At 34.7% G+C, this 144,179-nt stretch overlaps 1 protein-coding gene across 1 annotated transcript; it reads left to right on the top strand.

The window, feature by feature from the left end:
* Positions 1-80,967: 80,967 nt before the first annotated feature.
* LOC139865731 (BAG family molecular chaperone regulator 1-like) lies at positions 80,968-83,661 on the top strand. Its single transcript, XM_071853825.1, has 4 exons — positions 80,968-81,567; positions 81,679-81,935; positions 82,983-83,129; positions 83,209-83,661. Exons 1-4 carry the CDS (start codon positions 81,342-81,344, stop codon positions 83,470-83,472), a joined length of 894 nt encoding a protein of 297 aa, XP_071709926.1. The 5' UTR covers positions 80,968-81,341; the 3' UTR covers positions 83,473-83,661.
* The last annotated feature ends 60,518 nt before the right edge of the window (positions 83,662-144,179 follow it).

Raw genomic sequence — 144,179 nt, 5'->3', positions numbered from 1 at the left:
TATATTAATCTTAATGTATTAGATAATATTTCTAAACACTAATATATAATATATAATAATTATGATAAATAACATATAAATTATTAATATAACAAATATAGTAATAATATTAATACATAAACTTGTTTGAATATTATTATAGTTTTAATATATATAATTGATATAGGTTCGTGAATCCGAGGCCAACCCTGCATTGTTCAGTTTTGTCGTATGAATATTTTTACTACAAAATATTGGATTGTGAGTTTCATTTGCTCCCTTTTTAAATGTTTTTGCAATATATATTTTTGGGACTGAAAATACAGCTTTTATAAATGCTTTACGAAACAGACACAAGTGATCGAAACTACATTCTATGCTTGGATTATCAAACCGAATATACCCCTTTTAGCTTGGTAGCCTAAGAATTGGTGTTTATTATAATTGCCACCAATTGAATCGAATCCTAAGCATAGATCTATGGGCACTAACAAGCCCCAGTCAGAGAATTTGAATTGCTTTAGTACTTCGATTTATCATGTCCGATGCGAGTCCCGGAATGATGGGGATATTCTATATGCATCCTGTGAAGGTCGGTTACCAGGTGTTCAATCCATATGAATGAATTTTAATTCGCGGGTTACGCGTGTCAATATATGAAATTTTGTGGTCTATTAAAATGATGGAAATGATCGATTATGATAAACTAATGAACTCACCAACCCTTTGGTTGACACTTTAAAGCATGTGTATTCTCAGGTATGAAAGAAATCTTCCGCTGTGCATTTGCTCATCTTAGAGATATTACTTGGAGTCATTCATGACATATTTCAAAAGACGTTGTATTCGAGTCGTTGAGTTCATCAAGATTATTATTAAGTCCATTATAGTAGAATATATTATGAAATGGTACGCATGCCATCAACTTTCGATGTAAAGAAAGTTTGTCTTTTAAAAACGAATGCAATGTTTGTAAAATGTCTCATATAGAGGTCAAATACCTCGCGATGTAATAAACTATTGTGAATCGTTTATAATGTATATGAACGGGTCCTTTCACTTGTTGGTTGGACTCATAGTTTGAGGTAGTGAATTTCGGGTTGTTGCGAATTCACTATGGCTCGGTTTGCACGGCCATCCTCAGTTATACAATGTGGTGGAGGTAGTGAATATCGATTTGCGCGTATTCACGACGACTCGGGTTGTTGTGGTCATTTCATTTGTTGGAAATATGGATTGGGTTGGTGAATTTCGGGTTGTTGTGAATTCACTAAGGTTCGGGTTGTTTCGACCATCCTCCATATATGTTTAGGCTCGGGTTGTTTCGGGCATCTTTGATGTGATTAGTGATGGAATAGCCGTGTTTCGCTCACATGTTGTTACAGGTGTGACAATAGCCGATTTTGTACACCTTGGGATTAGCGTTTCCATAATTGTTTTGGACGCTAGCGGTTTTGTTTGGTACCTTATGATGTTATGATAGTGGCGAATTAGTCGTATTTGCGCACTACGAGGGATATTAGGTGGTAAGTGTTATCCGTAAGGATTCACTTAGATTCGGTCTTCATCGGTTTGGTTGTTGACTTTAATTTTGGTATGCGATTATTATTAGCATTGTACTTGGTATGAATACGCTAAGGGTTGATATCTCGGAACGAGATTGGTTGAGTTTTTCCGATGTGAGGAATTGAGCAAGTGTTAGTGCTCGGACTTGTGGATTTGATAATTCGCGGATGACGATTTAGTGTTAAAGGTGATTCATTGGAAAGGATTGCCTAGAGATGTTGGAAGGAAACATGATGTTTCCGCGTATGTTAAGCGATTGTGGTAGTTTTCGGATGAATTGTGCATCGCATGTCTCGAAATGCGTGCACGTGTGTGATTGGTACATGGAATAATCTTCTGGTTAATAATACAAGTGGTGAAAGTCGGATTGGAACATATGTTTGATGACCATAGAGTGTGGGTCCATTTGGTTAAGTGACGAGGATCACGAGGGTGTGATCGATTCTAAGTGGGGGAGAGTTGTAAGACCCAACTATTATGGTACATAGAGTTAACATGATGTACGTATAGTGGGTGAAACTTGGTATAATTTATAAACTGACTGACTATTTTGAGCTTCGTACGCGCCGCGCATGATTAAGGGCGCGCGTCGCGCACACTGCCAGGCGGCAGATTCCTGTTTCCTCAATTAAAGTTAAATGAAGGGCATTTTGGTCTTATCGCGTATGGACGGTTTTTACACCTCAAAACTGATCCAAATATTATCCAAACCTCATTTCTCCTTTTCTCTTTCACATCCACACACTTCAAACCCTAGAGTGAGAAACAAGAGAGTTTAGAGAGAGAGAGCTTGGTTTGGAGAAGAAGGAGTTAGATTTTCACTAAAGCTCAAGTATTAAAGTTGTTCATCTCATTCTTGGCTACGTTTTGGTTGTTGTGATAAGTTCTAACTCCGAATTTCATTGTTTGATTTTGATATTCAAGATAGGGTTTGAACTTAAATTATTGAGAAACTCATTTAAACTCATGAAGTGAGTTTAGTGTTGCTAGTAATCGGGTTTATTGTTGTTGTTGGTGGGTTTTAGGTTGGAAACCGACTTGGCCATGATTTGGGACTTGTAATTGGGTTTAATCACTAGGTTTAGTGATTATGGAAGTGTTGGAACCCATTTGGGGGTATTTGGTTGATTAATTTTGAAATAAGTCAAAATTAGGGTTATGGGTGATTTTGAGAATGTTAAGTGTTTAACACTTACGATTGGGTATAATTGGCGTATTAGGACCATTGTCACTAGTGTTAGTGATTATTGGTTAGTTTGGGGGTGTTTCGTGCTTGGAAGTGCAATTGGTCGAAATTGGACTATGTGTCGTTTTGAGTTGGTTTGTAAATCCACTCTAAGTGTGTTACATGTATTGTGATAATGGAATAGGTACTTTCCATTGACGTTTTGCGGGTTTGTTCGGTGGCATTCATCAAGACGAAAAGGTGAGTGTTAATATCCTATATGCATATGTATGTGTAGGATGGGTGCTGGTCGGGTGAAGTGGTTTTCGATTATAGAGCTCACTTCACATATAGGTGGATTTGATGGACTTGTGTAATAGGTCCAATTGGCACGGTTGTGCGTTTTGGTTGACCACCTTTGGCGAGATGCTCACTTCGAGTGTACGTTATCTCATGGACTTGTGATATGGAGTTATATAATCCCGACGGCGTGGGTTATGGTGTGGGAAATGAATATCGGTTTGTACGTATTCAAAATATTTCGGGTAGTACGATTGTCCTTGTTGGTTGGACTCATATTTGAGGTAGTGAATTTCGGGTTGTTGCGAATTCACTAAGGTTCGGTTTGCGCGACCATCCTCGGTTATACTATGTAGTGACGGTAGTGAATCTCGGGTTGTGCGTATTCACTAAGGCTGGGTTGCACGGCTATTCTTCGGGTGATTAAGGTTAAGTGGTTAACCTTGAGTTGTAGGCTCGTTGGTTATATATATATGTTATTGATATTATTGTGTTGTAGCTAACCCTCCGGGTGTAGCATATTGGAGTTATTCATATCGTCGTTGATGAACTTACTTTGTTGACTTCTTAGCTTGCTGTATAGCGCTCGTACGGTATGCTTAGATTAGCTTGCCTTTATGCTTGGACTCCGGTATATGCTATTTGATTTTTATGGTGTGGCGTGTCCATTTTATGCATATATATGTATGTAGTATATTCTCACTCACTAAGCGTTAGCTTACCCTCTCGTTGTTTAAATTTTTATAGATTTGCATGGATGCGGTGGCTCGGGTAAGCGTGGGAACTAGTAGACTCGCGTAGTTGCTTAGAAGACGTACTTTTGGATTTGATTAGGATTGGGTAGCGTATCCCCAATCACCATGCTCGGACTTTATTTTTGGGTTTAAACTCACGTGGTCATAAACTTGTATTTTGTACGAAAGTCGTAAAACGGCCGATGTGGGCCCGGTGTCGTAAAACTCGTTTTATTATTGGAACGTGTTAGTTTTACCAAATATAAAAGGTTGTGAAAAGAGTTTATTCTAAAAGTGTCGGGAAGTGGTAGATCTTTAAACGAAAAATGGAAATTTCGAACAGAAGCTGTTGGGGCCTTGTGCGCGCCGCGCACAGGGGGTAGTGAAATGTCCCGTTTATATTGATTATAAACGTTCCATATTGATTTCGTTGCGAGGTTTTGACCTCTATATGAGACGTTTTTCAAAGGATGCATTCGATTTTAAAACAAACCATAACTTTTAAAATAATACAAAGATTATCAAATAATGATAATCTAAAATATAGCGTTTTCACACGACAATTACATAATGGTTTACAATAATATTACACATCAGTATATGCCTTCGAATGCAGTTTTTAAACAATATTATACAAGCATGGACTCCAAATCTTGTCCTTAATTTAGTATGCAACAGCGGAAGCTCTTAACAATCACCTGAGAATAAACATGCTTAAAACGTCAACAAAAAATGTTGGTGAGTTATAGGTTTAACCTATATATTTATCAAATTATAATAATAGACCACAAGATTTCATTTCTCATAAATACACATCTCATATCAGGCATTTCGCAAACTGCATAGAAATAAAAATCATTCATATGGTGAACACCTGGTAACCGACCTTAACAAGATGCATATAGAATATCCCCTATCATTCTGGGACTCCCTTCGGACATGATAAATTTGAAGTACTAAAGCATCCTGTACTTTGGATGGGGTTTGTTGAGCCCAATAGATCTATCTTTAGGATTCGCATCAATTAGGGTGTCTGTTCCCTAATTCTTAGATTACCAGACTAAAGAGGGGCATATTCGGTTTAATAATTCAACCATAGAATGTAGTTTCACATACTTGTGTCTATTTTGTAAAATATTTATAAAACTGCATGTATTCTCATCCCAAAAATATTAGATTTAAAAAGTGGGACTATAACTCACTTTCACAGATTTTTACTTCGTCGGAAATAAGACTTGGCCACTGTTCTATTCACGAACCTATAACAAATATGTACATATATATATCAATTTATGATCGGAATATATTCACAACATTTTTTATTACGTTTTTATGATTTAAGTTTGTTAAGTTAGCAGTCATCGTTAGTAACCTACAACTAGTTGTCCACAGTTAAATGTACATAAATAAATCAATTTATATATCTTGAATCAATCCACGACCCATTGTATACACGTCTCAGGCTAGATCACAACTCAAAGTATATATATTTTTGGAATCAACCTCAACCCTGTATAGCTAACTCAAACATTACTGCATATAGAGTGTCTATGGTTGTTCCAAATAATATATATAGATGGGTCGATATGATATGTCAAAACATTGTATACGTGTCTATGGTATCCCAAGATTACATAATATTTATAATACAATATAAATTAGTTAGGATATGTTTAGTCTAGATTTGTTACAAAATTTTCGTAGCTAAAACTAGCAAGTTTATCCAATTTTGTTTTACCCGTCATTTCTTCGTTTCAAATTCGTTTTGAGTGATTCAAGTTGCTATGGTTTCATAATGAACTGAAATTTATGAAACTAAACATAAAAAGTATAAGTTTATAGTCAAAAATACAGGTTACAAGTCATTTTTAAAAGAGGTAGTCATTTCCGTCGAAAGAACGACATCTTGATAACCATTTTGAAAAACATACTTCCACTTTGAGTTTAACCATGATTTTTGGATATAGTTTCATGTTCATAAGAAAAATTATTTTACCATAAGAACAACTTTTAAATCAAAGTTTATCATAGTTTTTAATTATCAAACTCAAAACAGCCCACGGTGTTACTACAACGGCGTATGCCCGGTTTTATGGTGTTTTTCGTGTTTCCAGGTTTTAAATCATTAAGTGAGCATATCATATAGGTATAGAACATGTGTTTAGTTGATTTTAAAAGTCAAGTTAGAAGGATTAACTTTATTTGCGAACTAAACTATGTTCTAGTGATTACAAGTTTAAATCTTTGAATAAGATAGTTATATATATATATGAATCGAATGATGTTATGAACATCATTACTACCTCAAGTTTAGTAGGTAAACCTACTGGAAGTAACAAAAATTGATCTAGCTTCAAAGGATTCTTGGATGGCTTGAAAGTTTTTGAAGTAGAATCATGACACGAAAACAAGTTCAAGTATGATTTCCACTCGAAATAAGATAGTTATAGTTATATAAATTGAATCAAAGTTTGAATATGAGTATTACCTTATATTATAAAGATATCTTACTATAAATAAGAAAGATTTCTTGAGCTTAGATGATTACTTGGATTGGATTAGAAAGTTTGGAAGTAATCTTGCAAACTTGATAGTATTCTTGATTTTATGAAACTAGAACTTATAGAATTTATGAAGAACACTTAGAACTTGAAGATAGAACTTGAGAGAGATCAATTAGATGAAGAAAATTGAAGAATGAAAGTGTTTGTAGGTGTTTTTGGTCGTTGGTATATGGATTAGATATAAAGGATGTGTAAGTTTGTTTTCATGTAAATAATTCATGAATGATTTATAATATTTTTTGTAATTTTGTGAGATATTTCATGCTAGTTACCAAATGATGGTTCCCACATATTTAATGACTTACATGGGCTGCTAAGGAGCTGATGATTGAGTGTATATACCAATAGTATATACATCTAGAAGCTGTGTATTGTACGAGTACGAATACGGGTGCATACGAGTAGAATTGTTGATGAAAATGAATAAGGATTTAATTGTAAGCATTTTTGTTAAGCAGAAGTACTTTGATATATGTCATGAAGTCTTCCAAAAGTGTATTAATACATCTTAATACACTATATGTATATAAATTTAACTGAGTTGTTAAGTCATCGTTAGTCGTTATATGTAAGTGTTGTTTCGGAACCTTTAAGTTAACGATCTTGTTAAATGTAATTGATCCATTGTTATTACACTTAAATGAGATGTTAAATTGTTATGTTAACATGGTGTATTAATATATCTTAATATCATATATATATATATATATATATATATATATATATATATATATATATATATATATATATATATATATATATATATATATATATATATATATATATATATATATATATATATCTATATATATATATATATATATATCTATATATATATATATATAAACTACTATTACAACGATAATCGTTACATATATGTATTGTTTCGAAATCCTTAAGTTAGTAGTCTCATCTTACTCGTGTAGTTCATTGTTAATATGCTTAATGATATATGTAATTATCATTTCATGATGTTAAACATAGTGTATTAATATCTTAATATGATACATATGTATTTAGTAAGACGTTGTTATAACGATAATCATTATATTTATCGTTTTGAGTTTTCTTAATTCAATAGTCTCATTTTATGTATATAACTCATTGTTAATATACCTAGTGAGATACTTTCTTATCATAACATCATGTTAACTATATATATATATATATATATATATATATATATATATATATATATATATATATATATATATATATATATATATATATATATATATATATATATATATATATATATATATATATCATATAATTTTTACAAGTTTTAACGTTCGTGAATCGCCGGTCAACTTTGGTAGTCAATTGTCTACATGAAACTCATTTCAAATAATCAAGTCTTAACAAGTTTGATTGCTTAACATGTTGGAAACATTTAATCATGCAAATATAGTTTTCATTTAATATATATAATCATGGAAAAGTTCGGGTCACTACAGGTGGCGCGAGCCGCGCACCCTACTGTCTTATATATATATATATATATATATAATTTGCTGCGTAATTGGTTGGATAACGGGTTGGGTCATTACAACGTGTGGATCAAAGACAAACCATTAAAAGATGTTTTCAAAAGATTGGTGAGGTTGGAGACAAATTTGAATGCGTCAGTTGCGGATCGTGTTATTTGGGACGGAAATTCAATTATTCCAAGATAGTCGTGGGTTCGTGAGGTAACAGGGAGAACGACGAGTGAGCTGGCCGAATTGGAAGAGATGGTTTCAACAATCCGGTTAGTAATCGAGAAGAATGACTCTTGGTCTTGGAATCTGTGCGGTTCTGGTATCTTTTCAACTAAATCTCTTATGAAACAAGTCATGGTTAAATGTTTTCCTCCTAATGCTTCTAATGTTGCTACTCAAAGGAATAAATTTGTTCCGAATAAAGTGGGGATGTTCGTGTGGAGGGCAAGGCAGAATAGATTGCCCGTGCTAGTCGAACTTGACAAACACGGGATTGATCTTCATTCGGTCCTTTGTCCTCTATGCGATAACGTGGTGGAGACGGTTAATCATGCTTTGTTCTCGTGTGATAAGGTTCGTGAAATTTGGGTTAAAGTTCTAAATTGGTGGGGCATAGGCTCGTCACAATATGATATCGTCAATATCTGTGACGACCCGGAAATTTCTGACCAAATTTAAACTTAATCTTTATATGTTTCCGACACGATAAGCAAAGTCTGTAATATTGATTCTCAAAATTTTTGAACTAATGTTATATATTCAGTTAACCTTTGACTATTAACCGACGATTCACGAACATCTATTTGTAAATATATATATATATATATATATATATATATATATATATATATATATATATATATATATATATATATATATATATATATATATATATATATATATATAAAATAAGTTGGAATATTAATGGTTAAAATTAATTATAAATAACTTGCAATGTGTATTTAAAACTGATTTATGTATATTAAATAAAGATATATAGAAATATATAATTTCAAGTTATTTAGTAAACGATAGTAACATTCGTTTATTGATTCGATTGATATTTAGATAAGTTAACTAAAACGTTTAAGATGAACAAGTAAAACACTAATTTGCTACAGTATTTTCGAATTGCTACAGTACCCGAAAAGCTACAATGTTTTCAAAAACCACTATTTGCTACAGTAAAAATCATTTTGCTATAGTAAAACACTATTTCAAAATAAAAATGTATGTATATTTTACAAAAGTGATAAAATATAATATTAACTTGGTCATAAAACGTTTTGATTTAAAACAATATTATTAAATATACTTTGATAAATAACGAGAAAATGATTTAAAGAAGCAAATGACCAAAACACTCGAAAGTTCAAGATACACTTTGAGTAATATAGTTTATTGATAATGTAAGACTATATTTTGACAAAGGTACGAATCACGAAACGTAAAGTACAAGTTTTCTAAGCGTACGAAAGGACGTTCGAAAAACCAGAACCGGGACATAAGTCGAACGTAAACGTACAAGACATCGGAACTAAAATTATAAGTTAACTAGGCACGAGAATATAATATAATATATAATTAATTAATATAAATTATATATATTATATATTTATTTAATTATGTCGACAAGCAAAACAGCAAACCAACAAAACAAAGTGAGCTGTAAAACACCCCATGCGATCACATGGGAAAAGGCCTTGGAAGCCATGCGATCGCATGGCAGCCAGGTCAAGGCCACATCTATAAAGCTCGATCATTTTTTCTGCGAATCCATCCCTCTCTCAAATCTCTCTGCTCTATATTTATAATATTTATATTATTATTATTATTATTATTATTATTATTATTATTATTATTATTATTATTATTATTATTATTATTAAGATTAATATTATTATTAATCATATTATTATTATCAGTAGTATAATAATTATTAGTATAATACATAAAATACTACGACGAATTTATGTCCAAATGATTTCAAAATGATTTTTCGAGCGGGAAAGAGCTAAGAAAATTATGAGTTATAGCTAAGGAGGTGATGGGTATTATTCGGGGGTATTGCTCGTGAGATCAAACTAGTGTTTATCATTTCTGTTGCGTCTACGTACTTTCCTGCAATATTGAATCACAATATTGATATGTGAGCATTCATATCTTATCTTTTATATATTAATAGTGTATTCATGTCTAGTGCTCGAGTATATATGTTTATGCATGCTTGTATGCTTTAATTTTGTCGTTAGATAGTTTATGATGAATCACGATTTGATACATATGCTACTAATATAAAGTATATGATATGCATGTCGTTGGAAAGCTATTGAAAAATTAATAACTTTTCATTTAGAAATCGCGTGATTTCGATGAACGGATTAAAAGATATGGTCAACTGAATTATGTTTGACGTTAATTGAAATTGTGTTTGAAACTGTAAATTAATATTTAAACAACTTGTCTATGAGATTGATAAATTTGATTTTTAGATATTACTAATCGAATAAATGAATTTCTATATAAGGCACGTCTCGTTTTGTTGAACAATTGTCAAAGTTGACTATCTTATCATGTTTTAAAGCTTTATAAACACTATAATCTGATTTTACAAGTGTTAAAAAACTATGTGAAATAATAAAATATTTTCGATTGCCATGATAATTCTAATATAATATAGCTTCTGAAATAAATAATATTTTGAGTTTGATAAACTATAAATTCGTTCAATTATTAAGACTTATACTATGTTAATATAAAAATAAACATGTATAGATTTAAATATCATATTGGGTCATGTTGACTTTTGATATGACTTTTGTTAACTTTTGCATGTCGGTCTCGAGCATTAGGATTGTGATACACTATGACCCTACCTAGCTTGTTAGACATGTATTGACCAACATATGTTCTCTAGGTTGAGATCTAAGGTTATTTTGCATTCCGAGTTTCGGTCACATTTTGGTGAATGATCTTATGTGCTGCTAAGACGAGTTTCATTTGCTCCCTTTTTAATTGCTTTTACAATCTATATTTTTGGGCTGAGAATACATGCACTTTATTTTAAACGCAATAGACACAAGTACATACAAAATTCTACACCGAGTTTGAATCGAAAATCCCTTAGCTTTGGTAACTAGTAACTGCCGGTTATAAGAACTGGTGGGCGCGAGTAGTTATATATGGATCCATAGGGCTTGACATCCTCGTCTGTTCCAGGTATAGAAACCCTAGCCTGAACTATAAAACAGACGTATGCTATTTGAGTTTATTACACGTTGGATTGCGTGTATTGTACATGTTGGTTGCATGTATGTTAAAACAGGGGTACTTATTATAGCGTTAAAGTTTAGTTACCAGGGTGTTCAATTTCGTAGAATATTTTGATAAACGTTTCTGGATGAAACAACTGAAATCTTGTGATCCACCTTTATATACAGATTATGCGCAACATTAAAACTATGAACTCACTAACCTTTGTGTTGACACTTTTAAGCATGTTTATTCTCAGGTTCCTAGAAGTCTTCTGCTGTTTACTTATACGTTATACAAGCTATGTGCATGGAGTCATACATGCTTTATTTAAGAAAACTTTGCATTCACAAAATCATCACCATGTAACTTATTTTGACTGTATTGTCAACGGATGATGTATTGTTAAAAACTATTATATACAGTGATTGTCTATACGTAGAAATCATCAGATGTCGAAAACCTTGGATTTATATATTCATTTATGGTGTGCATTTTCAAAAGAATGCAATGTTTACAAAACGTATCATATAGAGGTCAAAACCTCACTATGAAATCAATGAATGATGTATTCGTCCAAATGGATTTGGACGGGTCATCACAATATCCTAAGTGGTAGCCTTCCTCTACAATGCTCAAAAGTGGATGAGAAGATTTGACAAGCAATGGTGTGGACTAGCACATATGCCATTTGGTAAAATAGGAATCAAATGGTATTCAAAAAATTGTGTTGGTCTCCTCATGTTGCCTTAAATGATATTCAAGTAAAGAGCTACGAATGGGTTGCGAAAAGATGTAAATAAAAAAATATCGAGTGGATCGATTGGTTGCACAATCCGCGTGTTTTTGTTTTGTAATTATTATTTTGAGAATTCATTGTGAGAACCGTAGATGTTAGCATATGATTCTAGCTCGGCATCCTTATGTATAGCTTCTTGTGAGAACATTTGTATTGTTTTGAGTTTTTAATATAAATTGCCGTTCAAAAAAAAGTTGAATATTTGCATCAGAAACATGTAATCAGACACCATGGCTTCAACTTATATGTTGTCGTGCTAAGAGGTGACCCAGGACCGTCTCAACAATTTAAAGACCTTAGATGAAAATAAAAATGGGCTCACATATACGTTAAATTGTTTTACTACGTATAAAAAAATAATACTCCAATTTTATCTGTTGATTTACTTACATTGTATTTAACTATTAAAAACAAGGTATTTTAACTTTAATTGACAATTTTTTATTTGATTTAATTAAATATATTGAGAAAAATATTTACACATTCAAAATTTTGGGCCTTTCTAAATTTTTGAACCTCATGCGGTTGTCTATCTTGTCTATGCTCGAAAACACATCTGGGTGACTGAAGGCACACATATTTAACCATTACAGATTTAGCAAGCTGTGAAAATTCAACAACAAATAAAATTTCAGCAAAAAAATACTTCTTCTCTCAGATTAGTATTTTCATTCCCATTCCATTAACAATTAATACAAAATTGGATGTGTATTAATCCAGTGGCGGATCTAGGAATGGTACTCACTGGTATTACCGGTTAAAACCCCAAAATATTTTCTACTAAATGGTTTATTTCAATGGTGTCACTCAAAAAAAATTACACTATCCAGTGGTGTCACTAGTTAAAACCGTCAAAAATTTTCCACTACATTACGTATTTCAGTGGTGTCACGTGCTACCACTGACTCTATAATACATCCGCCCGTGACTGTATTATAGTAAAATGAGTTGTATACACATTTATAATTCATTTTTATGTGCATTCATCAATTGTATAAACATTTATAAAAAAAACCGATGAATCACCACACTTACACCATCAAATACAGAGGCATCAACGAAATTATAGCAACATACAAAAACATATATCAGCTCTAAATTTATTAACAAAATATCAACATGTTAACAAAATAATAGAAAATGAAACAATGCTACTTTTTCTAACATAAACTTATCTCATGTTTTCAATCTATTTTTCTAATATATGCAGCAACATAAAGTAACAAACAAAAGTCAATTAAGCTCAAGATTTGCTGATCACAGGTCAAACATATCAACGAAAGTTATGCAAATATCCTAAAGCTGATGTTTATTATATCTTACTAATCTAAATTAAGCATGACCCATAACTATCTTTCTCGGTTCGGTAATATTTATCTTTGTTATTGTTTCTTTGTTGGGTTTATCTCGCATCAACTACCTTTTTTATTTATTATTAGTTTATCATTTTTCTTATAACCGTAGGTATAAGGTATATTGATTAATTGTTTAAAGTCAAAGAGAAACAACGGGAACTTGCAGGAAATTCTAACGGGAAGCCTTCAGTTAAAAAACAAATTGCAGGCGAATTGTGTCTTCACAAAGGTAAATTGGGTTTTTGTTTGTCAAAGGTTGTTAAGCTAACATACACAACAGCAAAAAACCCCATTAAAACGACAGACAACACGTAAAAAAGATACATGAACAATATTCGAAAATACCGCTAAATAAGAAAAGATACCTGAACAATATTCGGAAATATCATAACGAAGAACAACAACAAAGATAGCTAAATCCATTAACCATTCACAATACGTAATTTTTTTTGTGAGAAGTATACCTGTTGTCGACAACGACGATGCAAAATCCGAAGATATCTAACAACAATCGTATGAAAACCGACGGTTGATACATAAGTGTCGCCTGATCGAAATCCAAAACAATAGGCTTAAAGCACAATCGTTTACCAGAAATCAAAAATCCTAAGTTTAGATGATAATCGCACAGACAAAATGCCACAAAATCCAAAACCCTAGGTTAAATCGAAATTGTTGCCGCCAAAAAAATAAACATTCTCCCACGAAATCAAAAAACCCCAGGGTTAATTCGCAATGGTTGTAACGGTATCGAGAACTCTAGATCTTGAGAACAATCGCACACAGAAGAACATAGAGGAGAGTAATGGACGATCAGGTAGGTGGGTTTTTTTTTTGTTTTTATATAGACGGATGAGATGTCGTTTTGAAGTTTTTTGTGAAGGAACGACCAATTAGAACAGTAAACTTAAATAAATAGCACACAATAACCGCAACAAATCCACGGTTCAAACACCTGTAAGGAAAGAAAACAAACCCCAATCGACTGATTACTAACCAGACGACCTGTAGAGATGATTTACAGTATAAGTGGTCAAGATCTTACTACGCTTGATCATGTATTAATAGATCTCAAGTGATCTAGATCAAGAGTTGGGCGTAGGAATCTGGTCAAAAGGGTGAAAAGAAAGCACGAATAAACACGAGACTCCCCTTTGTAGAATCAAACAAAGAAGAATCCAAGAAACAACAGTAGCAGCGGAAGAACACAATTAGGGTTTTGAAACGAAACCCTAATTTTTCAGATCAATGAACCTCAACACCAACAGGATCAACAATCGAACCCAAACACAGAGAATACACTCTTCTTTCAGTCGGTTAAAAGAAGAAGAAACAGAAACACCGAAACCCTATTTTTCCAATTCGATTGAAAAAACAAGCACGATCGAATCAATCAACATTGCCGCTCTGAAACCATGAACAAATGCACGACAAAATAATCTTCTAATCACATGAAGTAAATCTTCCAATCACAGGAAGTTGAACAATCACAAAAAAACCAAAAAACCGTAATTACAATCAAAGATTGTAAGTAAACAAAGGTTCACACAGTCTGTGACGCCCCGTACAAAACCATCGTGTATGGTTCATCAACAGCAGGATCATTACAACGTCAAACACTATATGCTGTTTGAAAATCAGTTTTGCATTCATAACAAGATAGCGTTTTACAAAAAATAATGTGCTTCCTATGAATAGAAGCGTTACGGATGAGATGTCGTTTTGAAGTTTTTTGTGAAGGAACGACCAATTAGAACAGTAAACTTAAATAAATAGCACACAATAACCGCAACAAATCCACGGTTCAGACACCTGTAAGTAAAGAAAACAAACCCCAATCGACTGATTACTAACCAGACGACCTGTAGAGATGATTTACAGTATAAGTGGTCAAGATCTTACTACGCTTGATCATGTATTAATAGATCTCAAGTGATCTAGATCAAGAGTTGGGCGTAGGAATCTGGTCAAAAGGGTGAAAAGAAAGCACGAATAAACACAAGACTCCCCTTTGTAGAATCAAACAAAGAAGAATCCAAGAAACAACAGTAGCAGCGGAAGAACACAATTAGGGTTTTGAAACGAAACCCTAATTTTTCAGATCAATGAACCTCAACACCAACAGGATCAACAATTGAACCCAAACACAGAGAATACACTCTTCTTTCAGTCGGTTAAAAGAAGAAGAAACAGAAACACCGAAACCCTATTTTTCCAATTCGATTGAAAAAACAAGCATGATCGAATCAATCAACATTGCCGCTCTGAAACCATGAACAAATGCATGACAAAATAATCTTCCAATCACATGAAGTAAATCTTCCAATCACAGGAAGTTGAACAATCACAAAAAAACCAAAAAACCGTAATTACAATCAAAGATTGTAAGTAAACAAAGGTTCACACAGTCTGTGACGCCCTGTACAAAACCATCGTGTATGGTTCATCAACAACAGGATCATTACAAGGTCAAACACTATATGCTGTTTGAAAATCAGTTTTGCATTCATAATAAGATAGCGTTTTACAAAAGATAATGTGCTTCCTATGAATAGAAGCGTTAACATAAGTATGTGACCCAAAGGTCGTTACAAAGCCATTGTTTGAAAATAACATAAGTTACGAATGCAAAATAAAAGTTTCATGATTGAGACATCTCTAAGTAATGCAGCAAAAATCTAACACAGCAGGTCCATAACAGCAAGTCTATAACACCAAGACAGCAAGTCTAACAGCGGAAGCAACATCGTCTAAGCACCTGAGAAATACACGTTTAAAAGTCAACATGAATGTTGGTGAGCTATAGTTTGTAATCAGTAAGGTAATGTAGACCATGAGATTTCAGTACTTCGATCAGCAGTTTAAATCAGTATGTATATCACCCCCTAAAAGTGCACTTGGCGAGTGCGTTTGTCCTCGAAATATTAAACACCCGTTGAATGCTAGCGCGACTAGCCCGAGTGGGGATGTCAAACCCTATGGATCCATATCTAAGATCCGCGTTCACGGTTAGGAAACCAATGATTAAACGTTACCGAGCTAAGGGAATCTTTGTGCCGTTTTGTTACCCACACATATATAAAGTTTAAGTACTCGTGTCTAGTATGTAAAACATAAAAAGCGCATGTATTCTCAGTTCCAAAAATAGTGAAAGTAGTAAAGGGATGCTATAACTCACAGTGAATAAGCAGTAAAAGTCGATATGAAACGTATGCATGTAGTAAGTCGGTCCGAAAGGTCGTCAACCTAAGTCAAAGGTCACTAGGTCAGTATGTTGTACCCAAAAGTTTAAAAGTGAATAAATTACGTTTAAGTGTCATCATCATCATTCATCAAAGCTAAGGTAAGTTTAACAAGAATAGATATCGAAACAAAAGACTGACTTTGGACAACTGTTACGACCTCTATACAAATTGAAAAGACACGTAGTCAGTGGCCATGGCTCCGTATGTGAGTCCTCTAACGCTGACCAATTTTCAGAACCTAACTCGTCTTCGTTTGACCGTGGCGACGGTTTAAGTGCGAGTAGGTCAGAAATTTCAGCATAACGTTACAAAGGCGTAGTGACTTTCGGAAGACTATAAATCCTAAACCGTATATCGGATTTAGGCGAGGCCTAAACGAAAAGTCATCTACTCGAAACGAACTATCTGAAAATTAACTTTCCAAAAGCCCAGAGAGTCTGATCAGACCCCGAAAAACAGTAAAAATGTGCTCCGGTGGGATTCTTGATGCTTGATGCTCATCGCGGTTCTCATCCTTGATGCTTGTAGCTTCAATTATACAACACATTGATGTGTTAGCATCACTTTGACCAAGGTTCAACAATCAACACACAATATGTTAAGACTAAGTAAGAATACAACTCACTTAAGAGTTTTAGATGGAAGATGAACCAAGGTTACATCATATTCTTAGTCTTAACACAAATACAAGTTCTATTTACAACTAAAGCTACAAACTTTCCTTCAATCAAACAAGTATGAACACAATCTTGATCAAATAAAGTAATGGAACCCTAAGCTAGAGAGCTTGGATCCTTTTCACACAAGTTATGAGATTACAAAGCTAGAAAGCTTGAATCTTTAGTGTTCTTGAAGATCTTGAAGCATAAAGCTTAGATCTTCAAGTTACATGAAGATCATGAACACAAATTTTGATCTTTATAACAAAATAATGAGATCATAAGTTAGAAAACTTAGATCCAACAAAAGAAATGAAAATTCAAAGCTAGAAAGCTTGAATCTTGGTTGTTCATGAAGATCCTTGAAGCATGAAGCTAGATCTTCAAGTTACATGAAGATTACAAACACAAGTTTGAATCTTTACAACAAAATAAAGAGATTAAAAGTTACAAGATTTAGATCTAACAAAATAAGTGAAGATTCAAAGCTAGGAAGCTTGAATCTTCCATGTTCTTGAAGGATTCAAATCCAAGTTTGAATCTACAAGATATAACAAGATCTAAAAGTTAAAGAGCTAGACCCTTTGATAATGATGATGTCGTGGATGAGAAGGGAAGAAGAAGAAGAAGAAAGTTTAAAACTTACACTTTTTAGAGTGAGAAAGACTAGAGAGAGAATTAGAGAGTAAGTGTGTGTAATTTGTGAATGAGATTAAGTGTAAAATGGGTGAGGTTTGTGTGGTATTTATAGTGAGGGATGGGGGTGGTGGTCGTGGTTTATGGGAGGGGACAAGGGGGACACCTTTTTGCTTTTTGGTTAATGGTTGTCTAAAGTCGGTGCTTATGTTGGGATTCCATGCAACAATTATGATTATGGATAACAAAAATGCTAGTATGTTCCTTCTAATAAATGGACATTTGTCTTACATTAATATGGGTCACTAACTTATTAAAATTGGGCTAATTAAATAGTCCACTAGCTAGTGTAGGGTGGGCTAAAGTTCAACAAGGTAGAAAGTCCAACAAGACAAACTAGTGTGTTCCAGTAAATTACTAAGCGTAATTAAGCATCCAAAAACCCAAGTAATTGTTATTATAAAATAAAAATTAGTATTTCGTAGTCATAATATTCCGATTATGACCAAAAGTTAAACGTGTACACAGTACGCAGTTCGTTCTAAACGTTAAGTGACACTAACGGTCGTAAAGGCTTCCGGTGATCAAGTTAAGTAACCTACGTACTTAAAGGCACGTTTTCACATATAAACAAAAGTAATCCACATGTAGTAAGATCCCAGAGTATAATATAGCTCAGTACGCACAAATACGCAGTTTCGTGAAAGCACAAAGTACAAAAGCAAGTCGAAAAAGTCGGGTCGTTACATTACCCACCTGTTAATGAAAATTTCGTCCCTAAATTTTAAGCTGAGGTAGATGGTAGAGTTGTGAAGAGGTGATGATATTTCTGTTTCATCTGATCCTCTCGCTCCTAAGTAAACTCAGGCCCTCATTTTGCATTCCATCGGACTCGGACGATCGGAATCTTGTTGCGTTTCAAGGTCTTGAACTTACGGTCCATAATTTCGATAGGTTCTTCCATGAAATGGATTTTGTCGTCAACCGTAAGCTCCTCGAGAGGTACGACGAGTTCTGGTTCGGAAAGACATTTCTTCAGATTTGACACGTGGAAAGTGGGGTGAACTGCGCTCAATTGAGTCGGAAGACCCAAACGGTACACGCTCTAAGACTCCAAAAGGACCAACATATCACGGATCCAACTTCTCACGCTTTCCTAAACGGATTACACCTTTCCAAGGTGCGACTTTCAACATAACACGGTCGCCGATTTGAAATTCGTGATCTCCACATTTAAGGTCGGCATAGCTCTTTTAACGATCACGGGCCGTCTTGAGCCTCGATTGAATTTGGACAATCTTCTCGGTTGTTTCATGGACGAGTTTGAGACCAGTGAGTTGTTTTTCACCTACTTTGGCCCAACATATAGGAGAACGACATTTTACAGCCATTCGATGCTTCAAAAGGTGCGGCCTTAATGCTTGCATGATAGCTGTTGTTGTAAGAGAATTCGGCTAACGGAAAATGTGATGACCCGTCCTAATCCACCTGGACGAAGTCTTCAACAACTGGTTCCATTGCGAGGTACAGACCTCTATATGTCTTGAACGACTCCATGTAATCTCTTTAAAATGAGCAAATGCACAGCGGATGATTTCTTTCATACCTGAGAATAAACATGCTTAAAAGTGTCAACCAAAAGGTTGGTGAGTTCATAGGTTTATCATATCAATCATTTCAATATATTAATAGACCACAAGATTTCATTTTATAAATATATGTACACTCGCAAGTGTATAAAAGTATTCTATAAGTTGTAGGCACCCGGTAACAAGCCTTAACGTTCATATTTTACCCTCTGAAGTACACCAGATCAGGTGTATTTAAAATAATCTCGAAGTACTAAAGCATCCCATAGTCAGGATGGGGTTTGTTAGGCCCAATAGATCTATCTTTAGGATTCGCGCCTACCGTACATAGACAAGTAGTTTAATATTACCAAGCTAAGGGTATATTTCTGGTTTAAACCCACATAGAATTAGTTTTAGTACTTGTGCCTATTTCGTAAAATATTTATAAAATAGCGCATGTATTCTCAGCCCAAAATATATATAAAAAGGGAGTAATGAAACTCACAATAATGTATTTTGTAGTAAAAATACATATGACGTTATTGCACAATGCAGGGTTGGCCTTGGATTCACGAACCTAGATCATTCATATATATATTAAAACATATAGTTGTAATCAAACAAGTTTATATATTTATTTACTAATATACTTATTATTTTTAATAATTTATTAACTATATTCATTTGTATATTTTATATACTTAATATATATATATATATATATATATATATATATATATATATATATATATATATATATATATATATATACATACATACATATATATCAATTTAAAGTATATGTTAAGTTATTTACTTTAAATATTCTATTTTGATGTTTCGAAATATTATTTCATATATTAAAACTTAATATATTAATATCTTCAATCTTTGAAATAAGTTCTTAATTTAATTTTTTTTTTTAAAATATTATCAATGTTTCTATATTAAATTAAAATATTTTTGTGTTAGTATTAATAATCATAAAATTATGATATTAGTATTAATATTAATAGTTGTAATTGTAATATTAATTATAGTGATAATATAAAAATTCTAATATTAATATTGATAGTTTTTAGTGACAACAAAATACAAAGTTTAGTAAGGATGATAATAATCATATTTATAAAAAAATGATAATATTAGTAATAATACTTATGTTATTAATGATAATAATGATAATAATAAATAATAATACTAATACTTGTAAAATGATACTAATACTAAATGATAAGATTACTAATTATAATAATATTAGTAGTATTTATAATAATAATAATGATAATGATTATAATACTTATACATGTGATAATAACAATAATTATAACACTAATAATAACAATAATGATAATAACAATAACAATAATAATACTAATACTAATAATAATAATAATAATAATAATAATAATAATAATAATAATAATAATAATAATAATAATAATAATAATAATAATAATAAAAATAGAAATGGCTACCTTAAAGAATATGGTTCAGAAAAAGAATACCCCTGCCCGGGCTCGAACCCGTGACCTCCCGCTAAACCATTAACACTCAAAACCATCTGAACCATCAAGTTTTTCTGTTTTATATTTCGTTTTATTTTGTTTTAACACGTACGTTTCCTGTTTTCACTTATCTTCTTCTTCATTATATATTTCAATCGACTAATACTCAAAATCAACATGATTAATACAAACAAGGATGTAAATCCTTCAACAGAATCACAAAGTGTTTATATTAATCATTAAATGAAAGGAAAAAAAAATATAAACAGAAATGCTACTGCTGTATACACGTTTAAAAAAAAAAATTAAACCAAACATCAAACTCAGATTATTGGAAGTTTTAGCCAACGATTCCTAAATAAGTTAAGTTTTAAATTGATCTTAGAAACTTTCCCAACCCTCAATTTAATCTGAAGCATTGTATTAAACTCGAATTTGATTAAAGTTCATACGTTTAACTTTTGTTTTACAAAACTTTGACTTGTAAATTACAACTCAATAAGAAGAATTGGATCTTGAAACTTTACAGAAAGATTTCCTAGACGATTCCTAAGAAAACTGCATTTTTACATTTTGAAGTTTGGTTAGAAATTGAGGTATTCGAATAATGAGATAAAAACAGAACAGTTCGTTATTGTTCTTCCGCTTTTTTTTAAAAAAATTTGATAATTGTAAGCTGTTAAGGGTTTCTGGATTTGATAGTTGATAGTTTTGATCGAATGGTCTCCTTTAACAAAGATTTTAATCGCGTTTTATTGTAATTTAAAGGTCGACATTTTCAATCAAGAACAGGAACAAAAAGAAAAATACAAAAAAATTAGGAAAACTGGATTTCATCTGTCTGTACAATTGATTCTGAAGGATAATGATTTTTGGAATTGTATTAAAGATCCGAGACATAATAAATCGAAAAAAATAGTGGGATAGATACATGTAACTAATTTTGTACAAGTTTTTCCTTATTTTATAGTTTATATAATAAATATTATTAATTAATAAATATATTACTAATAATAATAATTATATTAATATAATAATAATACTGATATTATTATTAAGGTTAATGATAACAAAATGTATTATTTCTAATAAATATTAATAATTATAATACTAATAATAATTATATTAATAATTATAACAATAATATTGATTTTAATTAGAAAAAAATGATAATAACAATATTTTTCATATTAAGGATAATAATACTAATAATAATAATATTATTATTAATGATAATAATAATATTAGTAATAGCAATACTATAACAATTTATAGATATCAAATTCACATTTGTAGATTTTATATATATTTAAAATAACATTAATAATACTAATATTGACATAAATATTGTAAGTAATAATAATGTTACCATAATAACTTTATTTTAACTTATAATTAATTTGATGTAATATATATATATATATATATATATATATATATATATATATATATATATATATATATATTATATGATCACTTATATTGAGTATTGGATATTTAGTATTTATATTTGTTGTGCATATTACAACATACATACAATATCAATTGTGTACTGAATTTATATTTATATTTACATATTTATTTTAATACATCTTATTTATTTCGTATATTACTCTACATATTTATTTACACACAATTGTTCGTGAATCGTCGGAAACAGTAAAAGGTCAAAGGGTATAATGAAATAGTTCCAAAGTTTTTCGAGACTCAATATTACAGTCTTTGCTTATCGTGTCGAAATCAAATAAAGATTAAGTTTAAATTTGGTCGGAAATTTTCGGGTCGTCACAGTACCAACCCGTTAAAGAAATTTCGTCCCAAAATTTGAGTTAGGTCGTCATGACTAACAATAAAAATGTTTTCCTGACGAATATGGACTGATAAATAGAGTTTTATTACTGTTGAGTAATATGGATAAGATTATTCGATTACTCGAAGAGTACGAATGAAGTTATCACTAAATAGTGAAATGAGATAGACAAATTTCATCATAACTTTTCACTAGTCATGGTTGAATTTAGAAAATAAGGTGTGTCTTAACTTTTGACGTGGAGGATTGAATTCCGGAATTCAAGGGATTTAAAGAAAATCTTGAAGATTTTATTCTTCGGGATTTATGGAAATTAAGATCTCTATAATTAAATGTGATTATCTGTCTCGATTGCTTTGTCTGGTATTTTCACTATAAATTAAGCTTCTCTCGTTCCAATGTTTTTCACTTCTCCCATTTTCTATACTTTAATTCATATTTCCAAATCATCAGTCAATATGCTTCATCCAGTTTTAATTCTGGATATATTCCTGACTTTCATATCTGTCATTCTCCTTTATCTTCTACCACCAGAGGAATCTGTCTACTTCTACTATGCTTTTGGGTTTATAGTGCTTTTAATTCTCCCGTGTCTTTATGTGGCGATAAGCATTGATATACATGGTTTGTAATTTATGTGTTGTTATCGGCTTTATATCTCCCATTATATTTCAATGTTCCTATTCCTGTTTCCTACAATCATTGTCCTCCATAGTTAATACTCCCGCTTATTTGCTGCGATTTATACTCTAATTTCTATTTCGAAGTTTGATCCCTATGTTTCTTCTTGTGATTATGCACTGCTTGTAATGGTCCAGAAATCGTAGATATTATTTTCGAAATAAACACAGTTAATATTCTAGAAAAGAAATGGTAATAGTACAATCTGACTTGTCAAATTACCAAAATTCAAGGGAAAGATAGGACTATCAAGAAGAACATGTTCTTGATATGTTTATAGATTAGACAGAATGTAAGAGTCGTGTAACATGGCACATGATGACGTTATGATCTGTGAATCATCACGTTTCATTTAGAAACTCAGCATGAATTACTGTAATATAATCACATTGATCAAGTGTCATTATATTATACTAACTCATGCATCAGTTCCCAACATTACTTCAATAACATTCATATTTTAAACTCGAAGGTTTACAGAATATAGAAACTAACATTTTCTATATGATGTAACACTGATAGCAAAAAAAGAGATTAATGATTTCAGATAAGAATAGTTATGAAAATATCTTCAGAAATATGGAGGATATTTATAATGAAAGATACGATGATATCTTGGAATTTCTGAATCAAATTGTGATGAAGAAATTCATTCACGATGATTTAGAGTGATTAAGGAGCAAGGTATTCGTTAATGACTTCAGCAGATACTGAATCATGTGGATTCTTTGAAGGCAGTTTAGTCTTTGGGATTTGTCCACGGCTTCCTTCATAGTTTTGCATAATCCGCTTTTCGGTACTAAATTTTCTATTAAGCGTTCCCAACCTTCCATTCTTTATTATCAAACTTTTGGCCGTTTAGACCATCTACAATTTTGCTATTTCCTCTACATTTAATGCTACCATATCCGAATCATCGGTTATCAATCCGAGATGGTTTCAAGAGTATTGTGTTTTTTTAGATGATTAAACGCTGATGATAATATGGTGAAATATAAAAGGTTTCCCGGTAACAATAGAAGAGCACGCATATATATATCAAGGTTAAAATAAGGTTGTTTCGAACGAAAAGTCGAAGTTGACTTACTGGAGCTGTGACAAAATTGGCTAATTTGGAGAGGGATTGCAAAGTTATTTTCGGTAATAATAACGCTAAAGGATTTAACACAGCTATGCGTTAAACGCTTACTTAGTTTCCGAGATTTTTCTGGTGCATAACTATAAGCATCAATCTTTTCTTCCGTAGATGAAGTGCGATTGGTTTATCCTTTCGATTGAGGTGTTTTTAAGAATCTTGAAAAATTTGAACGCATATTGTAATCGTCAAGATACAAATGAGGTTTAAGATGAAATCAAGTGGCAAACTTGAAGAATTGTTTAGTTTCATATGTTATAATCAATATTTTAATTCATTTTAATTGTCCAATGTTATTAGTCCACAGTTGATAGTCCACAGTTAACAGTCCAATAATTCATATATAGTTTAATATATAATATTCGAATTAATTAATACGTATCGTGAACCGTGTACAGTCTCAGACTCGATCACAACTCAAACTATATATATTATTGTAGAATCAACCTCAACCCTGTATAGGGAACTCGATCATTACAGCATATAGAGTGTCTATGGTTATTCCAAATAATATATATAGATGCGTCGATATGATATGTCAAAACCTTGTATACGTGTCCCGATATTTAAAGTGCGTAAAATAAATAACAGATATTAAATGACGATAAATAAAATTACGAGAATTAAAATTGCGATAAATAAAATGCGATAAATAAATTGCGATAAATAAATATGTAATCAGTTAGCTAGGAACAGTTAGCTAGGAACAGTTAGCGTGGATTCTTAACAAAATTTCTCATAATTAATTTGTTTGTTTCTAATAAGTTTTATTTTGTCAAATGTTTTTCTTCATTATGCCACTTGTTGGATTCTGATAGGTCAAAATCCAAATATGAAATTGAATGAAAAATGGTTATTCTGTGGTGAACGAATTCGTATATCTATGGATGTAAGTAGGATAGTAAATGATCATTGAATCAGATTCGAAGAATGTACAGTGTAACTTAATAATGTGAAATCTAAATATTCCTCGGGTATTACCTACCCGTTAAAATATTTTCATCATTAACAGTTTGTACGAAAGAATTTTCAATTACAATCTTTATGAATATATATATATATATATATATATATATATATATATATATATATATATATATATATATATATATATATATATATATATATATATATATATATATATATATATATTTTCTTCAGATGTAATCATGGATTTAATGAGTCAATATAATATTAAACTCATTTGATTTACCGTTAGAACGAGAATATATAATCTCTAAAACATTAAAGATTACATAATCGCCATGTCGAACGATGGTAATTGATGTAGAACAATTTGTAGAACGATGATTATACTCGAGGTACAGAATGAGATGTTGAGGCATGGATTATTGAAGCTTGGGTTGTTGGTGGTACTGGTGCCATTGGAGCTGAGGCTGGTGATGTTACTGGTGTTGGTGATACTGTTGGTGCTTGCAAATTGTGTACCGTCCTCTCTAAAGTTAATACTCGAGCTCGGAGTTCTCTAACTTCTTCTACTAACCCTGGTTGGTTATAAGGGTAACGTAGAGGTCGGATATCTCCTCTATTTCCGTTAATGGTAGCCTCAAGATGAAAAATTCTTGCAAAAAGGGTATAAACGGTGTTGCGAACGGGTTCGCCGGTGAGCGGGTCAAGTACTCCTAGGTTAGGTGGTAGATTTGGTTCATGATATGGAGTACCTTCTTCCCTTCTCCATAGGGTGAGTATGTCGCGAACCCACCCCCATTTTCTCCAGTAATTACGGTAGTTGATTGGTTGGTGTGCTCCTGTCACGCTTTCTTCGGAGTCAGAGGAACTTGATCGATTCGTAGAGGCCATCTTAAGCGATCTCAGAAAAGATTTTTGGTATGAAGAGTTTAGTGACAGCAATTGATAGTTGGATGGTATTCTCAATGCATAATATGCATAGATATATATAATACCAGATTCCCTTAAATTACGGAGAAATTTACGAAAGATATCAGGCAAAGTCTACCGTAATAGATACGCTAAGATATGAATTTGTCTATACACTATCTATGCAATAAAGGCAGTATGACGTGTCTAGACTTAGGAATGATAAGCAGGTAATTTCCTAAGGATGATAAGTAGATGATTTTCGACATGAAATGATAAGCAAAACTTTTGACATGCAGACACGGTCGAAGTCCAGACCCACTAATGCATCCTAACAACTATCAGTTAGACACACTAATGCAAGACCTGGTTTGCTAAGACCACCGCTCTGATACCAACTGTGATGACCCGTCCTAATCCACCTGGACGAAGTCTTCAACAACTGGTTCCATTGCGAGGTACAGACCTCTATATGTCTTGAACGACTCCATGTAATATCTTTAAATGAGCAAATGTACAGCGGAAGATTTCTTTCATACCTGCGAATAAACATGCTTAAAAGTGTCAACCAAAAGGTTGGTGAGTTCATAGGTTTATCATATCAATCATTTCAATATATTAATAGACTACAAGATTTCTATTTATAAATATATGTACACTCGCAAATGTATAAAAGTATTCTATAATTTGTAGGCACCCGGTAACAAGCCTTAACATTCATGTTTTACCCTCTGAAGTACACCAGATCATGTGTGTTTAAAATAACCTCGAAGTACTAAAGCATCCCATAGTCAGGATGGGGTTTGTTAGGCCCAATAGATCTATCTTTAGGATTCGCGGCTACCGTACATAGACAAGTAGTTTAATGTTACCAAGCTAAGGGTATATTTCTGGTTTAAACCCACATAGAATTAGTTTTAGTACTTGTGCCTATTTCGTAAAACATTTATAAAACAGCGCATGTATTCTCAGCCCAAAATATATATAAAAAGGGAGTAATGAAACTCACAATAATGTTTTGTAGTAAAAATACATATGACGTTATTGCACAATGCAGGGTTGGCCTTGGATTCACGAACCTAGATCATTCATATATATATATATATATATATATATATATATATATATATATATATATATATATATATATATATATATATATATATATATATATATATATATATATATATATATATATATATATATATATATATATAGTTGTAATCAAACAAGTTTATATATTTATTTACTAATATACTTATTATTTTTAATAATTTATTAACTATATTCATTTATATATTTTATATACTTAATATATATGTATATATATATATATATATATATGTATATATATATATATATATGTATATATATATATATGTATATATATATATATATATGTATATATATATATATATATATATATATATATACATATATATCAATTTAAAGTATATGTTAAGTTATTTACTTTAAATATTCTATTTTGATGTTTTGAAATATTATTTCATATATTAAACCTTAATATATATTTATCTTCAATCTTTGAAATAAGTTCTTAATTTAATTTTTTTTTTTTAAATATTATCAACGTTTCTATATTAAATTAAAATATTTTTGTGTTAGTATTAATAATCATAAAATTATGATATTAGTATTAATATTAATAGTTGTAATATTAATTATAGTGATAATATAAAAATTCTAATATTAATATTGATAGTTTTTAGTGACAACAAAATACAAAGTTTAGTAAGGATGATAATAATCATATTTATAAAAAAAAATGATAATATTAGTAATAATACTTATGTTATTAATGATAATAATGATAATAATAAATAATAATACTAATACTTGTAAAATGATACTAATACTAAATGATAAGATTACTAATTATAATAATATTAGTAGTATTTATAATAATAATAATGATAATGATTATAATACTTATACATGTGATAATAACAATAATTATAACATTAATAATAACAATAACAATAATGATAATAACAATAACAATAATAATACTACTACTACTACTACTACTACTACTACTACTAATAATAATAATAATAATAATAATAATAATAATAATAATAATAATAATAATAATAATAATAATAATAATAATAATAATAATAATAATAATAATAATAATAATAATAGAAATGGCTACCTTAAAGAATAGGTTTCAGAAAAAGAATACCCCTGCCCGGGCTCGAACCCGTGACCTCCCGCTAAACCGTTAACACTCATAACCATCTGAACCATCAAGTTTTTCTTTTTTATGTTTCGTTTTATTTTGTTTTAACACGTACGTTTCCTGTTTCCACTTATCTTCTTCTTCATTATATATTTCAATCGACTAATACTCAAAATCAACATGATTAATACAAACAAGGATGTAAATCCTTCAACAGAATCACAAAGTGTTTATATTAATCATTAAATGAAAGGAAAAAAAAATATAAACAGAAATGCTACTGCTGTATACACGTTTAAAAAAAAAATTAAACCAAACATCAAACTCAGATTATTGGAAGTTTTAGCTAACGATTCCTAAATAAGTTAAGTTTTAAATTGATCTTAGAAACTTTCCCAACCCTCAATTTAATCTGAAACATTGTATTAAACTCGAATTTGATTAAAGTTCATACGTTTAACTTTTGTTTTACAAAACTTTGACTCGTAAATTACAACTCAATAAGAAGAATTGGATCTTGAAACTTTACAGAAAGATTTCCTAGACGATTCCTAAGAAAATTGCATTTTTACATTTTGAAGTTTGGTTAGAAATTGAGGTATTCGAATAATGAGATAAAAACATAACAGTTCGTTATTGTTCTTCCTCTTTTTTAAAAAAAATTTGATAATTATAAGCTGTTAAGGGTTTCTGGAATTGATAGTTTTGATCGAATGGTCTCCTTTAACACTGATTTTAATCGCGTTTTATTGTAATTTAAAGGTCGACATTTTCAATCAAGAACAGGAACAAAAAGAAAAATACAAAAAAAATAGGAAAACTTGATTTCATCTGTCTGTACAATTGATTCTGAAGGATAACGATTTTTGGAATTGTATTAAAGATCCCAGACATAATAAATCAAAAAAAATAGTGGGATAGATACATGTAACTAATTTCGTACAAGTTTTTCCTTATTTTATAGTTTATATAATAAATATTATTAATTAATAAATATATTACTAATAATAATAATTATATTAATATAATAATAATACTGATATTATTATTAAGGTTATGATAACAAAATGTATTATTTCTAATAAATATTAATAATAATAATAATACTAATAATAATTATATTAATAATTATAACAATAATATTGATTTTAATTATAAAAAAATATAATAACAATATTTTTCATATTAAGGATAATAATACTAATTATAGTAATAATATTATTAATGATAATAATAATATTAGTAATAGCAATACTATAACAATATATAGATATCAAATTCACATTTGTAGATTTTATATATATTTAAAATAACATTAATAATACTAATATTGACATAAATATTGTAAGTAATAATAATGTTACTATAATAACTTTATTTTAACTTATAATTAATTTGATATAATATATATATATATATATATATATATATATATATATATATATATATATATATATATATATATATATATATATATATATATATATATATATATATATATATATATATATATATATATATATATATATATATATTTATTATATGATCACTTATATTGAGTATTGGATATTTAGTATTTATATTTGTTGTGCATATTACAACATACATACAATATCAATTGTGTACTGAATTTATATTTATATTTACATATTTATTTTAATACATCTTATTTATTTCGTATATTACTCTACATATTTATTTACACACAATTGTTCGTGAATCATCGGAAATAGTAAAAGGTCAAAGGGTATAATGAAATAGTTCCAAAGTTTTTCGAGACTCAATATTACAGTCTTTGCTTATCGTGTCGAAATCAAATAAAGATTAAGTTTAAATTTGGTCGGAAATTTTCGGGTCGTCACAACAAATGTCTCTCCCAAGCTTTCCCGAAATCAATAACACAAGCACGTAACATGTCCTCCGGGGTTTGGATTGTGCACTCGCTCTGTCTGTCGGTTTGCGGGTGATACGATGTACTCATATCTAGAAGTGTTCCCAAGGCTTCTTGTAAAGAACGCTAAAATCTAGAAGCGAAACAGGTATCGCGATCTGAGATAATCGATAAGGGTACACAGTGATGAGATACAATCTCCTTTATGTATAACTGCGCCAGTCTCTCCATCGTATCAGTTTCCTTCATGGCTAGGAAGTGTGCAGATTTGGTAAAACGGTCAACGATAACCCAGATGGTATCATAACCGCCTACCGTCTTCGGTAGCTTCGTGATGAAGTCCATTGTTATTCCTTCCCACTTCCATTGCGGGATTTCGGGTTGTTGAAGTAACCCAGATGGCTTCTGATGTTTAGCTTTGATCTTGAAACAAGTTAAACACTTTTCAACATATGCTGCAACATCCCTTTTGAGGTTTGGCCACCAATATTGAACCTTGAGGTCGTGGTACATCTTACTAGCTCCTGGATGAATCGAATACCTTGACTTATGAGCTTCGTCTAGAACAAGTCTCCGTAAATCTCCATAACTAGGCACCCAAATTCTTCTGGCAAAGTATCGGAGTCCAGTCTCCTTGACCTCAAATCGAGAAACGAGAATGTTCAAGTGCTCTTGAGAAATATTCTCCTCCTTGAGAGCCTCTTCTTGAGCTACGCGGATCTGGTCGTTGAGATTCATCTGAATGGTGATGTTCAAGGCACGGACACGAAGAGGTACCATTCTCTCCTTTCGGCTTAAGGCATTGGCTACAACATTTGCCTTGCCAGGGTGGTAACGAAGTTCACAATCATAATCGTTCAACATCCCAATCCATCGACGCTATCTCATATTCAGTTGCTTTTGATCAAAAATGTGTTGGAGACTTTTGTGGTCGGTGAAGATAGTGCTCTTAGTCCCATAAAGATAGTGTCTCCATAGTTTTAGTGTGAAGACAACAGCTCCAAGCTCGAGATCGTGAGTTGTGTAGTTTCGCTCGTAAATCTTTAGTTGTCGGGAGGCGTAAGCAATAACCTTCTTCCGTTGCATCAATACACACCCAAAGCCTTATCACAAGGCATCGCAATACACAACGAAGTCATCACTGCCTTCAGGAAGGGACAGAATATGTGTGGTGGTTAACTTCTGCTTCAGGGTTTGAAATGCCGACTCTTGCTCGGTTTCCCAAACGAACTTCTTCCCCTTGTGAGTTAATGCAGTCAAAGGACGCGCAATCAAAGAGAAACCTTCAATGAACCTTCGGTAATAACCGGCAAGGCCTAAGAATTGGCGGATATGAGTCGGAGTAGTGGGGGTTTCCCACTTGCTGATAGCTTCGATCTTTGCGGGATCGAATTTAATACCCTGATCGCTCACAATATGACTGAGAAATTGAACTTCCTTCAACCAAAATTCGCACTTAGAGAATTTGGCATAAAGTTGCTCTTGTCTCAAGACTTCTAGCACGAGTCGAAGATGTTGCTCATGTTCTGTTTCACTTTTGGAATGGATGAGGATATCATCTATGAAGACGATAACGAACTTGTCCAGATATGGCTTGCATACACAATTCATGAGATCCATAAATACGGCAGGTGCGTTGGTTAAACCGAATGGCATCACTAGAAACTCATAGTGACCGTATCAGATTCTGAATGCATTCTTCATCACATCGTTCTCCTTCACCCTCAACTGGTGATAACCTAATCGTAAATCAATCTTGGAGTAAACGTTGGATCCTTGCAGCTGATCAAAAAGATCGTCAATTCTAGGAAGGGGATACCGATTCTTGATCGTTAACTTGTTCAGCTCACGATAATCGATACACATGCGAAAAGATCCGTCCTTCTTCTTCACGAACAAAACAGGTGCGCCCCAAGGCGATGAACTCGATTTTATAAACCCTCGATCTAGCAATTCCTCCAGTTGACTCTGCAACTCTTGTAGTTCGGAAGGTGCAAGTCGATAATGTGCGTGATCTACGGGTGCAGCTCCTGGCACTAGGTCGATCTGAAACTCCACTGCTCTCGATGGCGGTAATCCAGGCAACTCTTCTGGAAAGACGTCGGGAAATTCGTTCACAATTCGTACATCATCCATGCTCTTCTCTTTAACTTCTAGCTTCTTCACATGTGCCAGAATAGCAAAACGCCCCTTCTTCATAACCTTTTATACCTTCAAGCAACTAATTAGGTTTAACTTCAGACTACATCTCTCTCCGTAAATAATCAGTGGCTCTCCAGTCTCGCATGGTATACGGAGAATCTTCTCACCACAGATAACTTCGGCTCTTACTTTGGACAACCAGTCCATACCGACTATCACATCAAAGCTTCCCAATTTGATGGGTATTAGATCAATTTCAAAATCCACACTAGCTAGGTTTATAATACCTCCTCGGCCAATTTGGTCAACTTTCTCATGTTTTCCATTGGCTACCTCAACAAGCATACTCTCCTCCAAAGGAACTAACGACCAATCTATCTTAGAGCAAAAGTGTCTACATACATAACTCCTATTGGCACCAGTATCAAACAGAACAGAAGATAATAGGTTATTGATAGTGAATGTACCTGTAACCAAGTCAGGATTATCGCGAGCATCTCTTGCGTTCATGTTGAAGGCTCTTCCACGTGCTGGCCCGCCATCCTTCTTCTTATTGGGACATTCATTCCTGAAGTGGCACTGCTGTCCACACTCATAGCACTTTCTTGGTCCATTTAGGTTCGTCCTCACAGCTGGGGCGGTGCTTTTACAGTCTCTGCCGATGTGTCCCATCCTTTTGCACTTCTCACACACTACGTTGCATTGTCCAGTATGATGCTTGTAGCATCTCTTACACTGAGGAAGGGTACTTTTGATCTTGAAGTGTTTGAGCTAGGATTCATGTTCGGGTTCCTCCAGTCGTTGTTCCCTTTAAAATTCTCATACCTCTTAGCTGGGTTCTGGTCAAAACCTTTTCCCTTATTTCCGTCCCACTTACGTTTTCCATTACTAGCTCCCGATTCTGATTTTGCCTTCTCTGGCTTTTGGTGGGTAATTTGATTCATCAGGGTGTATGCCATGCGCATAGCTTCCGGGACATTCGCTAGTTTCGATGAAGTGACATTTCCTTGAATGTCCTTGGGGAGTCCCCACAGATACCTCTCCATCTGCTTGTACTCTGGAGTAACCATTGTGGGGCACATCATGGCTAAATCCAAGTACCTTCGGTTATAGCCATCAAGATCAGTTCCTACAACTTTCAGTTCCCAAAACTCCGCTTCCATTTTCTGAATTTCAGTTCTGGGGCAGTACTCCTCGATCATAGCCCTCTTAAACTATTCCCATGGTGTAGCATAAGCTTTGTCAATTCCCTGAGTCAAAGCGCCATCCGACAGTGTGCAGGATGCGAACTTAGTCTTATTCTGTTCGGAGCAGTTACTCACACGGAACACAGATTCCAACTTTTCAAACCATCTTGTTAAACCAACTGGCCCTTCTGTTCCACTGAAATTATGGGGCTTGCAGCTCTGGAACTCCTTGTAAGTACACCCGTTCTGAACAGCTGGGTTAGCCGGTGGAGCTGGAGCAGGGTTGGCATCTGCCATAGCCGCGGCTACTCGAGTAGCTATCATCTCCTCAATTTGAGCTGCGGTGGGGATTTCTCTCGGACCTCTTCCGTTAGCCATCGATCATCCAAACAAAAGTTTCGACTTAAGTCAAAATCCCATAATCGGTAACGTCATAGCATAAGGTAAACGGTACAGAAACAACACAATACACGATAACTAAGCATGTCAAACAGCCGTACAACAATTAAGCAACAGTAATTCCATTCATAATAAGAAAGTTACATACAATGGCATGAGATTCGTACATTATATTAATGAAAAACAGGAAACTACAAATGGAATACATAAGGAAATCTAATACAATAGTCCTAGGGTGAAGGTGGGTAAATGATGTCCATCAGGTGGGACATCTGATCCTCGAGCTCAGTTACCCGAGCACGGAGGGCATGCACTTCCCTCGTCAGTTCCTCGACGACGGGGGATGCTGGTGGGGCAGGTGGTGCAGATGGTGCAGATGGCGCCGGTGGTGCAGATGGTCCAGATGATGCAGATGTATACGGCACAGTGCGGGCGGTCTTATGCACGAATGGATCAGAAGGATATGGTACGACCCGCTTACGGGCTGTGACCCTAACCAACTGTCCATGTGCGTCTACGAGCGGTCTACCTCCGTTAACCCCTGGAATAATAGTACCATTGAAACAGTACCGCTTCTTCGGCGGGGTAGAGGGCGGCTGCACGGGCTCCTCCTCAGGGTCCTCCTCAGAATCCTCCTCGGGATCCTCCTCGCTGGAGTCGTCGGATGATGAATCGTCTGAATCGTCGGAAGGTAATGAAAGATCATCGCGGGCGGGAGAAAGCGTCTGGCCGGTGGTCATAAGTTGATATCTTCCAGGTGTAATCAGTACGACACGTCTGTCAGCGGTGCGTCTAGCCCAATGTCCATGCTCGTTACAGAAAGGACCGTCTCCATTTCCCCCAGGAATCACAGCATCACCGGAATGGTGATGTGCTCCCGGGAGTCCAGGGCTGGGTGGAGCAGAAATCTCCTCTGGATCCTCGTCTCCGTCCAAGATGTCCATCAGGTCAAGCGCGTATCTGCTATCTCCGGATGAAGAATCGCCGGAGTCATCGGAGGGTAGCGGTGAATCAGCAACAATCGTAAACAAGGTAGCAGACTGTAATGACCCGAAAATTTGCGACTAAATTTAAACTTAATCTTTAAAGGATTAATGATTTCGACACGATAAACAAAGTCTGTAAAACTGAATCTCAAAATTTTTGAACTATTTAAGTACCCTTCGATTTTCTCAACGATTCGCGAACAATTATATGTAAATAGATACATATATATACTATAACTTGAAAACGTAACAAAGTTTTAATTGCATAATACCGTACATTAAACTTATTGGTTTATATATCTAATTAAATATATATGATTTCAAGTTATTTAGTAAACGATAGTAACATTCGATTATTGATTTGATTGATATTTAGATAAGTTAACTAAAACGTTTAAGATGAACCAGTAAAACACTAATTTGATAAAGTATTTTCAAATTGCTACAGTACCCAAAATGCTACAGTGTTTTTGAAAATCACTATTTGCTACAGTGAAATTGACTTTGCTACAGTGAATTGCTACAGTAAAAATTGACTTTGCTACAGTAACTTTGCTACAGTGGTATATTTTATGGATGATTTAAGACTATATTTTGACAAAGGTACGATTCACGAAACGTAAAGTACAAGTTTTCTCAGCGTACGAAAGGGCGTTCGAAAAACCGGAACCGGGACATAAGTCGAGTGACAACGTACGACTTATCGGAACAAAAATTACAAGTCAACTATGCACGTGAATTTAATATAATATATAATTAATTAATTTAAATTATATATATTATATTTATATTTATTTTATATTATGTCGACAAGCTAGGAGCCAAAACAATGTGAGCTGTCCTTGGTCCTCATGCGAGTCGCATGGCCAGAAGGCCATTTCCATGCGAGTCGCATGACTCCAGATTTCAGGCCACATCTATAAATTTCAGTGTTTTCGCTCGATTTAAAACACACACATACACAAATATATATATACTCCGTAATATTATTTATTATTTATTATTATTATTATTATTATTATTATTATTAATAAGATTATTATTAATCTTATTATTTTTTTTTTATTATTATTAGTGTTATTATTTTTGCGATACAAAAATAATAATGTACAAAAAAATATTACGACGGAGTGATGTCCAAGTAATTTTCAAAACGAGTTTCCGAGCGAGCTAGAGCTAAGGAAAATATGGGTTATTGCCAAGGAAATTATGGGTAATGTTCGGGGGTATTTTTGTGAATCAAACCTCGTGTTTATCATCTCCGATGCGTCTACGTGCTTTCCTGCAATATTGTATATCAATATTAAACTGTGAGTTTCATAAGATCCCTTTTACTCTCTACATTTTTGGGCTGAGAATACATGCAATTTATTTTAAAAACAATGGATACAAGTACATACTAAATTCTACACTGAGTTTGAACCGAAAATCCCTTAGCTTTGGTAACTAGTAACTGCCGGTTATAAGAACTGGTGGGCGCGAGTAGTAGTATATGGATCCATAGGGCTTGATATCCCCGTCCGAGTTAGAGCACTAGCCTTTTAACGGACGTATGCTATTTGAGAAGCGTACACGTTGGTTTGCGTGTATTATTAAGATGATTATACAAAGGGTACAAATTATATATACGTTAAAGTTTAGTTACCAGGGTGCTCAATTTCGTAGAATATTTTGATAAACGTTTCTGGATGAAACAACTGAAATCTTGTGATCCACTTTTATATAATCTATTGATAAACGTTTCTGGATGAAACAACTGAAATCTTGTGATCCACTTTTATATAATCTATTGATAAACATTTCTGGATGAAACAACTAAAATCTTGTGATCCACTTTTATATACAGATTATACGAAACACTAAAACTATGAACTCACCAACCTTTGTGTTGACACTTGTTAGCATGTTTATTCTCAGGTTTCCTAGAAGTCTTCCGCTGTTTGCTTAGATGTTAGACAAGCTATGTGCATGGAGTCTTGCATGACATATTTTTCAAGGAAACGTTGCATTCACCAAATCATCACCATGTATCTTATTTTGACTGCATTGTCAATGGAAGTACTGTTGTAAACTATTATTTATGGTGATTGTCTATATGTAGAAATCATTAGATGTCGAAAACCTTTGATTTAAATATTCATTTATGGTGTGCCTTTTCAAAAGAATGCAATGTTTACAAAACGTATCATAGAGGTCAAATACCTCGCAATGAAATCAATGAATGACGTGTTCGTCCATATGGATTTGGACCGATCGTCACACAGACGTATCTGAGTCACTCTCAAAGTCAAAGGTCATGGGTGGCATGTCCGACATCTGAACAAGGAAAAATAACTTTTTCCATGTCAGTAAGACATATAACAAGCACGTAATCAGGCACTACAGCAACCTAGATCATCTACCGCAGTACATAGCATGGCAATAACAACAGTACTAAACAAAGTAACATGCAATCGAAAGCAGACAGTAGCATGCAGTAACGAGGATAAGCAATAGCATACAGCAAGTTCACATAGCAGTAAGGGTAAGCAGTAGCATGCAACAAGATCATACGGCAGTAAGCAGTAACAAGTAAACGAGCTAGTTGTAGATTAGTCCTATTAGTGATTCCTACTCAGTCTGGTCTAGACTCACTAATACAACATAATTCCCTACAACCAATGCTCTGATACCAAATGTGATGCCCCCTACAAAACCATTGAGTACGGTTCATCAACAACAGGATCATTACAAGGTCAAACACTATACGCTGTTTGAAAACCAGTTTTGCATTCATAACAAGATAGTGTTTTACAAAAGATAACGTGCTTCCTATGAATAGAAGCGTTAACATAAGTATGTGACCCAAAGGTCATTACAAAGCCATTGTTTGAAAATAACATAAGTTACGAATGCAAAATAAAAGTTTTATGATTGAGACATCTCTAAGTAATGCAGCGGAAATCTAACACAGCAGGTCCATAACAGCAAGTTTATAACACCAAGACAGCAAGTCTAACAGCGGAAGCAACATCGTCTAAGCACCTGAGAAATACACGCTTAAAAGTCAACACAAATGTTGGTGAGCTATAGTTTGTAAACAGTAAGGTAATGTAGACCACGAGATTTCAGTGCTTCAATCAGCAGTTTAAATCAGTATGAAAAGTATATGCTTAACCGTGAGCACCCGGTAACTAGACTTAACGTATGTATATCACCCCCTAAAAATGCACTTAGAGAGTGCATTTGTCCTCGAAGTATTAAATACCAGTTGAATGCTAGCGCGACTAGCCCGAGTGGGGATGTCAAACCCTATGGATCCATATCTAAGATCCGCGTTCACGGTTAGGAAACCAATGATTAAACCTTACCGAGCTAAGGGGAATCTTTGTGCCGTTTTGTTACCCACACATATATAAAGTTTAAGTACTCGTGTCTTGTATGTAAAACGTAAAAAGCGCATGTATTCTCAGTCCCAAAAATAGTAAAAGTAGTAAAGGGATGCTATAACTCACAGTGAATAAGTAATAAAAGTCGATATGAAACGTATGCAGGTAGTAAGTCGGTCCGAAAGGTCGTCAACCTAAGTCAAAGGTCACTAGGTCAGTATGTTGTCCCCAAAAGTTTAAAAGTGAATAAATTACGTTTAAGTGTCATCATCATCATTCATCAAAGCTAAGGTAAGTTTAACAAGAATAGAGATCGAAACAAAAGGCTGATTTTGGACAGCTGTTACGATCTCTATAAAAATCAAAAAGATGCGTAGTCAGTGGCCATGGCTCCGTATGTGAGTCCTCTAACCGCTGAGCAATTTTCAGAACCTAACTCGTCTTCATTTGACCGTGGCGACGATTTAAGTGCCAGTACGTTACAAAGGCGTAGTGACTTTCGGAAGGCTATAAATCCTAAACCGTATATCAGATTTAGGCGAGACCTAAACAAAAAGTCATCTACTCGAAACGAAATATCTGAAAATCAACTTTCCAGAAGCCCAGAGAGTCTGATCAGACCCCCAAAAATAGTAAACAAATTGCTCCGGTGGGATTCTTGGTGCTTGATGCTCATCACGGTTCTCATCCTTGATGCTTGTAGCTTCAAGTGTACAACTCATTGATGTGTTAGCATCACTTTGACCAAGGTTCAACCATCAACACACAATATGTTAAGACTAAGTAAGAATACAACTCACTTAAGAGTTTTAGAAGGATGATGAACCAAGGTTACATCATATTCTTAGTCTTAACACAAATACAAGTTCTATTTACAACTAAAGCTACAAACTTTCCTTCAATCAAACAAGTATGAACTCAATCTTAATCAAATAAAGTAATGGAACCCTAAGCTAGAGAGCTTGGATTCTTTTCACACAAGTTATGAGATTACAAAGCTAGAAAGCTTGAATCTTTGGTGTTCTTGAAGATCTTGAAGCATAAAGCTTAGATCTTCAAGTTACATGAAGATCATGAACAAAAGTTTTGATCTTTATAACAAAATAATGAGATCATAAGTTAGAAAACTTAGATCCAACAAAAGAAATGAAGATTCAAAGCTAGAAAGCTTGAATCTTGGTTGTTCTTGAAGATCCTTGAAGCATGAAGTTAGATCTTCAAGTTACATGAAGATTACAAACACAAGTTTGAATCTTTACAACAGAATAAAGTGATTAAAAGCTACAAGATTTAGATCTAATAAAATAAGTGAAGATTCAAAGCTATGAAGCTTGAATCTTCCATGTTCTTGAAGGATTCAAATCCAAGTTTGAATCTACAAGATATAACAAGATCTAAAAGCTAAAGAGCTAGACCCTTTGATGATAATGATGTCGTGAATGAGAAGGGAAGAAGAAGAAGAAGAAGAAAGTTTAAAACTTACACTTTTTACAGTGAGAAAGACTAGAGTAAGTGTGTGTAATTTGTGAATGAGATCAAGTGCAAAATGGGTGAGGTTTGTGTGGTATTTATAGTGAGGAATGGGGGTGGTGGCCGTGGGTTATGGGAGGGGACAAGGGGGATACCTTTTTGCTTTTTGGTTAATGGTTGTCTAAAGTTGGTGCTTATGTTGGGATCCCATGCAACAATTGTGATTATGGATAACAAAAATGCTAGTATGTTTCCTCTAATAAATGGACATTTGTCTTACATTAATATGGGTTACTAACTTATTAAAATTGGGCTAATTAAATAGTCCACTAGCTAGTGTAGGGTGGGCTAAAGTCCAACAAGGTAGAAAGTCCAACAAGACTAACTAGTGTGTTCCAGTAAATTACTAAGCGTAATTAAGCATCCAAAAACCCAAGTAATTGTTATTATAAAATAACAATTAGTATTTCGTAGTCATAATATTCCGATTATGACCAAAAGTTAACCGTGTACACAGTACGCAGTTCGTTTTAAACGTTAAGTGACACTAACGGTCGTAAAGGCTTCCGGGGATCAAGTTAAGTAACATACGTACTTAAAGGCACGTTTTCACATATTAACGAAAGTAATACAAATGTAGTAAGATCCCAGAGTATAATATAGCTCGGTACGTACAAATACGCAGTTCCATGAAAGCACAAAGCACAAAAGCAAGTCGAAAAAGTCGGGTCGTTACACAGTCACTCACAAATAAGTTCAGCCGATTTGAACTTGTTTACACTCACAATAGCAGTAATCGAATCAAGACAGGATGAAACTCTAATAGGGTTTAAGAGAACAATCGATCGAAGAAGAAAAACAGATACAGAATGAATAAATAAATTAAAAATAACTAAGCTTATATAATAACTTAAATTTCACTTCATCCCCCTCTGGTTCACTCTTGAAGTTCAGCAACAAAGTTTGCTTGTTTCCACTTTGACCACCAAACTTAACTTCCAGAAATGACTCTGTAAGTAACTAGAGGGGGATGAATAGTTACTTGATACGTTTTTAACACTTTTTCGATTGATCATCAAATTCGATTAACTATGATCAACCAATTCAACTCAAACTTGATGTGTGTGGTGTGTATGTTCAAAATGATGAATAAAGTAATGTAAAGAACATAGACACAAGGATTTATAGTGGTTCACTTGAATGTTAACTAATCCGCCTTAATCCACTCCCTGATTACACTAATCGGGATTTCTTGCTTCACTAAGCACTTTTCTCCAAACCTGGTAGATATCTGATTTACAAGTCTTCAACTTCTTTGGTAGACAACAAACCTAATCTTTCTATCCCTTTGAAAGATCAACTCCAACCTAGATTAACTTGTCTTCACCTTGGACAAGTATTAATCTCCAAATAAGATTAATCAACTTCCTAAGTCCCTTTAAGGAAGTAGATCACTAAGCTAGCCTATGCTTCTACTAATTGAAGTAACGGGACTTATACAATTTGTAATGATATTCCTAAGACAATACTAGGATATACATTACACTAAGTAAACTCACAAGATAAATTATTTTGATTAGTAAGTTTACAACAACCAAATTCTATATCTATAAGATCATAGAATCTTCTCTTGCTTGATCAAATTTGAGTAGTAATTAGAGCCCTTGTGATCTCTGGAAATAAGCTTTTTAAATATGCAAGAGGGTCAACTTCAAATGCTCTTCAATGCTTGCCATTTATAGTGTGATTCAAAAAATAGTCGTTATCACACGGTTGCTGACACGGTCGACCGTGGTTAGACCGTGCGTGCTTCAGTCCAAAAATGTGTATCCGTTGTATAGCCGTTTGACTCAAATTTGAACATCACATTTTGAAATCTTTACTCCATCTAGCACCTGCAAAAGAAACCCAATATCCTATACAAGTACTACATGCATTAAGTGTGTGAGATTTGGTCTTATTGAGTGAAAATGACATAACACTTCAAATGTGGTAAACCCAACATTCTTGGAGAAGTGTCTTGATTGACATTTTGGGTAATCTCAGTTTTGGTCAAGACTTAGTTAGGTTCATTAATGCATTTGGTTCAATCCTAAAGACTGGTCATCATGTCATTAACTTTCTAGTTTCAATTAATCACAAGTCATATTCATTTTAAGGTTTAGTGGAGATTAATTGAATGATGTCTTTCTAAAATAAACATTAAATATGTAAAGACATCAATGTTAAGTCATACTTTGACAAGTAATCACAGTGTGTTACTTAGACAAGACCAAATATATTATTGACCATTATTCCATTGTGAACCATTTTACACTTAATTCATTGGAGTAGACTAGTTACTTGAATCCTAGTATTCTAACTAGTAAGCACATAGCAAGCATATTAATCAAGTTGGCAAATTAATGAGTATTAAACATATTAGCAAGTAGCAAGTAATACTCACACATAGCAAGAGATAGTTATTCTAAAATTGATCATATAGATATTTGCACAACTTATAGTTTAAGCTTTTAGCAAGCTTACTTGCAATATAACATATTGCGTGATTAATGTGTAAGCACACATTAATGTCCAAAACATGTACAAGGGAAGAGCAATCTCTAGTTGGGACTTGGTGACCATCCTAAATGTATCTAATTGTATTTTAGAATTACAAGTCTTTACTAGTTACACTTGAAAACATTGTGTGACAACCCGAAAATTTCCGACCAAATTTAAACTTTAATCTTTATATATTCCCCACACGATAAGCAAAGTTTGTAAGTTGAATCTCAAGAATTTTAAAGTGTATTCATACATTCAATTAACCTCGACCAAGTTTCGACGATTCACGAACCAATACATAAATGGATATTGTAGCGACCCAACCAAATCGTCATTGACGGCGCCGCTAACTTAGGTCCCATTACGTGGTCGTAGTCCCTATATGAGACTCGTTTGACCAAAACTATGTCGCATTCATTTGAAAAGTACAAGACTTGCAAAGTTTAGTTTACCAAACGGATCGACAACAAGTTTAAGTTTACAAAAGTAGTAATGTATAAATGAAATAACTTGCGACATAATTAGTTGAAAATCACAGTTGCTATAAATAGCGTAAGTATGTATGTATGCTCGACCTCAAGCAAGTATGAAAGTACGCGGAAGCATGTATCAAATATGAAAGGACCCGTTCATATACATTATAAACGATTCATAATAGTTGATTACATTGCGAGGTATTTGACCTCTATATGATACATTTTACAAACATTGCATTCGTTTTTAAAAAACGAACTTTCTTTACATTGAAAATTGACAGGCATGCATACCATTTCATTATATCCACTATCCAACTATAAATTGATTTAATAATAGTCTTTGATGAACTCAATGACTCGAATGCAACGTTCTTCGAAATATGCTATGAAAGACTCCAAGTAATATCTTTAAAATGAGCAAATGCACAGCGGAAGATTTCTTTAACACCTGAGAATAAACATGATTTAAAGTGTCAACCAAAAGGTTGGTGAGTTCATTAGTTTATCATAATCATTTATTTCCATCATTTTAATAGACCACAAGAATTTCATTTCCAGTTCTCATAAATATACGTCCCATGCATAGAGACAAAAATAATCATTCATATGGTGAACACCTGGTAACCGACATTAACTAGATACATATAAGAATATCCCCTATCATTCCGGGATCCTCCTTCGGACATGATATAAATTTCGAAGTACTAAAGCATCCGGTACTTTGGATGGGGTTTGTTAGGCCCAATAGATCTATCTTTAGGATTCGCGTCAATTAGGGTGTCTGTTCCCTAATTCTTAGATTACCAGACTTTAATAAAAAGGGGCATATTCGATTTCGATAATTCAACCATAGAATGTAGTTTCAATTACTTGTGTCTATTTCGTCAAACATTTATAAAAGCGCATGTATTCTCAGTCCCAAAAATATAAAGGGTAAAAAGGCAAATGAAACTCACCATACTGTATTTCATAGTAAAAATACATATAACGTCATTGAACAAGTGCAAGATTGGCCTCGGATTCACGAACGTATCAATATTGAGATTCAATATTGCAGGAAAGGTATGTAGACGCAACGGAAATGATAAACACTATATTGACCTCATGAGCATACCCATGAACCATACTCAATCACCTCCATAGCTATAACCCATAATTTCCTTAATCCTATCCTACTCGAAAAACAATTTCGAAACCACTCGGACAGCACTCCGTCGTAATATTTTATGTATACTAATAATATCTTGAAATAATACGGAGTAAATATATATATGTAAATCGATTGAGAGAGTTTAGAGAAAAATATTTTCAAGTTTCTATGAAATAATGAAACCTATTGAATTCTATTTATAATAGATTTTTGAATTATTAAAGTGAATTATTAAAGTATGAATTATTAAAGTGAATTATTAAAGTATGAATTATTAAAGTGAATTATTAAAGTATGAATTATTAAAGTATGAATTATTAAAATGAATTATTAAAGTTAAAGTAAAGTAAAAATAAAGTAAAGGTAAAGTTTAAGTATAGTAAAAGTATAAAACTATGTACGTATAATACGCGTATAAATATATATAATATTAATTTAAATCGTTATATATATTTAATAAAATAAAATATAAATATCTTTATCTTTATCATACTAGTTAAGTAATGAGTTGTCAAAAATGGTTCTAGATATTTATAAAAGTTATATACGTTTTAATAATAAAGTTCTTTTTAAACTGAAAACGTTTTTGTACGTTTGAAACTAAATAGATCAATCGAGTCTTTATGAGATTCAATCTTCCACTATCCTTTGTCTAGTTCTCAATGATTGACAATTTGTTCTTATTTATAAATCACTTTACCATTTTCCGAATATTGTTAAAATGGAAAGATTCCTCAAATCAACGTGGGCCTTTCAACCGAGACTTGTAATCATAATTCAATATATCTGATAATTCAATCATTTGATCTTATCTTCTAATTCCATTGATAAACATTTTGAAACAGATACAATCATATAAAGTATTTAATCTAATATTTTATTTACGTTTCAAGTTATAATATATATACACATATACATATATAATCATATTCGTTTAATGGTTCGTGAATCGTTGGAACTTGGTCGAGGTTGAATGAATGTATGAACATAGTTTAAAATTCTTGCAATTTAACTTAACAAATATTGCTTATCGTGTTGGAAACATATAAAGATTAAAGTTTAAATTTGGTTGGAAATTTCCGGGTTGTCACAGTACCTACCCGTTAAAGAAATTTCGTCCCGAAATTTGAGTGGAAAGGTCGTGAGTGATAATAAGTATGTTTTCATGATGCATACGGGCTGAAAATTAGAGTTTTATCATCAGCGATTAATTTGGATAAACAATTCATTTATATGAAGAGTACGAATGAAGCTAACATAGAAGAGTGAAATGAGTAAGTGTAGATTCATCTTATCATTTGACGTAGATATGATTCATTCCCAGATTTCAAGGGATTTGAAGAAAATCTTCTTAATAAGATTTGACTCTCCGGTAATCAAGGGAATTAGGATCCGCTTTAAATGCGATCGTCCATTTTAATTGTTCTGTCGGAGATTTTCTTATAAATTCACCTCCTTCATTTCCTTACAACTCACACCTTCTGTTGATGCATTTTATGCAACTCCCTAGACATCTACCCACGTCCATTGCAGGTACAACAGTTTACAGGCCACCATGATTGCTCGTTATTATCCTATCCGTGTTTGTATGTGGTTACAGGAACTGCAGGAACGAGATTTAGATGTTTGACTATGTTAGACTTAGTCAGACGTACGAGTGAAGCCTCACTAGTACGGCTGACAGGCTCATATGCACGGTTGATGCTGAGCTAAGTCACAATTACAATCTAAATGAGAAGACACGAGTGAGTGATCACCCGTACGGCTGATGAAGCCAACTCGTACGTGTGATGAATGAATCGTATGGGTGAGTCAACAGCAGGGGTATATAAAGTCTTATGTTCTTCATTTTAGGTTAAGCCTCTCATTTGTTACACACACTCAGATCTAGTGAGCTCCTCCGATTCTCTCTCAGTCCAAATCACCCAGGTGGTGAATAATAGCTCTAGGTGTTGATCTAATCATACTTGATTTAGTTGTGGTTTGACAAAATTAATCAAAAAAAAAAAAAAAAACTTAACCTATTCAGTAGAGGGTTTGATTCACTTATTCCGCCATTGTGTGAGTTAAATGTGTTGATTTCTAAGTTCCTAGTCATGTTTCATCACCTTCTATTCTTTCCCCCTCAACTCATATTTTAAAGTATTCATCAATATGCTCCATCCAGTTCTGATTCTCGATATACTTCTAACTTTCATATCGGTCATTCTTCTTTTTCATCTACCACCGAAAGAATCTATTTACTTCTACTATACTCTTGGGTTTATAGTGTTTCTAGTTCTCCCGTGTCTTTATGCTGCTATATGCATCGATATATATGGTTTATAATTTCTGGTTTGTCATTGGGCTTTATATGTTCCCTTATATTTCAAAGTCTCTGCTTCTGTCTTCTATAATCATTATCATTCACAGTTAATGCTCTCTTTTATTTGCTGCAATTTATACCCCAATTTCTATTTTAGAGTTTTGTCCTTTTGTTTCTTCTTCTTGCAATTAAGCACCGCTTGTAATGGTCCAGAATTCACAGATATGAATTTCGGAATGAACATTGTTAATGTTCTAGGAAGAAAATTGTGATGGCACGATCTTAACTTGTCAAATTACTAGAATACCTTGAAAAAGGCCGAATCATCAAGAAATATTTTTTTGATATTTTAGAGGTTAAATAGAATACAAGAGTCATATAACATGGCACATGATGATGTTATGATCTGTGAATCATCACGTTTCATTTAGAAAATCAGCATGACTTACTGTAATATAATCACATTGATCAAGTGTCATTATATTATACTAATTCATGCTTCAGTTCCCAACACTACTTCAAAATATTCCTATTTTAAACTTGAATGTTTCAGAATTTAGAAACTAAAATAGTTTCTTTTATGATGTAATACAGATAGCGCGAAGAGGTAAATGATTTCAAATAAGAAAAATTAAGAAAATATCTTCAGAAATATGGAGGATATTTATAATGAAAGATATGATGATATTTTAGAATTTCTAATATCACAGGATGATGAAGAATATTGTTCGCAGGGGTTTAGAGTCAGGAGCAAGGTATTCGTTAATGACTTCAGCAGGTACTGAATCATTTGGATCCTTTGAAGTCAGGTTCAGTCTTTGTAATTTGTCCACAGCCTCCTTCCTACTTTGCTCAATCCGTTTTCCAGTTCCAAAACTTCTCTTTTTCTGCGCTTTGCCAGCACACTTCATCATTATCATCCAGCTTTTACCATTTAAAGTCGTTTATAGTTTTTGCTGCTTCATCAGCATTTTTTTTTTCGGAGAACCAATTCGTAGTTCGGAGTGTTTTTCAGAAACTTCACATTCAAATTAAGTCCAGAAGATAGACGTTATATATACACATATAACTATTGGCGTAGATATGCTGCGAGATTTCAAAATACTGATTGCTAATTCCCAATAATTCGTATGGCAATTCTCATTACAAGATGCGAATGAGTAAATGATGGGGTTTCAATGAATAATTATAATGACTTTTTGGAGAGGCTAAAGTCAAAGGGTAATAAAGTTATTGGTACATCTGCTAATAATGTGGTGGAATGTAAAAGGTTCCCTGGTAATGATGGTGTATATCTCAAGGTTATAATAAGGTTAGTCTGACTGAAAATTCGAAGTTGACTTGCTGGAGCTGTGACAAAACTGGCTACTTTGAATAGGAGTCGCAAAGTTATTTTTGCTAATAAATGCCAAAGAATCTGACGCGGATACGTTGTTTAAACTTTTACTTTAGTTTCAAGAGTTTTTCGGGTACATAACTGTGGGTAACATGTGGTTGGATCATCATCTCGATTGCTCGTCATTCGAAGTGTCTTCAGAAATTTTCGAAGGGTTTGAACACAGATTGTAATCGTTAACATACATTTGATGTTCTAACACAGTTTTGAAGTCAAAATATAGCTTGTGAAAGATGTAAGGATCTAAGAGTGATGATTTTGGTCATATCTCAAGTTGAATTTTGAGATTTCAAAATCAGAATATGTAATTAAATTTTGAATGAGTATGGTTGTTTTGATTTCTATAAAAGAATGTATATTGTTGTGAAAGTAGGGAGTATAATGGATGATTTGCTGAATCAGATTCAAAGAATGTAACATATTAATTGTGAATTTATATATCTCTCGGGTATTACCTACCCGTTAAAAAAAATTTCACAATTAATATTTTGTACAAAAGAATTTTATTACAGTCTTTATGAAAATATATATATGTATATTTTCTTCAGATGTAACATAGATTTAATGAGTTAGTGTTAAATTAAACTCATTTGATTTACGGTTGAAACTATAATTGAATAATCCCTAAAGGCTTTAAAAAGTACATAACTTTTACGCAGTATTTATTTAATGACATTGAAATTATGAATCAATACTTCGTTATTTGTTGATGTATGATGTTCGGTTCCTGGAATTCTTGTGAATTTTGCAAAGTACGAATGATGTTATCTGAAAAGTTTCAGGTACATCAATGATGAAAGTGTAAAATCAAATATATACTTGATTTATTATGAATTGGAATTTGTTGAATTGCGACAGAGATTGTAGTTAACGCTGGTTAAGTTAAGGCCGAAGGACGTACATTATTGCATATTTGTAATATGAATTAACCGAGTAGTTAAGATTCACACACAATAGCTTAGCACGGAAAGATTTATTTCAATATATATATATATATATATATATATATATATATATATATATATATATATATATATATATATATATATATATATATATATATATAATATACATATAATTTCTTCAGAGGGAATGAGTTAATTCTTCATAACTCGTTGATACAATATACACATTATTGATTCATAATGATGTCCACAATGATTCTTGAACTGACGGAGTTTGTAATGTTATATGTGTTGTTGATTCGGATGTTGACTGTACTGACGATGCTGGTAACGCTGACGGTACTGTTGATGCTGTTGGTAAAGCAAGTTTAGCTTGTTAATCACACACCATTTTTGTCAGGGTTTCTACTCTTCCTTCTATCATTTTGGTTCGCTTAACTGATTTATGGTTAGGGCTAGATTAGATAATCTCTAAGACTTTAGAGATTACATAATCGCCGCGGAATGTTTCTCCAATGAAGTTATGAATTAATACTTCGTCAGTTATTGTTGTTGGTACTCCTTGGTATCTATGGTGCGTATGGCGTTGATGCTCGCGGGACAGATTGTGAAGTTGAGGTTTATGACGCGGTTGTGGTTGGAGGTGGTAATGGTACTATTAGCGTTGATGATGGTGGTACTGGTTATGCTGCTGGTGCTGCTGCTGGTGTTTGTAATCTTTGCACCATATTCTCCAAAGCCACTACCCGAGCGCGAAGCTCGTTGACTTCTTCTATTATACCGGGGTGATTGTCGGTTCGGATGAGCGGATAAATATAATCTAGAATTTGATGTAGTATATAATCGTGATGAGATACTCTGGAAATGAGAGAGAAAATGGTGTTTCGGATTGGTTCGCCGGTAAGTGCTTCAGGTTCTTCGTTAAGAGGGCAATGGGGTGGATGGAATGGATCACCTTCTTCTTGTCTCCAATGATTGAGGAGGCTACGAACCCATCCCCAATTCATCCAGAATAGATGATGGCTGATTGGTTGATCCATTCCAGTCACACTGCTTTCAGAGCTGAAGTGGGATTCCATTTCGGAATCCGAGAAACTTGAATTAATGATGAATTCCATTTCGTACGATTGAATAAGGATTTTTTTTTCCGATATGAAATGATTTTCAGTTATCGGATGGTATTCTAATAACATAGAATATCCATAGATATAGAACAAAAGATTTTGGTAGATTACGGAGGAATTTGCGGGATATGTCAGGTAAAGTTTAAAGTAACAGATACGATAAGATATGATTTAGCAGATACGCTAAGATATGAATTGTGTCTATACACTACTCATGCAATTAATGTAGCAAGACGTGTCTAGACTAGTAATGATAAGCAGGTAATTTCCTAAGAATGATAAGCAGATGATTTCCGACTAAAAATGATAAGCAAAACTTTTGACATGCAGACACGGTCGAAGTCCAGACTCACTAATGCATCCTAACGACTTATCAGTTAGACACACTAATGCAGACATGGTTCGCTAAGACCACCGCTCTGATACCAACTGAAAGGACCCGTTCATATACATTATAAACGATTCACAATAGTTGATTACATTGCGAGGTATTTGACCTCTATATGATACATTTTACAAACATTGCATTCGTTTTTAAAATACGAACTTTCTTTACATTGAAAATTGACAGGCATGCATACCATTTTATTATATCCACTATCCAACTATAAATTGATTTAATAATAGTCTTTGATGAACTCAATGACTCGAATGCAACGTTCTTCGAAATATGCTATGAAAGACTCCAAGTAATATCTTTAAAATGAGCAAATGCACAGCGGAAGATTTCTTTAACACCTGAGAATAAACATGCTTTAAAGTGTCAACCAAAAGGTTGGTGAGTTCATTAGTTTATCATAATCATTTATTTCCATCATTTTAATAGACCACAAGAATTTCATTTCCAGTTCTCATAAATATACGTCCCATGCATAGAGACAAAAATAATCATTCATATGGTGAACACCTGGTAACCGACATTAACTAGATACATATAAGAATATCCCCTATCATTCCGGGATCCTCCTTCGGACATGATATAAATTTCGAAGTACTAAAGCATCCGGTACTTTGGATGGGGTTTGTTAGGCCCAATAGATCTATCTTTAGGATTCGCGTCAATTAGGGTGTCTGTTCCCTAATTCTTAGATTACCAGACTTTAATAAAAAGGGGCATATTCGATTTCGATAATTCAACCATAGAATGTAGTTTCAATTACTTGTGTCTATTTCGTCAAACATTTATAAAAGCGCATGTATTCTCAGTCCCAAAAATATAAAGGGTAAAAAGGCAAATGAAACTCACCATACTGTATTTCATAGTAAAAATACATATAACGTCATTGAACAAGTGCAAGATTGGCCTCGGATTCACGAACGTATCAATATTGAGATTCAATATTGCAGGAAAGGTATGTAGACGCAACGGAAATGATAAACACTATATTGACCTCATGAGCATACCCATGAACCATACTCAATCACCTCCATAGCTATAACCCATAATTTCCTTAATCCTATCCTACTCGAAAAACAATTTCGAAACCACTCGGACAGCACTCCGTCGTAATATTTTATGTATACTAATAATATCTTGAAATAATACGGAGTAAATATATATATGTAAATCGATTGAGAGAGTTTAGAGAAAAATATTTTCAAGTTTCTATGAAATAATGAAACCTATTGAATTCTATTTGTAATAGATTTTTGAATTATTAAAGTGAATTATTAAAGTATGAATTATTAAAGTGAATTATTAAAGTATGAATTATTAAAGTGAATTATTAAAGTATGAATTATTAAAGTATGAATTATTAAAATGAATTATTAAAGTTAAAGTAAAGTAAAAATAAAGTAAAGGTAAAGTTTAAGTATAGTAAAAGTATAAAACTATGTACGTATAATACGCGTATAAATATATATAATATTAATTTAAATCGTTATATATATTTAATAAAATAAAATATAAATATTGTTATCTTTATCATACTAGTTAAGTAATGAGTTGTCAAAAATGGTTCTAGATATTTATAAAAGTTATATACGTTTTAATAATAAAGTTCTTTTTAAACTGAAAACGTTTTTGTTCGTTTGAAACTAAATAGATCAATCGAGTCTTTATGAGATTCAATCTTCCACTATCCTTTGTCTAGTTCTCAATGATTGACAATTTGTTCTTATTTATAAATCACTTTACCATTTTCCGAATATTGTTAAAATGGAAAGATTTCTCAAATCAACGTGGGCCTTTCAACCGAGACTTGTAATCATAATTCAATATATCTGATAATTCAATCATTTGATCTTATCTTCTAATTCCATTGATAAACATTTTGAAACAGATACAATCATATAAAGTATTTAATCTAATATTTTATTTACGTTTCAAGTTATAATATATATACACATATACATATATAATCATATTCGTTTAATGGTTCGTGAATCGTTGGAACTTGGTCGAGGTTGAATGAATGTATGAACATAGTTTAAAATTCTTGCAATTTAACTTAACAAATATTGCTTATCGTGTCGAAAACATATAAAGATTAAAGTTTAAATTTGGTTGGAAATTTCCGGGTTGTCACAAAATAGCCATGTACGAACCTGAGAAACATATAGAAAACTGTCAACGAAAACGTTGGTGAAATCATAGGTTTAAATAAGTAAGTGAGTAAAAGTAAGTCGAACCACAAGATTTGCAACATTGATAAAGTAGTAGTACATTCTAAAAGTTAATATTCACGAGCACCCAATTATCAAGGCTTAACGTTCCGTCCGTTGATACCCCATTCATAGTGCTAGAACAACACTGTTTCTCGAAAATATATTTCATCCGTAGACGGTAGCGAACCGTCCTAGATGAGGGTTTGTCAAACCCATATGGCCATACAACATAAGTTCACGCCTACACTTACACACTGCAAATGTAACTAATGATAATCGAATTGAGGATTTTTGTTCTAAACTCGTATGTAGAATGTTTGTTTTCCTGTACTTGTGTTCACTTAGTTTAAAAAAATCGTTTATGTTTTCTCATCCCAAATATAAGTTCAAAAAGAGTAAAAGTGGGACTATGATCTCACCTCGAGTGCACGAGTATAAATGTACTTCACAAAGTAAACGTGTGCATGAAAGTTGCTTAGTCTTGACCTAAACAAATAAGTTGTATCAATTAACCGATTACGACACAAGGTCGGGTGAAATGTGTTCAATTAGTCCTATGGCTCGTTACGACTCGATTATGTAGCATGTGAATCAATTTGTCAAGTTTCATGCAAGATACAAGTATAGAAACAAGTTAGGAAGGTTGCACAATCATTTGGTTAAGTTTGACAAAAAGTCGAACTTCGGTCGGTCAAAGTCAACAAAAAGTCAACACGTTCGGGTCGGGTCCCGAACTATTTTTCTGAGGTTTTTAATCATATATGAGCATGTTAGAACAAGTTACATGTGAATCGGAGGTGCGTAGCATAGCAAACATTATTCAAAAATCGACAAAGTTGGACAGACCACTTTGGCGCCCCGCGCGGGTACATGGCGCGCCGCGCCATTACCTGTGCAGAGAATTCTGGCAGTTTTCACACTCAAGCACGAATCCAACTTCAAATACCCATAAATCCTAAACCGTAAACATCCAAAACAAGTATCCTATATCGTTGGAAAGGTATTTTGACAAGGAATACAACTAACCACTTTTCATCAAGCAAAAACATCATTTACAATAGCCGAAATCTCGTCAAGTGGTCATTAAATGTTCAAAACCATCGTTTCAAGCTTACAAAACGCATTTTAAGATTCGGGAACACAATTCACACATATGATATGCCGTTTTGAAGGTAATGAAACATACAATACAACTAATCACTAACTAATAACATTCTATGGCATTCAAAGCATCAAAATTTCCTTTTAGAGTTCATCAAACCCTAATCAAGAATCACAAAACCAGTAATCATGTTAATGATGTTTTCCAAATCAACCTACACATCAAATTGATGCTAAAGATGCTAGTAACACTTTTAAAACATAAACTCTAACAATTTAACAACATTAACTCATCCAAAATTAAGGATTAAGCACACCCATTTCAAATGTTTAAACTAGTTACTCAAAACAACGAATCGAGCAAACAAAACATATATTCATGTTATACACGAGCCATAGACACTAACTTACACAATTTCAAGTCAAAAACACGAATTTAGAGAAATCTAGAGTTTTTAGAAACCTTACCCCAAGCTATGAAATTGGTACCAAATCGAAGAGGATGAAGAGAGGATTCCAAATATGTAATTTGTTTTGATGTTTGCTTGCTAAATCCGATTTAGATGATGAATGTGTGATGAAGATCAAAAGGATTGAAGTTTGGGAGTAAAAATGGAGAGAAAAAGGAAAATGAAAAGAAAATAATAAATGGTGGGGAGGAGGTGGTTGACTAGTCAACCACTAGTTACTTCTTTGCTCACTTGACACCAATAGTCCCTCGAGTTTAAGAGCGGGTGCGGGAATTAACCGAACGAATATTTTAAAAACGCTCGAGTAAACGAGTGATGTCATAATTAAATAACGGGAAAATCAAGAACGTTGGTCAACGGAAACTACGAATTTAAATAACGAAAGGTATTATTTAAAAAAAAAAGATAGTGTTAAAAATAAATTTAACGAAAAAACGCGGGATGTTACATTACCTACACCTTAAAAGAAATTTCGTCCCGAAATTTAGTTGGAAGTAGTAGTCGTTGTTTCTTCCTCGAGATCTTGCGTTGTCGGTTCTACGAATAAGTGAAGGTACTCCCTCGGGTATTTCAACGAACTTCGACAGTAGCGATTTTACGTTGGTTTAAAGTTTGGTTTCACGATTCATAGTTTCATCGATAGGAATAATAAGTTTTTGTTTGGCGAGACACGTCTTTAAGTTTAGCGCATGGAATGTAGGATGAATGGAGACTCAAACGAGTCGGAAAATCTAAATGGCTAGCAACGGGTCCAAAACGCCCCAAGATTTTTTTTTTTTTTTAAAAGGATCAAAATATCGCGGATTTAGCTTTCTACGTTTCCCGAAATGAATTACACCTCCTCAAGATGCGACTTTTTACATTACGCGGTTTCCCACATGGAATTTGAAAAGTTTACGTCTAACAGTGGCATAGCTCCTTTGGCGACTACGGTCGTCTCGAGCCTTTATGAGGTTAAAGAAGTTTCTTGGTTGTTCCATGAATTAGCTCGGGTTCGGTGGTTTGATTATCATTAACTTGGTTCTACAAAAGGAGAATGACGTTTTCGGTCACATAAGATTTCAAAAGGTGTGACGTTTAAGACTTGAATGATAACCATCGGCGTAAGAGAATTTAGTAAAGGCAATGACTTTTCTAAAGAAATTTTGAAGTCGATAACACGAATTCGTTTTATGGTTTCCAAGGTTTGAATCGTATGTTTGTTTGGTCCTTCGAGATGCGTTGATGTGTTGTACTCATGTTTAAACGTGGTCCCGAGGCTTTTCGTAGAGCACTCCGCAATCTAGAAGTGAAACAAGAATCTCGATCTGAAATGAGGTACATTTCTGTAAGGTATGTTTGAACGGGTACATCAGGACTCGAAAACGTTAGTTAGAACAAGTTTCTCAAGAAATTTGTGTCGCGAAAGATTTATCTGTTTCCAAAAACATTTGTCGGAGCCAGTTCTCATCGGTTTCTGAAAACGTTCGTCGGGGCTATTCACCCTCGAGGCGAGTACTAGTATAACGTGAAGAGTCTATCTCTCCATTGAAAATTTAGAATCAAAGATTTCCTTATACGGAAGTACGAGTGTAATACGAGAGAAGTTTCCACCTCGGTGTGAGCATAACAGGTATATTGTAGTTCGTTGATAAAACTGTGCGAGGACGAGATAGTATTCATGTATAACGTATGTTTGAAGTTGAAAGAATTCGTCATTCATTCGGAAGCATAAATATGGTTCGACAATATTCGAAGGTGTGTCCCCGGTATGGTTGTTGTCAGTACTCTCGGAGTTTTCAGATGTCCAAACATGAATAGATGAAATCGTGTACATGGCACATGGTGGTGATTAGGTTGATCGAGTCTAACCACCATCACGTGTCATTAGAACTTTGGTATGTCTTACCGTAATATAACCACGTTGATCGAGTGTCGTTATATTACGCTAACTCATACCTCCATTCCCACATCACTCCATAACATCAAGTTCGTGTAATTGTGAAGATCTAAAATGAACAAAATGTAACGACGTCTCTAACGTGACTCGTATTAAATCGAAAGAATTTCTACAACTCTAAGGAAGCGTTCCCCGAGGGAAGTGTATAAATGATTGTTCACGTCAATGCGATTCAAGTCAAACAATAATGTATTCCGGTACGAGAAGTGTAACGAGTCATGATAACGAATAGTACGCAACCGTAGTGATAAATAGTGATGACGATACTCACCTAGAGTAGTAATGGTAGTAACACCAAAAAGTAGATAGTAAGAAACACCAGTGGGAAACCGATAGTAAGTTGAAACGGTGGCAAATAACAATCCGGGAGACAGAGTTCCCGAACAAGTGTGACTAATGAAGTCGTCGTCATCCATACGTGTATAAATCTTGAATTTACGTGTGTTACCAGAAAGTGGCAGAATACGGATTCGTATGATGAAAGTTGGGTACCATTAAAAAGTTTGCCTAAGAATGATTCAAGTATAATGCACAAGTAGTCAAGTAAGTGCTATCTATAGCAAATGTATGTCAGAATGCAATGGCTAACTATCCGGTTGTAGTCTAGATTCACTAATGCATCCCAACGACTCTGTCAGACACACTAATGCACATCCTAGTTCCCTACAACCAACGCTCTGATACCATCTGTAGCGACCCGACCAAATCGTCATTGACGGCGCCGCTAACTTAGGTCCCGTTACGTGGTCGTAGTCCCTATATGAGACTCGTTTGACCAAAACTATGTCGCATTCATTTGAAAAGTACAAGACTTGCAAAGTTTAGTTTACCAAACGGATCGACAACAAGTTTAAGTTTACAAAAGTAGTAATGTATAAATGAAATAACTTGCGACATAATTAGTTGAAAATCACAGTTGCTATAAATAGCGTAAGTATGTATGTATGCTCGACCTCAAGCAAGTATGAAAGTACGCGGAAGCATGTATCAAATAGCCATATATGAACCTGAGAAACATATAGAAAACTGTCAACGAAAACGTTGGTGAAATCATAGGTTTAAATAAGTAAGTGAGTAAAAGTAAGTCGAACCACAAGATTTGCAACATTGATAAAGTAGTAGTACATTCTAAAAGTTAATATTCACGAGCACCCAATTATCAAGGCTTAACGTTCCGTCCGTTGATACCCCATTCATAGTGCTAGAACAACACTGTTTCTCGAAAATATATTTCATCCGTAGACGGTAGCGAACCGTCCTAGATGAGGGTTTGTCAAACCCATATGGCCATACAACATAAGTTCACGCCTACACTTACACACTGCAAATGTAACTAATGATAATCGAATTGAGGATTTTTGTTCTAAACTCGTATGTAGAATGTTTGTTTTCCTGTACTTGTGTTCACTTAGTTTAAAAGAATCGTTTATGTTTTCTCATCCCAAATATAAGTTCAAAAAGAGTAAAAGTGGGACTATGATCTCACCTCGAGTGCACGAGTATAAATGTACTTCACAAAGTAAACGTGTGCATGAAAGTTGCTTAGTCTTGACCTAAACAAATAATTTGTATCAATTAACCGGTTACGACACAAGGTCGGGTGAAATGTGTTCAATTAGTCCTATGGCTCGTTACGACTCGATTATGTAGCATGTGAATCAATTTGTCAAGTTTCATGCAAGATACAAGTATAGAAACAAGTTAGGAAGGTTGCACAATCATTTGGTTAAGTTTGACAAAAAGTCGAACTTCGGTCGGTCAAAGTCAACGAAAAGTCAACACGTTCGGGTCGGGTCCCGAACTATTTTTCTGAGGTTTTTAATCATATATGAGCATGTTAGAACAAGTTACATGTGAATCGGAGGTGCGTAGCATAGCAAACATAATTCAAAAATCGACAAAGTTGGACAGACCACTTTGGCGCGCCGCGCGGGTACATGGCGCGCCGCGCCATTACCTGTGCAGAGAATTCTGGCAGTTTTCACACTCAAGCACGAATCCAACTTCAAATACCCATAAATCCTAAACTGTAAACATCCAAAACAAGTATCTTATATCGTTGGAAAGGTATTTTGACAAGGAATACAATTAACCACTTTTCATCAAGCAAAAACATCATTTACAATAGCCGAAATCTCGTCAAGTGGTCATTAAATGTTCAAAACCATCGTTTCAAGCTTACAAAACGCATTTTAAGATTCGAGAACGCAATTCACACATATGATATGCCGTTTTGAAGGTAATGAAACATACAATACAACTAATCACTAACTAATAACATTCCATGGCATTCAAAGCATCAAAATTTCCTTTTAGAGTTCATCAAACCCTAATCAAGAATCACAAAACCAGTAATCATGTTAATGATGTTTTCCAAATCAACCTACACATCAAATTGATGCTAAAGATGCTAGTAACACTTTTAAAACATAAACTCTAACAATTTAACAACATTAACTCATCCAAAATTAAGGATTAAGCACACTCATTTCAAATGTTCAAACTAGTTACTCAAAACAACGAATCGAGCAAACAAAACATATATTCATGTTATACACGAGCCATAGACACTAACTAACACAATTTCAAGTCAAAAACACGAATTTAGAGAAATCTAGAGTTTTTAGAAACCTTACCCCAAGCTATGAAATTGGTACCAAATCGAAGAGGATGAAGAGAGGATTCCAAATATGTAATTTGTTTTGATGTTTGCTTGCTAAATCCGATTTAGATGATGAATGTGTGATGAAGATCAAAAGGATTGGAGTTTGGGAGTAAAAATGGAGAGAAAAAGGAAAATGAAAAGAAAATAATAAATGGTGGGGAGGAGGTGGTTGACTAGTCAACCACTAGTTACTTCTTTGCTCACTTGACACCAATAGTCCCTCGAGTTTAAGAGCGGGTGCGGGAATTAACCGAACGAATATTTTAAAAACGCTCGAGTAAACGAGTGATGTCATAATTAAATAACGGGAAAATCAAGAACGTTGGTCAACGGAAACTACGAATTTAAATAACGAAAGGTATTATTTAAAAAAAAAGATAGTGTTAAAAATAAATTTAACGGAAAAACGCGGGATGTTACAGATATGATTATATATATATATATATATATATATATATATATATATATATATATATATGTATATTATAACTTAAAAACATTAACAAAGTATTAGACGTATAATACTTTACATGAACGTATTTGTTTTAAAATATATTTAAAATAATTATCGACGAAATTAAAAGATAATGTCAAATGATTGAATTATCAGATACATTGAATTATGGAAACGAGTCCCTATTAGGAGGTCCACTTTGATTTAGGAAACCTTTCATTTTTAACCATATTTGGAAAATGGTAAAGTGATTTTATAAATAAGAACAAAGTGTCAATTAACGGGAACTAGACAAGGGTTAGTGAAGATTCCCGTTTGATTTTCAATTTATGCTTTACAATAATTATCTCGTGACTTTTGATAAGATAAACTATTAAACTTGTATATTAATTAACGTGGAAGTAAGATTATAGAATATAGATAACTTAGAAGATGGATATCGATAAGTTAAGTAAATTAACGTTTTACATTAAAATAATTTTATACGTTTATCTAACCTTTAGACTTTATATCACGTTACACCAACAAACGTTAAAAACTTGAAACCTATGAAAAGTATATTTAATCTTACTTCTCTAAAATGTTTTACGATATAACAACTTCTACTAATATAACCTTTTCAGTAAAATGATTCTTTAATATACTTAGTATTGGAAAACAAAGTTTTCATATTTACTTAATATTGTTTCAAACGTACAAAAACAATTTTTAAAGAACTTTATTAGTGAAACGTCTTATAAGATAAATTGTTCATAGGTTTTAAGGAACTAATTAAGGCTTTGTATTATAAATTACACACACACACACATATATATATATATATATATATATATATATATATATATATATATATATATATATATATATATATATATATATATATATATATATATATATATATCATGTGTCATGTTACACGACTCTTACATTCTATCTAATCTATAAACATATCAAGAACATATTTTCTTGATAATCCTATCATTCCTATATATATATATATATATATATATATATATATATATATATATATATATATATATATATATATATATATATATGTGTGTGTGTGTGTGTGTGTGTGTGTGTGTGTGTGTGTGTGTGTATGTATGTATGTATGTATGTATATATATATATTTTGATAACGTAAACGTTTTATGACATAATACTTTCTATTACTTAAACGATTTTGAAATGAACTTTGAAAAATAATTAGTTTTGAAAAAAACTAAACGTTATATTATTAGATAGATATTTCAATTATATATAAGATATACAAAATTATATTCTTAAGTAAGAATATATATATATATATTTTACAAACGCGTTAATTTATAAATTAAATATAAAACGTTTCGATATTATTAAACGTATTTTAGTAAACAACGAGACTTTGATTTAAAGAAGCAAACAACCAAAATACTCAAATGAATAAGTTACACATTGAATTGGATTATTTTTCATTGATTTGAGTCTTGTCATAAATAAAGGTACACGTCGCGAAACGTAAAATGCTAGTTTTCTTAGTGTACAAAATGTCGTTCGAGAAACCGGAATCGGGACATTGGTTGTGTGACAACGTACAAGTTTTTGGAACTAATTTTACAAATTAACTATGCACGTAAATAAAATATAATATTTAATTAATTATATAAATTAATAATAATATATATAAATATTATATAAACTGTCGGCAGCCCACGAGAAGAATGAGAGACAGCTGGAAACAGGAGCTCCGCGAGTGCGGAGCTTTGTGCCTATATACCTCCGCGAGTGCGGAGGAAGCTGGGACAGAAATGGATATAAAGCTCGATCGAATTCGCGTTCATTCTTCACAATTCATTTCACATACTCCGTAATCATTATCAATATTATTTATATTTATATTATTATTATTAATTAGTATTAAGATTATAATTATAAATCTTAATTTTAGAATTATTATTATTATTATTAGAATTATACATAAAATATTACGACGAGGTTCTGCTCGCGTGTTTTCGAAACGGGTTTATGAGCGGGATAGAGCTAAGGAAATTATGGGTTATAGCTATGGAGGTTATGGGTATTGTTCGGGGGTTTTGCTCGTGAGTCAAACTTGTGTTTATCATATCCGTTGCGTCTACGTACCTTTCCTGCAATATTGAATCTCAATATTGATACGTGAGCACTCATAACTTAACTTTTACATACTAATAGTGTATCCCTGACTAGTGCTCGAGTATATAGAATTATGCATGTTTGTACTTTTAATATTGCCTTTAGTTAGGTTATGTTGAATCCTGAATTAGTTATATATGCGGTTGAGATAAGGTATAAGATATGCATGTCGTTGGAAAGCTAGCAAAAAATTAAGAACTATTCCTTTAGATATCAAATGGTTTTGATGAACGGATTTGAAGTTATAGTCAATCGAATTTTGTATTATTATTAAAAATGATTATTATTATCGTCGTTATTATCGTCGTTCTAGTTTTATCCTATTATTATTATTATTATTATTATTATTATTATTATTATTATTATTATTATTATTATTATTATTATCTTTATCAATAAAAGGATTTATCATTAAAAATTGTTATTTTATTATTACTATCGTTATTATCGTTAAAGTTATAATTAGTATTATTATTATTATTATTATTATTATCATTATTATTATTATCATTATTAATATATATATATCATTATTGGAAAATGGTTATTGTTATTGTTATTATTATTATTATATTATCATTAAAATAATTATTAGTATTATCGTTAATAATGTCATAGTAATTATCATTATTAGTATTATTGTAATTAAAACTAATATTAGTAACACCTAATTATTTTGATTACTATTATTATCATTATTATGAACACGATATAAAAGACGATTAAAAACTATTAAATGAAATGATTAGGAAATAATGAGTAAGAGTATCATGATGAAATTAAAATATTATAAGATATTGATTTAGATAAAATTATCGTTCTTATTATTTTTATTATTACTATTATTATTAAAAGTATCGTTAGTATTAAAACTATCATTTTAACAAAAAAAAATTATCATTTTAATAGAAATGTCATTGTTACTATAAAATATCATTATTATTATCATTTTAAATAGAATTATTATTTTATAAATAATATTAAAAAGTATCGTAAATATTAAAGTTACCATAATTAGAATTATCGTTTTATCATAATGTCATCTTAGTAATTATAAATATTGATATTTTTATATTAATAATTATTATTACAAAATAATACAACTTTTACTTACTATTATTATAGATATTATTTTATCAAATAAATATGTGATACAAACATATTTTACTACGTGTAATAAATTACTTTAATAATACCTATCATATTATCTTTATGATATTAAATGAACTCTATAAATTTTATTACTTAATATATATAAAAATATATTTTATTATATAAATTTTAATATAAAATTTTATTTTTTAATAAATGAATCATATTATTTACTCTAATAAATCTTTTAAAAATATTTAAAAAATATAAAATGACGATATTTAAAATATATTATAATCATGTATAAATTTTGGAAATCATTTTGAGTCCAATTGACTTTTGTTGACTTTTGCATATTAGTCTCGAGCATTAGGATTGTGGTACACTATGACCAGACCTAATTGTTAGACAAATATTGACCAACATATAAATATATACAATTAATTTAGGTTCATGAATCCGAGGCCAACCTTGCACTTGTTCAATGACGTTATATGTATTTTTACTACGAAATACAATATGTGAGTTTCATTTGTCCTTTTTACCCTTTACATTTTTGGGCTGAGAATACATGCGCAACTTTTATAAATGTTTGACGAAATAGACACAAGTAATTGAAACTACATTCTATGATTGAATGATCGAAGCCGAATATGCCCCTTTTTGCTTGGTAACCTAAGAATTAGTAAACTGGTCTACTAATTGACGCGAATTCTAAAGATAGATCTATTGGGCCTAACGAACCCCATCCATGGTTGCAGATGCTTTAGTACTTCGATGTTGTTTTATATCATGTCCGATGGATGTCCCGGAATGATAAGGGATATTTTTATATGCATCTAGTTAATGTCGGTTACCAGGTGTTCAATCCATATGAATGATTTTTGTCTCTATGCATGAGACGTATATTTATGAGAACTGGAAATGAAATTCTTGTGGTCTATTAAAATGATGGAAATGATTGATTATGATAAACTAATGAACTCACCAACCTTTTGGTTGACACTTTAAAGCATGTTTATTCTCAGGATTGAAAGAAATCTTCCGCTGTGCGTTTGCTCATTTTCAAGATATTACTTGGAGTCTTTCATGGCATATTTCGAAGATCGTTGCATTCGAGTCATTGAGTTCATCAATGATTATAATTAAGTCAATTTATAGTTGGATAATGAATATTATGAAATGGTATGCATGCCTGTCAATTTTTGATGTAAAGAAAGTTTGTCTTTTAAAAACGAATGCAATGTTTATAAAATGTATCATATAGAGGTCAAATACCTTGCGATGTAAACAACTATTGTGAATCGTTTATAATGTATATGAACGGGTCCTTTCACATTGTTCTTCATTTAGTCTTAATTAATCACTAAGTTATCTTTAATTATAATTAATGTTCTAGTGACATTAGCTTAAGTGTGTTGTACTTGGTGATCATACTAAGGATATCTAGATAAGTTATAAGATCACAAGTTGTTGATTAACACTTACGTGTTATGCCTAATCTTGGTTAATTTGTCATTAAGATGTAATTAAGCGTAATTAATCGAGATTAGTGTTTTTATGACCAAAACTCAATTGAGTATGGAGAGGGCATCTATTCTAATCCTGTTGAGAAAGGTTTCATGAATTATAGATGTCGAGAACTAGTCAAACTAAATTTGGTCAAAAATGGTGACAGAGAAAGCTGCGGTCGCATTGCTGTTGACCATGGTGGCGACCGTGCAACTTGTTTTCACAAAACTGCGTTGCAAATCATTTTGGGCTTCTACGGCTGGGTATGCGATCGACCGTACCTTGACCGTGTATTTTGCTGATCTTTATTTCCATTCTTTAAGTTTTGTTTGAATTGGTCATTTGCAAGATAAAGTATGGATTAGTGACCTTGTGTGTTTTATGTTAAGATGTCGGTCATCACTTATGCATATGTATGTGTCATTATCAAAATATATTCTTTGGTTAATCATCATACTTAACTTTGTCGTTTAGTCCATTAACCAACATTCAACCAACATTCTCCCCCTTTTTGATGATGACAAACATACAAGTGATGAGGGACATTTTACTATAAATACGTAAGTGTTAACAATCATTTGTATCCATATTTCTCCCCCTTTTGTTGAAGCAAAAAAGATTAGCTCCCCCTAGAATTATGCTCGCCCTTAGAGCAAATCTCTCCCTTAAATTGTCCACGTTGGAAAATATTTATTAAAACATAACAAGCACACATTTTATTCATAGCAAACACGAAACATAATTATGCATACATGAAAATATGCATGGAAAATACAACAGATCATTCCTAGGTTCATTCTACATGGGGAGAGAGGTGCTTGGCTGTGATGAGCATTTTCCACAGACAAGGTTGTTCTGAAAACGTCGCAAGATCTTGTGGGTTCGACAATTCTAACGATGAAGGATGGACATTTGAGTGGAGGATAATAGTGCAATGAACTGGTCATCCTCAACACTATCATTATATCCCATAACACTCCAGGTAGGTGTGTTCTCACCTTCTGTTTCTTCACTAAAAGGTCAAACCGAATCATAATTGATTGGGAGGGTGGTTAGACCAACAGGATGTAGATCTTGAACACACAGTTGCGTGAAGAGTTTGGTTAGGTGTGCCCCATAAGGAAGGGAGAGTGATTCATTGTACACCAATCCACTCATCCTCTTTGCCATGAAAAGTGCCATGTTGACTTGAATTCGGTGTTGGAGATACCAAAGTAGGGAGGCTTCACAGGCATGGACATTTGTGGAGAGTTTTTCCACCTTGCAGTAGATGTTTTGGTTTATGACCTTGAGCCAAAGGTCAAACTTTGGTGCAAGATGATTTGCCTTAAGACCATCGTTTCGGATTTCAATGTGATTGATGGGTCTTTGACAAAAGGTGTTGATAATGTCACCTTTTGTGACAAACTCAGGAAGACAATGGAGGTATGGACTATAGGTGAAGAATTCCACACCTTCATCAGGTGCATGCATAGATTTTCCAAAGTCTTTGAGAGACATGAAAAACCCTTTATCAAACAACTGGAATTTGACGTTGTTTGGGGGAGTGAATTCACAGTTTGCATAGAATTCACGAACAAGAGTGGAGTGAATGGGACCTCTTAAGGTTAAGAATGAATCCCATTTTATGTGAGCAAAATTTTCGAGAAGTTCCTCGGGAAAGTGCTCAATAGTGAACACACAACCTTCAACAATTGGTCTAGTGCTAACCATTTATCGGTTGTGATTGATCATATCTCGCTCTTCTTGGGAGTTAGGAAAGTGATTGTCAAAGGAGTCGAAAATGGAAGAAGACAAGTCAATCACGAAAGGATTGTTAGGGGACTTGTTTGTTTGACTCATTTTGAGTGAAGTGGTGTAGTGAGTTTTGCATCATGATCTTCTCAATTTAAAGGGAAAAAGATGAGTCTTCATTTAATCTTTCATTCCCTTTTGGAGTAATTGAATCTTTTAAGAAATTTGATCATATTTAAGTATGCTAATTTGTGAATGATACTTTGAAAACAGATCCATTTAGATTTGAAGGATTCAACGTGCATTAATTTTTCAAGAAGAGAGAAAAGATAGTGTCAGGCTGATGCACGGTCGATCCTACGGTCGACCGTGTAGTTGGCCGCATGAGGTCTGAAAACATTTGTGTTAATTTAACAACCCAAATTGACTCATTCAAACAGATATTATTCAAGAAATATTCAAATAGTCAAACATTCAATTATTACAAAACGAGATATTCACCCAACATTGTAAATTCATCTTCTTCCACTACTTCCTTCAGCTCTACTTCTCACATCGCTGCTCCTTCGGCATGAGAAAGCCCTTTTCGCTTTCTTCAATAGCAGTCAGATCTTGGATTGATACTTCTTTATCTTAGCTTGATTCAGGTAGATTCGTTTTACTTTTGAATCACGATCCAAACCATAAAAAGGATCATTAGCTTCATCCAGAAATAGTTCTTCATCACTGTCGGATATCTCTTATAGGTTGATTTGTGAGTTGGTCATAGCCTTGTAGACCCTTTCAATCTCATCAGAGTCATCTTCATCATCGCATCCCATCAACGTTAATGTATGGCGATTGAATATTTGATTGGTTGGATTTATGTGAATGTCATCTGTTATTCTCAGTTTTTCAAACAACTTAGTAAGGTGCATTCCATAAGGAAGAGCTCTTATTGAGTCCTTTGGTACATTGCTCATTCGTATGGCCATAAAATAAGCCATGTCCACCGGTTCTTGCATTTCCAGACACCAAAGGAGAGCCATTTGAACAGTGTGAATATGCGAGCGATTTCCCATTTTATAGTAAATATTGTGGTTGATCACTGTGTTCCATATGCGGAACTTCTTTCGCAAGTGTTTGCCTAGTACTCCCCGATTGAGAATATCTTCTCTTGGAGCGTTGTCTTCACATAGTGTTCGAATAGCCTTGTCTCTATTAATGAATTCTGGGAGATAGGTTAGACTGTGTCCTGTGTGGAAGAACCTTCGTCCACTTTTCGGAACTCCCAGCAGTTTTCCGAATTCTTGAAGGGATAATGTTTTTCTTGTTGCTTTCAACCTAAAGGAAACTAATCCTTCGGTATAGATGAAACTAGAGTAGAAGCTTCGAATGAGTGATGGATATATTGGTCCATTTGAATCAAGAAATACATTCCAGTTTAAATCTGAGAAGGATGCCACCATTTCAAGAAAATCTTCTACTTCAATTCTTCTTCCTTCTGCTATTTTTCGATTTCTCACTTTTTCTCTATTGAGTGTTGATTGGTGTGGAGGAAATTTGGATGAGCTTTCTCCTTGATTGGCCATTTTCTACATATTGACACTTTAAATTAATTCAAAGTGTATGTATAGTTCAATTATAGGCAACAAGTTTTGCAAACTTTAATTATGATCAATACTTAGATGTTTTGATGTTAATGTTCTTCACATCTTCACTCTTCATTAGTGTTAATGAGTTTACAACTAGATTATGATTTTCACAAAGTTATATGTTCTAGACTTTTAAGATCAACATCAACACATGTTTTGACATCTAACATTATCACACTCAATTTGCAACAATGTTACTTATATCATATGAACAATGATTCTATGAAAATCTAACCTAGATGTATAATGAACCCTAGAATCATCCAAAGTTAAACTAGTGCATAGATAGACATCATTACAATTGTTTCTAAGTTGTTCTCAAGAACGATTTTGATTGTTTGCATTAATTTGAGTTTTGGTTCATTCTAGTTAGGGTTTTTTCGTAACCCTAATTCATCATACAAACACAATTGAATGCTAGGAAAGCAAGGATTAATCATACCGAAAGTAGGAATTGAGATGAAAGGAATGTGTGTTCTTCTTTGTGCGGTCGATCTCCTCAGCCGTGCAGAGAGTGTGTGTTTTGAAGTGAGTTTGAATGAAATGAAAAGTGAGGGTTTTATTAGGTTTAAAACAGAATCAGACAACGCACGGTCAAAGCACGGTCGACCGTGGTGTTAGCCGTGAGAGAATTTCCAGACGTTTAAAACAGGATTCTGTGGTCGAGTCTGCGGTCAGCCGTGGATCCTTATGATCACAAATTTCTTCACTTCTTCTTCTCTTGAGCGCGTTTTGACGATTCTTAGGTTCTATAGAATACTTGAGGACAAGTTTTCTTTTTCTAACATTGAATGATCACATCCTCCCGACGTTTCATCATCAATGACATGTAATATACTATATTTATATGTATATATATCTATATTCAATTATACACATAGTATACACAAAACGCATCAATCTTGTATTTAGCATGCAATTCATAGTTTCACATAGACATACAATCCTAACACAAGTAAACTTCCTTCAAAAATCCTTTTGAAAAGGTTATTCTTATTAGCATTTTAATCATTGGTTTTGATTGATTTTAAGGTTACCCAATCCTTGACTTATCCCTTCCATTGAATTGCTAGCTTGGTCCATTTTTCCCATGTTCTCAATTCTCCTAATAATAGACAATGGACTTGATTACATGATTTGTATTTGCTAGAGTCGTGACACACATTCATTTCAAGTTTATCTTTTGATGAATCATAAATAGTCATCCTTTCAATTTTTCTTTTCAAAGTGTTGTTTTCATCAATTAAAACTTTGTTAAGTTGTCTAACTTTGTGTAATTCTTTTTCTAAGAGTTTTACTTTGTCACGACTACTATCATACACAAATTTAATAGTCTTGTAATCATCTAACAATTCTTCATAATTAGAGGGATAGAATACATGTACCTCATTGCAATCCATGTTTGAGACATCATCTTCTTTGAAAGGAGATTCAACCTCTTCTTCACTTTGACCATCTTGATTTAGATCATTCCAAGAACCATGAGGCAAAAATCTTCATTTTCATCCAAACCCTTTTCTTGAAAATCACCAAGCTCTTTCAAATACTCTCTTACCCTTTTACCCTTTAAACTCTTGGAGTTTTCTTCTTCTTGAGAGCACAGTGAATCCCTGATGTTATGCGAGGTGTAGTACAAAATACTATTATTTTTAGTACGAAATACGGCATAATATGATACAAGTTTTATTTATTTATATAGATGGGTATACCTAAACCTTGCAACAACACTATAGGCAGTGTACCTAATCGTAAAGTAGTGTAGTTTTTAGTAAGTCCGGTTCGTTCCACAGGGAGCTAGCTGAGTTTAACGCTATATTTTTAACAACTATATTTATATAAAATATATATAATTATATATAGTAATATTATTATAAAAGGGGGTTTTTTACCGTTTAATGACCGGTTTGTCGATTTTAAATAAAGCGTACAGATAAATGACGATAATATAAATGATAGAATTTAAATTGCGATAAAGTAAATTGCAGTAATTAAAATAACAGTAAATAAAGGTATGATGAAATATGAAATAAAAGTATTATGCTTATTTAAACTTCCGTAATCATGATGTTTGACGTTTTGATTTTAATTTATTTATCTGGGTTAATTGTCCTTTGTCCTGGATTTATTTGATACCTATCTTGTTTTTGTCCATAATAGTCCATCGGTCATAATTATAAAATGCTCGTCAAATTAACCTTATTTCCGAAGTCAAATATTCCAACTAATTAGGGATTCGAACCGTAACAAGGTTTTAATACTTTGTTTAATGATTACACCAGGTTATCGACTGCGTGTAATCCAAGGTTTTATTACTTTGTTAACAATTACACCAATTATCCTTGTATGTAATCCACCCCTGTTTTAATAAGATATGAACATTAATTTATCCACTTGATCAGTTTGAATAATCAATTACCCAACCCAAATAATTATTTAAATGATCGTAAAAGATGTCGTATAAATGTCACTAAATAGGGCATGCATAATCATTAAATAATTATTAGATTAACTAATTTGAAGATAGGTTTGACAGATTCTAATGAGTTGTCATTCGATTAGACAATACCCCCCATCTATTAATAGTTCATAGTCCAATGTCCACAAGTGTCGGTCTTTTGTCCAAACCCAAATTATGGTACAAAATCCAATAACCCCATCTTAATATTTTAGTCCAACATCACGATTACTTCGGCTCAAATAATCATAAAAATAACTTAGTTACAAGACATTAATTTAAAAAGGAAGAACATAGCTTACAGTGGTGATTAATCGCGTAGCGTTACACGGACAGAGTTCAGACTTACGAAACCTTAAAACATTTCTTACAATAACCCAATTATTATTAAACTTAAATTAAACTTTAAATTATATATATATATATATATATATATATATATATATATATATATATATGTTTCTTACAGAGAAGGAAAAGAAAAAGATATATATTACTCGTCCAATTTGCTGGCCTTTTATAGATGTGATCTGAGTTTGGGAGCCATGCGATCGCATGGGTTCCCTTTGTTATTTCCATGCGATTGCATGGACAGGCTGGCCAGCATACATCCTTCAATTAAACGTGGGCTGCTTGATTTATTTAATATATAATATAATATATATAATTTTATATAATTATAAATATTATATTCTTGTGCATGGTAGACTTATAATTTTAGCTCCGTTGACTTGCGCGTTGATGCTCGGTTCATGTCCTGATTTCGGATTTTCGAACGTCCTTTCGTATGATTTAATATCTTGTATTTTGCATTCCGCGACTCGTACTCTTGTCATTTTTAGACGTTTCTTATCAATAAATGGAACCACTTGAATTATATCTTGTTCATTTGAGCTTTTTGGTCATTTGCGTATTCAAATCGTCGTTTTCTTCTTTTGTCTTCGCACTTATTTATTTAAACGAATATTACATAAAAATAGAACAATTGCAACTAAAAACTTTACATATTGGAAGGATATTGTGCCTAAATATATGTTCATTTGGAGCAATATCAATCCCAAAATTTCTTTGCATTTTCACATGAAATTATCTTTATTCTTTCTTCATTAGGAAGAACTTTATAAAGTAGTGAAATGGCATCAAATTGTTTCAAAACATCATTGTTTTGAAATGTTGACTTCCCTAGTCTTGAACTTGCTTGTGGAACAAAGTCTCCTACTTTGATTATTCTCCACAAGTAGTAATCCTTAGATTTGAGATAAGTCTCAAATCTCAATTTCCACACATCAATATCTACTTTATCAAAGATTAGTGCTTCTTTTACCAATTCTTCTAAGTATCCTATAGTTTGAGTTTATCCGAGAATCGTTGACTCAAATTTTTGCACAAAACGAATTTTGACACTTTTAAAAATGTTTGTAGAGCAATGATTTGAGCAACCGCTCTGATACCAATTGTAAGTAACTAGGGGGGTGAATAGTTACTTGATACGTTTTTAACACTTTTTCGATTGATCACCAAATTCGATTAACTATGATCAACCAATTCAACTCAAACTTGATGTATGTGGTGTGTATGTTTAAAATGATGAATAAAGTAATGTAAAGAACTTAGACACAAGGATTTATAGTGGTTCGGGTGAATGTTAACTAATCCACCTTAATCCACTCCCCGATTACACTAATCGAGATTTCTTGCTTCACTAAGCATTTTTCTCCAAAGCCGGTAGAGATCCGATTTACAAGTCTTCAACTTCTTTTGTAGACAACAAACCTAATCTTTCTATCCCTTTGAAAGATCAACTCCAACCTAGATCAACTTGTCTTCACCTTGGACAAATATTAATCTCCAAATAAGATTAATCAACTTCCTTAGTCCCTTTAAGGAAGTAGATAACTAAGCTAGCCTATGCTTCTACTAATTGAAGTTACAGGACTTATACAATATGTAATGATATTTCGAAGATAATACTAGGACATACATTACACTAAGTAAACTCACAAGATAAATGATTTTGATTAGTAAGTTTACAACAACCAAATTTTATATCTATAAGATCATAGAATCTTCTCTTGCTTGATCACATTTGAGTAGTAATTAGAGCCCTTGTGATCTCTGAAAATAAGCTTTTTAAATATTGCAAGAGGGTCAACTTCAAACGCTCTTCAATGCTTGCATTTTATAGTGTGATTCAAAAAATATCCGTTATCACTCGGTTGCTGACACGGTCGACCGTGGTTCGACCGTGCGTGCTTCAGTCCAAAAATGTGTATCCGTTGTATGGCCGTTTAACTCAAATTTGAACATCACATTTTGGAATCTTTACTCCATCTAGCACCTGCAAAAGAAACCCAATATCCTATACAAGTACTACATGCATTAAGTGTGTGAGATTTGGTCTTATTGAGTAAAAATGACATAACACTTCAAATGTAGTAAACCCAACATTCTTGGAGAAGTGTCTTGATTGACATTTTGGGTAATCTCAGTGTTGGTCAAGACTTAGTTAGGCTCATTAATGCATTTGCTTCAATCCTAAAGACTAGTCATCATGTCATTAACTTCCTAGTTTCAATTAATCACAAGTCATATTCATTTTAAGGTTTAGTGGAGATTAATTGAATGATGTCTTTCTAAAATAAACATTAAGTATGTAAAGACATCAATGTTAAGTCATACTTTGACAAGTAATCACAATGTGTTACTTAGTCAAGACCAAATAGATTATTGACCATTATTCCATTGTGAATCATTTTACACTTAATTCATTAGAGTAGACTAGTTACTTGAATCCTAGTATTCTAACTAGTAAGCACATAGCAAGCATATTATTCAAGTTGGCAAATTGATGAGTATTAAACATATTAGCAAGTAGCAAGTAATACTCACACATAGCAAGAGATAGTTATTCTAAAATTGATCATATTGATATTTGCACAACTTATAGTTTAAGCTTTTAGCCAGCTTACTTGCAATATAACATATTGCATGATTAATGTGTAAGCACACATTAATGTCCAACACATGTACAAGGGAAGAGCAATCTCTAGTTGGAACTTGGTGACCATCCTAAATGTATCTAAGTGTATTTTAGGATTACAAGTCTTTACTAGTTACACTTGCAAGCATTGTTCTTCATTTAGCCTTAATTAATCACTAAGTTATCTTTAATTGTAATTAATGTTCTAGTGACATTAGCTTAAGTGTGTTGGTACTTGGTGATCATACTAAGGATATCTAGATAAGTTTTAAGATCACAAGTTGTTGATTAACACTTATGTGTTATGCCTACTCTTGATTAATTTGTCATTAAGATGTAATTAAGCGTAATTAACCGAGATTAGTGTTTTTATGACCAAAACTCAATTGAGTATGAAGAGGGCATCTATTCTAAGCATGTTGAGAAAGGTTAGATGTCGAGAACTAGTCAAACTAAATTTGGTCAAAAATGGTGACAGAAAAAACTGAGGTCGCACTGCGGTTGACCGTGGTGGCGACCGTGCAACTTGTTTTCACAAAACTGCGTTGTAATCCAGTTTGGGCTTCTACGGCTGGGTATGCGGTCGACCGTACCTTGACCGTGTACTTTGCTGATCTTTATTTCCATTCTTTAAGTTTTGTTTGAATTGGTCATTTGCAAGATAAAGTATGAATTAGTGACCTTGCGTGTTTTATGTTAAGATGTCGGTCATCACTTATGCATATGTATGTGTCATCATCAAAACATATTCTTTGGTTAATCATCATACTTAACTTTGTCATTTAGTCCATTAACCAACATTCAACCAACAGACTCCAAGGCCCCTGCAGTTTACTTAACCCAGAAATAAGGATCCAAAGAAAACAAATAATCCATGTTTAGATTAAAATATAATTTCGATACCCTCCCTTAATCTAAACATGGAAAGCATCAAATAAAGTAAGTCTTTTACACAACTCATTATGTTGTGAACCAGTGAGCCCTTTTGTAAAAATATCAGAAATATTATCACTTGAAGAAATTTGATGTGTTTCAATAATACCTGAATAGATTTTTTTTTTCAAAGTGTTTAGTTCTTTCGGAAAAAAAAGGATTTTTGGCAATTTTCAATGCAGACTTACTGTCACAAAAAACTTTAACAGGTAAAACAGTTTTAATATATAAGTCTGCAATAATTTTCAAAATCCAAACAATTTCACATGTAACTGAAGTAAGAGCTCTATACTCTGCTTCAGCAGATGATTGCTTTTCCAAGAAACTAAGGAATTTCCAAGAAACTAAGGAATTTCCAAGAAAAACACAGAAACCTGTAACATACTTTCTTTGCATACAAGATTTTGCATAATCATAATCAACATAAGCAGATATAGAAAAATTATCACACTTTGAAATAGTAATGCCAGTACCTAGAGACCCCTTTAAATATCTTAAAACTCTGAAAGCACTTTTCAAATGAGAATTCAAAGGAGCATGCATATACTGACTTAAACAATGAACAGCATAAGCAATATCAGGTCTAGTTAAAGTAATATAAATCAATTTTCCAATAAGTCTTTGATATACACTAATATCTGCTAAGGGAAAATTAGAAGAAGAACAATTATCAATTTTAGACATACCAATTCCAGTTTCAATAGGAGTGATAGCATGCTTACTTGCTAATAAACCAAATTCAGAAATAAATTCAAGACATTATTTTCTTTGAGATAAAACAAAGCAAGCACTTTCTTCAACTAATTCAATTCCAAGAAAATACTTAAGTTAATTACCCAAATCTTTTATTTTGAATTTAGTTTTCAAGAAAGTTTTACAATTTTCAATATCTTCTGGATTACTACCAGTTAAGATAATATCATCAACATATACAAGTAAGTACATGCATTCACTCCCATTGCATTTTGTAAACAAAGAATAATCATTAACACTTTGTTCAAAACCATACTCAGATAAAGCATCACAAAACTTTTCATTCCACTTTCTAGGAGTTTGCTTTAAACCATATAAAGATTTAACAAGCTTACAAACTCTTTTATCATTTTTATCACAATAACCTTCAGGAAGAGACATATATACTTCTTCAGTTGAATCACTGGTGTATCCTATTGTATACACACATAAAAGGTATAATGGTTGCATAAAAGTAGCATCAGGAAGGCTGGAAACAACAGTTTTGTGGAGTTAACCGTCCAGCGTTCTCCGTTGTACAGGCTGCTCCGTCATGCGTAAGCCCTGAAGGCCGCCTAGCGCGTAAGCCCTGGCCGGAGAACGCCACCTTCAGCGTAAATTTCGGATCATAAGTAACAGAACGTATCATCATCTGACACGTGTCCCCAAGCAATCTGGTGGATCTGACACTATAAATAGACCCCTTGGGTCGTCATTTTACACAGTTCAGATATTCTGACAACTTTGAGAGCTGAGACTTCACTTCTCTTTCTCTCTCTACTTTCTCTCACTAGAAGTCATCCGGCTAACACTTTTACGCTCTACGGACGACAGATTGATTAAGCCACCCCACAAGTTTCTACACTTGTGAACCGGGTCTGCAGGGATTATTTCCCGAGGGTAAAAATCAATCGGCAACACTCCGCCCTCCTAAAGCTAGATTACTTCTAGTATCTCGTTGACATACTAAGCCTTACCTCATAAGGAAATAGGTGTTAACAATCACCATATAAGAATGCATTATTAATATCAATCTGAAACAATGACCAATTATTTTGCATAGCAATAGTAATCACAATTCTGCAGTAACTATCTTAACAACAGGAGAGAAAGTTTCATCAAAATCAATACCTTCCTTTTGACTATAACCTTTAGCTACAAGTCTAGATTTATACCTATCTATTTCACCAGTTGACTTATATTTAATTCTATAAACCCACTTGAATCCTATAGGTTTTCTACCTAAAGGTAAATCAGTAACTATCCAGGTATTATTTCTATTTAGAGCTTCCATTTCATCATTCATGGCTTGAACCCAATTTTGATTTAATGATGCCTTATAGAAAGATTTAGGTTCATGTCCTTTATTAAGATTAGTAACAAAATAATAGTTTTATAAACCAAGTTTACAATAGTTTAAATACTTATTTAAATCATATTTGACACTTCCATTGAGTACAAAATCTTTGTACTTGGATGGAATAACAGTTTGCCTACTAGACCTTCTTAATTGAGGTTATGGTTCAGGACTATTGTGTGTTTCAGTAACAGAAATGCCCTCACGGACAGCTTGTGTCACAATGCTTTCAGCATGGGAAGTTACAGGTACACCATCATCAAGTAAACAATCACTTGATGAGGCATGATTGCCTTCATCCTCAGTATTGTCTCTCCCTTCATCATTGGGACTTACATGAGAAATTTTATTTGAAACATTTTCAGTTTTTGAAAAATTACAGTCATAAGTATAAAAAATATTTAAATTATTTAAATCCTTTTCAGTAAAAACAGTTTTATAAACAGAGTCAAGTTTAAAAGGAAAAATATGTTCATAAAATTTAACATCTCTTGAGTAAATAAAACTTTTATTTTCAAGATCAAACAGTTTGTAACCTTTTTTAAAATTTGAATATCCCACAAAAACACATTTTATAGACCTACTAGAAAATTTATCACGATTATTCAAAATGGTAGAAAAACATAGACAACCAAAAGTTTTTAGATGGGAGAGATTAGGACATTTTTTGTAAATCATTTCATATGGACATTTTCCATTTAGAACAGAAGTGGGTAGCCTGTTAATCAAGTAGGTAGCAGTTAGTATACATTCAGACCACATATACAAAGGAATATTCTCTTGAAACAATAAAGACCTAGCCACATTCAACAAATGTCTATGTTTTCTTTCAGCAATACTATTTTGTTGAGGAATATATGCACAAGATGTCTGATGAACAATACCTTTTTTATTTACAAAATGATTCATTTTACCGTTAACAAATTCAGTACCATTATCACTTCTAATAGTTTTGATTTTAATATCAAACTGATTTTGTAACAAGTTATAAAAAATTTCAAAGTATTCAAAAACATCTTCTTTGGTTTTTAACAAATATGTCCATACAGCTCTTGAATAATCATCAACAATGGTTAAAAAATACATAAAACCATATTTACTTTTAACTTTATAAGGTCTACAAGTATCCAAATGAATTAATTCACCAACCCTAGTTGACTTATGATCACTTAAAGGAAAATGTTCTCTAGTTTGTTTAGCTTGATGACAAATATCACAAGGTTCATTATTATTAATTTTGTTAAAACCAAGATCTTTTCCTAAAACAGTTAAAACTTGATCAGCAGGATGACCAAGTCTATTATGCCAAATTTTATGTTTAGTCAAATTATGTATCAAATTATGTAAAGACACACTTGAACTAAAATTTTTACCACTTAAACAATCATCAAAGGAATATAGACCATCAAACTTACTACCAGTCCCCATCAACCTTTTTGAATTAAATCCTGTATATAACATCTTTTATCATCAAAACTTACAAGATTACAATCTTTAATTAACTTATTGACAGACATTAAACTAGCATAGTATTGTGGAATAACCAACACATCAAATAGTTGAATTTTATCTGAAAGTTTTAGATTACCAATTTGTAAGATCTTAGCAACAGTACCATTAGGATGGTTAACAGTTAAATTTAAATCACTGACATCAACTACATTATCAAGTTTAAAAGAATTAGACACCATGTACTGGTTAGCTCCAGAATCAATAATCTAACCTTTTGATAAAGACTGATTCATATGAAAACAGTTTGCAGAAAAGAATTTATTAAAATTTTTGTTAAAGAAAATATTATTATTTTGAAAACTACCTGCCACATTGGCATTGGCATGATGGGAAACAAATTTTTCATTAACAAGACTGAGAAGCTTCATAATTTGATCACTAGTAAGCTGAACAGATGAACTATCAACACATACATTATCAGAAACACAATTATTACTATTAAACCTAGGTGCACCTTGATTAAAAGGTTTTTTTAACATAACTAAGTGGATAACCTATTAGTTCATAGCACCTATCAACTATATGGCCAAGCATGTTACAATTTCTGCATATTAATGGTGGATTCTTGTATTTTTTTTCTTGTTATTAGTAGGATTATTACTATTAACAAAATTAGCAGTTTTAGCATTAAAAGCAGAAGATTGTGTTTTATTAACATATGAACTATATGCAGAGTGCATTCTGTGAGATTCATCCCTAGAAATAATAGAAAATGCAGTTTTAACAGAAGGAACAGGATCAGAAGTAAGAATTTGACTTCTAATTGGCACATAGACATCATCAAGATCCATTAAAAACTGCATAAGTTTTAAAAATTGATTATGTTCTTGGAATGACTTATTTACAGATACCATATCATCAATTTTAATCATATCATCAAATTGTCTCCACATATTATTCAACTTATGATAATAATCAGATAAAGATTGACCAGATTGACTACATGAATTAATTTTTTGATATAGATTAAATGTAACAGAAGCATCAATTTTATCATAGGTTTCTTTTAATTCAGACCAAACAGATTCAACAGTTTTAGAGAAGATTTGACCATTGTAAACATCCTCTGGCAACGACAATAAAATTCAGGTAAAAACCACAGAATTACATCTATCCCATTGACTAAGTAATACATCATCATCTTCATACTCATACCTAGCACAAGAACCATCAACCTAATTTATTTTTAGTTTGTAATGCAAGTTTCATAGCACAAGATCAAACATTATAATTTTCAGTTCCTTTTAACTTTTGTGTGATTAAAGATGCACCAAATGTGTCACTAGGATGCAGATACAAAGGATCATTAAATTCAAACTTACTAATCTTAGTAATACCAGCATAACTAACGTAACTATCATCAGACATAGTTGCGGTAACAAGAAGAGAACAAGTAATAATAAAAGAATCAATAGACACACAAATTTAAACAGAACTAGACAAACAGTAAACAAATAATCATGCAGTGATTCAAATACTTAGATTAAGCAATTAGAACAGTAAACTTAAACAAATAGCACACAATAACCGCAACAAATCCACGGTTCAGACACATGTAAGGAAAGAAAACAAACCCCAATCGTCTGGTTACTAACCACGCAACCTGTAGAGATGATTTACAGTATAAGTGGTCAAGGTCTTACTACGCTTGATCAGGTATTCATAGATCTCAAGGTATCTAGATCAAGAGTTGGACGTAAGGATCTGGTCAAAAGGGTGAAAGGAAAGCACGAATAAACACGAGACTCCCCTTTGTAGAATCAAACAAAGAAGAATCCAAGAAACAACAGTAGCAGCGGAAGAACACAATTAGGGTTTTGAAACGAAACCTTAATGTTTCAGATCAATGTACCTCAACACCAACAGGATCAACAATCGAACCCAAACACAGAGATACACTCTTCTTTCAATCGGCAGAAAGACGAAGAAACAGAAACACCGAAACCCTAATTTTCCAATTCGATTGAAAAAACTAGCACGATCGAATCAATCAACCTTGCCGCTCGGATACCATGAACAAATGCACAGCGAAATAATCTTCCAATCACGGGAAGTAAATCTTCCAATCACAGGAAGTTGAACAATTACAAAAAACCAAAAAACCATAATTACAATCAAAGATTGTAACTAAACAAAGGTTCACACAGTCACTCACAAACAAGGTCAACAGATTTGAACTTGTTTACACTCACAGTAACAGAAAAACAGATACAGAATGAATAAATAAATTTATATAATAACTTAAATTTTACTTCAGCCTTCTCTGGTTCATTCTTGAAGTTCATCAACAAAGTTTGCTTGTTTTCACTTTGATCACCAAACTTAACTTCCAGAAATGACTCTGAGGTTTACTTATAAGGATCAAAAAACAAATAATTCATGTTTAGATGACAATATAATTTCAATATGAATTCACCTAATTTTTTCCCCTAATCGACGGCGCACTAAACCTAATAGCCGGTCTAGGGTTTCTATTTTCCTATTTGTTGTCAATCCCTAGTGTATATTTGTTGCTTATCGTCGTCGGTTGCCTATTTTTATAAATCATCAATACTCCGTAATATAATACTATATTTGTGTTGGAAAATAAGATATTGGTGAGTGGGGTTAATCGTCACCAAACTAGCAAAGAAACAAGACACCCACCCTTTTATCAATTGACACGTTCGCCCCAACACTCATGAAACCTTTATTTCAACGAGTCCCCTAAAATCAATTTGTTAACCATAAATAAAATAAAATGATTGGATCACATCATCTTCCAATAATACTCGTGTCCCATAATCTCGTAGAAAATATAATAATAGGTGTACTTGTATAAAAGTTACGAGAAGAACTTACGCGTACATATCAAAGCCTTCGATTATGGACACCTACTAAACATTTGTATTAAATTTATGTATAATAACTATATTTTTGATTTTGAAGTGATGAAGTATTACTAAGATCGCGTTTGATTGACTCTTGATTGAATTGTTTTACTACTCTCAAAATTTAAATACTTTTTAACCATTCAACACATGCATTTACATTTATATCCTTATATTCGATTATTTCTGAAAAACCATATTATTATGTAAATTATTCTCTAAGAATCAAGTAAGAATACGAAAGATCCGAATCTTACAAAATCATCAATTAGCTAATATATAAAATGTGAAATTTATCAATTTGGACGTTTACTAAAAATAATAATATAACTGTATTATGTATAAAAAATATAATATTCATTATTCGTTAGCTTGTTTTCAGGAACAGTTTAAAATTTCACATGCAATAATTCATAGATTATTGTGTTAAAATTCTCAATACATACAATAATTTTCATAAAAGAAAAAAAAAATGGAAAAGAAAATATTGTTCCTCCTTTACTCTTTAGCACTATATTCGGCGACATCTCATGTGGATACTCTGTTACTTTATTCCTAACACAGTAACACTTGACCCAAAAATAACTGTTATTAATACCGTAAACTAATTACACACACTATAACGTGTTTTTCTGTGTGTGTTTTTATTCATACATCAGTACTAGTATTATCTCAACATTCTGTTTTTTTTTTTTTTTTTGCGAGGAACCCTAGGGACGAGCCATAATGGCTCCCCTCTAGTTGGTAAACCCCGGGTAAACGCAAGCCAGGCCTCCACCGTTACCAGGCAAAGCATCCTTTAGTCAATTAGTCACTAAATAGAGCTCGTCTCAAGGTATTTTGCCTTGAAGGGAATCGAACCCGTGACCTCTTGCTTCATTGAAAGTTCTGGTGGCCCAGGTTATCTCAACACTCTGTTCTGTTCTGTTCGCTGTCCATTCATTTTATATTCAGTTTCCATCTCTCTCTTTCTCTCTCTAACAAATAATTATAGAAAGAGAACAAAACAAAACCTTCCAAAGTCTCATCTTTAATCATTCATTATTTGGAGACAGAAAAAAACAGTTCTTTAAAATTCAATTATTTTTGTCAAATTTTTGTACAGTTGAATTGGGTTTTGGTTGCAATCTCTGGGTTTCTATTAAAAATCCAAACTTTGCTGTATCTAGATTGCCGTTAATTCATAAACTTTTCACTAAATTTTTGAATTCCGGCAAGATTTTTTTTCCGGGGAAAAGGTTTGCCGGGATCTGTAGCAGTAACTGATTTTGATCTTTACATATATATATATATTAATATTAATATGATGCGTGTGAGGACACAAGCAACAGAAATGACTCCCGTTGACCGGAACTCAGTTTCCGGTGCCGGCGGTGAGAATATATGGGAGGTCCGGCCAGGTGGAATGTTGGTTCAGAAACGAGACCCGGATGTTGAAACTAATCGTATTCCTCCACCAACTATCCGGGTTCGGGTCAAATACGGTTCGGTTTACCATGAAGTAAACATCAATTCACAAGCTACATTTGGTAATTAATACTAATTGTAATGTAATTGTCTTTAATAAACTATTAAACTTATATTATGTTAGTAGTTTTATGTTTTTAATTTGTCACTTTGTGTTTATTAATATTGTGTAGGTGAGTTGAAGAAGATGTTAACTGGGCTAACCGGATTACACCATGAAGATCAACAGCTGATGTACAAAGATAAAGCAAGGGATTCAAAAGCGTATCTTGATGTTGCTGGTGTTAAAGATCGATCGAAAATGGTGGTTATGGAAGATCCAATTAGCCAAGAAAAAAGATTTGTTGAAATGAGAAAGAATGCAAAAATGGAGAAGGTTGCTAAATTGATTTCGGATATTAGCTTCGAGGTCGATAGGCTAGCCGGTCAGGTAATATTCTTCTTCTTTAAAAAAAAAAAAAAAATACACACCGACACAAGTTTTGAACTCATAACTTCATGGTTAGAGGACACCTCGATACCCGCAATGAAGCCGGCCAAGGTAATATAAATTTCACAAGTACATGATTGCCTAATACATGAACTTTTTTATACCGATCATAGTAACATATCAAGAACATTATTTATCAATAAAAATAATAGGAAGAGACTTGTATCTTATTAGGATGATATTTACACAACTACTTTTTACACATGCACAATCAAATATGCTTTAGAGTATTGTACAGTAGTGTATGTGTAAAAAGTAGTTGTATACATATCACTTCCCATTTTATTACGGTACCAATCATATATAGCAGGATACTTTATATTGTATGCTATATATAATATAATATGCTACCTATTTGCTATAAGCTATATATCCTGTGCTTCTAGCTCATGATGTCATGATTGGTAAGGAAATGCAAACACTTTTTAAAAATTGGTTGATTAAATTTGGGTGGAAAAAAATATATCAAACATAAATGTAGGGAATATACTCTTCCGTAGCTTATGTGGTAGTGGTCTAACTCTCTTAGCAAGAGCTCAGGACTTTCGTGGGGTGCAACATTGCACACAAGGTTGCCCATTTACCCTTGAATTCCACCAAGGGTGCCTTTTGCATATCTCGTTGCGGGGGCAGGGGGGTTTTTACCGCCCATGCCCTCGGAATGGGTCGGTTTTCCTCCTGGGCAGCGGTTGAGGGCGGGTTATGCAACTGTGATAGATTAACGTGGTTAAGTCCCCTGGGTGATCACGTACTGTTGTTAAAAAAATGTACGGAATAGTATGGTGGCATCACATGTTCTGTTACACATTTTTGTTAAAGCTGATGCCCTAATTATTGTCGCTACACTTTACTTCATACAAGTACATTTTACTTGATCGTTCCTCTATTTGAGTAATGCTTTATTGTAATGATCAAGTATCTTGCCATTCAAAGCGATTAAACATGGTTTTTACGAATATAAAGATTCTATAATGACTGATTGGGTAGGTATCAGCGATTGATTCGGTCATATCTAAAGGAGGAAAAGTTGCTGATAAGACTTTGTTGAATGTGATCGAGTTATTGATGAATCAACTGCTTAAACTAGATGGAATTACAGTTGATGGTGATGTAAAATCACAAAGGAAAACACAGGTGCATCTTTAAAAATGGTAGACCGAAATTTAAATTTTTGGTTCTTGATAGAAAGTTTCTAAATTTATCAACTTTACAGGTAAAAAGGATCCAAGAGTATGTTGAAAAGTTAGATGCTTTGAAGATTTTAAACTCAACAACAGGTGGTACTAATGGTAACATGCTGCCACAATCAAGGCGGACAGTGGTGGCTGATAAAGTTAAACCACCATCTTCTGCCGTCACTACAGAATGGGAGATTTTTGAATCTATGGCTGCCCCACCACCACCACCACCACCACCACCACCGGCAAGCACCAGCAGCAACACAGTTCATCCAATGTTCAATTGGGATTTGATTTAAAGAAAAAAGTTGCAAAAAAAGAAAATATGTGTTGCAGTACATGATGTGTGTGTGTGTGTGTGCGCTTTTGGATATTTTCCAGATTGGTTTGGCATTTATTCTCCATTCTTTTATGTGCCTAGAGTATTTTTATTGTTACCATTTGGAATCTTGATGAATACATTATAAATGTTACAAAGTGTTACATTACTTTTAAGTTTGATTTATGATTGTTAGTCATCGACCCAAATGGCCAAATAGATATAGATATTGACATTACTTGACCTGACCCACAAAAAATGTAACTATTTTTACCTGTAAGTAGGTCAAATTGACTGAATCATGTAGAATCATGATGTTACTACTTATTTGTGTACTAGCAACATGGGCTCTACGTGTTGCACATCATTTGATTTGATGCTGTATAAATCAATGATGAGAAATAAGTGAACTTAATTGTATCGGGTAAACAGATAAGACTCTAAAATATTACAGTATGTTAGTATGATTTAAATTTGAGACATCCTGTGTAGATATCTAGATATCAGAACCACAAACATTAGGTTACCTTGTAATAGTTAATTGCTTTAACCACCTGATCTTGCATATTTTAACCGTGGGGTTTAATATGCCTGCTCAATACGTAAAGAGGGGTTTAAGGATCTTAGAACGTGGCTCTCCGGTCCGGCTACCGTGAATAACCCTGGCCGACATGATGATGTCGGCGGGGTGGCCAAGTGATTAAGTCCACCTCTGATAACGGTCGTCGATCAAGAGGCCCCAAATAAGGTCGTAGGTACTAGCTTACAAAAGACTAACCTGTTAACCTTGAAAAGATGCTGAATGATGCTGTTTTACGTAATGTGTATCGTATGCGATGGTTACGTAACGTGCTGTGTGTGGTAAACGATGATTAGGGTTTGTATTTATAGGCAAACCCTAATTCTAGAACCGTCCCAGATCATGATAATCTCATCCATAACTGACTCCCCCGAATCACGGATATAATTATGGAAAAGATATTTACTTGACAACTAAGCAACCGCCGTACCGGGAACAAAAGGCATTCGCACGCCGCATACCGCACACAAAAACACGCATACGCACAATAGTGATTGTCCGCATGCATTTGAGGTGCGCCTGCGGGTTGCGGTATCATTATGTCCCCCCAGTTTGATGTTATATGGCGCGAGGCGTATGATATCAAACTATTAAGCGAAAGAAAAAACAAGTAAACGGCTAGCATTTAATATTCCGCGTGCGCCTCGATGCCATTAAATGCCTGTCACAATCGCAGAAGCCCATTCGGCGGACATGACATAAAGTGGCAGTGTGTCAGGCGCGTGCCAACCACGCGCGTACATGTAATCATACCCAACTGGCATCCACGCGCATAAATAAAGTGCTGGCCGTCGATTGCGTAACACGTGTACAGCCACGATCACACCACTCCATCCAATCTGCCCTATAAATACCCCATTTTGCAGCTCATTTCCACTTTCCTGCTTCAAGCTTCCTCGTTACGCTGCCAATTTGAATTCCGATCAAAAATCGAACATTCCGGCCACCGTTTAAAGGTTAGTATTCATCCGATTACTCCTAGAAAATGACTAAAGCTAACGAGACGTATGTAGATAGCGTAGAGTCTGTTATAGAGCAGAAGCACATAGATTACTTAGTGAAACAGTATCCTCCCTTAGCCAAGTACAATCCGGTGCCACCCCTACCCCATCAGCGTGCTCACGAGCCACCGGAGAAGAAAGTGGCCATCTATGAACATGCGTTCAAGCATGGTAACTTTAGGGTTCCTCCATCTGACTTCTTCTTAGGCGTATTAGATCACTTCAGAGTGGGATTAGGGCAACTACACCCGTACGCCATAGGCAAAATAGTTCTGTTTGAAATGTGGTGCGCAGCAATCGACAGGGTACCGTTGGTTAAAGTTTTCTGTCATCTATACCGCCTAGCCAATCACCACAAATCCTGGTTCACCTTCTTCGCCCGACAAAATTTCACCAAAACCCCAAAGTCGAATGCGGGTAACTGGAAAGAAACTTTCTTTTTCGTTGACCAAACTGTAGTTGGTACCGCTTTCCCGCAAACGCTTATATGGTGCGAGAAGGTGGAAAAGGATGTGAACAAAACCCCGGTCCTTGATGACGAGGAAACAAAGCTGTTAGCGGAGTGCGCTAACGCACAGCTGGTGCACCGGTCATACGGGAACGTGATGTTTGTAGTGACCCGAACTTTTCCATGTTTATATATATTAATTGAGATTGATATTTACATGATTAAATTTTTCCAACATGTTAAGCAATCAAACTTGTTAAGACTTGATTAATTGAAATAGGTTTCATATAGACAATTGACCACCCAAGTTGACCGGTGATTCACGAACGTTAAAACTTGTAAAAAAACTATATGATGACATATATATGGTTATATGTATAGTTAACATGATATTATGATAAGTAAACATATCATTAATTATATTAACAATGAACTACATATGTAAAAACAAGACTACTAACTTAATGATTTTGAAACGAGACATATATGTAACGTTTATCGTTGTAACGACATTTAATGTATATATATCATATTAAGAGATATTCGTACATCATAATATCATGATAATATAATAATTTAAAATCTCTTTTGATATTATAAACATTGGGTTAACAACATTTAACAAGATCGTTAACCTAAAGGTTTCAAAACAACACTTACATGTAACGACTAACGATGACTTAACGACTCAGTTAAAATGTATATACATGTAGTGTTTTAATATGTATTTATACACTTTTGAAAGACTTCAATACACTTATCAAAATACTTCTACTTAACAAAAATGCTTACAATTACATTCTCGTTCAGTTTCATCAACAATTCTACTCGTATGCACCCGTATTCGTACTCGTACAATACACAGCTTTTAGATGTATGTACTATTGGTATATACACTCCAATGATCAGCTCTTAGCAGCCCATGTGAGTCACCTAACACATGTGGGAACCATCATTTGGCAACTAGCATGAAATATCTCATAAGATTACAAAAATATGAGTAATCATTCATGACTTATTTACATGAAAACAAAATTACATATCCTTTATATCTAATCCATACACCAACGACCAAAAACACCTACAAACACTTTCATTCTTCAATTCTCTTCATCTAATTGAACTCTCTCAAGTTCTATCTTCAAGTTCTAAGTGTTCTTCATAAATTCCAAAAGTTCTAGTTTCATAAAATCAAGAATACTTTCAAGTTTGCTAGCTCACTTCCAATCTTGTAAGGTGATCATCCAACCTCAAGAAATCTTTGTTTCTTACAGTAGGTTATCATTCTAATACAAGGTAATAATCATATTCAAACTTTGGTTCAATTTCTATAACTATAACAATCTTATTTCAAGTGATGATCTTACTTGAACTTGTTTTCGTGTCATGATTTTGCTTCAAGAACTTTGAGCCATCCAAGGATCCATTGAAGCTAGATCCATTTTTCTCTTTTCCAGTAGGTTCATCCAAGGAACTTAAGGTAGTAATGATGTTCATAACATCATTCGATTCATACATATAAAGCTATCTTATTCGAAGGTTTAAACTTGTAATCACTAGAACATAGTTTAGTTAATTCTAAACTTGTTCGCAAACAAAAGTTAATCCTTCTAACTTGACTTTTAAAATCAACTAAACACATGTTCTATATCTATATGATATGCTAACTTAATGATTTAAAACCTGGAAACACGAAAAACACCGTAAAACCGGATTTACGCCGTCGTAGTAACACCGCGGGCTGTTTTGGGTTAGTTAATTAAAAACTATGATAAACTTTGATTTAAAAGTTGTTATTCTGAGAAAATGATTTTTATTATGAACATGAAACTATATCCAAAAATTATGGTTAAACTCAAAGTGGAAGTATGTTTTCTAAAATGGTCATCTAGACGTCGTTCTTTCGACTGAAATGACTACCTTTACAAAAACGACTTGTAACTTATTTTTCCGACTAGAAACCTATACTTTTTTTGTTTAGATTCATAAAATAGAGTTCAATATGAAACCATAGCAATTTGATTCACTCAAAACGGATTTAAAATGAAGAAGTTATGGGTAAAACAAGATTGGATAATTTTTCTCATTTTAGCTACGTGAAAATTGGTAACAAATCTATTCCAACCATAACTTAATCAACTTGTATTATATATTATGTAATCTTGAGATACCATAGACACGTATACAATGTTTCGACCTATCATGTCGACACATCTATATATATTTCGGAACAACCATAGACACTCTATATGTGAATGTTGGAGTTAGCTATACAGGGTTGAGGTTGATTCCAAAATATATATAGTTTGAGTTGTGATCAATACTGAGATACGTATACACTGGGTCGTGGATTGATTCAAGATAATATTTATCGATTTATTTCTGTACATCTAACTGTGGACAACTAGTTGTAGGTTACTAACGAGGACAGCTGACTTAATAAACTTAAAACATCAAAATATATTAAAAGTGTTGTAAATATATTTTGAACATACTTTGATATATATGTATATATTGTTATAGGTTCGTGAATCAACCAGTGGCCAAGTCTTACTTCCCGACGAAGTAAAAATCTGTGAAAGTGAGTTATAGTCCCACTTTTAAAATCTAATATTTTTGGGATGAGAATACATGCAGGTTTTATAAATGATTTACAAAATAGACACAAGTACGTAAAACTACATTCTATGGTTGAATTATCGAAATCGAATATGCCCCTTTTTATTAAGTCTGGTAATCTAAGAATTAGGGAACAGACACCCTAATTGACGCGAATCCTAAAGATAGATCTATTGGGCCTAACAAACCCCATCCAAAGTACCGGATGCTTTAGTACTTCGAAATTTATATCATATCCGAAGGGTGTCCCGGAATGATGGGGATATTCTTATATATGCATCTTGTTATTGTCGGTTACCAGGTGTTCACCATATGAATGATTTTTATCTCTATGTATGGGATGTGTATTGAAATATGAAATCTTGTGGTCTATTGTTACGATTTGATATATATAGGTTAAACCTATAACTCACCAACATTTTTGTTGACGTTTTAAGCATGTTTATTCTCAGGTGATTATTAAGAGCTTCCGCTGTCGCATACTTAAATAAGGACAAGATTTGGAGTCCATGCTTGTATGATATTGTGTAAAAACTGCATTCAAGGAACTTATTTTGTTGTAACATATTTGTATTGTAAACCATTATGTAATGGTCGTGTGTAAACAGGATATTTTAGATTATCATTATTTGATAATCTACGTAAAGCTTTTTAAACCTTTATTGATGAAATAAAGGTTATGGTTTGTTTAAAAATGAATGCAGTCTTTGAAAAACGTCTCATATAGAGGTCAAAACCTCGCAACGAAATCAATTAATATGGAACGTTTTTAATCAATAAGAACGGGACATTTCAATGTTGCGGCTAGGGAAGATATCCGCACACTGGCCATGGGAGGATGTGCGTCCAGCCATAGTCGGACCGGATGGAAAGGGTAGGAATAGTATAATCACGTACTAACAGTTTGCTATTTATGTGTTCTAACGCATGCGTGCATGTTTGCAGAGATGAAGATGAAGAGAGTACTGACTGCGAAGGAGATTGCGGGCATCGCCTTCCGCAAACAGAATGTGAACCAACCGTTAGAGCAGGAGAAGACTGGCGAGAATGCACCTGCCACCTCCAGCAATAAGCGCAAGGCCGCCGAAGCCTCCCAATCCCAACAGAAGAAGAAGAAACTCACTCCCAAACAGAGGGAGGACAAGCGGAACGATAACTTCGTTCCCATCGAACCCCGTTCTGCGGATCTACCTCCCCCATCATCTGGTAAGAGTTCTGCTTGCGCGCATACCGCACATTTAAGTTTGCACTTATTTAACCACTTATTAATACGCAGGGCATGCGGAAGAAACTCATCACACCCCACCGCGGGTCAATCCGGACCTCGAAGCTACTGCCGAGTCAAAGGATAAGACGATACACCTGGACTCCGAGTCCACACCAACCCCGCCACACGGTAACTTCCGATTGGCAAACCTGGCGCAGCTCACCCAGTTATCGGCGGAAAACGCCGCAGAGCAATCTGCCTTCCTCCAACAAATCTTCTCGGCTGAGTTCCGCAACCAACTAGCCGCACTGCCTTTTAATCAGGCGCTCAACGCCATCGTCCAAACGGCCTTGTCTTTTTTGGCATGGTTGCAGATCAAGCCCGCCGTTCGACTAACTTGTATCAAGTGGCCTTGCGGAAAGAAACAGAGCTAGGGCTGCTGCAAGCGGGGGTTGATCAGGTGAAGAAAGACAGGGACGCCGCAGAAGAAGCGCGCAAGGCGGTGGAGTTAACCGCGGCGTAAACCAAAACTGCCCTGATTGAAGAGAGAGAAAAAAACCGCGAGCTGGTTGGTGCGGTTGACCAGTCCAAAGGGGAGGCAGAGCGTCTGTGGGTGGAGCTGGAAAGGGTGACGAGGGAAAGGGATGACGCGGTAACCAACCGCGAGCTAGCAGAGGCGGATCTGGCGAAGCTGCGCACTGCACTCCCCACCATTGCGCAAAAGGTGATGGACTCAGAGCCTGTGTCCGACAAGTTCAATGCCTACGTTGATGCGGTCAGGGACCATGAAATCAACAAGGCTGTGCAGGAGGTAATTTAAGCTTGCGGTCTAACACCGCCGTTCCCCGACATCGTTCAAAAGAAGCTAAAAGAGGGAACGGCTGCAGCGTTAATGGAGGCGGAATAAGCCATCAAGTCCATCCCTATCCCCCTAATCAACGCATTCGCTGCGGACCCGAACATGTCGATCGATGGGTTTTTAAAGGAGGATTATTAGTTTGTGTTTGTGATGGTTTGCGCCGTAAGTCCTATGCTTAGGCAGGAAATTGTAAATGTATTTTTGAGCCCCAAGTCCCGTGTCGGGCAGGCATTTGAAACAATTACCACTTATGTAATAACTTAATTCAATGTATATGCATGCGTAGTTTGTTTGTTTATATATCGCGAATCAAAACAAAAGGTGAACCGCATGCCCATGCGCATAGTTAACCAAAACTCATGCGTATGCGGGTATTACTGCGTAAAATAAACCAATACTTTAACAATTACCCTTTAATAATTTAGACTCGAAAGCTACTGCGTTATTGCTTTGTCATGTACTAGAGGTGCACTATAGCTGTATGGTAAGCAACGCAACTAAAAACAAGCCAATGTTTTTATGCTTTGAGTTCCTCAAGCAAACCAATGCGAGAGCAATTACGCACAAGCAAACCAATGCTTGTAATTTTTTAAGTCGACTTTGCATCCATCTAGTCTGCGTGGCGCTTGGCTAGGGGAAAACCAATTCCCTTTGCCTGCCGTTAGCGTCTAGCCTTGTAACCAAACAGGCTTCTGCCGCACGGGGGCTAGAGGACACCCCTTAAGTAGGCAGGAACCGCATATAAAAAAGATTTAAACAACAAAAGTATGCGAGAGTAAATATTTAATTGGCATTAATCACAATTACAACCGCGACACATCCAAACGGACGGAAAATACATAGAAAAAATAATGTGCTACAATAAACTGGAGTGATCAGGTCCACCTAGCTACATATAACATTTTTTCAATAACGTCGCATGCCAAGTGCGTTTCACAGGTTTTCCATCTAATGTCTCGAGATGGTACGCCCCGGTATTGTTTGCCTTCGCTACCCTGTATGGGCCTTCCCAACGGAGGCCCAGTTTCCCAGTATCCTCCGCATGACTTGCGTCGTTCTGACGCCAAACCAAGTCACCGCACTTGTAAGAGCGCGAACGCACACGCTGATTATAGTACTTTGCAATTTTTTGCTTGTTATTTGCTTCGTTGACAGCCGCAGAGAGTCTGCGCTCTTCCAGCAAATTAAGATTTTCCCGCAAAGCTTCAGAGTTATTTTGCTCATCAAAATTTTGTATGCGGAACGTTGGTACCCCAATTTCTGCGGGTACAACAGTTTCTGATCCATAGACCAAACTGAACGGGGTCTCACCAGTGCTTGCTTTGGGTGTTGTTCTATGCGCCCATAAATCCTTCGGTAGTTCATTCACCCAACCAACGCGACCATGACCCAACCTAGCTTTGATTCCAGCTACTATATCCCGGTTGGTGACTTCGCACTGGCCATTCGCCTGCGGATGCGCAACAGATGTAAAAGTTTGCTTAATATTAAGCTCCGCGCACCAGCTGCGAAAAGGGTTACCCGCGAACTGCGTACCGTTATCGCTAACAATTTCGTTTGGTATACCAAATCGACAGACGATGTCTTCCCATACAAAATTTCGCACCCTTTTTCCTGAGATTGCTGCCAGCGGTCTCGCTTCGACCCACTTTGTGAAATAGTCGATTGCAACAATCAAAAATTTGATGTTTCCTCGGCCTTTTGGGAATGGTCCGACTATGTCGATTGCCCATTTGCAGAATGGCCACGGTGAGGAGACTGGTATCATTGGATGCGCAGGTGCTCTGCTAATAGGTGCATGTATTTGGCATGATTCACATTGCTTAACTATGCGCGCAGTATCCGCGTACATGGTGGGCCAATAATATCCTAGCCGCATTATTTTTGACACAATGGACCTGTGCCCCGAATGGAGTGCGCATGCACCTTCATGCACCTCGCGTACAACTTCCTCTGCCTCTTTCGGGCCAATGCACCTTAAGTGTGGTCCCAAATAATTTTTTCGATATAGGACGTCACCCTCAAGGGCATACAGCGGTGCCTTAACGCGGACTTTCTTTGCATCAGCGGAATCCGCAGGAGATGTGCCATCCCGCAGAAAAGCCACAATGGGCGTCATCCATGTTGAGCTTGATTCCTCATCTGGTGCCACTAAAGGCATCATAACAATGGATTTCGCATTGAGTTCTTCTATTAGAACTTTCTTTCCCATATGATCAAAAGCCAAGGCAGCCAGTTTGCTTAGCGCATCCGCCTTCTTATTTTGCCCACGCATTACGTGGGAGATTTGAAAAGCTTCAAACTGGTCAGCGAGGTTGTGAACAAGCGATAGATATTGCTGCATGGCTATGTCATGCGCTTCGAAATCTCCGCTGACTTGACTGCATACTAGCTTTGAATCCACATAAGCGTGCAAAATTTTAACATTTAACTTATGCGCAATGCGCATACCTGCTAACAGAGCCTCATACTCTGCTTCGTTGTTTGTAACAGCAAAATTAAACCGCAGTGCGTATGTATGCTCTTCGCCATCCGGGCCTGTTAAAATTACACCCGCACCTGCACCAGATGCGCTGCACGCTCCATCGGTGTACAATTCCCATGGTGACAAAATTGGTGCAGGTGGATCCCGATGTTCTGCTGATGCCTCGACATCCGCAGGTAATTCTGCTAGGTAATCAGCAAGTATTTGACCCTTAACCGCACTGCGCGAAGAAAAATTTATTTCATCTTCACCTAATTCAACTGCCCACTTAGCCATTCGGCCAGAAATCTCAGGCTTGTATTGTAGTGACCCGAACTTTTCCATGTTTATATATATTAATTGAGATTGATATTTACATGATTAAATTTTTCCAACATGTTAAGCAATCAAACTTGTTAAGACTTGATTAATTGAAATATGTTTCATATAGACAATTGACCACCCAAGTTGATCGGTGATTCACGAACGTTAAAACTTGTAAAAACTATATGATGACATATATATGGATATATATATAGTTAACATGATACTATGATAAGAAAACATATCATAAAGTATATTAACAATGAACTACATATGTAAAAACAAGACTACTAACTTAATGATTTTTAAACGAGACATATATGTAACGATTATCGTTGTATAGACATTTAATGTATATATATCATATTAAGAGATATTCATACATGATAATATCATGATAATATAATAATTTAAAATCTCATTTGATATTATAAACATTGGGTTAACAACATTTAACAAGATCGTTAACCTAAAGGTTTCAAAACAACACTTACATGTAACGACTAACGATGACTTAACGACTCAGTTAAAATGTATATACATGTAGTGTTTTAATATGTATTTATACACTTTTGAAAGACTTTAATACACTTATCAAAATACTTCTACTTAACAAAAATGCTTACAATTACATCCTCGTTCAGTTTCATCAACAATTCTACTCGTATGCACCCGTATTCGTACTCGTACAATACACAGCTTTTAGATGTATGTACTATTGGTATATACACTCCAATGATCAGCTCTTAGCAGCCCATGTGAGTCACCTAACACATGTGGGAACCATCATTTGGCAACTAGCATAAAATATCTCATAAAATTACAAAAATATGAGTAATCATTCATGACTTATTTACATGAAAACAAAATTACATATCCTTTATATCTAATCCATACACCAACGACCAAAAACACCTACAAACACTTTCATTCTTCAATTTTCTTCATCTAATTGATCTCTCTCAAGTTCTATCTTCAAGTTCTAAGTGTTCTTCATAAATTCCAAAAGTTCTAGTTTCATAAAATCAAGAATACTTTCAAGTTTGCTAGCTCACTTCCAATCTTGTAAGGTGATCATCCAACCTCAAGAAATCTTTGTTTCTTACAGTAGGTTATCATTCTAATACAAGGTAATAATCATATTCAAACTTTGGTTCAATTTCTATAACTATAACAATCTTATTTCAAGTGATGATCTTACTTGAACTTGTTTTCGTGTCATGATTTTGCTTCAAGAACTTTGAGCCATCCAAGGATCCATTGAAGCTAGATCCATTTTTCTCTTTTCCAGTAGGTTTATCCAAGGAACTTAAGGTAGTAATGATGTTCATAACATCATTCGATTCATACATATAAAGCTATCTTATTCGAAGGTTTAAACTTGTAATCACTAGAACATAGTTTAGTTAATTCTAAACTTGTTCGCAAACAAAAGTTAATCCTTCTAACTTGACTTTTAAAATCAACTAAACACATGTTCTATATCTATATGATATGCTAACTTAATGATTTAAAACCTGGAAACACGAAAAACACCGTAAAACCGGATTTACGCCGTCGTAGTAACACCGCGGGCTGTTTTGGGTTAGTTAATTAAAAACTATGATAAACTTTGATTTAAAAGTTGTTATTCTGAGAAAATGATTTTTATTATGAACATGAAACTATATCCAAAAATTATGGTTAAACTCAAAGTGGAAGTATGTTTTCTAAAATGGTCATCTAGACGTCGTTCTTTCGACTGAAATGACTACCTTTACAAAAACGACTTGTAACTTATTTTTCCGACTAGAAACCTATACTTTTTTTGTTTAGATTCATAAAATAGAGTTCAATATGAAACCATAGCAATTTGATTCACTCAAAACGGATTTAAAATGAAGAAGTTATGGGTAAAACAAGATTGGATAATTTTTCTCATTTTAGCTACGTGAAAATTGGTAACAAATCTATTCCAACCATAACTTAATCAACTTGTATTATATATTATGTAATCTTGAGATACCATAGACACGTATACAATGTTTCGACCTATCATGTCGACACATCTATATATATTTCGGAACAACCATAGACACTCTATATGTGAATGTTGGAGTTAGCTATACAGGGTTGAGGTTGATTCCAAAATATATATAGTTTGAGTTGTGATCAATACTGAGATACGTATACACTGGGTCGTGGATTGATTCAAGATAATATTTATCGATTTATTTCTGTACATCTAACTGTGGACAACTAGTTGTAGGTTACTAACGAGGACAGCTGACTTAATAAACTTAAAACATCAAAATATATTAAAAGTGTTGTAAATATATTTTGAACATACTTTGATATATATGTATATATTGTTATAGGTTCGTGAATCAACCAGTGGCCAAGTCTTACTTCCCGACGAAGTAAAAATCTGTGAAAGTGAGTTATAGTCCCACTTTTAAAATCTAATATTTTTGGGATGAGAATACATGCAGGTTTTATAAATGATTTACAAAATAGACACAAGTACGTGAAACTACATTCTATGGTTGAATTATCGAAATCGAATATGCCCCTTTTTATTAAGTCTGGTAATCTAAGAATTAGGGAACAGACACCCTAATTGACGCGAATCCTAAAGATAGATCTATTGGGCCTAACAAACCCCATCCAAAGTACCGGATGCTTTAGTACTTCGAAATTTATATCATATCCGAAGGGTGTCCCGGAATGATGGGGATATTCTTATATATGCATCTTGTTATTGTCGGTTACCAGGTGTTCACCATATGAATGATTTTTATCTCTATGTATGGGATGTGTATTGAAATATGAAATCTTGTGGTCTATTATTATGATTTGATATATATAGGTTAAACCTATAACTCACCAACATTTTTGTTGACGTTTTAAGCATGTTTATTCTCAGGTGATTATTAAGAGCTTCCGCTGTTGCATACTAAAATAAGGACAAGATTTGGAGTCCATATTTGTATGATATTGTGTAAAAACTGCATTCAAGAAACTGATTTCGATGTAACATATTTGTATTGTAAACCATTATGTAATGGTCGTGTGTAAACAGGATATTTTAGATTATCATTATTTGATAATCTACGTAAAGCTTTTTAAACCTTTATTTATGAAATAAAGGTTATGGTTTGTTTTAAAAATGAATGCAGTCTTTGAAAAACGTCTCATATAGAGGTCAAAACCTCGCAACGAAATCAATTAATATGGAACGTTTTTAATCAATATGAACGGGACATTTCAGTTGGTATCAGAGCGTTGGTCTTAGAGAACCAGAATTTTGCATTAGTGTGTCTTATCGAGTTTGTTAGGATGCATTAGTGAGTCTGGACTTCGACCGTGTTTTCTTTAAAAATGATTGCTTAACATTTTTGTTGGAAACTATATATTTTTAACATATGAATATTATGTGATATATTAATCTCTTATCGTGTTTGATATTATGTGATAGATGTCTACCTCTAGAACAAGTCCCATTGACTCACCTAATAATAATGAAGAGTCAAATGTAAATTGGAATGATTCGTGGACTGATTCACAAGTTCCCGAAGAGGAACCGGAAGAAGAGTCGGAACCGGAAGAAGAATCGGAACCGGAAGAAGAATCGGAACCGGATGAAGAAATAGAACCGGTGGGGGAAATAATAAAACGGTTAAGTAGAAGAAAATCCTCAACCAACCGACCAAGGTTAATTATGGTCAATGGTGTTTCCGCCAAGGAAGCAAAATATTGGGAGGATTACCAATTCTCCGATGAATCGGATTCCGACGAGAATTCCGATGATGTTATAGAAATTACCTCAACTGAATTTAAAAAGGCAAAAGAAAATAATAAGGGAAAGGGCATAAAAATAGAGAAATCTAATTCCAACCCCGATGAACTTTATATGTATCGTCAACCCCCGAAGTCCTTAAGTTGTAACAATGACCCGGGAACCTCTAAACCACCAGGTTTTTCTAAACCAATGTGGATTACGACGGCTCGTATTAGGGGAACATCATATATCCCTAGAAACTTGGCAAAACGAACCAAAATCGAAGAAGAAGAAACAAGCGAGTCGGAATAAGATAGTTGTATTCGTGTGGTGTAATATATGTAATATAGTGTGCTTATGCTTTATGATATATGTAAAAATTGCTTGTATTAATAAGTATTTTTTTTTATGAATCTAACTCTTGTCTATTTTACAGTATAAAAACACAAAATGGATAGACAACCCAATATTTTAAGAGACCTACCCGGAGACATGATTGATGAAATCTTGTCTAGAGTCGGTCAGAATTCTTCGGCACAACTATTTAAGGCGAGATCAGTTTGTAAGACATTCGAAGAACGTTCCAAGAATGCCTTGGTTTATAAGAGACTTTCGTTTGAAAGATGGGGGATATCACATTGGGAAACCCATAAGTTACGATGTGTTTACTTTGACGCATATATTGCGGGGAACCCAAATGCTATTTTACGCAACGGGTTAAGAAATTATTTTGACTCAATATATCCGAATATTGGACTTCGTGATTTAGAAAAAGCGGCTAACATGCAACATAAAGAAGCATGTTATGCTTACGGATTAGTAATGTTCGCTTCTCACCAAAGTGAGAACAAGAACATCGGGCTACAACTATTAAACAAAACGTTTCCACAAGTGACGGAGTCGGTAATTGGGGAAATGGCACCGACTACTCGACACACCGTGAATATGAATGAAGAGGAATTCCGTACTTTTCTAGCTTCAAACATAGCCGCAGTACAGGCTGCGCTACATACCAACAATAACCTTGGATCTAGCAGTACAGGAAATCGTGTAGGATGCACCTACAAAGAATTCACTGCCTGCAAACCTTTGGAATTTGATGGAACCGAAGGACCGATCGGATTGAAACGGTGGACCGAGAAGGTCGAATCGGTGTTTGCCATAAGTAAGTGTACTGAAGAGGACAAAGTAAAGTACGCTACGCATACCTTCACAGGTTCTGCGTTAACATGGTGGAATACCTATCTAGAGCAAGTGGGACAAGACGATGCGTACGCACTACCGTGGTCAGCATTCAAGCACTTGATGAACGAGAAGTACCGTCCCAGAACCGAGGTCAATAAGCTCAAGACAGAACTTAGAGGGTTACGAACCCAAGGATTTGATATTACCACGTACGAAAGACGATTCACAGAATTGTGCCTATTGTGTCCGGGAGCATTCGAAGATGAGGAAGAGAAGATCGACGCATTTGTGAAAGGATTACCGGAAAGAATCCAAGAAGATATAAGTTCACACGAGCCCGCCTCCATACAACAGGCATGTAGAATGGCTCACAAACTCGTGAACCAAATTGAAGAAAGAATTAAAGAACAGACTGCTGAAGAGGCCAATGTGAAGCAAGTCAAAAGAAAGTGGGAGGAAAACGGTGATAAGAATCACCAATACAACAACAACAGCAATTACAACAATAATCGCAACAATTATCCCAACAATCGCAACATCAATCGCAACTACAACAAACGGCCCAACAACAACAACAACAACAACAGCAACTACAACAATCATCCCAACAACAATAATAATCGCAACAACAACAACAATCAGAAGCAGCTATGCCAAAGGTGTGAAAAGAATCACTCGGGGTTCTGCACCAAATTTTGCAACAAGTGTAAAAGAAATGGTCATAGCGCGGCGAAGTGTGAGGTCTACGGACCAGGGGTTAATAGAACGAAAGGAACAAATGGTGTCGGAACGAGTAATGGCGGAGCAAGTAGTGTCGGAGCAAGTTATGCCAATGTAGTTTGTTATAAATGTGGAAAACCAGGCCACATTATTAGAAATTGCCCGAACCAGGAGAACACGAATGGACAAGGCCGTGGAAGAGTTTTCAATATTAATGCGGTAGAGGCACAGGAAGACCCGGAGCTTGTTACGGGTACGTTTCTTATTGACAATAAATCTGCTTACGTTTTATTTGATTCGGGTGCGGATAGAAGCTATATGAGTAGAGATTTTTGTGCTAAATTAAGTTGTCCATTGACGCCTTTGGATAGTAAATTTTTACTCGAATTAGCAAATGGTAAATTAATTTCAGCAGATAATATATGTCAGAATCGAGAAATTAAACTGGTTAGCGAAACATTTAAGATTGATTTGATACCAGTAGAGTTAGGGAGTTTTGATGTGATAATCGGTATGGACTGGTTGAAAGAAGTGAAAGCGGAGATCGTTTGTTACAAAAATGCAATTCGCATTATACGAGAAAAAGGAAAACCCTTAATGGTGTACGGAGAAAAGGGCAACACGAAGCTACATCTTATTAGTAATTTGAAGGCACAAAAACTAATAAGAAAAGGTTGCTATGCTGTTCTAGCACACATCGAGAAAGTACAAACTGAAGAAAAGAGCATCAATGATGTTCCCGTCGCAAAAGAATTTCCTAATGTATTTCCGAAAGAATTACCGGGATTACCCCCACATCGATCCGTTGAATTTCAAATAGATCTTGTACCAGGAGCTGCACCAATAGCTCGTGCTCCTTACAGACTCGCACCCAGCGAGATGAAAGAACTGCAAAGCCAATTACAAGAACTTTTAGAGCGTGGTTTCATTCGACCAAGCACATCACCGTGGGGAGCTCCTGTTTTGTTTGTCAAGAAGAAAGATGGTACATTCAGGTTGTGTATCGACTACCGAGAGTTGAACAAACTTACCATCAAGAACCGCTACCCACTACCGAGAATCGACGACTTATTTGATCAACTACAAGGCTCGTCTGTTTATTCAAAGATTGACTTACGTTCCGGGTATCATCAAATGCGGGTGAAAGAAGATGATATTCCAAAGACTGCTTTCAGAACACGTTACGGTCATTACGAGTTTATGGTCATGCCGTTTGGTTTAACTAATGCACCAGCTGTGTTCATGGACCTTATGAACCGAGTGTGTGGACCATACCTTGACAAGTTTGTCATTGTTTTCATTGATGACATACTTATTTACTCAAAGAATGACCAAGAACACGGTGAACATTTGAGAAAGGTGTTAGAAGTATTGAGGAAGGAAGAATTGTACGCTAAGTTTTCAAAGTGTGCATTTTGGTTGGAAGAAGTTCAATTCCTCGGTCACATAGTGAACAAAGAAGGTATTAAGGTGGATCCGGCAAAGATAGAAACTGTTGAAAAGTGGGAAACCCCGAAAACTCCGAAACACATACGCCAGTTTTTAGGACTAGCTGGTTACTACAGAAGGTTCATCCAAGACTTTTCCAGAATAGCAAAACCCTTGACTGCATTAACGCATAAAGGGAAGAAATTTGAATGGAATGATGAACAAGAGAAAGCGTTTCAGTTATTGAAGAAAAAGCTAACTACGGCACCTATATTGTCATTGCCTGAAGGGAATGATGATTTTGTGATTTATTGTGATGCATCAAAGCAAGGTCTCGGTTGTGTATTAATGCAACGAACGAAGGTGATTGCTTATGCGTCTAGACAATTGAAGATTCACGAACAAAATTATACGACGCATGATTTGGAATTAGGCGCGGTTGTTTTTGCATTAAAGACTTGGAGGCACTACTTATATGGGGTCAAAAGTATTATATATACCGACCACAAAAGTCTTCAACACATATTTAATCAGAAACAACTGAATATGAGGCAGCGTAGGTGGATTGAATTATTGAATGATTATGACTTTGAGATTCGTTACCACCCAGGGAAGGCAAATGTGGTAGCCGATGCCTTGAGCAGGAAGGACAGAGAACCCATTCGAGTAAAATCTATGAATATAATGATTCATAATAACATTACTACTCAAATAAAGGAGGCGCAACAAGGAGTTTTAAAAGAGGGAAATTTAAAGGATGAAATACCCAAAGGATCGGAGAAGCATCTTAATATTCGGGAAGACGGAACCCGGTATAGGGCTGAAAGGATTTGGGTACCAAAATTTGGAGATATGAGAGAAATGGTACTTAGAGAAGCTCATAAAACCAGATACTCAATACATCCTGGAACGGGGAAGATGTACAAGGATCTCAAGAAACATTTTTGGTGGCCGGGTATGAAAGCCGATGTTGCTAAATACGTAGGAGAATGTTTGACGTGTTCTAAGGTCAAAGCTGAGCATCAGAAACCATCAGGTCTACTTCAACAACCCGAAATCCCGGAATGGAAATGGGAAAACATTACCATGGATTTCATCACTAAATTGCCAAGGACTGCAAGTGGTTTTGATACTATTTGGGTAATAGTTGATCGTCTCACCAAATCAGCACACTTCCTGCCAATAAGAGAAGATGACAAGATGGAGAAGTTAGCACGACTGTATTTGAAGGAAGTCGTCTCCAGACATGGAATACCAATCTCTATTATCTCTGATAGGGATGGCAGATTTATTTCAAGATTCTGGCAGACATTACAGCAAGCATTAGGAACTCGTCTAGACATGAGTACTGCCTATCATCCACAAACTGATGGGCAGAGCGAAAGGACGATACAAACGCTTGAAGACATGCTACGAGCATGTGTTATTGATTTCGGAAACAGTTGGGATCGACATCTACCATTAGCAGAATTTTCCTACAACAACAGCTACCATTCAAGCATTGAGATGGCGCCGTTTGAAGCACTTTATGGTAGAAAGTGCAGGTCTCCGATTTGTTGGAGTGAAGTGGGGGATAGACAGATTACGGGTCCGGAGATTATACAAGAAACTACCGAGAAGATCATCCAAATTCAACAACGGTTGAAAACTGCCCAAAGTCGACAAAAGAGCTACGCTGACATTAAAAGAAAAGATATAGAATTTGAAATTGGAGAGATGGTCATGCTTAAAGTTGCACCTTGGAAAGGCGTTGTTCGATTTGGTAAACGAGGGAAATTAAATCCAAGGTATATTGGACCATTCAAGATTATTGATCGTGTCGGACCAGTAGCTTACCGACTAGAGTTACCTCAATAACTCGCGGCTGTACATAACACTTTCCACGTCTCGAATTTAAAGAAATGTTTTGCTAAAGAAGATCTCACTATTCCGTTAGATGAAATCCAAATCAACGAAAAACTTCAATTCATCGAAGAACCCGTCAAAATAATGGATCGTGAGGTTAAAAGACTTAAGCAAAACAAGATACCAATTGTTAAGGTTCGATGGAATGCTCGTAGAGGACCCGAGTTCACCTGGGAGCGTGAAGATCAGATGAAGAAGAAATACCCGCATCTATTTCCAGAAGATTCGTCAACACCTTCAACAGCTTAAAATTTCGGGACGAAATTTATTTAACGGGTAGGTACTATAGTGACCCGAACTTTTCCATGTTTATATATATTAATTGAGATTGATATTTACATGATTAAATTTTTCCAACATGTTAAGCAATCAAACTTGTTAAGACTTGATTAATTGAAATATGTTTCATATAGACAATTGACCACCCAAGTTGATCGGTGATTCACGAACGTTAAAACTTGTAAAAACTATATGATGACATATATATGGATATATATATAGTTAACATGATACTATGATAAGAAAACATATCATAAAGTATATTAACAATGAACTACATATGTAAAAACAAGACTACTAACTTAATGATTTTTAAACGAGACATATATGTAACGATTATCGTTGTATAGACATTTAATGTATATATATCATATTAAGAGATATTCATACATGATAATATCATGATAATATAATAATTTAAAATCTCATTTGATATTATAAACATTGGGTTAACAACATTTAACAAGATCGTTAACCTAAAGGTTTCAAAACAACACTTACATGTAACGACTAACGATGACTTAACGACTCAGTTAAAATGTATATACATGTAGTGTTTTAATATGTATTTATACACTTTTGAAAGACTTTAATACACTTATCAAAATACTTCTACTTAACAAAAATGCTTACAATTACATCCTCGTTCAGTTTCATCAACAATTCTACTCGTATGCACCCGTATTCGTACTCGTACAATACACAGCTTTTAGATGTATGTACTATTGGTATATACACTCCAATGATCAGCTCTTAGCAGCCCATGTGAGTCACCTAACACATGTGGGAACCATCATTTGGCAACTAGCATAAAATATCTCATAAAATTACAAAAATATGAGTAATCATTCATGACTTATTTACATGAAAACAAAATTACATATCCTTTATATCTAATCCATACACCAACGACCAAAAACACCTACAAACACTTTCATTCTTCAATTTTCTTCATCTAATTGATCTCTCTCAAGTTCTATCTTCAAGTTCTAAGTGTTCTTCATAAATTCCAAAAGTTCTAGTTTCATAAAATCAAGAATACTTTCAAGTTTGCTAGCTCACTTCCAATCTTGTAAGGTGATCATCCAACCTCAAGAAATCTTTGTTTCTTACAGTAGGTTATCATTCTAATACAAGGTAATAATCATATTCAAACTTTGGTTCAATTTCTATAACTATAACAATCTTATTTCAAGTGATGATCTTACTTGAACTTGTTTTCGTGTCATGATTTTGCTTCAAGAACTTTGAGCCATCCAAGGATCCATTGAAGCTAGATCCATTTTTCTCTTTTCCAGTAGGTTTATCCAAGGAACTTAAGGTAGTAATGATGTTCATAACATCATTCGATTCATACATATAAAGCTATCTTATTCGAAGGTTTAAACTTGTAATCACTAGAACATAGTTTAGTTAATTCTAAACTTGTTCGCAAACAAAAGTTAATCCTTCTAACTTGACTTTTAAAATCAACTAAACACATGTTCTATATCTATATGATATGCTAACTTAATGATTTAAAACCTGGAAACACGAAAAACACCGTAAAACCGGATTTACGCCGTCGTAGTAACACCGCGGGCTGTTTTGGGTTAGTTAATTAAAAACTATGATAAACTTTGATTTAAAAGTTGTTATTCTGAGAAAATGATTTTTATTATGAACATGAAACTATATCCAAAAATTATGGTTAAACTCAAAGTGGAAGTATGTTTTCTAAAATGGTCATCTAGACGTCGTTCTTTCGACTGAAATGACTACCTTTACAAAAACGACTTGTAACTTATTTTTCCGACTATAAACCTATACTTTTTTTGTTTAGATTCATAAAATAGAGTTCAATATGAAACCATAGCAATTTGATTCACTCAAAACGGATTTAAAATGAAGAAGTTATGGGTAAAACAAGATTGGATAATTTTTCTCATTTTAGCTACGTGAAAATTGGTAACAAATCTATTCCAACCATAACTTAATCAACTTGTATTATATATTATGTAATCTTGAGATACCATAGACACGTATACAATGTTTCGACCTATCATGTCGACACATCTATATATATTTCGGAACAACCATAGACACTCTATATGTGAATGTTGGAGTTAGCTATACAGGGTTGAGGTTGATTCCAAAATATATATAGTTTGAGTTGTGATCAATACTGAGATACGTATACACTGGGTCGTGGATTGATTCAAGATAATATTTATCGATTTATTTCTGTACATCTAACTGTGGACAACTAGTTGTAGGTTACTAACGAGGACAGCTGACTTAATAAACTTAAAACATCAAAATATATTAAAAGTGTTGTAAATATATTTTGAACATACTTTGATATATATGTATATATTGTTATAGGTTCGTGAATCAACCAGTGGCCAAGTCTTACTTCCCGACGAAGTAAAAATCTGTGAAAGTGAGTTATAGTCCCACTTTTAAAATCTAATATTTTTGGGATGAGAATACATGCAGGTTTTATAAATGATTTACAAAATAGACACAAGTACGTGAAACTACATTCTATGGTTGAATTATCGAAATCGAATATGCCCCTTTTTATTAAGTCTGGTAATCTAAGAATTAGGGAACAGACACCCTAATTGACGCGAATCCTAAAGATAGATCTATTGGGCCTAACAAACCCCATCCAAAGTACCGGATGCTTTAGTACTTCGAAATTTATATCATATCCGAAGGGTGTCCCGGAATGATGGGGATATTCTTATATATGCATCTTGTTATTGTCGGTTACCAGGTGTTCACCATATGAATGATTTTTATCTCTATGTATGGGATGTGTATTGAAATATGAAATCTTGTGGTCTATTATTATGATTTGATATATATAGGTTAAACCTATAACTCACCAACATTTTTGTTGACGTTTTAAGCATGTTTATTCTCAGGTGATTATTAAGAGCTTCCGCTGTTGCATACTAAAATAAGGACAAGATTTGGAGTCCATATTTGTATGATATTGTGTAAAAACTGCATTCAAGAAACTGATTTCGATGTAACATATTTGTATTGTAAACCATTATGTAATGGTCGTGTGTAAACAGGATATTTTAGATTATCATTATTTGATAATCTACGTAAAGCTTTTTAAACCTTTATTTATGAAATAAAGGTTATGGTTTGTTTTAAAAATGAATGCAGTCTTTGAAAAACGTCTCATATAGAGGTCAAAACCTCGCAACGAAATCAATTAATATGGAACGTTTTTAATCAATATGAACGGGACATTTCATGTATAACACCTGAAAGAAAAATGATTGCGTTAGTCAATGCGGTAACCCCGGTCATTGCCGCAAAGTAGGCGTTTACCAACCTGTTTGATTGGTTGATCAGTTAGTACCACGATTGGATGTGCTTGAAAATATCGGCGCAAACGCCGCGCCGTATGGACCATCGCATATACAAGCTTTTCTATCGGTGAGTAGTTTACTTCGCTTGATGCCAGCGTCTTGCTTACGAAGTAGACCGGCATTTGCGTCTGAGAAAAACCTCAGTCGTTAAGTTTCTGCGATATAAATAAAGCATGTAAATTAATGGATTACCTTTCCGCGATCCGCGATGAGGACTGAGCTGACAGCTTCCTTCGATGCCGCGAGGTACAGCGTTAGCGTTTCTCCTGATACTGGCGCAGTAAGTGTTGGTAATTCTGCAAGCACCTTTTTCATCTCCTGAAAGGCTGATTCCGCTTCCTAAGTCCATACGAAGTCTTTTTTCTTCAAACAATTTTTCAAAGTATTGAAGAATGGCAACTGTCGTTCTGCGGCTTTCGACAGAAACCGTGTGATAGCCGCAAGCTTCCCCGTTAGACTTTGCACATCTTTCTTTGTCTTCGGAGATGGCAAATTATCAATGGCTTCAATCTTTTTGGGATTGGCCTTGATACCCCGCGCTGTCACCACATGACCTAAAAACTTGCCTTCCTCTTCCCCAAAACTACATTTAAGCGGGTTAAGCTTCATGTTGATCCTGCGCAGAGATGCAAACGTTTCCAGGATGTCCGTGAGCATGTCTTCTTCGGTGTTACTTTTAATTACCAAGTCGTCGACGTACGCTTCAAGATTTCTACCGATTTGGTGCTTGAATGCTGCGTCAATTACACGCTGATAGGTCGCGCCAGCATTCTTTAAACCGAAAGGCATCTTCGTGTAACAATAAATACCCTGCGGCGTATGAAAAGCAGTCTTGTCCTCATCTTCCGCAGCCATTAAGATTTGGTGATAACCCTTGTATGCGTCCAGAAAACACTTGTACCTAAATCCCGACAGTGATTCCACCTTCCAGTCTATCTCCGGGAGAGGGTAGTTGTCCTTAGGACATGCCTTATTAATGTCTTTGAAATCAACGCACATTCGCCAGTTGCCGTCAGCCTTTTTTACCAACACAGGATTTGCAACCCATGTCTGATAACGCACTTCCCGCAGAATGTTTGCTTTGACAAGGTTGTCCACCTCTGCGCACAACCAATCACTGCGGTCTAGGGCCATATGCCGCTTCTTTTGCCTAACGGGTGTCAATGATGGATTAACGTTTAACTTATGTTCCGCAATATCCCGCGAAACCCCTGTCATGTCTGACTCGCCCCATGCGAAAATATCTGCGTTAGCTGACAGTATTCCATGCAACTTGCCCTTCGTTTCGGCTGACAAGCCTGCGCCGATTTTAATTCGCTTATCCGGATGCAAGCGGTTTGCTATTACTGCACAGTTTGCAAGTTGCTCTCCTACGCTAGGAGCGCTTACAGACGCAACAGAGCCACACAGCTCGGTTGCTTGATGTGACGCAACTGTGGCAACGCCTCCTAGTGTGGGAAACTTAATCAAACCATGCACTACCGATGGGATAATGTTAAAACGCCGTATGAAGTTTCTCCCTAGCAGTGCGTTATATCGTGAAGTTGAACGAACCACATAAAAATCGACCAATTCACGCCTGATCATCTGCGGGTTCCTGTCATCCGCAAGCTCTATCATTAACTCTATTCGGCCTAGCGGCCACGAGTTTTCTCCAGAAAACCCTGATAGCGTAATATCAGGCTGGCGTAACTGCGCTTTGACTTCTACCGGAAGGAAACGATAACAATGCTCGTACATAATATCGACACCGCTGCCAGTGTCAACATGCATGCGCTTAACCTGGATTCCGCAATCGGGGATGCGACACTTGATGATAATGGGCTCATTAACAGAATCAATTGACATTACAGGAGGGAAAGTGATTGGGAGAAGCTCCCAATCCTGGTGATCGTTGTACCTTCTCCGCTGGCTGATTTTCTCTGCGTCAACCATGTTAATGGTTAGGTCGGCATTTTTCGCTTTGTCAACTTTCTGCCACGCGAAAGTCTTAGACTTCGAAGCCTCTTCTGCGGCCTTTCCCTTGTCCTTTTTTGGTGGTTTTAGATGATCCAATTTGCCCGCGCGAAGCGCTTCTAGAACCCGCTCCATCAAGTTTTTACACCGATTGGTGTCGTGACCATAATCATCATGAAATTCACAATACTTTGTTTTGTCCCGCTTGCCAAATTCTGTAAGCGGAGTTGGAACCGCGAAGGTCGCGCATACTGGCTCCGTTGCCAAAATTTCCTTGGGCGTTTTGGACAAACTTTTGAGTAGCGCATAGTTCTGATTATTGATGCCGCGTTGATTATTGTTTCGATAATTGCCACTTGATTTCCCTTTATCATTCCTGATAGGACCACCGCTAGGATACCTTCCGCGAGAGTTGTTACCACGATTTTGATCGCGCGAACGATCATCATCGTCCTTCCTCTCGTTGCGTGAGCTAGCTGTTGGGATGTCATTATCTTCGCCACTCCGCATATAGTCGTGGCATTCATTAAGCGCCTCAGCATAAGTTGTTGGGACTGTATGGCGCAGACGCCTTACCAGTGTTGGATGACGTTCTGAGTTTATACCATGTATGAGTCCGAAAATCTGTTGCTCTGGTTTGAGATCTGGTATATGCAGGCACTCATTAGTATACCTTGTGAGAAATTCGCCCAAAGATTCCTTGGACTTCTGCACGATGTCATGGCATTCAATGTGAGTGCGCTTGCGTGGTCTCTGATTCTGATATTGCAGCAAAAACTTTGTCCGCAGATCCATAAACCCGGCAATACTACCTGCCGGCAACTTATTAAACCACTCACGAGCAATACCCTGTAGTGTCATAGGAAATATCTGACACGCAACCGGATCCACCCAGCCTTGAGTGCGCATTGCGCCTTCGAAGCGCTGTAAAAAATCATCTGGATCGGTCAGGCCATTGTAAGTACCCAACGTGCTAGGTATCTTTGGTGCTGATGGAAACGGGTATGCGGATATATGCGGAGGAAACTTGTCAAAGGTAGTCGGTAACTCGAAGGGTGGTTTAACAGGATCCCCTTTCAAGTTTGCAAAGAAACGCTTCATCATGTCCTGAACAAAGTCAGGTTGTGAAAATAAGTGAACCATATCAGGAGGTGCGGCCTGCATGAATTGACTTGCAAGATTTGCCTGCCCTTGAACATTTTGCCAAGGTTGACCCTGCGTCTGCGGATATACCCAAGGCTGCTGCGTGGGAAAAGAGGGATAACTTGAAGACGCAGAGTACACAGGTGGCTGTAAAGGAAGCGAAACCTGTGGCGCAGATATCTGCGAAACTTGAGGATACACACTTAAAAGCCCAACTGTATGCGCTGTGCTTTGCTGCTGCGCTGTTACCGGGGCCAAATGAGAGTTTGCATCTGGGATGACACCAAATCCCCAACTATTAAGTAACGCATGCGCATCCGCAGGAGTTAAAAATTGTGAAATTGGGCGCGGTGGTTGCCAAGGTTGCAACGGTGTAAATGACAAATTCTGCTGAATGCTCTGCGTATGCAGAGGTATTGAAACAGTGGTACTGTAAATAGGTACCTGGCCGCAGCAAACCACATGCGGCCCCGTTGTTCCACCGCTAGTGCCTGCAAAGATGACCCTTGGATCCACTGACGAAAAGTCCAGCCGCGTGGTTGTGATTGGTGAGTTTGCTCTTGGCGGTGTAACCCCGTCTGAATATATCGGCTTGTACCTCTGAAAGGGTTCGCCGGATATAGGTGTAGGGTACATCGTGTACCCCGCCTGAATAGCCGCCTCCGTAGTCATAACCGGTGTCTGTTGACTACCAGACGGTGCGTTTTGAATATCTGTTTGGGTATGTTCCGATGATTCCTCGGAAGTCATGATACTGTTAAAGAAAAAATTCAAAAATTTTGTAAATAACGAGTCATACAATTCAAAACCTAAAAAGAAAAAGCAATTAAACAGTCTTGAATTAATTCGACTCTCAATGAAAGCACCACTTGATCATGCATATTTCAACCGTGGGGTTTAATATGCCTGCTCAATACGTAAAGAGGGGTTTAAGGATCTTAGAACGTGGCTCTCCGGTCCGGCTACCGTGAATAACCCTGGCCGACATGATGATGTCGGCGGGGTGGCCAAGTGATTAAGTCCACCTCTGATAACGGTCGTCGATCAAGAGGCCCCAAATAAGGTCGTAGGTACTAGCTTACAAAAGACTAACCTGTTCACCTTGAAAAGATGCTGAATGATGCTGTTTTACGTAATGTGTATCGTATGCGATGGTTACGTAACGTGCTGTGTGTGGTAAACGATGATTAGGGTTTGTATTTATAGGCAAACCCTAATTCTAGAACCGTCCCAGATCATGATAATCTCATCCATAACTGACTCCCCCGAATCACGGATATAATTATGGAAAAGATATTTACTTGACAGCTAAGCAACCGCCGTACCGGGAACAAAAGGCATTCGCACGCCGCATACCGCACACAAGAACACGCATACGCACAATAGTGATTGTCCGCATGCATTTGAGGTGCGCCTGCGGGTTGCGGTATCATTACCACCCGATAAGGCGTTTTACTCAATTTCTAATGAAATCAAGGACAATAACTCTACAAAGTTTACAAAAAAGTACTTTAAACCACATTTGTAACGTATATCAACTGTTGGATTTATATTTTAAAAAATAATGAGGTTTTAGGTGAAACTGGTTGAAACAATATCTAGGGGAGTGGGAGCTTTATGTGCAAGTGTTTTTTTTTTTTTTTTGAAAAGCAATATTTTATTAAAGAATGAAATCTCACATTACAACAATTGTGTCTACCAATTTGAGTAAACACAAACATCACAGGCATTGTGACTGTTTTGTGGAAACAGAACACAAACACCACCACTACCTACTAGTACTCAAGCTATTTTATATACAGTGATGCTAAGATTGCACCATAACAAGTAGCAAATTATGAGAGAAGAGATCAAGGATTCTGTAGCCACGTATGCCAATCGATAGTCTTAATTTGTATCTCGTTCAAAGCCGTCAGAACATTCCAACTTTTATTTGTAAAAACCTTTTGGTTTCGGTTTTTCTAAATGCATGAGACACGACCAGCTTATTATGTGTAAGTATTGACATGTACATTTTGGCAGTGAACATCAAAGGGGCATATAATGGTCTAGCGATATCGTGGTGGCCCTTTTAAACAAGAGGTTGAGAGTTCAACTCCCATCGTGGACATATTTCGTGGATTATTGTAAATATTCGTATAAAGTGTATATGAGTTTGCCTTTCAAACAAAAAAAAAAAACATTTTGGCAGTGAACGAAAAACTGAAGTTTTAAGTTCAATGTGGAATTTAATGACACGTCACGATAAACTTAGTCCAGCATTTACAAGGCAGGTCAAATTTTACGATCCATGGATTAGTGCCCGGTTCTCCAATCGATTGACCTGCAATAATACGTACAGCTTCTCCCAATTCGAGCAGGTCGTCATGAGCCGGACTCCGGCCATAACATAATTGACAAATCCAAGATGTACTCCTACAAGTAAAGGAGGTTCTAATAGAGATGGGTTGTGCTCTAAAAGTTATGAATCTATTAACAAGTCCAACCCCAATATCTTGATTTCTAGTAGCAATGCATCGAGGCACACATGTCACATGTAGATCTTTGATTTTAAAAATATGGTTGCGCACAAATGCACAAGTAAAATATAAGCCCCGTATGACGGGATGAAATCTGATATACTAGAGGGTTCAAAAATAATGATCTTGTAAACAGTAGGCTTACTAATGATTTTGGGCCAGGCCCAATCGATCCGACCCAACCCACCAACCGAACCTGAATTTGACCGGCCTGTCTAAACGTTTGATGAATTTTGATCCTATCCGACCCGGACAATTCAATCCAATCCAATCCGACTAAATTAGTAGGCTTACTCTAAATGTTTGAAAGAAAACAAACGATTATACATGATATTGGCTAGAGTAACGGGAGTCAATTGGGGTGATAAGATATAAGATACAAAATTACAAACTCTTCTGTTATGTAAATATTTGTGTAAAATTGGTGTTGGTATGTGAACTTGAAAAAAAATAAAAATACAAACTCCCCTTAAGTCTTGCCCTGCATTTGTAATGATTGGTTACGATAATAATAATTAGATTAAACATTAAAAAGATTGACTTCGTTTTATCTATAAAAAAACAACAAATACAGTAATCAACCAACTCAATCTTAACTAACATAACTTAAATGTCTTAACAAAAATGGAAGGAAAAAAAAAAAAAAAGAATAAAATGTATAATGAAGAAGAAGTTGGAGTTGCAGGCGTTATGTAATTATTTTGTATATTTTGAAGCGAAATATATTACTCGTAATTGCCTATTACAATAAGTAAAGTAAGTATCAGGTCTCGTCTCGGAAGGCTTGATTACTCGTGATTTTACCTTATAAGGAGAGTCAATCTGCTCATTTATAGGAGGTTCCTCGATTACCCAAAACAAAATTAGTAAAGTAATATAAAAAGCAGGTTAGTAAGTTGGGTGTTTAAGCTAATACCGAATCTTCTTTTGCTTGTGGTCGTCGGTCGTCGGTGATCACTTTCCGGGAGATTGAGAGAGATTGCATGTCTATGAGTTTTGGTAATGAAAATAAATATAGATCGACGAGCCGCACTGAGTGAAAGAGATGTTTTAATATATTTATTTATATAAACAGTAATTTTAAATATACTATTAATATTATTATTACTACGTCAGTTTGTGTATCATGTGGTGTGTGGATTTTTGTTACTAGTTTATATTGTTTGTGACACGTAACACGTTAACACCCGTTATGTGGTCTGCGTTTACTCGTGTGACATAGGAACATTTTGAGTGGCAATATGTGGTGGTTTCAAAAAGTGACAAGAAAAAGGGCTTTACTAACTTAGGGGACAATGATTGATAGCTCTCACCTGAATTCTTAAATAAGTAATTATATAGAGAAAATTGCATGTTGATCCCTGTAATTTACATGAAATGAATCGGTTGGTTCCTAAACTTTATGTTCGAGGTAGTTTATCACTGTGGTTTACAAAATGAGCGTGAATAGTTTCTGTCAGTAACAACCGTTAAATGAGTCAGTTAAAACATGACATGTGTAATGCATACAACAACAACAGCAACAACAACAATACACAATCCCGTCTATGCGAGGTATTGGGAAGGTGAGATGTAGACAATCCTTCATCTGCCCTAGAATAGAAGAAAAGTCGTCTCTCTAATCACGAGTTGAGAAAAATTCTCCACTCACCGAAAGAGAAAGTCATCCCTCTTTTTACTCCAGGTAAAGAGATTGCTTCCGTGAAAACCTCCGGCAAAAAATAAATAAATAAAAATAAAAAAACGTCATGAAAATGATGGAATCAAATTTTTATGAATTTTATCCCCAGTCAAATTTTATAAGCACAAACAAAGTTGTCTTAATGAGCACCAAGAATTGATAATTTTTGTAGCATAATAAATTATCAATTAACAAACTTTTATATGGCTTTTATAAATATTATAAATCCTTATCAAAAAAGAAATCTAGAAAAACCTTAATAACGGAAGAAAGTGTTTAATAATTTTTAAAAACTAATAAAAAAATGGAATCTTTATAACCTATTCTGTTAGGTAGTTATCCCACATAGGTCGTGAAACAAAATAAAAAGTAGCATATAATAGGTTGGGTTCCTCATCCCCTTATGTTAACTTTAGGGTTGAATTGGGCTCAAGTCTATTAAAAACTTTTTATGGTATCAGAGCCAAACGAGCCAAATGTGTGATGTTAGGAGCCCATGTGTTCACGTCTCAATGTGAGGGGACGTTTTGGGTAGTTATCCCACGTCGGCAATGGGACAAAACAAAAAGTAGCTTATAATAACTTGGGTTCCTCATCCCCTTGAGTTAACTTTTAGGGGTTGAATTGAGCTCAAGTTTATTAAAAACTCTTTAAGGTATCAGAGTCAAACGAGCCAAATGTGTGATGTTGGGAGCCCATGTGTGCACGTCTCGATGTGAGGGAGCGTGTTGGTTAGTTATCTCACATCGGTCGTGGGAGAAAATAAAACGTAGCTTATTATAGCTTGAGTTCCTTGTCCCCTTGAGTTAACTTTTGAGGTTGAATTGGGCTCAAGTCTATTAAAAACTTTTTATTTCACCCATTAAATCTTGCAACCTAGCTTTAAGTTCAGGCTCGTATCTTCCTCCGCTTTTTGAATTTATAAAATCAACAGTCGGCGATTCAGGGGCAGTGATCAACGGAATATCATGTAAGACCCTGTTTCGGTTTCAGTTTTGATCAGTTATATGGGACGCCGTCCAGGATTTGGGACGCCGTCCAGTAATGAAGGACTTGACGCCGTCCAGAATGTGGAACGCCGTCCAGTTGGTCTGTCGAGCCAGCTGTGACGATCGCTCCAAATCCATATGGACGAACACGTCATTCATCGATTTCATTGCGAGGTATTTGACCTCTATATGATACGTTTTGTAAACATTGCATTCTTTTGAAAAGGCACACCATAAATGAATATTTAAATCAAAGGTTTTCGACATCTGATGATTTCTACATATAGACAATCATCATAAATAATAGTTTACAATAGTACTTCCGTTGACAATGCAGTCAAAATAAGATACATGGTGATGATTTGGTAAATGCAACGTTTCCTTGAAAAATATGCCATGTAAGACTCCATGCACATAGCTTGTCTAACATATAAGCAAACAGCGGAAGACTTCTAGGGAACCTGAGAATAAACATGCTAACAAGTGTCAACACAAAGGTTGGTGAGTTCATAGTTTTAATGTTTTGTATAATCTGTATATAAAGGTGGATCACAAGATTTCAGTTGTTTCATCCAGAAACGTTTATCAAAATATTCTACGAAATTGAGCACCCTGGTAACTAAACTTTAACGTATATATAATTTGTACCCTTTGTATAATCATCTTAATAATACACGCAAACCAACGTGTACGCTTCTCAAATAGCATACATCCGTTAAAAGGCTAGTGCTCTAGCTCGAATGGGGATATCAAGCCCTATGGATCCATATATAACTACTCGCGCCCACCAGTTCTTATAATCGGCAGTTACTAGTTACCAAAGCTAAGGGATTTTCGGTTCAAACTCGGTGTAGAATTTAGTATGTACTTGTATCCATTGCGTTTAAAATAAAGTGCATGTATTCTCAGCCCAAAAATGTATATTGCAAAAGCAGTTAAAAAGGGAGCAAATGAAACTCACCTTAGCAGCATATAAAGTCGTTCACCAAAATGTGATCGAAACTCGGATTACCAAATAACCGTAGATCTCAACTTAGAGAACATATGTTGGTCAATAAATGTCTATCAAGCTAGGTCAGGTCATAGTGTATCACAATCCTAATGCTCGAGATCGACATACAAAAGTTATCCAATGTCGTTTCAAAAAGTCAATTTTGACAGTTGTTTAACAAAACGAGACGTACCTTATATAAGGATTCATTTACTCGGTTGGTAATATTCAAAAATCCAAATTATCAATCTCGTAAACGAGTTGTTTAAATCTTAATTGTAGATTCAAAAGCAATTTCAATTAACGTCAATTATAATTCAGTTGATCATATCTTTTAATCCGTTCATCGAAATTATTCGATATCTAAATGAAAAGTTATTGATTTTTCGCCAGCTTTCCAAAAACATGTATATCATATACTTTTTAGCAGTAATATATGTATTTAATTCGTGATTCATTATAACTATTTAACGACGAAATTTAGCATACAAGCATATATAAATATATATATACTCGAGCACTAGACATGGATACACAATTAATATATAAAAGATAAAATATGAGTGCTTACGTATCAATATTGAGATTCAATATTGTAGGAAAGTACGTAGACGCAACAGAGATGATAAACACTAGATTTGATTCACAAATATACCCCCGAACATTACCCATAACCTCCTTGGCAATAACCCATAATTTCCTTAGCTCTATCCCGCTCGAAAACATATTTTGAAAGTGACACGCTCATGACCTCGTCGTAGTATTTTAGGTATATATACTACTAATAATAATATTATAATAAGATTAATAATAATAATATTAATATTAATAATAATAATAATAATAATAATAATAATAATAATAATAATATAAAAAAATAATAATACGGAGGAATGAATCGAGATTTTATAGTATGTGACCTGCTACAGTACCTCATGCGATCGCATGAGTTTTCAGTGTTTTTGCCATGCGATCGCATGGCCGCCTTATCCGTTTTTGTTTGCTAGTTCGTCGACATCAAATAGTGTTTTACTGTAGCAAATAGTGTTTACTGTAACAAATAGTGTTTACTGTAGCAAATAGTGTTTACTGTTGTGTAACACCCCGTTTTCCCGTGCGCGTATAAAGGTGCGTACTTAATCAAAAGTACGCTTAAAACCTGTTCGTTATGTGATTAAATGAGCTACGGTATTAATTGTCGTATAAGGGCATATGTGTGTGTGTGTATATATATATATATATATATATATATATATATATATATATATTTTTTGAACCTTTGTTTTATGTTAAACTTTCGTAGTGACCAGGAAAAGGCAAACGCCGCGCCGCGGCAAAAGGGATCGCGCCGCGGTAAACAAAGCAAATCCAGATCAGAACTTGAGTTAAGAAGGGTCATTTTTTCTTCTTTATGTCGCGCCGCGACAAAGAAGCCGCGACGCGGCACTTCTGCAATTCTGATTCCGAATTCTACTCAAATTAAATAGTGTTTAGGGGTAATTTAGTCTTTTTACATGTAGATCTGGTTGGAGCTTTTAATATCAACCACTTATCCTATATTCTCATTTCTTTTCCATTTTCTTTCATAAATTCCTCTCAAAACTTAAAATCCACTTAGTTTATACTTGAGATTTGAAGAAAGAGTTTTGTGAATCAATCCTAGAAGCAAGAATTAAAGTTGTTCTCCTTGCTATTACCTACAAGAGGATAGTTTTGGTAAGTCTCAACTTTAAGTTTCGAGTTTTATTTAGTTAAGCTAGGGTTTGGTTCATATGGGATTTGTGTGACCCATTTGAGGGTTAAATGGGTGGATTTTGGGTTAGATTGTTGAAAGGAAACCCTAATTACCATAATCTAGGGTTTGGTCTAATGAAATGGGGTTTTTAAGTGTTAATGGTGTTGTAAGCATTAAATACACTTGTTAAATGTTGGTGAGATTGTGAATAGGTCATGTATGACAAAGTTTGATTGTGTAAGTGTCAAAATGGGTCATATGAGTCAAAGTTGAACTAATTGGGTAAAATGGGTATGAAATACACCAAGTTTATGTTAGTTGATGTTAATAGACCCTAATCACTAGTTTTTAGTGATTTATGACAAGAATGGTCATTTATGGGCGGTTTTGGTATAGTTGAGTCATTTAATGCGATAGGGTAATTAAATGCTCAAGGGTTAGAGGTTAGCATTTAATTCAACTAGATTGTATGTTAATAAATGCATAATGTAATAGGTACGTTACATTGAAGAGTTTCAAGCTCGGTTAGCTTTCACAAGGGACTTGAGGTGAGTGGAAAATCTATATATGTATGTATATGATTTACGTGCCGTATTAATGGTGTCACATAGCCGTTTGTGACCATAGTTGTGAGACATAGCCATTTTGTCCACGTTTTATATTTATGCACATAGCCGTGTTTGTGCATATAGTGGCGAGTAATAGCCGTGTTTTACTCCCACGTTATTATCCGTGTTATTGTGCACATAGCCGTGTTTGTGTACATGATTGTGAGTAATAGCCATGTTTTACTCACATGTTGATCAAGTGATGCCATAGCCGTTTTTGGGAACACTTGGGGGTGATGCCATAGCCGTTTTTGGAACACCTCGGGGGTTAGTATACCATAGCCGTGTTTGGGAGCTAACGGTTGTTATGAACATCGATGACTTGTTTCGCGAAGTCATTCCCCTGCGAAGAATTGGGTTAACCATGGGTTATAGTTGTTAACGTTAACATTTCAATTAATGCTATGTTTACTATGCTATTAATATTGCTAGTTGTACGATTTGATTATACTAGCTTGTTTATCGAGATGTTATGTGATTGTGTGCGTTATATGATATTGTGTATGCGTGTGGGTAAGTCTTATATGCATGTATATATTTATTCTACTCACTAAGCTTTGCTTACCCCTCTCGTTGTTATCTTTTTAGATGCAGGCGCGGACAAGGGCAAGGGGGTCGTTGGGCACTAGGTGTCCCTTGTTGTTGTTATGTTGGAGCTTTTGGAAGTTGGCCTAGTTTTGGGTAGTTTAGTCCCAAACCATGCTCGGAACATCGTTTGGTTTATAAACTATCATTTGTAATGGGTCAAACTTGTACTAAACTTTATTCGTGGCCTTCGTGCCTTTTGTAAACAATTAATTGTTGTGCGTTTTAAATGGAACTCGTGAAATGGGTTACATATTTATTTGGCGTGAAATTGTGTTGTATATAAAAAAAAAAAAAATTTATCGTATGGATTACGGGTTGGGTTGTTACATGTAGCAAATAGTGTTTACTGTAGCAAATCACTGTAGCAAAGTCGTTTTCACTGTAGCACTGTAGCAAAATACGGTTTTACTGTAGAAAATAGTGTTTTACTGTAGCAAAGTCATTTACTGTAGCAAATAGTATTTTACTGTAGGAAAGTAGTTTTTACTTGTACATATATATATATATATATATATATATATATATATATATATATATATATATATACATACATATAATTGTTCATGAATCGTCGAGAGCAGTCAAATGTAATGAAACAGTTCTAAAATTTTGAGATTCAACTTCATAGACTTTACTTATCGTGTCGGAAACGTTAAATCATTTAAAGATAAAGTTTAAATTTGGTCAAAAATTTCCGGGTTGTCACAGTACCTACCCGTTAAAGAAATTTCGTCCCGAAATTTGAATGAGGTCGTCATGGCTGACAATAAAAATATTTTCATGACGAATATGAGTTGGTAAATAGAATTTTGTCACCATTGAATAATACGGATAAAACAATCCGATTACTCGAAGCGTATGTGAGAAGTTATCGTAAAAGAGTGAAATGAAAGAATAGAGATTCGTCTTAACTTTTGACGTAGTTACGATTGATTTCCGGAATTTAAGGAATAGAAAATCTTCATAATCTAAATAAGATTTGATTCTTCGGAATTTGCGAAAATTAGGATTTTCTTTGATTAAATGCGTAATCTGCCTCGATTGCTATGTCTGATATTTCGCTATAAATTGACCTCTTCCGTTTCATTTATTTTCACCACTCATATAATTTTCTTTCTTATTTCATACATCCCAATAGATTGTGAAAATGCTTCATCCAGTTCTGAGTCTTGATATTTTCTTGGCTATCATATCATTCATTCTTCTTTTTCATCTGCCACCAGAGGAAGTTATTTTCTTCTACCATTACCTTGGGGTTATAGTGTTTTTCATTCTCCCGTGTCTTTATATTGCTATACGCATTGATATACACGGTTTGTAAATTTCGGGTTTGTTATCGGGCTTATATTCTCCTTTATATTTCGGAGCTTCATGCTTTCGTTTTATCTTCCCGAATTTAAGTCAAGCGAATAATGGTTCAGAATTCGTAGGTATGAAGTTTTGGATAAACAATACTAACGTTCTAAGAAAGAAATTGTAATGGCACGATCTTGATTTGTCAAATTACCAGAATATCTGGAAAAGACCGAATCATCAAGAAAAATATTTTCTTGATATGTTTAGAGATTAAAATGTAAGAGTCGTGTAACATGGCACATGATGAGGGTGGAATCTGTGAACCCTTATCACGTTCCATTAGAAACTCAGCATGACTTACTGTAATATAATCACGTTGATCAAGTGTCATTATATTATACTAATTCATGCTTCAGTTTCCAACACTACTTCAAAACATTAAATTTTTTCGAATTTTTCAGATGTTAGAAACTAAAATAGTTTCTTTTATGTTATAACATAGATAGCGCGAAGAGATGAATGATTTCAAATAAGAATGGTTATGAAAATATCTTCAGAAATATCGAGGATATTTATAATGAAAGATATGATGATATCTTAGAATATTTAAGATAATGATGATGATGAAGAATATTGTCCGCAAAGGTTTTAGAGTAAAGAGCAAGGTATTTACTAAGGATTTCAGCAGATACTGAATCATTTGGATTCTTTGAAGGCAGGTTCAGCCTTTGTGATTTATCCACAGCCTCCTTCATAGTTTGCTCAATCCGTTTTCCAGTTCCAAACCTTCTCTTTTTCTCAGCTTTACCACCATACTATTCTTTATCATTAAACTTTTGACTGTTAAGGTCGTTTACAGTTTTTGCTGCTTCATCAGCATTGTTCCAATTTCAGAGAACTATTTCATAGTTTGGGATGTTTTTCAGAAACTTCACATTCGAAGTATGTAAGTCTAGAAGATAGATGTTATCTATATATAACTGTTGTCGTAGAAAATGCTACGAGATTCAAAATACTGATTGCTAATTCCCGGTAGTTGGTATGACCATTACCGTTACAAGATGTGGATGAGTACATGATAGGGTTTCAATGAGTATAATGACTTTTCGGAAGGTCAAGGATCAATGAAGTTGTTGGTAAATTTACTGCTAATGTGGTGGAACATAAAAGGTTCTCCAGTAACAAAAATGTATATGTCAAGGTTATAATAAGACTAATCTGAAAAGTCAAAATTGACTTGTTGAAAGTGGGGTAAAACTGGATACTTTGAAAAAAAAATTGCAAGGTTATTTTCGGTAAAAACAACGCTAAAGGATCTTGCACAGTTTTGAAGTCAAAGTATAGATTTGAAAGATGTAGAGATCTAAGAATGATGTCACCGGTTCAGAGTTATGACTTGGATTCTGATCCGTCAATATCAGAATATGTATTTGAATTTGTATGGAAACGATTGTATATCGCTGTGAGCATAGTTAATAATTTTTGAATCAAAGTTGAAGAATGTACAATATAACATATTAATTGTGAACTTATATATTTCCAGGAAATTACCTACCCGTTAAAGAATTTACAAGTAATATTTTGTACAAAAGAATTTTCATTACAGTCTTTATGAAAATATATGTATGTATATTTCTTCAGATGTAATACGGATTTAATGAGTTAATATCATATTAAGCTCATTTGATTTTCGACTTGACTTAAAATTGATTAATCTCTAAAACATTAAAGATTACATAATCTTTGCGGAGTATTTCGCTAATGTAATCGATACTTCATTATTTTTTCTTATTTCTCGGTGAAGGATGTTGATGCTTGTGGAATCTTTGTGAATCTTACATGGCACAGATGATGTTTTCTGGAAAGTTTCGAGTACATCGAAGATAAAAGTGTAAAATCAAACATGTAATTGATTAATACACTAAGTTCATTATGAAATGGAATTCATTGAGTTGAAACAGATATTTGTAGTTAACGATGGTTAAGTTGTTAAGGAAGGATGTACATCATTGCATATTAGTAATATGAACTAACCGAGTAGTACCTACCAGTTAAGATTCACACGTAATAGCTTAGTACGAAAAGATTTATTTTGATTTCAAAATTCATATATATTAAATATACATAAAATTTCTTCAGGGGAAATGAGTTAATACTTCATCGGTTATTGTTGCTGGTATTTCTTAGTAATTACGGTGCGTATGACATTGATGCTCGTGGAATAGATTGTGAAGTTGAGGTTTGCGATGCGGTTGTTGTTGGTGGTGGTAATGGTACTGTTGGTGTTATTGTCGGTGGTACGGTTGATGCCGGTGATGTTGCTGGTGCTTGTAACCTTTGCACCATATTCTCCAAAGCCACTACCCGAGCGCGAAGCTCGTTGACTTCTTCTACTACACCAGGATGATTGGCGGTTCGGACGAGCGGATGAATAAGATCCAGAATTTGAGAGAGTATATGATCCAGAATTTAATTATTATAACATATTGTGAAAGTGTTTTGGTTTAAAAGTGTCGGGAAGCGGGTTTTTCGCTCGCGTGTATAAGAAAAACTGATCAGAACTTTCTAGTGTATTTGGACGCCGTCCCAGATGGTTGGACGCCGTCCAGTCCTTCAGAGCTGGACGCCGTCCAGATTACTGGACGCCGTCCAGATGCACTGTCCCAGAAATTTTTTTATGGCACGTTTTTGGAAGGATAACGGCTTGGGTTGTTTCAAGTGGTATCAGAGCATAGTCTAAGGGATTTAGGTGACTTGAGATAGGTGCCTAGACTTAGACTTTTGTGTGTGCTTAATTTATTGTGGGACTTGTAGGAGTACGGGTCGGAATAGGTTGTAGTTAGTGCCTTGTTTGTAGGTGGACTAACGTTTATATTAGTAATGCGGATATTATTAATATATTATTTTGTTGTGATAATAATTCTCGCGTGTGTTTATATTGTGTAGAATTTTGTTGTGTTTGTTTATATCATCGAGCGAGGCGGTCGTTGTACTAACGAGTTGATACGGCGTGTGTGCGTAATAAGGACTTGCAAACCTTATTACGGGTGCAAATCGTGTCTAGCAAGTGATGTACGACGAGTGTTTAGCAAGATGGAGCAGTATTGTGTGTGTGCTTTATACGTTCGTGATCAAATCGCTTTGCATTCCTTAGAATGCGACGGGAAACGGGATCGAGATGAACGATTTGGAGTTTAACGCTAGAGTTGCGGCCGCCGTTGCGGAGCAAATGAGTGCGTTTTGAGAAGAAATGGATAGGAAGTATTCTGAATCTCGGAGTAGTGGTGAAAAGGAGCATTGTCTTAAGAGCTTCATGAGGACTAAACCCCCGATGTACGATGGAAAACTGGATCCTTTGATAAGCACAACTTGGATCTCGGATGTCGAAGGGTGTTTTTGCACTATTGAATGCCCTCCCGAGAAAAAGACGAGACTCGCTACTAGTTTGTTGCGGGGTAGGGCGAAGGATTGGGTGGATGGTAAGATCGATCTTGTCGGTGGTGAACCGTTAATGGCGTTGTCGTGGGACGAGTTTAAGAAGGAATTCTTCGAGGAGTTCTGGACTTCAGCCGATTTGTCGGAAATGCGAAATGAGTTGCGAAATTTGCAACAAGGATCGATGGACTTGAATACTCTAAAGATGACCTTTATGTCGAAGGCTCGTTTTTACCCGAAGTATATTGGGAATGATCGGATGTTGATGGAAGATTTCTATCGGACTTTGAATGATGAGTTGCAGGGCAAAATTAGTGTAGGCCAAGTGAACTCGTTTGCGGAGTTATTTAACATGGCTAGGGGTTTCGAATCTTATTCGCGATCGAAGGTTAGGGAGCTTTCAAGTAAGAGAAGGGTTGATTCGTATGATGCTCCAAGTAAGAAAACTAAGGGCGCGAGTGCGAGTATGGGTAACGTGGAGAAAGATTTGACGAGTTCTTATGCGCCTAGATGTTTCAATTGTGGTGTTAGGGGCCACAAGTTATGGGAATGCACAATGCCGAGAAGTGATGACGGAATGTGCTACTATTGTCATAAAGAGGGACATCGCAAGCCGGATTTTCCCGAGTTGGAGGTGGCGAATGCCGCAAGGAGACGTTAAGGTACGTTTCATTTTAATAAATATGTCCTTTGATTATTTATTATGTGCCATCGAGTTTGAGTTATTAGATGCATTGAGTTGTGCATGTTATTGATATGGGTGACGCTCCTAATGGAAGTACCCTATGGTGACGTTTGATTGTCGGGCGAAGGGCGTAAGACTTGGCGCAACCAAGCATTCCTTAGTATTTGGGAAATGTTTCTACCAAGCCATGAAAATGGGTTTTGGTGGTCGGTTGTTAAGCGCGTGTTCGCTTTTGTGTTGAAGATGATGAACCATGAGGTTCGACGGTTGGGATGAAACTCGAGAAATCGAGTGTTGATCTCGATGTTTGTTGGTAAAGGAGTCTATGTGACGCGACATTAGGTGCCTCTTTTATACCTACTAGCGTGGGGTTCGACTCCGATTGTGTTGCGGTTACATTGTACTTAGGGTACCGAAGTGAAACCCTTAGGTACATGAGTAACTAGGTGAAATTTGACAAACTAAAGCAATTGGATGATTGCGAGGGTATGGTTTGTGTAATCGTGGTACACTTTTTGTTCGAAGTGCTCAAGGATTGATTGAAATCCTTCGTGTGCTCAAGGTTGGAGCAAGATGTGGTGATAGGTCGTGTGAACCCAATTGGTTGGTAAAGTCTACCTTTTATAGCATTGTACGGTTGTACAAGATGCAGTAATGGAACGTAGTTCCAAGTGGGGGAGTTACACTCCCACACGAGGAGGTTCTAGTGGGAGATTTCGGATGACGTTTTTAGTAGATCCGAAAATTTTGTTAGGACCTAGTTTTGGTCGGTTTGTGGTAGAGTACAATTTCGGTTAAATTGTACTTATGATTTTGGATTTGAATTATCACCTAAGTGGTAATGTGGTAAATCTCGTTGAGAGATAATGGACGTGTTTGGCGAGCAACGTGAAATCCCTCGGTTAAGGGATGTGCGTATCGGATTCTCTTCTAGAGAATTATTGTTTTATGCCTATGTTTGATATAGGTGGTTCTTGCTCGATTGTGTGGATGGTTAGTGGTATCTGTTAGGGTTCACTATAGTGTAACAGAGCGTGATGTTGCACTACTCGTTGTTTGAGGCCAAAAGTGCGTATGTGATTGGTGAAGCATGACCTTCGGGGTCCGCTGACTTCATCATGGGAGTAGTGTCATATTGGTGAAGCATGACCTTCAGGGTCCGCTGACTTCATCATGGGTGTAGTGTCAATGTGCTAAGACACCACTCGGAATGAAGTATCGACGTGTTAAGATGCCACTCCAAGGACTATCGCGGGTGAAGTGTCGACGTGTTAAGACGCCACCCGGGGTGAAGCATCGACGTGTTAAGATGCCACCCGAGGAATTAGTGTATGCGGTGTTAAGTATACTAATGGATATTTGTGATGGGAGTAGTGTTATATCGGCATGGTATAACATTATCGGGAAATGCGAGTACCGGTGGGAAATGCGAGTACCATTCCTTGTATGTGGTTTGGGACGTGAATATCGGGTTGTTCGTATTCACAATGTTTCGGGTTTTACGATTGTCCCTATTGGTTGGACTCATAGTTTGAGGTAGTGAATGTCGGGTAGTTCGGATTCACTAAGGCTCGGGTTGTACGGCCATCCTCGGTTATACTATATGGTGGAGGTAGTGAATATCGGTTTGCGTATATTCACGATGACTCGGGTTGTGTGGTCATTTTGTTGTGGGAAATATGGATTGGGTTGGTGAATTTCGGGTTGTTGCGAATTCACTAAGGTTCGGGTTGTTTCGACCATCCTCCATATGTGTTTAGGCTCGGGTTGTTTCGGCCATGATGTTTGATCTATCGGTTGTTTTATACACCGATAGTGGGGTCATAAGGACCATGATGTTTGATCTATTGGTTGTTTATGCGCCAATGGTGGGGTCGTGAGGACCATGTTATGGGTTTAGTGATGCGATAGCCGTGCTTCGCTCACATGTTGTTACGGGTGTGACAATAGTCGATTTTGTACACCTTGGGATTTGCATTGCCATAGTTGTTTTGGGCACTATCGGTTTTAGCCGTTTGCTTATGATGTTGCGATAGTTGCGTATTGGTCGTGTTGCGCACTACAAGGGATGTTATGTGGTAAGTGTAAATCCGTAAGGATTTGTTTTGTTCGGTCTTCATCGTTCGGGTTGTTGACCTTAGGTTGAGACTTGGTTGCTTTTATCGGTTTACTTGGTATGGTATGCTAGGGGTTGCTATCTCGGTTCGAGATTGGTTGAGTTTTTTCCGATGTGAGAGAATGAGTAAGGTTTTAGTGCTCAGATTATGATTTGACAAATCGCGAGTGGCGATTTTTGTTGTTAAAAGGTGATTCATTAGGAAGAGTTGCCTAGGAAAGTCGGATTGGGACTTGTGTTTGAGGACCGTTGAGTGAGGTCCGTTCGGTTAGGTGGCGCAGATCGCGAGGACACGATCATGTTTAAGTGGGGGAGAGTTGTAAGACCCTGTTTCGATTTCAGTTTTGATCAGTTATATGGGACGCCGTCCAGGATTTGGGACGCCGTCCAGTAATGAAGGACTGGACGCCGTCCAGAATGTGGGACGCCGTCCAGTTGGTCTGTCGAGCAAGCTGTTTTACTTAAAGATATTTAGAGGGGCAAATTGGTATTTTCACATGTGAAACGAGTTAAGGCCACAAGATCAGTTCTAGGAGCACCATTTGCTCCACTATCACCCACACAAACACTCTCATCCATATCTAGAGAGAGAGGAGAGTTCTAGAGAGAGGAGGCTCCATTTGGAGAAGAAGGAGTTGGTTTCTCGCCAAAGCTCGAGTTTTAAAGTTGTTCATCTCGCTCCTAGCTACGTTGTGGTGGTATTGGTAAGCTCAAACTTCGAATTTCATTTGTTAGATTTGATATTCAAGTTAGGGTTTTGAGCTAGTTTGCTCTAAAACCCTTTTAGATGATGAAGTGGGTTCATGATGACTAGTTATTCTTGTCACTTGGCGGGTTTTGGGTTAGTTGACGATTTGGCCTTGATTAGGATTTGATCTTGAGTTTAATCACTAGGTTTAGTGATTATGGAAGTGTTGGAACACTTTTGGGTGTGTTTGGTTAACTAATTTCGAAATGGGTCAAAATTAGGGTTTTGGTGTCAAAATGGGTATGACACGTGTTTAACGCTTGTGTTCGGGTTTAATTGGTGTGTTAGGACCATTTTCTCTCGTGTTAGTGAATATTGGTTAGTTTGGGCGCAGTTGGTGCTTGGAAGTGCATTTTGGTCGAAATTGCACTAAGTGTAAATTGGGTTGGTTTGTAGGTCAACCCTAATTGTGTTGTTGTATTTGTGATTAATGGAATAGGTACTTTCCTTTGGCGTGTTGCGGATTTTGGATTTCACTTCATCGAGGCGTTTAAGGTGAGTGTAAATTTACTATGCACATGTGTATGTGTAGAATGGGTGTGTGTGTGTAGAGTGACCCTTGCTTGGGTTTACTCTATGTTGTTGTTGTGGTTGAATGGACTCCTCTTGTACTTCGGGTCCATGTGATACGCTTATGCGTTGTGGGTTTTTACCCTTGGTATTGTGAATTGGCTAGCGTTTTGGATAACCCTTTTGGCGATGGGTTGCGAACATTTGTTGTTGAGGAAATGAATCTCGGTTAGTGCGGATTCATGATGACTCGGGTTGTTTCGGTCATCTTGGTGATGAGGTGGTGAATTTCGAGTTGTGCGAATTCACTAAGGCTCGGGTAGTTCGGCCAACCTCGGTTGTAGAAGTGTTGAAGGAAGTGAATCTCGGGTAGTGCGAATTCACTAAGGCTCGGGTAGTTCGGCCGACCTTCATGTAGTTTGGGTTAAGGGGTTAACCTTATCGTTGTTGTTGATTATATTTGTTACATACGCGTATATACTTATCGTTATGTTGTAGCTAATCTTGCGGCGTTAGCTTGGTGGTTACGTTGCGTGTAGCTACTTTGTGTATGTGTTCTTTCGTAGTTTTTTACCATACGGAGCCGGTATGTGTTTATTTCGATGCTTGGTGATGCGTAGCCATTTTATGCATATGTATGTGAATAGTATCTTTAAATTCACTAAGCATTAGCTTACCCTCTCGTTGTTGATATTTTTATAGGTTCGCGTGGTGGCGGTTCGGGTAAGCATGGGGATTAGAGATCTTGGCTAGGTTGCCTTAGAAGATCTTGCTTTTGGATTTGATTAGGATTGGGTAGCGTATCCCCAATCCCATGCTCGGTCTATGTTTGAATTTAACTAAATGGGTCGAAATGGTCACTTGATTGTAATTTGGGTCGACGTGGGCCTGGGGTTGTAAAACTCGATTTTATTATGGAAAACTCTTAGTTTTAATTATTATAACATATTATGAAAGTGTTTTGGTTTAAAAGTGTCGGGAAGCGGGTTTTTCGCTCGCGTGTATAAGAAAAACTGATCAGAACTTTTTAGTGTATTTGGACGCCGTCCCAGATGGCTGGACGCCGTCCAGTCCTTCAGAGCTGGACGCCGTCCAGATTACTGGACGCCGTCCAGATGCACTGTCCCAGAAATTTTTTTTATGGCACGTTTTTGGAAGGATAACGGGTTGGGTCATTTCAAGTGGTATCAGAGCATGGTCTAAGGGATTTAGGTGACTTCAGATAGGTGCCTAGACTTAGACTTTTGTGTGTGCTTAATTTTTTGCGGGACTTGTAGGAGTACGGGTCAGAATAGGTTGTAGTTAGTGCCTTGTTTGTAGGTGGACTAACAATTATATTAGTAATGCGGATATTATTAATATATTATTGTGTTGTGATAAAAATTCTCGCGTGTGTTTATATCGCGTAGAATTTTGTTGTGTTTGTTTATATCATCGAGCGAGGCTGTTGTTGTACTAACGAGTTGATACGGCGTGTGTGCGTAATAAGGACTTGCAAACCTTATTACGGGTGAAAATCGTGTCTAGCAAGTGATGTACGATGAGTGTTTAGCAAGATGTAGCGGTATTGTGTATGTGCTTTATACGTTCGTGATCTAATCTGTAACGACCCGGAAATTTCCGACCAAATTCAAACCCTAATCTCTATATGTTTCCGACACGATAAGCAAAAACCCTAATGTTGAGTCTAGAAAGTCTGAAATCTATTTAGATAATCAATTACCTTTGACTAAGCCTGGTGATTCACGAATAATTGTGTGTAAATAAAAATATAACTATATATAGATAATTATAAATATAAATGTTTATGTAATATATACTATATATATTTTTTTTAAATAAAAATACACTTTAACTAATAGAGTTAAAAATGTAAAATAATAAACAGAATGATTAAGTATTATTAAAATAAAATATATATATGATACTAAGTTATATAGGTATATATATGATTTTTAATAAATAATATCATTTGGTAAATATAAAAATGTACAAATGATAAATATTCAATAAGGGATACTATAAAATATATGATTATTAATTTACAATACAAGTTACAATATAGTGGTTATATTAATGTTATTATATCATTACAAGTATTAAAATAAATATTTATATTAATAATAAAAATAATATATATGTATTAAAAATACTATATCTAATACATTTGAATTGTTACATTATTATTAATATTATTATTATCTGTATAAATATTAATATCAGTGTTAACATTGTTGATATCATTATTTATAATTTGATTAGTATTAAAATTATCATATTTTTTTTTTTAATAAATTCCTTTATAACTACTAATTTTTTTTTATTTTAAATAAAAGAATTTTTGTATCAAACCAACTTCCTGTTTTTTTTCCATGATCCACTATTTTATTTCCTAATCTGATTTTTAACCTTATTCCTTTTTGGTACATGCTAATCAGATATTGTCAAAAATCGAATCAAGATAAATCTTTATTTGTTTTATTTTTTTATTTTTTTTTACTTTGCCTGATTGAAACCGAATACCACGACCTTATATATAATCAGTCAATTTGGTTATAGTTGGGACATCTCAATTCTTTTTCTTCGTCATTAGCAAATACCAATTATAATCAATGTAAAATACTGAATTAAAATTTAAAATAAGCTGAAATTATCGAGTATCTCTGTTTCATATTCGTTTTCTTTAAATCACGAATTTGTATCAATTTTATAAAAGTAAAAATGCAGTTTTGTTTGGAATTGTATATCTAATATATCTGTAAAATTTCAAAATCCAAATCCATCTATCGAGTTTTAATTTTAAAATCAAACGTTCGACACCAAAACGTCAATTGAAGTGTTCATGTCAAAATTAGAGTTTGTTTTTGAGTTTTTGGAACAACTAATGATCCAAACAGTTTATATGCATCATTTAGAACCAACTTGATGTTATAAGTTTTGTCTAAAACTACCTAAAACCTCGAAATCGATTTTTAGTTCAGGAAGGACAAAAACAAACTGATACGGTTTGATTTTTGTTATAATTATTGTTTTCATTAATTGTGTTAATATTCAAATCGGTTCTGTATATGCTTTAATTCATAAAACCAATCGATTTATTTATTTAATTTGGGTTTGAACTGTGATTGAGTTTTTGAATGTGAAGAAGATGATGATGTCTGAAAAAGGGTTATAAATATATGGGAACGATTTAAAACAGAAAAACATAAGTGGTTGAGTGGTGGACTGATGATTCGGGTTTGCAAGTGGTGCAGGGTTCGAGTCCTTCCAAGGACTCTTATTCTTTTTAAAAAACTCTAAGAGGTTCGTGAATCCGAGGCCAACCTTATAAGTTACCAATGGTGTTATATGTATTTTTACTACAAAATACATTAGGTGAGTATATAGTCCCTTTTTAAACTTTAAATATTTTTGGGCTGAGAATACATGCGATGTTTTTATAAATGATTTACGTTATGGACACAAGTGACTAAAATTACGTTCTACATGGGTTTGAATCAAAAATCCCCTATCTTGGTAACTTTAACTATTGGTTTATGAACTGGTAGGCGCGAATCCTAAAGATAGATCTATCGGGTTTTACACCCCCACCCAGATGTTGTTCTAGTAAACTAGAAAAACGGGTGTTTAGTACTTCGAGTTTAACGGAACGCACTTGATTCGGTGCACATATTATTATAACTCAGGGGTACACACTCTTGTTAAGGCTAGTTACCGGGTGCCCATTGCTTGGAATGCTTTTCATACACTTGCGAGTGTATTATGTTTATAAATATGAAATCTTGTGGTCCATAGTTATAACGCTGCTAGCATCAAACCTATATATCTCACCAACTTTATGTTGACATTTTAAAGCATGTTATTCTCAGGTACGAATTAAGTCTTCCGCTGTGCATTTGCTCATACTAAGGACATTATTTGGAGTCGATCATCGCATTGGAACCAGACGTTGATGATTTCGTCCAGGGGGATAAGGACGGGTCTTCACAGATGGTATCAGAGCGTTGGTCTTAGTGAACCAGGTCTTCCATTAGTGTGTCTAACTGGTGGTTGTTAGGATACATTAGTGAGTCTGGACTTTGACCGTGTCTGCATGTCGAAAAGTTTTGCTTATCATAACTAGTCGGAAATCATCTGCTTATCATCCTTAGGAAGTTGTCTGCTTATCATTCATAAGTCTAGACACGTCTTACTGCATTTAGTGCATCGATAGTGTATAGACGAAATTCATATCTTAGCATATCTGATAATTTCTATCTTGGCGTATCTGTAGATTTGCCTGATATATGCCGCAAATTCTTCTGTAGTTTACAAAATCTTTAGTAATATATATGTAGATATTCTAAATAGCTAGAATATCATCCGATATCCAAAAATCATTTCACGTCGAAGATCTCTTCCATCCACCAAATTGCCCTTTTCAACCTGAAGTGTTTATCGGCGAACCTGTTCAGGGAAAACCATTTTCTCTCCTCTCTTTCCAAGAATCCCGTCACGGTTATATATTATTCTATATTCGAATCTTAATCATTCACTCATTCCAACCGTCAATCATTCCGTAGTACTAGAATGAGTTAATGAACTACACGCTCGTGTGACGACTTTGGAGAACCTGATGCGAAGGTTACGAACACCAGCAGCAGCACCAGCAGCATAATCAGTACCACCATCATCGACGTCGACAATACCCTGATCATCCTTAAACTATAACCGCGCCGTAACTATCAACATCACAATCTGTACCTCGAATATTAACATCACACGCCTCAATATTACCACCTGTATTTCGAGTATGATCTTCGTTCTACATATCATTCTACATCGATTAATTTAGTTCTACGTATTGTTCTACCTCATTTACTTTCGTTCGACGTGGCAATTATGTAATCTCTAATGTTTAGAGATCATGTAATCAAGTGCCAACAATAAATCAAATGAGTATAATATCTTCTTGACTCATTAAATCTATAATTATATCCGATGAAAATATATATGCAAGTACATTTTCATAAAGATTGTAATTAAAAATTCTTTCGTACAAACTGTTAATGATGAAAATATTTTAACGGGTGGGTAGTACCCGAGGAATATTTAGAATTCACATTAATAAGTTACACTGTACATTCTTCGAATCTGATTCAACGATCATTTACTATCCTACTTACAACTACCGATATACGTATCCGTTCACCACAGAATAACCATTTCTATTCAAATTTCATATTTGGATTTTGACCTATCAGAATCCAACAAGTGGCATAACGAAGAAAGCATTGGACAAAATAAAATTTGTTAGAAACAAACGGATTAATTAATTGAAATATTGTTAAGATTCCACGCTAACTGTTCCTAGCTAACTATTCCCAGCTAACTGATTAACATTTAATTTATCGCAATTTACATTCTCGCAATTTATTTATCGTTATTTAATTTCTGTTATTTACTTTTACGCACTTTAAATAACGGGACACGTATGCAAGGTTTCGACTTATCATATCGACCCATCTATATATATATTTCGGAACAACCGTAGACACTCTATATGTGAAGGTGGGAGTTGGCTATACAGGGTCGGAGTTGATTCCAAAATATATATATACTTTGAGTTGTGATCGACACCGAGACCGGTACACGGGTCACGATACGTATTATTTAATTCGAATATTATATATTAAATTATATATGAATCATTGAACCATCGGACTATTGGACTGCTAACTTTGGACAATTAAAATGAATTAAAATATTGGTTATAACATATGAAACTAAACAATTCTTCAAGTTTGCCACTTGATTTCATTCTAAACCTCATTCGTACCTCGACAATTACAATTCGCGTTCAAACCTTTCATAATTTTTGAAAACATTTCAATCGAGAGAATGAGCCAACCGCACCTCATCTTTGGAAGAAAAGATTCTTGCATATATTTATGCACTCAAAAACTCTCGGAGACTGAGTCAACGTCTAACACGCAGCAGTGTTAATTTCTCTGGTGTTATTATTACCCAAAATAACTTTGCAATCCCTTTCAAAATTAGCCAATTTTGTCGCAGCTCCAGCAATTTGATTTCGATTTTTCGTTCAAAACAACCTTGTTATAACCTCGAAATATATACATGTTTATTTATTGTTACCGGAGAACCTTTTATATTCCACCAAACTACCATAAGCGTTTAATCATCTAAAAACACAATTCGTCCGAAAACACCTCGGATTGATAATCGACGATTTAGATATGGCTGCATTGAATGCAGAGGAAACAGTAAAATTGTAGATGGCCTAAATGGCCAAAAGTTTGATGATAAAGAAGGGAGTGTTAGGAACGCTCGATAGAAAATTTGGTACTGAAAAATGGATTGAGCTAACCGTGAAGGAAACAAAGAACAAATACAAGGACTGAACCTGCCCTCAAAGAATCCAAACGATTCAGTATCTGCTAAAATCGTTAGTAAAAACCCTACCCCTTATTCTAAACCTTCTCAAATGGTATTCTTCATCATCATCTTATCTCAGATATTATAAGATATCTTCAAATCTTCCGTTATACATATTCTCCATATCTCTGGAGATATTTTCACAACTATCCTTATCTGAAATCATTTATCTCTCCGTAATGTCTGCGATACAATATAAAAGAAACTGTATTAGTTTCTAACTTCTAAAACCTTCAAGTTTAAAATAGGAATGTTCTGAAGCAATGTTGGAACTGATGCATGAATTAGTATAATATAATGAAACTTGATCAACTTCATTATATTACAGTAAGTCATGTTGAGTTCTAATGGAATGTGATGATTCACAGTACCATCATCATGTGCCATGTTACACGGCACTTACATTCTATCCAATCCCCAAACGTATTAGGAACATATCATTTTGATAGTTCTATCTTTTCCAGGATATTCTGGTAATTTGACAAATCAAAGTCGTGTCATTATCATTTCTTTCTAGGAACATTAGCTATGTTCATTCCAAATTTCATACCTACGAATTCCGGATCATTGCTCGCTTGACTCGAGGACTGGAAGGGAAAATGAAAGCATGAAGCTCCGAAAAATAATGAAGAATATAAAGCTCGATAATAACCTCAAAATTTCAAACCGTGTATATCGATGCAGATAGCAATATAGAGACACGGGAGAACTAGAAACACTATAAACACAAGGGTATAGTAAAAGTAAATAGATTCTTCCGGTGGTAGATGAAAGAGAAGGATGACAGATGTGAAGATTAAGAGTATATCAAGAATCAGGATAGGATGAAACATATTAAGGAATGAGTAGAGGGAGAGAGAATATAAGGTGTGGAGAATAAGGAAACGAAGGGGGTGGATTTATAGCAAGGTATCCGACAGAGAAATCGAAACAGATTGTCGCATTTAATCCAAAGAAGATCCTGATTTTCTAAATCACCGAAGAACCAAATCTTATCATATAAGTTTTTCTCTAAATCCCTTAAATCCCGGAAATCAATCATAACCACGTCATCGATTAAAACGATTCCATAATTACTCATTTCACTCTTTTGTGATAGCTTCACTCATACGCTTCACATGATCGAATAGTTTTATTCATATCTTCCAATAATGATAAAACTCTATTATTACCTCATATTCGTCATAAAAACATTCCTATTGTTATTTATGACAACCTCTACCAAATTTCGGGGACGAAATTTCTTTAACGGGTGGGTACTGTAACGACCCGGAAATTTCCGACCAAATTGAAACCCTAATCTCTATATGTTTCCGACACGATAAGCAAAAACCCTAATGTTGAGTCTAGAAAGTCTGAAATCTATTTAGATAATCAATTACCTTTGACTAAGCCTGGTGATTCACGAATAATTGTGTGTAAATAAAAATATAACTATATATAGATAATTATAAATATAAATGTTTATGTAATATATACTATATATATTTTTTTAAATAAAAATACACTTTAACTAATAGAGTTAAAAATGTAAAATAATAAACAGAATGATTAAGTATTATTAAAATAAAATATATATATGATACTAAGTTATATAGGTATATATATGATTTTTAATAAATAATATCATTTGGTAAATATAAAAATGTACAAATGATAAATATTCAATAAGGGATACTATAAAATATATGATTATTAATTTACAATACAAGTTACAATATAGTGGTTATATTAATGTTATTATATCATTACAAGTATTAAAATAAATATTTATATTAATAATAAAAATAATATATATGTATTAAAAATACTATATCTGATACATTTGAATTGTTACATTATTATTAATATTATTATTATCTGTATAAATATTAATATCAGTGTTAACATTGTTGATATCATTATTTATAATTTGATTAGTATTAAAATTATCATATTTTTTTTTTTAATAAATTCCTTTATAACTACTAATTTTTTTTTTATTTTAAATAAAAGAATTTTTGTATCAAACCAACTTCCTGTTTTTTTTCCATGATCCACTATTTTATTTCCTAATCTGATTTTTAACCTTATTCCTTTTTGGTACATGCTAATCAGATATTGTCAAAAATCGAATCAAGATAAATCTTTATTTGTTTTATTTTTTTATTTTTTTTACTTTGCCTGATTGAAACCGAATACCACGACCTTATATATAATCAGTCAATTTGGTTATAGTTGGGACATCTCAATTCTTTTTCTTCGTCATTAGCAAATACCAATTATAATCAATGTAAAATACTGAATTAAAATTTAAAATAAGCTGAAATTATCGAGTATCTCTGTTTCATATTCGTTTTCTTTAAATCACGAATTTGTATCAATTTTATAAAAGTAAAAATGCAGTTTTGTTTGGAATTGTATATCTAATATATCTGTAAAATTTCAAAATCCAAATCCATCTATCGAGTTTTAATTTTAAAATCAAACGTTCGACACCAAAACGTCAATTGAAGTGTTCATGTCAAAATTAGAGTTTGTTTTTGAGTTTTTGGAACAACTAATGATCCAAACAGTTTATATGCATCATTTAGAACCAACTTGATGTTATAAGTTTTGTCTAAAACTACCTAAAACCTCGAAATCGATTTTTAGTTCAGGAAGGACAAAAACAAACTGATACGGTTTGATTTTTGTTATAATTATTGTTTTCATTAATTGTGTTAATATTCAAATCGGTTCTGTATATGCTTTAATTCATAAAACCAATCGATTTATTTATTTAATTTGGGTTTGAACTGTGATTGAGTTTTTGAATGTGAAGAAGATGATGATGTCTGAAAAAGGGTTATAAATATATGGGAACGATTTAAAACAGAAAAACATAAGTGGTTGAGTGGTGGACTGATGATTCGGGTTTGCAAGTGGTGCAGGGTTCGAGTCCTTCCAAGGACTCTTATTCTTTTTAAAAAACTCTAAGAGGTTCGTGAATCCGAGGCCAACCTTATAAGTTACCAATGGTGTTATATGTATTTTTACTACAAAATACATTAGGTGAGTATATAGTCCCTTTTTAAACTTTAAATATTTTTGGGCTGAGAATACATGCGATGTTTTTATAAATGATTTACGTTATGGACACAAGTGACTAAAATTACGTTCTACATGGGTTTGAATCAAAAATCCCCTAGCTTGGTAACTTTAACTATTGGTTTATGAACTGGTAGGCGCGAATCCTAAAGATAGATCTATCGGGTTTTACACCCCCACCCAGATGTTGTTCTAGTAAACTAGAAAAACGGGTGTTTAGTACTTCGAGGTTAACGGAACGCACTTGATTCGGTGCACATATTATTATAACTCAGGGGTACACACTCTTGTTAAGGCTAGTTACCGGGTGCCCATTGCTTGGAATGCTTTTCATACACTTGCGAGTGTATTATGTTTATAAATATGAAATCTTGTGGTCCATAGTTATAACGCTGCTAGCATCAAACCTATATATCTCACCAACTTTATGTTGACATTTTAAAGCATGTTATTCTCAGGTACGAATTAAGTCTTCCGCTGTGCATTTGCTCATACTAAGGACATTATTTGGAGTCGATCATCGCATTGGAACCAGACGTTGATGATTTCGTCCAGGGGGATAAGGACGGGTCTTCACATAATCGCTTTGCATTCCTTAGAATGGCGATGGGAAATGGGATCGAGATGAACGATTTGGAGTTTAACACTAGAGTTGCGGCCGCCGTTGCGGAGAAAATGAGTGCGTTTCGAGAAGAAATGGATAGGAAGTATTCCGAATCTCAGAGTAGTGGTGAAAAGGAGCATTGTCTTAAGAGCTTGATGAGGACTAAACCCCCGATGTACGACGGAAAACCGAATCCTTTGATAAGCACAACTTGGATCTCGGATGTCGAAGGGTGTTTTCGCACTATTGAATGCCCTCCCGAGAAAAAGACGAGACTCGCTACTAGTTTGTTGCGGGGTAGGGCGAAGGATTGGTTGGATGGTAAGATCGATCTTGTCGGTGGTGAACCGTTAATGGCGTTGTCGTGGGACGAGTTTAAGAAGGAATTCTTCGAGGAGTTCCGGACTTCAGCCGATTTGTCGGAAATGCGAAATGAGTTGCGAAATTTGCAACAAGGATTGATGGACTTGAATACTCTAAAGACGACCTTTATGTCGAAGGCTCGTTTTTTCCCGGAGTATTTTGGGAATGATCGGATGTTGATGGAAGATTTCTATCGGACTTTGAATGATGAGTTGCAGGGCAAAATTAGTGTAGGCCAAGTGAACTCGTTTGCGGAGTTATTTAACATGGCTAGGGGTTTCGAATCTTATTCGCGATCGAAGGTTAGGGAGTTTTCAAGTAAGAGAAGGGTTGATTCGTATGATGCTCCAAGTAAGAAAACTAAGGGCGCGAGTGCGAGTATGGGTAACGTGGAGAAAGGTTTGACGAGTTCTCATGCGCCTAGATGTTTCAATTGTGGTGTTAGGGGCCACAAGTTATGGGAATGCACAATGCCGAGAAGTGATGACGGAATGTGCTACTATTGTCATAAAGAGGGACATCGCATTCCGGATTGTCCCGAGTTGGCGGCGGCGAATGCCGCAAGGAGACGTTAAGGTACGTTTCATTTTAATAAATATGTCCTTTGATTATTTATTATGTGCCGTTGAGTTTGAGTTATTAGATGCATTGAGTTGTGCATGTTATTGATATGGGTGACGTTCCTAATGGAAGTACCCTATGGTGACGTTTGATTGTCGGGCGAAGGGCGTAAGACTTGGCGCAACCAAGCATTCCTTAGTATTTGGGAAATGTTTCTACCAAGCCATGAAAATGGGTTTTGGTGTTCGGTTGTTAAGCGCATGTTCGCTTTTGTGTTGAAGATGATGAACCATGAGGTTCGACGGTTGGGATGAAACCCGAGAAATCGAGTGTTGATCTCGATGTTTGTTGGTAAAGGAGTCTATGTGACGCGACATTAGGTGCCTCTTTTATACCTACTAGCGTGGGGTTCGACTCCGATTGTGTTGTGGTTACATTGTACTTAGGGTACCGAAGTGAAACCCTTAGGTACATGAGTAACTAGGTGAAATTTGACAAACTAAAGCAATTGGATGATTGCGAGGGTATGGTTTGTGTAATCGTGGTACACTTTTCGTTCGAAGTGCTCAAGGATTGATTGAAATCCTTCGTGTGCTCAAGGTTGGAGCAAGATGTGGTGATGGGTCGTGTGAACCCAATTGGTTGGTAAAGTCTACCTTTTGTAGCATTGTACGGTTGTACAAGATGCAGTAATGGAACGTAGTTCCAAGTGGGGGAGTTACACTCCCGCACGAGGAAGTTCTAGTGGGAGATTTCGGATGACGTTTTTAGTAGATCCGAAAATTTTGTTGGGACCTAGTTTTGGTCGGTTTGTGGTAGAGTACAATTTCGGTTAAATTGTACTTATGATTTTGGATTTGATTTATCACCAAAGTGGTAATGTGAAAAATCTCGTTGAGAGATAATGGACGTGTTTGGCGAGCAAGGTGAAATCCCTCGGTTAAGGGATGTGCGTATCAGATTCTCTTCTAGAGAATTATTGTTTTGTGCCTATGTTTGATATAGGTGGTTCTTGCTCGATTGTGTGGATGGTTAGTGGTATCCGTTAGGGTTCACTATAGTGTAGCAGAGCGCGATGTTGCACTACTCGTTGTTTGAGGCCAAAAGTGCGTATGTGATTGGTGAAGCATGACCTTCGGGGTCCGCTGACTTCATCATGGGAGTAGTGTCATATTGGTGAAGCATGACCTTCGGGGTCCGCTGACTTCATCATGGGTGTAGTGTCGATGTGCTAAGACACTACTCGGAGTGAAGTATCGACGTGTTAAGATGCCACTCCAAGGACTATCGCGGGTGAAGTGTCGACGTGTTAAGACGCCACCCGGGGTGAAGCATCGACGTGTTAAGATGCCACCCGAGGAATTAGTGTACGCGGTGTTAAGTATACTAATAGATATTGTGATGGGAGTAGTGTTATATCGGCATGGTATAACATTATCGGGAAATGCGAGTACCGGTGGGAAATGCGAGTACCATTCCTTGTGTGTGGTTTGGGACGTGAATATCGGGTTGTTCATATTCACAATGTTTCGGGTTTTACGATTGTCCCTATTGGTTGGACTCATAGTTTGAGGTAGTGAATGTCGGGTAGTTCGGATTCACTAAGGCTCGAGTTGTACGGCCATCCTCGATTATACTATGTGGTGGAGGTAGTGAATATCGGTTTGCGCATATTCACGATGACTCGGGTTGTGCGGTCATTTTGTTGTGGGAAATATGGATTGGGTTGGTGAATTTCGGGTTGTTGCAAATTCACTAAGGTTCGGGTTGTTTCGACCATCCTCCATATGTGTTTAGGCTCGGGTTGTTTCAGCCATGATGTTTGATCTATCGGTTGTTTTATACACCGATGGTGGGGTCGTAAGGACCATGATGTTTGATCTATTGGTTGTTTTATACGCCAATGGTGGGGTCGTGAGGACCATGTTATGGGTTTAGTGATGCGATAGCCGTGCTTCGCTCACATGTTGTTACGGGTGTGACAGTAGTCGATTTTGTACACCTTGGGATTTGCGTTGCCATAGTTGTTTTGGGCACTATCGGTTTTAGCCGTTTGCTTATGATGTTGCGATAGTTGCGTATTGGTCGTGTTGCGCACTACAAGGGATGTTATGTGATAAGTGTATTTCCGTTTGTTCGGTCTTCATCGTTCGGGTTGTTGACCTTAGGTTGAGACTTGGTTTCTTTTAGCGGTGTACTTGGTATGGTATGCTAGGGGTTGCTATCTCGGTTCGAGATTGGTTGAGTTTTTCCCGATGTGAGAGAATGAGTAAGGTTTTAGTGCTCAGATTATGATTTGACAAATCGCGAGTGGTGATTTTTGTTGTTAAAAGGTGATTCATTAGGAAGAGTTGCCTAGGAAAGTTGGATTGGGACTTGTGTTTGAGGACCGTTGAGTGAGGTCCGTTCGGTTAGGTGGCGCAGATCGCGAGGACGCGATCATGTTTAAGTGGGGGAGAGTTGTAAGACCCTGTTTCGGTTTCAGTTTTGATCAGTTATATGGGGGGCCGTCCAGGATTTGGGACGCCGTCCAGTAATGAAGGACTGGACGCCGTCCAGAATGTGGGACGCCGTCCAGTTGGTCTGTCGAGCCAGCTGTTTTACTTAAAGATATTTAGAGGGTAAAATTGGTATTTTCACACGTGGAACGAGTTAAGGCCACAAGATCAGTTCTAGGAGCACCATTTGCTCCACTATTACCCACACAAACACTCTCATCCATATCTAGAGAGAGAGGAGAGTTCTAGAGAGAGGAGGCTCCATTTGGAGAAGAAGGAGTTGGTTTCTCACCAAAGCTCGGGTTTTAAATGAAATGTCCCGTTCTTATTGATTAAAAACGTTCCATATTAATTGATTTCGTTGCGAGGTTTTGACCTCTATATGAGACGTTTTTCAAAGACTGCATTCATTTTAAAACAAACCATAACCTTTATTTCATCAATAAAGGTTCAAAAAGCTTTACGTAGATTATCAAATAATGATAATCTAAAATATCCTGTTTACACACGACCATTACATAATGGTTTACAATACAAATATGTTACAACAAAATAAGTTTCTTGAATGCAGTTTTTACACAATATCATACAAGCATGGACTCCAAATCTCGTCCTTATTTAAGTATGCGACAGCGGAAGCTCTTAATAATCACCTGAGAATAAACATGCTTAAAACGTCAACAAAAATGTTGGTGAGTTATAGGTTTAACCTATATATATCAAATCATAATAATAGACCACAAGATTTCATATTTCAATACACATCCCATACATAGAGATAAAAATCATTCATATGGTGAACACCTGGTAACCGACATTAACAAAATGCATATATAAGAATATCCCCATCATTCCGGGACACCCTTCAGATATGATATACATTTCGAAGTACTAAAGCATCCGGTACTTTGGATGGGGTTTGTTAGGCCCAATAGATCTATCTTTAGGATTCGCGTCAATTAGGGTGTCTGTTCCCTAATTCTTAGATTACCAGACTTAATAAAAAGGGGCATATTCGATTTCGATAATTCAACCATAGAATGTAGTTTCACGTACTTGTGTCTATTTTGTAAATCATTTATAAAACCTGCATGTATTCTCATCCCAAAAATATTAGATTTTAAAAGTGGGACTATAACTCACTTTCACAGATTTTTACTTCGTCGGGAAGTAAGACTTGGCCACTGGTTGATTCACGAACCTATAACAATATATACATATATATCAAAGTATGTTCAAAATATATTTACAACACTTTTAATATATTTTGATGTTTTAAGTTTATTAAGTCAGCTGTCCTCGTTAGTAACCTACAACTAGTTTTCCACAGTTAGATGTACAGAAATAAATCGATAAATATTATCTTGAATCAATCCACGACCCAGTGTATACGTATCTCAGTATTGATCACAACTCAAACTATATATATTTTGGAATCAACCTCAACCCTGTATAGCTAACTCCAACATTCACATATAGAGTGTCTATGGTTGTTCCGAAATATATATAGATGTGTCGACATGATAGGTCGAAACATTGTATACGTGTCTATGGTATCTCAAGATTACATAATATACAATACAAGTTGATTAAGTTATGGTTGGAATAGATTTGTTACCAATTTTCACGTAGCTAAAATGAGAAAAATTATCCAATCTTGTTTTACCCATAACTTCTTCATTTTAAATCCGTTTTGAGTGAATCAAATTGCTATGGTTTTATATTGAACTCTATTTTATGAATCTAAACAGAAAAAGTATAGGTTTATAGTCGGAAAAATAAGTTACAAGTCGTTTTTGTAAAGGTAGTCATTTCAGTCGAAAGAACGACGTCTAGATGACCATTTTAGAAAACATACTTCCACTTTGAGTTTAACCATAATTTTTGGATATAGTTTCATGTTCATAATAAAAATCATTTTCTCAGAATAACAACTTTTAAATCAAAGTTTATCATAGTTTTTAATTAACTAACCCAAAACAGCCCGCGGTGTTACTACGACGGCGTAAATCCGGTTTTGCGGTGTTTTTCGTGTTTCCAGGTTTTAAATCATTAAGTTAGCATATCATATAGATATAGAACATGTGTTTAGTTGATTTTAAAAGTCAAGTTAGAAGGATTAACTTTTGTTTGCGAACAAGTTTAGAATTAACTAAACTATGTTCTAGTGATTACAAGTTTAAACCTTCGAATAAGATAGCTTTATATGTATGAATCGAATGATGTTATGAACATCATTACTACCTTAAGTTCCTTGGATGAACCTACTGGAAAAGATAAAAATGGATCTAGCTTCAATGGATCCTTGGATGGCTCAAAGTTCTTGAAGCAAAATCATGACACGAAAACAAGTTCAAGTAAGATCATCACTTGAAATACGATTGTTATAGTTATAGAAATTGAACCAAAGTTTGAATATGATTATTACCTTGTATTAGAATGATAACCTACTGTAAGAAACAAAGATTTCTTGAGGTTGGATGATCACCTTACAAGATTGGAAGTGAGCTAGCAATCTTGAAAGTATTCTTGATTTTATGAAACTATAACTTTTGGAATTTATGAAGAACACTTAGAACTTGAAGATAGAACTTGAGAGAGATCAATTAGATGAAGAAAATTGAAGAATGAAAGTGTTTGTAGGTGTTTTTGGTCGTTGGTGTATGGATTAGATATAAAGGATATGTAATTTTGTTTTCATGTAAATAAGTCATGAATGATTACTCATATTTTTGTAATTTTATGAGATATTTCATGTTAGTTGCCAAATGATGGTTCCCACATGTGTTAGGTGACTCACATGGGCTGCTAAGAGCTGATAATTCTAGTGTATATACCAATGGTACATACATCTAAAAGCTGTGTATTGTACGAGTACGAATACGGGTGCATACGAGTAGAATTGTTGATGAAACTGAACGAGGATGTAATTGTAAGCATTTTTGTTAAGTAGAAGTATTTTGATAAGTGTCTTGAAGTCTTTCAAAAGTGTATGAATACATATTAAAACACTACATGTATATACATTTTAACTGAGTCGTTAAGTCGTCGTTAGTCGTTACATGTAAATGTTGTTTTGAAACCTTTAGGTTAACGATCTTGTTAAATGTTGTTAACCCAATGTTTATAATATCAAAATAGATTTTAAATTATTATATTATCATGATATTATGATGTACGAATATCTCTTAATATGATATATATACATTAAATGTCGTTACAACGATAATCGTTACATATATGTCTCGTTTCAAAATCATTAAGTTAGTAGTCTTGTTTTTACATATGTAGTTCATTGTTAATATACTTAATGATATGTTTACATATCATAATATCATGTTAACTATATATATAACCATATATATGTCATCATATAGTTTTTACAAGTTTTAACGTTCGTGAATCACCGGTCAACTTGGGTGGTCAATTGTCTATATGAAACCTATTTCAATTAATCGAGTCTTAACAAGTTTGATTGCTTAACATGTTAGAAACATTTAATCATGTAAATATCAATCTCAATTAATATATATAAACATGGAAAAGTTCGGGTCACTACAGTACCTACCCGTTAAATAAATTTCGTCCCGAAATTTTAAGCTGTTGAAGGTGTTGACGAATCTTCTGGAAATAGATGCGGGTATTTCTTCTTCATCTGATCTTCACGCTCCCAGGTGAACTCGGGTCCTCTACGAGCATTCCATCGAACCTTAACAATTGGTATCTTGTTTTGCTTAAGTCTTTTAACCTCACGATACATTATTTCGACGGGTTCTTCGATGAATTGAAGTTTTTCGTTGATTTGAATTTCATCTAACGGAATAGTGAGATCTTCTTTAGCAAAACATTTCTTCAAATTCGAGACGTGGAAAGTGTATGTACAGCCGCGAGTTGTTGAGGTAATTCAAGTCGGTAAGCTACTGGTCCGACACGATCAATAATCTTGAATGGTCCAATATACCTTGGATTTAATTTCCCTCGTTTACCAAATCGAACAACGCCTT

Source organism: Rutidosis leptorrhynchoides, chromosome 9, assembly GCF_046630445.1.
Source record: "Rutidosis leptorrhynchoides isolate AG116_Rl617_1_P2 chromosome 9, CSIRO_AGI_Rlap_v1, whole genome shotgun sequence".
Lineage (NCBI taxonomy): Eukaryota > Viridiplantae > Streptophyta > Magnoliopsida > Asterales > Asteraceae > Rutidosis > Rutidosis leptorrhynchoides.
The sequence above is the reverse complement of the archived record's forward strand: the minus strand, read 5'-3'. Positions and strand labels throughout refer to the sequence as shown.

Coding starts and splice junctions, on each gene's coding strand:
- LOC139865731 (XM_071853825.1), top strand. CDS start 81,342: ATGATGCGTGTGAGGACACAAGCAACAGAAATGACTCCCGTTGACCGG. Junction 81,568..81,678: donor CAATTCACAAGCTACATTTG/GTAATTAATACT, acceptor AATATTGTGTAG/GTGAGTTGAAGAAGATGTTA. Junction 81,936..82,982: donor TCGATAGGCTAGCCGGTCAG/GTAATATTCTTC, acceptor CTGATTGGGTAG/GTATCAGCGATTGATTCGGT.